Source organism: Sceloporus occidentalis, unplaced genomic scaffold, assembly GCF_023333645.1.
Source record: "Sceloporus occidentalis isolate IW3139 unplaced genomic scaffold, rSceOcc1.0.p SCAF_3, whole genome shotgun sequence".
Lineage (NCBI taxonomy): Eukaryota > Metazoa > Chordata > Lepidosauria > Squamata > Phrynosomatidae > Sceloporus > Sceloporus occidentalis.
Window position 1 is genome coordinate 193,661,599 of NW_028316983.1, and position 121,896 is coordinate 193,783,494.

A 121,896-nucleotide genomic window follows, 5' to 3' on the forward strand; every position below is an offset into this window, starting at 1 on the left:
TTAGGGGTTTCCTAGAGGCAACTGAACAGCTCCTGTGGGAATAGAATGCTGGACTTCATAGGCTTCAGTGCAGTCCAGTGTGACTCCTGTAGTTTCCTCTTTATATATTTTAATTTTTGAGGATAGTAACTATGCTCTTCCATGAGCTATGATTTTGGGTCTAAGTCAGGATTTGAGGGGAAGGCTGGATAAAATAGGCCCTAGCAGGTTTCTGTGGCTGCAGTGCCAATGCTCTAAGATTGTACATTTAATTTTTTACAATACCACATAGCAATACTAAGTAAGGAGCATTGTGGGAAATTAAAAGGTAGCTTGATAGCTTGGCACTGCTTGGGATTCTTGGACAGAAATATTTAGACAGAGCGGGGGCTCAAGTACTACTGGGCCTTGCTGGGATGATGGGGCCTTGGCAGCTGCCCATTGATGTTAGGTGTGGATTCTGGCTCTCTTATCAGCTTGTCAGAGCCTGCAAAAGTTACCTTCTGGAATGATAGTTCCCAGAATTCCAGCCAGCATGTGCAATCCATGTAGATTCTAGGAGCTGTAGGTCCCAAAAGCATATTTCTCCTATTCAACTGCTCATATTTTTTCTGGATAGTGCCTAAGCACAGCTTAGCTTGCTCAGTTATTGCAGAAATGCCTGCCATACATAGTTGGAGTTACATATGTGTGTTGTATTTGGGTCTTTTGGATTTCTTGGTGGGATTGGCATTTGCATTGGATTCACACAAGCACCTCTACCTCCAGTGACTGCTTCATTCATATGTAGCCTAACAGAAGTGCATAAGATTGATTGTAGTCTGAGAAATGAACTGTGTTGAATATAAAGTCAGGCTTAACTCAGCTAGATTCACTAGCTGACCACTGTAATCTTGGTCTTTGTTTATAATGTGTATAATAATATGTTTCTACCTTACAAGGCTGCTGAATTTATTACTGAGATAAAGTATGAGTGAGGTTTGTTGATTGCCATAAAAGACTAGAGAAATCAGTGATAAAGTTTTAGAACAACCTTCCTCAACTTGATACCCTCCAGTCATGTTGGACCTCCAGCCTTCCCAGCCGAGCTGGAGATTATAGAAGCTGTTTGTAAACATATCTAGACCACACATTGGAGAAGATACTTTAAAAACATAGTCAGGCCTCCTTTCCTAGAATTCCCCAGTCCACCAGCCAGAGTTTGGTACAAAAGAGAATTAAAAGAATATATTTGTAGATTCAGATCTACATTCTGCCTTCCCCTGTTTTAGAATATGTATTTTAAAATGTAATAAGTGTTTTCCCAAATACTTCTCTTATCTGCACTGAAGCAGCATAATTTGTAGAACAGTATACAGTCGACTCTCCATATTCGTATCTTTGACACTCATGGTTTTGATTATTTGTGAGGTCATGGCTATGTGCAAGCTCACTCCTCCTCCTCCTCCTCCTCCTCCTCCTCCTCCCTCTCAGGCTACCCCCCTCAGGAACAAAGCCCAGGAGGCAGGGGGAAGCTGGGAAGGGTGTGTGTGCCAAATCCTGTGGCTTTCCCAATGGGGTGGCTGTCTTCCCCAGGCAGCTATCACATCAAAAAAAGAGGGAGAAGGATTGATTCCTCTCACTCCTCTCCCAGTGGGATAGCTGTCTGGGGAAGATAGCTATTCCACCTGAGAAGGGATGGGGAGTAGTCACAGTTTTTCTACATCCACGGGGTCTTGTTCCCCTAACCCCCACGAACATGGAGGGCCGGCTGTACTTAAATATCTGCATATGATTTCATTCAACTTTCTTTTGCTCCTGCTCCACATAATCAGCTTCTGGGCTTTACAGAAGGAGGAGAGGATGAACTCAGCAGAGGGCTGCCATTTTGGCAGCAGACTTTATTTGTATCTTGCAGCCTCGCCCTGAGTTCAAAGACAGAATTCTCAGAACGTATTTGTTCATGGCAAAAAGTTAGTGAAGTATTCTGTTTCATGGATCTTAAATCTAAAACCATACTTTGATTTTTTAAATAAATAAAGTAAATAAAAAAATTCTTTAAGACTAACAATTCTGTTTTGTTTATTTTTATTTTTAGTAAGTGGGAAGAAATATATTTATTGGATTTCCTTGCCATTGCAATTTGCCATTGCAGTGATGTACAATGCCATATTGTTTTAATAATAATAATTTGTTTTATTTATATACCGCTTTTCCAAAGATCATAGCGGTGAACAGCAAGTAAGCTAATTAGCAAGTAAGCTAATTTGCCCCCAACAGTCTGGGTACTCATTTTAGCGACCTCGGAAGGATGCAAGCCTGAGTCGAGCTTGGGCCCTTTTGCTGGTCTTGAACTCGCAACCTTGTGGTTTTGAGTGAATGGCTGCAGTACAGGCATTTAACCACTGCGCCACCAGGGCTCCATGTTGTTGTTCTGAGCTTTTTAAATGTGCATGTATAACTTTAATTTGTCTTTGTTTTTGTTTTTTGCAGAGCTGTGTTATCTTTGGAAATGGACTCCATCTAGAGGTATAAGTTTGTATGGAATTGTAGTGAATAGAAAAGCCATTCTGTAAATATTGCTAGCTGCAGTGGTGGCAGGTGTCTCGCATGTCACAGGCGAAACTGCCTTGGATTTTCCATACTTTGGAGAAGTTATCAAAGTTTCTGAATTCTTTCCCCAAATTAGGTAGAGTCTGAACTAAAACCCAGGGTGGATTCACCACCTCATTAACACAGGCACCATCAGCTACTATTGATTAACTTTTGTGTATCACATAAGTGGCATAAAAGATGCTTGGGTGATTTGCCATTGAACCAGTGGTGGTGAATGGGTATGGAAAATGGTATCACAGAACACACATGAGACACTTCAGGAAAGATTAAGTACTGTTTTGTGTTGATTTGTGCCCAAAACCTGTATGCCATCCATGTGGCAAAATGTTCTAGAATCTGTATATAGAAAATAGACAAGTTAAAGTCAACATTATTATTATTATTATTATTATTATTATTATTATTATTATTATTGCTACTACTACTACTACATATCTGGTGTCAAAGAGGATAGGCAGACTCCACCTTATTCCTGGTGCATGTGTATTTTCAACACACAAACACCTGTATTGGTATTAATTTGAGAGATTCTTTTCCTGTACATTTGCTAACTGCTGCAGTCTGTCTAAACATCTCTGGGACCTGTATTTTTTAGAATACATTATTTAAATATGTCTTTATCTGTAGTGATTTATTGAATGTGCAAGTAAATAAACAATTGATAGGTTTACTTGGAAATATGTTTCACTGGGTTCGGTGGGATGTAACCCTTTCTGAAATGTACATAGAATCACATATGCTATAGCAATTCAGGCATACTTACTAGGGCAGCCTTTCCAAACCTTGTGCCCTCCCGATGTATTGAACTACATGTTCTATCATTGCAAACCAGCATGGCTATTTCCAAGATCTCTGGGAATGATAGGAATTGTCATCATACACATCTGGTTGGTGCCAGATTTATAGAGGCTATATTAGAGTGTAAGACCCATTAGCCATAGTGAGATTTAATTCTGAGAAAACACATAGGATTGTGCTGTTAATCTGTATTTCAGTATGTGTGCACTTGGCAAAATTTTCACTGGATTCCCAAAGGGCTACAAATGAAATTTGGTTTCTTGACAGATTCTTGGTGGCAGAAATGACCAGCAAGTCAGTAAGAACAGCCTACTTCGGCAAAAACGAGAATGGATTGTCCCTCCTGCAGTCATCTGGGAAGAGCGTGACAATTTCAAAAAGAATCCAATTGCTAGAGTAAGTTACAAATACATGAAAGCCTGACTGGTATGGAATAGGCTTATTGTGGAAGAAGATATTTCTTTGTCACTATTCTATTGTGCCAGCTATGTAATGAAACAATATTGGTGCCAGTAGGTGTCCCATCCCCTGCACAAACTCACTGTACTTACTTCTAAGCCCTCTCATGCCTTTCTTCCCTAATACATATCCCTATCTATGACATCTGTTTCTCCCATTCTGCCACCTCACCTACTCTTTCTGAGGATTGCACACTTTCTCACTTACTATACCTTAAGCATGGAGCTTTTCAGGGGTTGGAAAAATCAGTAGTCATGTTGGCTATGGGCTTCTTGGACCTGTGCTCCAAAAAAAACAATGCCCTGGTGCTCTTCCATAATATCTAAATGATCTCTAAATTAAAGAGGGGTAGTCTTATACGGTGAGTACATCCCAAACTATATTTTAACTGGAAAAGTTGGGCATCGTCTTATATGCCCAGTTGTCTTATACGTCGGAAAATATGGTAATTGTTTTATTTATATATATATATATATAGAGAGAGAGAGAGAGAGAGAGAGAGAGAGAGAGAGAGAATTGTGATCTAGTTGAGCACCTCTGGCTGTTCTGTCACACATGTGGGAGCTTTAAAAAGTTTTTTGTTTGTTTGTTTGTTTGTTTTTGGCAATAGTTCTCAGTCTAAGAACTGTAGTCCAAAAAATAAAATTTTCAAATTCTGATCTCTACTTAATTTTCTAGTAAACCTACACTGACCTTTTAATATGTTAGCAACTTTCAAATTATGTAATGTTTTATGCATGATATGTGTTCACGATATATACTGCTTTATAACATATTAAATATCTAAGAAATATAGAGCTACACACAGCTTCATCTTGTGGGTTTTTTTTTTCTTCAAAAAGAGTATTTGCATTGTTTTCCAGAAATATTTAATCTGCACCGACCAATTGCCACTGAACTTTTCTTCTTCATGTTCTTTGCAGATACGATCTGATCGTGAAGGTGAACCAGGGTTAGTTATTACTTACACCATTTCTGGCCAAGGAGTCACAGAACCACCATATCAGTTATTTGTGATTAATGGAAAAACTGGAGACCTGAACATAACTGGAATAGTTGATCGGGAACAAACACCAATGTTGCATGTAAGTGAAGCAAATGGACTTTTTCCCATTAAGCACCTTCGGATTCGTACCAATTGCCATATCTTGACTTTTTCCATTTTCTGAGGGGAAGATGAATAAATGAATGAGCAAACAAGCAAGCAGCATACTTTCCAATGTTATGGCTGCTTTTACCTTACTTTCACTTATTTATGCATTTTTATTCCAGCTGAAAGGATACGCATTGGATCAAAATGGTGCAAACTTGGAAAAACCATTAGACCTACGAATTAAAGTTCTGGATATAAATGACAACAGCCCAGTATTTTCACAGGAAGTTTTTTCAGGTTCTGTTGAAGAACTGTCCACAATAGGTAAGTCCTAGAAATGTATTTATATTTTCATTCTGACTCAGCAGCCACTTTCATATTGCATAGCTAATTTGAATTTGTTGTATTTCTCTTAAGTATCTGTCTCTTCAGTCCCCATTTGAAACTTGTGTAGTCCTAATTGTTTTTCAGATTCTGCCCATGTGTACCTGTTTTCACTGATTTAAAAACATTTGTGAAAATCACAGACATTTGAATTTAGATAGGTTGGTATAATGGATATGAGAAAATGCTAAAAGATCTAGTGCAAAGTAAATCAGCATTAGCCACAAGATGAAACGGGGGGGGGAAACAGATTATCTTTCATTTCATGACACCTATCCAAAAGTCATGGTGGAGAAAGGGAAGTGAATTTGACTAAAATTTTAATGTGTGTTCATGACTAAATACTCATAATGCAGAATGGGGTGAAAGAATCTTTAACTGTACTATTGCAGAGAGAAGGTGAGGATTTTTAACGCTTGCTTGCAAGCCAAATGCTGTCTTGAAGGCTTCCCTACACACTGCTGCAATTACAGCATGAATAAGGCTGGGATAGACAGGATATGCTATGTTTCTGTTTGCAGCTGGTTATGTACTTCTTCAGACCTGGCCCCCAGTCATGATGAAGTGCAAGAGTGCACCCAGCCTTCCCACATGTATAATGTTCTTGTCATGCTTCTGATGGCATCGTGTCTGCAAGTTTGCAATGTCTGAACAGGCTTCAAATAAATGTTTATCTACTAATTCTCTTTTGGTTAGAATTCATGGTGTTAGTGTTGATATTGAAAGTCCTAAATGGTTTGGAACTCGATAGTTGAAGGAACACCTTTCCCTATGTATACCTACCATATATACTCATCTTTAAATGGAAAAAATTAAACCCTAAAATGGGCTTCAAAATCCTAGGTAGACATATATACAGTATAGTAATACTTTTTTGTGAGCCTTGGGAAAGCTGTGGGGAAGAGAGAGATGAGAGAAATCAGAGGTCTGTGTCCCCCTTTTTGCAAGCCATCAGCTTTGGGGAAAGTTGTGGAGAAGGAAAAGAAATTGGAGGTCTGTGGCCTGTTACAGACTGCCAAAATAAAGCTGCTTTGGGTCTCTTTGGAGGTATGCTATTTAAATGATGCATGGGTCCTACGAGTCCGGAGGTCGCGCCAAAGCCACACTTCATTCCTAAGCACTGGAGTGCAGCTTTGGTGCAGCTTCCGGATTCTTAGGATGCATGCATCATTTAAACAGCATACCTCCAAAGAGACCCGAAGCAGCTTTATTTTGGCAGTCTGTAACAGGCCTGTGTCTCCTTTTTTTGCAAGTCAGCAGCCTTGGAGAAGGTTGTAGGGAAGAGAGGGAAATTGGAGGTTTGTGTCCACACTTTGCATGTGACCCTTGGGAGAGGTCCAGAGAGGGAGAAGGAGCGAGCGAAGTGGTGTTCCCCCCTCCATTTAGATCCTTTGTTACATGCCCCTGAGTTGGACCCTCAACTTATCCACAGGTCATATAAAAATCCATGATTTTGCCCCCAATACCTGCCCTCGACTTATACATGAGGTTGACTTATACACAAGTATATATGATACTTGAGAACTGAAGTCTGAAGGAGAACTCCTCTAAGTTCCAATAGTCAAGGCAATGCAGAATGGGAGAACATAGAAGAATACCTTTTTGACTGTGGCACCCTAAATATAGAATGAGCTTAACACTTTGGAACTGGATAATGACTGAAACTAAGTCTAATGTCCCTGTTAAAAGTAAGAAATTTCTGTTTAGGTCATACAATTTCTTTTAACTTTGTGTTTAATATTCTGTTTGTTCCATATAGATTTTACTGTGAGTGACTTTATTTCTGTTTTGTTCTGTTTATTAAGTTGTCATTGTTTTTAAACTGGACCAAAAAAAATTATTTATATTTCATACTTCAGTTTTAAAGTTTATTTCTTCATAGTCGAATCCTATATGTAATGATCCACCAATAGGGTGTGTTATGTTTCTACCTATTTTGCTATGTTTTGATACATTTAAAACTGTTTTAGTTTAGTGGTTTTAATATAGGGGTGGTTTTTTTTTGTTTAATAGGTTTTTATTTTTTAGCTTTTGTACCCATAGATTTTTCTGTATATTTGTTATAATGTTTTCTATGCCATCTAGGGAACCATACTACAAGAAAGATAGGATATAAATAGGATATAAATAAAATCAGTCAATCAGTAAATAGTGAGAGTGACAATTACAGTCGTCCCTCCCCATTCACGGGGGGGGGGTCTGTTCCAGACCATCATCACCCCGTGAATGAGAAAAAATGCAGATAGTCAAGCCCCATTGACTATGGTGGTGGTGCGCACCACGAGAACTCCCACCATTTTTTTCTGCCTGGCTTGCCGTTCGTGGAAACTCAAAACTGCGAACAGGAAGTCCATGGATGGGGAGGGACAACTGTATATACCAGGATAAGTATCTTTAGGATTTAGGTGTCTAGTGCACACTGTTTGACCAAGCACCTGTATTCAAACGAAATGTTTTATTTGTGGTAGATTGTTTGGAAACCTTCAGCATCACTCTATGACAGTGCTTTCTTTGAATTTTTAGGTACTGTTGTGATGAAGATAACTGCAACTGATGCAGATGAGCCTGGTACCCTTAATTCCAAAATTGCTTACAGGATTGTTTCACAGCAACCTGATCAGCCTCCAGCATTTATAATTAACAAAGCAACAGGCGAGGTTCGGACTGCTGTCTTCCAACTTGACAGAGAGGTACCCTTTTCTTGTTATCTTTTAATAACTATCTATCTTACATTATCTGGAATTGCATTTATGGGTGAGCTTTTATGGGTTTTTCAATTGCCTTTGTCAAACACTGGGTTGGATCCAAATTTTTCATTCCTTGGAAAGGTTCCTGGAAGTTCTTAAACCACAATCCAGTGGTGGAGTAAAGGAATAGGAAGACAGTCCCTGCTATCTCCTGTCATGTTGCTTCAAATCTCCAAAATAACTTTTCAGGATACATGGGGGGCACTATAAGAGGAGGGAAGAATTACAAAAATAACCTCCCTGCCTCCTTCTGCCAGTCCAGAAGGAACTCCACTGAATGCTAGACTGGACCAAACATAAATAATCTGATGTCTAAATATAGCTCACTGCCAGCTACAGAAGCAGTGTTTCTCATCTTTTGGTCCTCCAGGTATTTTAAACTTTAACTCTCAGAATCCCAGACCATTAGCCATGGTGGTTGGGACTTCTGGGAGATAAACTGCAAAACATCTAAATGACCAAAGTTTAAGTACCCACTGCTTTAACACCTAAATTCAATTGTTAATCCATCAAAATCTAGTTATTGGTCCCAGGTTACTCCAGAATTTTAAATGGGACCAATGCATTGACTATTGGAGTATGTTACTTCTGCTTTGTTGCATCACCATTAAGCAGCAAATGGCAAAAAAAATGTTCTAACATGATGCTGTGACTGAGATAGAAGAAAAGATTTCAATCAATAGATTAGTTGCAACCTTTTTCCCCCTGGCTGTTTTTGGTTGGAGCAGGAGCTGTGGCACTTGACTGAATTTTCTTACAAAGGTACATGTCTTTCAGGCACAAAGTAGCTACACTTTAATTGTGGAAGCAAAAGACCAAGATGGAAAAGAAAATGGGAATGGTCAGCAGACTACTCTACAGATCAAGATTTTGGATGTCAATGACAATGTTCCTGTTCTTGAAAAAGACACGGTAAAGTAAATTGTTTTGTGGTTATGCACAAATACACTCCCTTTCTGCCCTGATAAATTGGATGAAATACTAAAAGGATTGTTTGTTTGCAGTATGAAGGAAGTGTTAAGGAAAATACAGCTAATGTGGAAATTATGCGATTGAAGGCCTTTGACAGAGATGAGGAATTCTCCGATAACTGGCTGGCACAGTTCACAATTTTGTCTGGCAATGAAGGAGGCTATTTCCATATAGAAACAGATCAGCAAACCAATGAAGGCATTTTGACACTGGTTAAGGTTAGTGTTTCTTATTAAGAGGCTTGGGGATGCCCTCTGCATATAGAACACCTGTCCCATACACTTATGACTTCTTTTACACATGAAGATTGCTTGAATGGGTGCAGTAAAACTTAGATTCTACTACATTACATCTCTTGGCATTGTCTCTGGTGGTGAGTGGGAAGTAGTTCAGGGGAGCAATCCTTCTGTGCTCTAGTTCAGTGATGGCGAACCTATGGCACGCCCTCTCTGTGGGCACATGCGCCGTCACCCCAGCACAGAGTTTTTTACTAGAAAGCCAGAGGAACATGGCACTTTGCAATTAATAAGTGGGTTTTGGGTTGCAGTTTGGGCACTCGGCCTCAAAAAGGTTCACCATCACTGCTCTAGTTTATGCACTTTGGCCTGTTACAGACTGCCAAAATAAAGCTGCTTTGGGTCTCTTTGGAGGTATGCTGTTTAAATGATGTATGCATCCTAAGAATCCGGAAGCTGCACCAAAGCTGCACTCCAGTGCTTAGGAATGGAGTGTGGCTTTGGCGCGACCTCCAGACTCTTAGGACCCATGCATCATTTAAATAGCATACCTCCAAAGAGACCCGAAGCAGCTTTATTCTGGCAGTCTGTAACAGGCCATAAATAACTATACAACAGAATCCTATAGCAAATCAAATTATCTAGGCCAGAGTTGACTATTCTTATTGGCAGCGGTTTTCCAGGACCGTGGGCAGAGCAGAGGTTAGGAAAAATAATTTTTGTACTAGCAATCCCATGGCCAGATTAGCTGGTGGATTCTGGATTTTTCCAAGCTCTGAACAGAGGTCTTTCCCAGGACAGTCACTGGATTCCATCTACTGGCATGCATACACAGGTATTCTGCCCCTATTTTGAAAAATCTGGAAATGGGAACTTATAGAAGTGAATGTGGGTGGTGGTAATTACATACAAGTTCCATGCCAGTGAACAGCCTGCTGTTTGCTTTGCTTTACTTATATTACATAGGATTACTATTTAATGACTGAACAGTTTGAATAGAAAACATGAAGAAAACTTAAATGATATGGATTTGTCTTTATTATGTCAATATGAATAACAATAAACCAAAATATTTTTGTAATGTTCTACTAAATTAAAGACATATTGGGGCTTCTATTTGTGGTCAAAAACAGTCAGAAGTCAAGTGAAATTGCATGAGGCTTTTGAAGGCCAAACCATGAGGCATTTTTGATAAGTGAAAATGAAACTGAAATTACTAGTTTGGTTTGGCTGCAGTTGGTTTGCTAGAACAAGGATGAGGACCATCAGCCCTTCAGTTGCTGATAAACTTTTACTACCTTCAGTTTTTGATAAACTTTTACTCCTATAATCCTTCAGTCATGACCACATTGGCTGGAGCTGATGGGAATAAGAGTCCAACACTATCCAGAGAATGTTCCCCAGCATTTGTCTGAGTGGAGTACTAATTTGTTTGAGTGGAGTACAGCTGTTTGCAGTGTGGGTTTGTTTGGAATAGTTCAAGCCAAATTCACTCTTTTTATCAAGGAAGGTCTTAAGCATGGAACATTTATTCATTCTTCAATTTAGAATTTACAGTATGCATATTCTCATTTGAGTTAATTTTTCCTTGTTGTCATTGTAGGAAATTAATTATGAAGACCTGAAGAGTGCTGACTTGAATATTGTTGTTGCTAACAAAGCAGCATATCACCAATCAATTATTAATCAAGGTTTTCAAGCAAAATCAATTCCAATTAAAATAAATGTGGAAAATGTGAGAGAAGGCCCTGTATTTAAGCCTCAAACATTGGTGATTAAAAGAAATGAAAAAATGACAGTCGACCAGATTATTGGGAGTTTTCAAGCTTATGATGAAGACACTGGGAGGATAGCAGAAAATGTCAGGTGAAATTCCTTTCTTTGTCATATCAGTTTGTAACAATCAGTAAACTAATTGATATTTCCTATGTGAGAGCTATACCAGGTCATACCAGAGGAGGATCAAGTCCAACATTTTGTTCCCATAGTGTCAGCCAGCTATCTGCAGGAAGCCTCCAAGAAGGATGAAATACATTTACACCCCCCTTTTGCACAGCCTTGGAATTCGCGTCTGCACTTATATGTGAGCGGCAAACAAAGGGGGAACATAATGGGGCATGTGTCCCATTATGATGGGGCTTCAACAATAGGTGGGTTTCAATTTTCACAGGGAGGTGTCCACAACTGTAGATGCATATCTTGCCTTGCACTCCTATTTCAGACACATAATTTTTAAATGTGGACAATAAGTTCCAAGATGTTGCAAAAAACAAAGAAAAAGCAGATGAAGATGTTTTACTGTCTACCAGAACTACCAAGCTTGTGTGACTGTGAACCAAAAATGCCTTCTATATTCTGATTTCTGTAAACATTCTAACACATGTGTAAAATTTTCACAGGTATGCCAAAGATAAGGATGTTGCAAACTGGTTCATAATAGATTCCAAAACATCTGAAATTAAACTGATTAAGGTGCCAGACTATGAATCACCATTTGTTTTCAATGGTACTTACACTGCAACAATTTTGGCCATAAGTAACGGTGAGTTGATTACCTTTTCTCTTCTTCTTTAAGAATCCATCAACATTTCATTCATGGCATACTAAAGGCCATCTATCCAGTATGTTAGCTGATCTGGAAAGTGCAAGCTATGCTTACTAACTAGCCATTGTTTGTGGTTGCTCCACATGGCTCCCTCCACCTCCCTCAGAATGCTGTGATATTTACATAGGCCTTGGGAGATACTCAGGGACCTACTCTCATTTGAAGTGTGGCATATTAGGCAGCAATTGAAAGTGAGATTCTCTTCCTCTGCTCTGAATAAACTAATCTTATTCCTCCTCCAGAACAATGCATAAATGAGAACTCGGGGTTGCAAATCTGCTGCTAGCATCATCTTGATTGAATGCCTAATATGGTACCACATCCCCATTTTGTTCTGTTGTGTATTAGTATGGTGCAAGCTGCTGTTCAGCTTCACTGACATGGTTCTGCACTTCCTGATGCCAAAATCTTGTACAGCTGTCTTTTAGTCTACAGAGCCTAAATAAATGAAGTAACACTAAAGCAGCAAATTCTATGAGTTTACGAGTCTTTTACACTCTACAGTTATAGTACTGTGATTCCATTTAAATTGCTGTGGCAACATTCTATGGAATCCTGGGATTTGCAGTTTACAGAGCAATATTTAAAATTCTCAAGTCACTCAGCAAATTTTATAGGATGGAACCATGGCAGTTAAATTGGAATCAGAACTATAAATATATTGTTCAAAAGAGCCCAGATCATTTCCAAGCAAATGTGTTCCCAAGTACAGAATGTCTTATTTCCAACCATGCTTTCCAACATTACAGCTCCAAATACTGAGTTCATATTAAAACTTTCTGTCATGTCAAGGAAATAAATAAATTCCTTTGAAAAGATTTGTAGTCATTCATTGAAAAATACCAACGTTTTGTCTTTCATATTTTGCAGACATCCCTTCACAAACAGCCACAGGTACCATTGTAATTGAAGTACAGGATTTTAATGACCACTGTCCAACTCTAGTGACTCGAGAGACAACTGTCTGTACAGATACAAAGTTCATTAACGTCACTGCTGAGGATCGAGACACTCATCCAAATGGTGGCCCTTTTACTTTCACTATCATTGATGACTCTGAAAGGATGTCATACAGATGGATAATTGGCCAGGTGGATGGTAAGAGGCAGTGTCACACATTTAACAGAGATTGAGTGACTGTTGCTATTAGACTTGGAATGATAAACATTAACTATTAGTCAATGCTCAGAAGGCCTACTGTTTTAACTATGCGTGAACATGTATTTTATAGTGTTCAAAACCTAGAAATGTGTTTCTGGAAATCTGATTAGCTTATCTTAATAAAGTTGTCCCTCTGTATCCATGGATTCAACCAACCATGGTTTAAAAATATTCACACATACCATATATACTCAAATTTATACCCCAAAATTGCCCCTAATATCTTGGGTAGACTTTATAGAAGGGTCAACGCAGCAATGGTGCTTAGTAAGGTCTTACAGCAAGTAAGCCTGATACCCCAGTCTTCATTGAATTCCTCCCCCTCCTGTTTGTTTGCAAGCCTTTGCTTCCTATCCTATCGGAAAAACTCCCCTTTGAAATGCATTTGCCCAGTCCGTTTGCAAGCCTTTCCTTCCCTGGTCCGTTTGCAAACCTTTGTTTCCTATGGGGAAAACTCCCCATTGAAAAGCACTTCCCTGGTCCCTTTGCAAGCCTTTGCATCCTATGGTGAAAACTCCCCGTTGAAAAGCACTTACCTGGTGCATTTTGCAAGCCTTTGCTTCCTGTGGAAACAACTCTCCATTTAAATCCATTTGCTTCCTAGAGGTCCAGAGAAGGAGATGGAGGGACAGAAGTGGTATTTCCCCCTTTCCGTCCTTCCTCATGGCCCCTAAGTTTTACCCTCTACTTATCCACAGGTCATATCAAAATCCAGGATTTTGACCCTGAAACTTTCCCTCGACTTATACATGAGGTCGACTTATAAACAAGTATATATGGTAATTCCAAAAAGGAAACCTTGGTGGGATACAGACGGGCAAAAAGGGGTGTGTTCATGACGTCATGAAGGTATAGCCTTCAGACGGCCCTTACCTGAATGCCGCCATGAACACGCTGCCCGCACACCCCAAGCGGGAAGAAGCGGCATTAAAAAGGTGCTGCTTTTCCCCGCTTCTTTTCTATATACTGCGCACCTGCGCAGCTCCGTCTAGAAGCTTTTACACCGGTACGCCAGAATTGTTACGCCGCTAATTTAAGTTGCCCATTTAAAAGCTCCGTGTCTGCTGCGTCGCATAATGAGTCGGGGTCCTGGAACATGCGCAGTTTGCACCGAGGCTCTAATTAGAGCGTCAGATGCCATGCAGATGTGGAAGCTGCAGTACAGCTGCACTCTATTTTAATGCTCGTAACCCTAACCCTAGAGCAACATGTACACATGCGCTGCTAGAATTGGGGAAAGTTTGGAATTTAAAGTGAACTCCTACACACATTCCTGTGCCATTTTCACCTAACAATAAAAAACCCCTAAAACTTTAAATATTTACATATGTACAAGGGAGGTGATGGGGGATGGCAGGGGAACAGCGGTGGCAGCGGCGACAGCTGTGGCTGTGCATTGCAGATTCAGCAAGAGCGTGGGGACCAAAGGAGAGGAGGCATCCATGATGCTGGTGACACTACCAACGTGCAAGCGGACAAGGATGCCAACACCAGCTGATCACCAGCTGGCAGGAGACCACCATTGTTCTTGGGCAGGGCGAGGGATAAAGTTTAAAGGGGCCTGGGCGCTTTAAATGTGCACATAGGCTTTCTGCCGCCGGTGCTGAGCACCGCAGCTGCGCATCCGCCAGCCGGCAAAAGAAAAAAAAAGCCTCGTTTTTGGCCGCCCGTGCGGAAGCTGCCTCTCTCTTTGCAGCGTCCTCCGAGGCGGCGGTATGGAAACTGCGGGTCAGAAACGGCCCCAGGTGAGGCGTCTTCACTGCCCCCCATGTGGAAGCCCCATACACCTGAGCCACGCCCCCGGGGCGGGCGGTCTGGAGGCTCCGTATTCAGCAGAATACACCTCCAAGACGTCTTCCCCTGCCCGTCTGTACCCCGCCCTTGATTTTTGCTTTTTATATAAGCGACACCATTTTACTACTGTTTTATATAATAGTATTTGAATATCCACAGATTTTGGTATTCAGGGGTGGTCCTGGAACCAAACCACGGTGAATACCAAAGTATATATGTCTAGACCACATTTATTTCCTATATACGTCCCCCATTCTTCCCCCCTTCTTTTGTAGTTATACAAAATCCAGTTCATTTTTGTTTTTAAATAAGAGAAATCAAATATGCATTAATTTTAACGTTAAACTCTAAAACAAAGAATGCAGTTTTCATAGTGTTTTCCATCAATCACAAAAGAGCAGATGTGTCTTCACATAGCATGACTTTGTTCTTTAGAACATTTAACAAGTAACCTGGAAATCAGTGCTTTTCCTCATAATATTCCAATGGGTTGTTGTTTTTGTTAATTGAAAGGATGGATTTTATTTCACCCTCTTGTATTCCTTTGTTATAGCTTAGTTGTTGTCACTGTTGTTTTCTTTCTTGCAAAGGAACTAGAGCACAGTTGGTGCCACAGAATGTGAATCCTGGAACATACGAAGTTCCACTCTTAGTGAAAGATAACCAAGGCTTGAGTTGTCCTGAACCACAGATCCTAAAGGTGCAGGTTTGCGATTGTGTAGATGGTGCTGGTTGCCAAGAAGCAATTGTTGGTTCCTCCGTTGTCCTTGGACCCGCAGCAATTGCACTGATCATTTTGGCATTATTGTTGCTGCTGCGTAAGTAACTTCTTTTTCTGTAAACATTGAAAACTGAGTTGAGAAGTGTTACTTTTTAGACTGCAGCTCCTAGAATTCCTAGCCTGTGTTGCCATAAAAGTATTTTCTACAAACTCAGAATTGTAGCTAATGCTTTGTTTCCCGTGAGCCTCTGGCAGAATTGTTCCTTCATTAAGTGGCTTGCAATGTAGTTTTTTTAATAAAAAAATAGACTCTAAGCACAAACCAACAATAGTTAAGCTTCTTCCTATGAACATTAGATCCACAGTAAATTAGACTGGTGGCATGTCTAGTCTAGTGTTCTGTTAACACAGTGGCCAATTTAGGCTTATGGGAATCCTGTCAGAAGGATGGGAGTGAAACTAAACTGTTTCATGTTCTCCAGCAACTTATATACAGAGGCATATTGTCTCAGCTAGTGGCAGCCATATGCATTAATTCTGATTAGCTGTCATTGATGGCCCTGAACTGGGCAGTTGCATGCTCTCACATACTCATGATTTTAGCAGGATTTAATTTCATGTCGTAATTCTATTCAAGTCAAAAGGATTTAAAAGTGACTCACTTTCTGGGGCTTTTATATGATACTAGGAGGAACATGGGACAAAGTGTAATGAACACTTAGCTTATCCTTGGTTTTGATGTGTTTAGAACTTATGCTCTTTATTTCTTTTTATCTCTTGCCACAAAATGCATTTTTCTGATTCTAAGAAATGTCATCCAGCAGTTTAGCAGAAAAGCTAGGTGGGCAGCCAGAAGCCTTCTAAACTGGGTTTAGCAAGACAGGATTAGGGCACTATGTTCTGTGCACATTAAAATAATGATAATCAAAAATTGCAATTCTGCAAACTGTATAATCTGTGAAAATTACTTGTGTGTGTATTTTTAATCTGGCACAATTCTGCTTCTGTTAACCAGCATTAGGAACAGGGAGCTATACAAAACTTCCAAGGATCAAAAACCCTATTCCCTAATTGCTAGGAATATTGTTCTGCCTTTCGTCTGGAGCAGAGGTTGAAAAAGTAACTTCTTTGGACAAATTTTCCCATGAGTTGCCCAGGGGAGTCCAGAGTTTGCAGAAGTAACATTTGTTGGCTCTGGCCTGGAGTCTGTAATTTTACAAGTTGCACATTTATCTATTTTCAAGCCCTTCTTCACAGTCTTAAAGGCTAGAATCATGTTTTATGTACTGGCTAAACTAATTCTGAGGCTTTCAAGAAACATGGTTTTATACCTAATAACAGGTTAGATATTTGTATGATAATATTGGAGAGCATGTGCAGTCCTGATTATCTGCTTAACAGTGAGGCATTTGAAAAGAATGGAGATTATTTACTGATGTTAGAGCTTCATTTTCAGTTGTTCTCATTTCATTGGAATGTTAAAATGTGTGGAGCTAGCAGGACTGATATGCAGCCTGTTTGTCATACCCCAGTGTTTCTATGAAATGGCTGTGTTTATTAAAAGCAGTATATTGTTTTGAACTGATTATGGAATATTTAATTATCTAACATAGATGGATAATCGTAAACACAATTTCTTTTGACTGTTCCTTTATAGTTGTGCCTCTCTTACTGCTGGCATGTGGCTTTGGATCAGGCACTGGAAAAGGTTTTGTAGCAATACCTGATACCAGCGAAGAAATGTTACGAAACTGGAACAGTGAGGGGGCAGCTCCTGAAGACAAGGTATCTTGTGTTTTGCTTTGTTTCTTCATCTACCTACTTCAGTTTCCCACTAATCTTGCCCAGTAAATTGAATGGAACATATTCTCTACTAAGTGCACAGAAGTGGAGCCTAAACTTTTATTCTAGAGAGAGTTAAGAATAAATTATTAGGCTCCAGTCCTTTAGCCTCTTATCTGGGAGCAATCCCCCACTAAATTCAATGGGGTGTACTTCTGAGGAGACAGATATCTGATTGCATGGTAAAAATCACACAGATGCATTTGTCTTATATCAGTATAAATCTAATAGTGTAATTTATTTGCAGAATTAGAAAAAGAGAGAGATTGAATAAAAGAGAGAGACTAATATGGTTGTGAAGGTATTGGTGTGAGAGTATGAAGTGACTAGGCATACAAATCTAAACATAGTCAATTGATGATAAATCCATTTAAATCAGTGTGACCAAGCTAAAGTCTGATATGCACTCACATTACACTTGGGGAGTAACTCTCACTGGAATGAATGGGACTTACTTCTGAATAGAAATGAATAGAATTGCATTTTTCACTCCACATATCCACAGGCAGGTTCAGGATGTGAAGAAGGTAATCTCACATTAATTTCTGTAGAGCAACTGTAAAAACTAGTATGGCTGTTCCACTTAACCAGCAGAGATTCCCATTGACTTGAGGATCTGCTAGTCTCTGAGTCCTTTTATTTTGAAAGAGGCTTGGGAGGAAAATGAATAGCTGAAACTTTTGGCAATATGTTTCAGTATTGTGGTGCCAAATGAGTTTTGCTTCCTGGCTAGTCAGTCTGGTGTGTCATGTGTGTATGTGTTGATGATTCCAGCTTTTACACTTTTAATTGTTGTCTTTGATGTTAGGCAATTCTCAGTCTCGGGGCTCCCCCAGCATTGGACAATTCAGCCTCTAATATGGGACTAGTAGCAACAGGTGTAGGAGCAGGAGCGACCGGTGCAGGAGCAGCTGCAGGAGGAGGTGGAGGTGGTTCTTCTTCTGTGTTCAGAGACCAGTACATCAGCAGGGAAGAGCAAACGGCTCTCCTTTCTGGGGCAGATTATAGAGGCATGAGATTAGGAGGAACCTCAGCCACAGCAGCCGGAGGTGGCATGGCAGCTACAGGAAGCTTGGCAGCAGGAGGAACCATGACACTAGGTGCTGGAAGAACTATAGCCATGGAAAGTGGAGGCACTGTGAATGAAGATTTCTTGAGGAGTTACTTCAATGAGGTAAGATTTTGCCTTTGAGAAACATGCTTTCTTAGTCCACGTTTTTATTTTCACTTTTCATTCTGAGGCATTTAAACTTCTTCACTCTTCTTTTTATAATGATTTGTTTTTTATTAGGTTTGGGGGGTTCACCATCTTTTTCACAGTAGTGACAGTTCAGACTTGATTTGTTCTTGGTTCAGTTCATTTCTCTTTTTGGCAGCCCATGGTATCCTCAGAACTGTCCTCCAGTGCCACTTTTCAAATGAGTTGATTTTCTTCCTGTGAGCTTTCTTCACTATCCAGCTTTCAGAACCATACATACAAATTGAAATATTCAGCTACCATTTATTGTAGCCATATATAAATAATAGTTTAAATTTCAGCATATACCAGTTCTAAGTTAGACAGTCTATATGTCTGAAAAGAAAATGGTTTTTAAGGAATTATAAAAGGCAATAAAACATATTATCAGAAGTTGCTGATGTGTAAAAATAGTTGTTTGGCAAAATATAGATAGATAGATAGATAGATAGATAGATAGATAGATAGATATTGAAAAGGCATTAAATAAAATGTTTTCAGTTCCCTAGTATCCTGCTGCCAAAGTTTAACTTTGTAGTTCATGGTTTACAGGAAATTAAACTGCTGTAAACAGCAGTCCTTCAAATGTGGTTAGACTTCAACTTCTAGCATTCTTCATAGCTATGCTGCTTGAAGTTGGGAGTTGCAGTACAAAAACAGCTGGAGGGCTGCATGATTCCCTCTTCTGGTATACAGCCTACAAGACAAGGGGATACTCATGTATCATTCTGGATTAAAACCTAAAATGTTAACATGAACTGCATTGTAGTTTGAAAGGATTTGTTAAATTAGTGTTTATATTCAAAGAAATTACAGCTTCTGAACACCCAAAGTTCTTGTTCTTCCACATTTTAGAAAGCTGATGCTTTTGCTGATGAGGATGAAACACAACTTGCAAAAGACTGCCTACTAGTTTATTCTCAGGATGAAGAGAAGGATTCTGCCCGTGGCTCAGTTGGCTGCTGCAGCTTTATTGAGGATGACTTCGATGAGCACTTCCTGGATGACCTGGGAGATAAATTTAAGACTCTTGCTGAGATCTGTATGGGCAAACATGTAGGCATGGGAGTTGGGCAGCTCAGCTCCCAAGTGCCAAAAAATGCAAGTCCTAGTCTTACAGTGAATGAGTCAGATGCACAATACTTGCACCAGCAGAATGTTCTAAGTTCAGAACAAACCTATGCTTCAGGGCCAAGCTACCATTTACCCAAACCTACAGAGCGCTTTGGTTCAGGAACCGTGACTGAGGAAACAGTCACTGAGACAAAATTTACATCTAACCTGAAGCAAGCTAGGCCCATACCTGACCCTATAATTAGTAGCAGCAATGTTGTAGTAACAGAAACATCTTATGGGGCGAGACCCCCAACAGTAATCCTTGACCCTCAGTTTACGGAGAATGTGGTTGTAACAGAGAGAGTGCTTGCTCCAGCTTCTAGTTTACAGAATGTATTGGATATGCCTGCTGGAGCTTTTCCAGACCTCCCAGATTCAAAATATGTTGTGGTGAGAGAAAGGGAGAGGGTCCTTGTGCCCAGTTCTGACCTGAAGGCTCCCTTAAGCAATTTATCAGAAGGACAAAATGTGGTAGTAACTGAGACTCTGATGACACCCAGTAGTGGTAGGCAGAGCACAACAGAACCAACCACCTATTCTGACACTGAGAGGCAGGAACATGTTTTCATCTCAGAACCTTTTCTTAATCAAACCAATGCTCAGGAAGTACTGTCCTCTGGTTCTACCTTGAGTAAGTCATCAACATTTAAAAAATACAGCTCTGTGCAGTATACACGCTCATAGTGTATATTTATCCATTGTTTTTATTTACATTTAACATTGTTGGGGTTAATAGGTGACTTTTGTAAAGCTGAATAAGATACTTAACTTTCCTCAGTGTTTGATGTTACCTAAAACACGGTAGCAATCAAAGAAAATATCAGAATTAAGTATACAACCCTAAACATCTTTGCTAGGGAGCAAGCATAATTAAAAACAGTGGTATTAAAAACCCATAAGATTGTAGTGTAAAAAACATACTGCATGAGGCTACTGATAACTGTGGAGCTGGAAAGAATGCGGCTAATCAAGAATAACAGCTTGGACATCTCTCTGCTATCATAGCTTATACTTTGCAAGACACAGTCATAGTTCCTAGTAGGTGTATTCAGGATTATGGCATTTGATCGGCAAACAAGCTATTCTAATGACTTGCATCTTGTGAGTGACATATGCCAATGTAAACTGATGTATGTCTTTTTTTATGGCTGTAGAGGGAGGAATTCACAGCCTCCCTCATGCAGCAGTCTCCAGTCTGTGAAAACTGACCTGTCTCTTACTGTTCTCCCTTACAACACAGCTATGCAGCAGCCAATAGAAAGCAGCTAAGAGGAATGTGGTTACAGCCCTATTGCCAGATGCTCAATTATGAAGTTTCCTCCAGGATCTCCTTGGGTCTTCCAGAGGTTCTGATGGATAATGTCGTTGTGTTTCTGGTTATGACTCAGACACTTCTCAGCTGCCACCCCCTGCTCTCCACTGGCCACTGTGTGGTTGTGTTGGCGTGGTGTCCATAGGCAGGTGGATTTTCAGAAAGGGGCAATGGGATTTGTTTCTGTCTTGGTGGAAATGTATGTCGTTGTCTCCCCCTGCAGGATTACAGCCACTACTTTTGTAGCTAGGGCTATATAATAGCAACCACATATTCTCTAAAAAGAAAAAAAAAGTGGGTATCTCACTTTGTTCTTAAGAGTTCCTCCTCAGGATTTCGATATACTTAAAAGCAAAGATTAATGTAAAAGAGATGGCTTGAAGAAGAGAATCTTCCCAAATATTGTTTCATATAGCTAACATCTGATTTCAAATATGAGCTTGATTTATTTGCATGCAAGTATTGTTTGAAAATTTATCAAAAGAGGCCATTGCATTCTTTCTGTGGGTTTCTGGGACAGCAAGGTAAGCATTAGGAAGGCTAAAGTGCAATACATGGTTGCAGTACAGAGAGCTTTTGTTCAGATGGATAGTCAACCATGTACTCTTTTCTGGATGCTACATTCTATTTCCTTATATGTTGTTTTTCTGTCTCTTATTCCCACCACCACCACCCCAGCAACAGTCAAGTTATCATTGCATATTCCAGTGAGTATTCCCAGTCTGTTTTAAGTAAATATGCATAGAATTTTGCTATTGGGCTCATCATATAATTTGGAGTTACAAAATAGAAGCCCATAACTACAAAGTGAATTTGATCATATGAGCACAAGAGTCCTGATATTTTCATCATTCCCATTGTCCCATTCTTTTTGGCTTCATTTTGACTTTAACATATGAAATGAATTAAAATAGTGTGTTTCCATCTCAGGAATGCAGGATAGGCTGTATTTTTAACAGACCAAATAATGTAATAGCTTGGTAATATATATGTATGAGTACACAGTAGAGTAAATATGGTGTAGTGGAAAGAAAATTGGACCATAGAGAACTGAAGTCAGGCCTTTATACCACTCAGCTATGAAACTGACTTACATTGATTTTAGATCTTTTTATTGTTTGTATCATATCTATCAGGGAGTCAGGTGGGGCATATTAGTTTAAGTGTTGGACTGCAACTCAACAAGACCAGGGTTCAATTCCCCACTCAGCCATGAAACCCACTTGTGACCTAGGGCAAGTCACATGCTCTTAGCCTCAGGGGAAGGCAATGACAAAGCTCTGCTGAACAAATCCTGCTGAGAAAATCCCCTTATAGGTTCACTTTACGGCCACCATAAGCTGGAAATGACTGGAAGGTAAACAACAAAAACAAAATGATACCTGTTGTATATGAAAGCAATAAGTACAACTGACTGTTGCACTATTCACTTTTCCCCCTATCTGTCACTGTGTATGTACATAATATACCTATTTGATAAGAAGAAGCAAAGCATATCCTGGTAAATATTTTTAAGGGGGAGAGGACATAACATATTCAATGAACTTTTATTTTACAGAAAAGGTTACTGCTCATTTCAAGTTTTCCCCCCAATCAGCAACATCATCTGCAAGAAGTTGTATGCATATGAGTAGTAATGCTATATTGACACTAAAACTATATTGGTAGCCCACTAAGGATGTATATATAATTCCTGTTGTGCCTTCCAACAGATGACAAGGATTTATGGGCCTTTAACTTTGTGATCTCTTTTATTTTATGTAACTCGACTTGGCTGTGCACTGATGTCATAACTGAAAGGTGGGATCATTGTGCTGTAATTTTTTATAGAATTTCAAATAAAATACATACATTTTGTCATTGCATTATTTCAAGTAGCTGAAAAACTTTTAACTAACTAATTTAAACAGAACTGCTTTACATTTTCTGGCACAGTTTGCTAAAGGTTAATTGTTAACAAAGTGAATTTGAAAGCTATGTGTAGAAACTTGCACCAAACTTAATTCACAATTCAGCCATATTGAGTTCACTCACATTTATTCCAAAGCAATGAGTGTATCCTTAGCACAATTTCATCATTTTAAAATAGCTTTGTATTCTGTTCAGAGAAGAGAAAGAAGTGTTCTAGCAGGAAAGAAAGAAATGGAATACTGAGTTGATTATTGATCAGAGTGCTGAGACATAGGTCTAGTTCCCAGGAATATGATAAGCCTTTCAGTGAGAAAATGTCCATGTTGAGGGATGTCCTATATTACAAGTGCAATTACATGAATGACTGGGGAGAAGTCCATGGCATAATGACTTATGACATGTCTCAGATGTTCAGTGGTGCTTAATTTTGAGCAAAGATCCTTGTATTTTTATGTGCTTTCAAGTCACCTGTCAACTTATGGCCACTCCATGAATTTCACAAGGGTTCCTTAGGCAAGGAATACTCAGAGGTGATTTTCCCTGTTCCTTCCTGTGAAATACAGCCTACAGCATCTGGCATTAGTTAGTAGTCTCTCATCCAAATACTAACCAGGGCTTTAGCTTCCAGAATCAGACAGGATTGAATGTCTTTAGGGTATTTAGGTCACCAAAGATCCATATCTAGAAGTAAGCTACATTTTTCTGTTTGTTCATTGATTTTATATTCCACCTTTCACCTATGGAGGACCCAAGAACTGTACTCAGTGGGACTAACTCTCTTTATCATTATGCAAAGGACTGTGCTGTTGGTGTGATATTTCCCCACTGCACACAAACACATACTACATTTTTTCATTCCATGTCACATTACTGAGAATTGGGTGATTAGAAAATTTGGAATGAAACAGACTGCTTCAAAGGAGTGGCTTGCTGCCGCCTTTTTGAGAGCCAGATCAGGACCATGACAATCTCACACAGCGGTCCCAATCTGGCATTTTTCAGGGCCAAAAAGAAGTGGCAAAATGCTGCTTCTTTTTGGCCCACAAAAAGGGTACCCTTGCTACTACTATGGCACTTTTCCGTGCTCCTTTTGGTCAGGTGGGCGGCATGATGGGAGTGGCGTCAGGGGATGTGTTGTCCAAATCCCGCGCCAGCCCCAAACCGGCACTTACTCCCAGTCTGTACAGCCCTATTACTTTGGGAGGCTTTTATATAGGGTGTGTATTTTAGCTGTGTTTTTAACTTTTGTATGATGAATATCAATTTTATGCTGTCTTAGCTAGTTGATTTTGTCTTTTAAATTTTTATTGTAAAGTTTTAAAATAGTTTTCTTTGTGAGCAGCCTTTGGTCCCTTTCTGTGAAAAAGACAACATAAAAATGAAATGAAGGCGCGTTACAGACGGCCCCTTTGGGGCGGCCTGTAGGCGCACCTTTCCCCGCCGGATTGGGGCCTCGGCAGCCAGAGCGGCAGCCGCTGAGGCCCCGATCCGCCGCTTTCCCGGGCTGCAGGGAAGCGGCAAAAGGCCCCTTCCCCACAGCCTGGAAAGGGGTGTCCTTGGGGCTCCTTCCGGGGTCGCGGAAAGGGCACCCCCGGCCCCCTGCCGCGCCCCCAATATGTCACAACCACTCCGCCTCGTTTGGAGGCGGCGCGGTCGTCACACATCAATGGCGGCGGCCGTGTGGAACAGCCGCCACCATTTTGTGCGTGCGGAGCACGCACTAGGGTTAGGGCGGTGCAGAAGCACCGTCCCCTCTTAATCCTAGTTCGCGCTCTGCACGTACTTTTTAGCCCGTCTGTAACGGGCCGAAATAAATACATTTGGCCCTCCACATTTGTGGCTTTGACTTTGGGGATTTGACTATTTGCAGGTTTCATTATGTTCTCTCTAGGAATCTCCCACATCCTCCAGCACAATTCTGCTGGCAGTTGACCATAGAGTAGTGCTAGAGAACCTAGATGTTCCTAGAGAAAATATTTCTCTAGGCATTTGTAGGTCCACCAGCATGATTTCTATGATCAACTTCTGGCAGATGTTGACCATAGAGTTGCACTGGAGGACTTGGAGATTCCTAGAGAGATGATCTCTCATGTAAAAAGAATAGTGTATTTTTATTTGCAGTTTTTCCACATTCATGGGGAGTCCTTCAACCCTAACCTCACTAAACTTGAAGGGACCGCAGTAAACCATTCTGTGTAGAATGCCCTGGAAGACCTGACCGGGTGTGTGTGTGTGTGTGTGGAACAACCAGAGTTTCATGATATGTTAGAGAAATCGGGCAAAATTACAAAGAAGTGCTATGACTGGATCACACGATATTTTTCTGAACTCTGCAACCACAGGAGAAGTCAAACTGGTGCTCAGTATTGAGATACTACTCCAATGCTGAAAGACCTGTAGTGGTTGCTAATTGCCAATTCAAGGTGGAGGCTGGCTATCCTAAAGTGTACCCTCAGGTATCTTAAAGTGGGACAGTTGGCTATTCAGCTTGGGATGTGACTTGTACCCTGTCCTGCTAAGAGCTTGTCATAACATAACCTCTTCAAGAAAGTCCTGAACATACCATTACCTGCAGAAGTCCACTTAACGGGCATATGAAGGAGGGCTTCCCTTTGTGTTGCTCCCAGATTGTGGAATGCACTCTGCTCAGGATTACACGTTTCATCAAAGTGACCTTTTAATCTCTTGAAGTTTATCAATGTTTTTAACAATAAATCAATATAAAGGAGGTGGGAGATACAAGAGTGCAATCACACATGGAAGGCATATTCCTTTTATTTTCTCTGGAACCACATCATCAATCAAATTTCCTCTTTTCCCCACTGGTAAGCAGCACCAGCAGCCCCTTCCAGGGCTTTAGAGTTGCTGGAGGGGAAAGGCTAGAGATTGTTTCCAATACGAGTGCGTGGATGTATGTGTTGTCTTATGGCAATCCCATCAATTTCACAGAGTTTTCTTAGGCAAGGAATCCTCAGAGGTGGCTGAAATACAGCCTATAGGACCTGGTACTTGTTGACAGTGTCCCATTCAGGCACTAACCACTGCTGACCCTGCTTAGGTTCCAAGACTAAACAGGTTCTGGTGCCATTAGGATTCCCATACCTCATCCAAAAAGAGACACGCACGTATGCAAGCCACACTTTACACACGAATTTTACTGAGAATACTGCCCAGAAGGAACAAATGCAAGTGCCTGCACATTTTTCCAACGGCCACTAATTCAGAATGCCTAATAAGCAGATGGGAGGGGGGGTTACCTTGAAGGATCAGTTTAGAAGGAAAAAGTTAAGCCTTCCATCTCCACCCTTGAATGGTGACATGCCCATCTTTTTCAGAGTTGGACTCTTCTCCCATGGCTGCTTTAAGATCCATGGATTTCAGCTAGTCTACACTAAGCAAGATTAATTCTGGATCCAATCTATTAGGGATGAAATATGCAGGTCTTCAGGTGTTGCTGAACTTCAGCTCCTAGCATTCACCACCACTGGTTATATTGACAGAGGCTGCTAAGACTTCCAGTCCAGAAGCATCTAGAGGTTCTACATGATTCCTCCTCCAACTCATAAGTAACCAAATCATTGGTTTCTCCAGCTTTGTGTACTTTGGTCCCAAAAGAGATGACCAAGAGTAGTTAGCAATCAAAGGATTCATGAACCCTGTTGTACCAGCCAGTGTCAGTTAGCTTGTATGTTTCCCAAAATATGCCTTGTGTCATAGAATCATAGAGTTGGAAGAGACCACAAGGGCCATCCAGTCCAACCCCCTGCCATGCAGGAACTCTCAATCAAAGCATACCCAACAGATGGCCATCCAGCCTCTGTTTAGGAGTGTGTTCCACTGTCCAACAGCCCTTACTGTGAGGAGCAGCAAAACAGTTTACAGGAGAACAGTTTTCATAAACTGGGATGAATTAGACAACATCAAGTAGTAAACGGGTGCCATTAATCTCATTTACTCAACTACACACACTGCCCTGCCCTTTTTATGTTGTGCCACTAGATGGCAGAATTATCACTTGGGAAAGTAAATATTGACAATATAAGAGGTCGACTTGGATGTCTATGATGTAGCAAAGGAGTGGGAGTCATGCAACACTCCAGACAGTGTTGGGTTGCAACTCCTAGCAAGCTTGACTGTTGGCAAAGTTAGTTCCAGTGGGCCTCATCAGTCTCAACAGAAGTTAGCAGTTTGCAGGACAGACCTAAATGTAGAAAATACTGTTCTTGAATAGAGATGGAAGAGACACAAAACAGACATAGTAGATTTTGTTACAGCGAACTTTGACAGTGAGACTAAACTGCTGGCCCATTGTAAAACCAGATAATCAAAGTAAACACTTCAAGCAAGTAAGGCATTGCCTTCTAACTGTCAACCAGAGATGGAAACCAGGCTGGAATTGTGGGTGAGGTTAAAGGGCATCAGATTAGCACCTGCCTCCTCCTCTCTCCCCAGATGGGCAGACACCAGCCTTATCTAGATATGGTGTCATAGACTGGTATCCTTACATTTGAAGCAGCACAGTGGGTGCTGCTGTGGACCTGAGTTTGGAGAAAGTTGCTGAGGGCCTTTCTGCTTGCACAGATAATAAATTCACATTTGATCCTCATATATTAAAAGAGATACTCTACATCCCATCTTATAGAATCTAAGAATGGTATACCAAAAAAATGACCAATTTAAAACAATAAAAACAGGCTAGAAGTATATTAAACAATCTGACTAATTAAAGCAAGACCATTTAAACCAAATTAGAAAATAATCCCAATGCTCTTTCCCATTATATAGCACTAGGATTCCACTTACATGAAATATAGCAATTCCACTTTCACTACTATGGCACCATCCTGTAGGATCCTGGGGTTTGCAGGAGGTTTATTTAGAATTATGAGCCAGAGCACTCCAGTGCCTCATGAAACTATAACTGATAAAACTCCATTATGTTGCAGCTATGGCAGTTAAAAGTGGAATCAGAATGTGATAATTGTGTGGTGCGAATGGGGCAATTTAAAGCCATGTGCACTTTAACAGGAAACCATATATATTTCCTGACGTTGGAGATTCCATTTTGAAATATCAGCCTTAAATTGGATTTAATCTACAAGGTAAAATATTTAGGAAATATGGAAATGAATATTAGGAAACGCTTTAGGAAATATGTTGACAAATTGAAAGAGGTTCAAAGAAGTGCTACCAAAATGGTCAGCAACCGTTAGAACAAAAGTTTTGTGAAGAAATGTTCAAAGAAATGGCTGTGACTGGCATCCTGTTGGTGTTTTACAGACATATAATCTCCCTGACTTGTGTAATTGTACTTTTTGGACATGGTGTAACCTCCATATTCAGATTACAATTGTTTAAGCAGAGTTCCACAAGTGTAACTATTCCACATGCAGATGTGCCTTCTTGGATGTTGCATAACTAGTCATCAGTGACTATAATGTGCCCCTTGAGTTACTGAGATTGCAGAAACAACAAACACATTTACAGATACAAAGTGTGTTACACAATGTTGTTATTCAGCTAAAGGGGTGGTGTAATGTAAGCACTGCTTAACTGCATGAGAGTAAATTTACACTATGCAAGTACGATGTAGGATTTCAGTTCATGTTTATCTGGAGAATGACAGAGTGCCTTTAATAACACTCTAAAAATACCCAGAGGACTCACACACAGAAGACAAGAAACCTCTGCTTCACCCAGACTAGGGGCAGGTCTACACTGGCCTGAACTGGGCTGCCCCAAAATATTCCAGCCTCAAACCTTCCCTGACTTATCCCATAACCTATTCATTCCAGAGTGGCACTAGGCAGTTGTCTACACAGTGTCCCATTGTGCCACTCACTGCTGCCACCATGGGCACAAATCAGTACTTTTGAGATGAGAAATAAGTCAGCCAGCATCAGTCAAATGGCTGGGCTCCTCTTTGTGATCTCAGAGGAGTAACTCACAGTGGCAGGTGGCACAACAGGATGCTGTGCAGCCCTGGATCATTCTGGAATGCTTCTGGAGAGATCTGGAGCAAAAGATAAGTTTTTAAAATGTGGTTTAAGGGAGAGATGGTTCACATCCACTGCAGGACTGCTTTTCCCAAGTGTGGACAGTCTCCAATCAAATCAAATTGACCCTGTGTTGTCTGGACAAGATGATGCAAGGGTGGAAAAAAGCTGGATCGTTTGGCCCGTTTAGACATGCCTCAGAGTATTGTTCTCAACTGACCATTACAAGAAACCAAACAAAGCAGTTTGAGAATGGACCCAATTACTTTAAAGGTTGGTGGGTTCTCCTTCAATGAAAGATTTTAAGAAGAGGTTGGATAGTGATCTGTCCAGAATGCTTTATCTCTGGATTTTCTGCATCAAGCAGCCAGTTGATTGAAAAACTGGGGAAATTGGAACAATTCATTAAAACTTAGTGTAAAGAACAGACTAGCCCTTAGGAAATGTTTTTAAAAGTTTTATTCCAATATGTTTCTGCTAGGAAATCTGCATGGTCTTCTTCAGAAGAAACCAACCTGAAAATCAACCTCCATACATTTTTAAAAACTGTCTCCAAATCTGGCCATCAAAAGCTTTAGAGACACACTCTAAAATTCCTGCTGGCTAACTTTCTGGAATACAAGTCTTTTTATACATATCCTGGTATTCAATTTGTCCCTTACACTAAGTTGACTTAACTGGCCTACAAGGCTCCCTTTTATTACTATGGGAATAAATGGGACAGGGCTGAGAAGAATGCTTTTATAAAGTGAGTTCAGAAGGCCAAACAATCGAGGAGATAGGTGTGGTGGTTTTTTGTTTGTTTGTTTACTAATAGGCAAAGATCCAGACAAAGAAGTAAACAAGCAGAGTGGATGTGACCTATTCCAAAGTGTTGATGATTTGGCAGACCAAGATAGACAGCATCCATAAATTCTTCAAGAGTGAAATTGCTTCCTATTGTGAGCTAGCCATACACAGACTCTTGAGTTCAAGTCTGACAGACCTTTCAAACTACACATATAGAGCTAGGATTCCACTTTAACTCTCATGGCAGCATCTATATATTTGCATTTTAGAGATGTTGTACATACTCATGTATAAGTCTAGAAATTTTAGTCAAAAAATTAACCCCCAAAACCCTTAGTTGACTTATCCACAGGTCAATGTAAGTACTGTGTTTTAATTCTTATTTTAAAAAGGAACCATTCCCTGGTAAAAGGCAAGAATCTAATCTGTCCTGGAAGCAATGACCCACTTCTACTCTCTCATTCATCCAGCCTTCACCAATAGGTATGCTTACTGGAATTTTGTAAGTTCTTTGGCATTGTTTTCCTTTGCTTCATCATCTAGACCCTTTGTTATATGCCCCTAGGCTTAACACTCAACTTATCCACAGGTCATATCAAAATCCATAATTTTGGCCCCAGAATCTGCCCTCGCCTGATAGTTGAGTGTTTACAGTATTTAAATTGTCAGCCAGAGCGCTCTAATGTCTCACTAAACCATAACTGACAGGATCCTATAGCATAAAGTCATGGTAATTAAAGTGGAATCACAGTGTTATCATTGTGTCGTGTGAAACAGCCCTCAGTCACATGTGCAAATGGTTTAATTCAATGCTTTCACACATGGAAGTCTCCTTCTAAAGACTTTGGTTTATTCATTGGTTACAGTGACTTTACCTGTATAACATTTCAAACATCTGGCAAAAGTGGACTCTGGGCCATTAAATCTTATACCATAATAAATCAAAAGCAAAGATAGCTGTGTGGCTCCAAAGGGGGGATTCCAAAATCCATATTGTGCAATGTTCAGTAATAGAAATAATGTGGCCAGTCACAAAAAGCACAAAAATGTACTCTGAAAGGCATTAGAATTCTCATCAATTTTAACTTATTCCAACTGTGGCCAGGAAACAAGTGAAGCACAGCAATGGTAGCGGTGTGGAGCGCGTGCTAGGCCTTTCCTTCAAAAAGTAAAGCCATTTTAGGTAATAGTTCTGCAAGCAATGAATAGCGAAATCAGGCTGGTTGCCAAAAAATTAAAGCTATCCCAGTGGAAAAGTATGAGATTTATATTAGAGAGAGGGAACAATAAAACAGCAAATGAAATTTATAATTACACAAAGGCACTGACTGCCAATCTAATTCAATTTGTGATCTGTTAATCTTCTTTGGCTGGCACTTAGCAACAGACTTACACATTGAAGCCAGCAATCCAGATTTATTTATTTCTGCCCAGTCTCTGCAAAGGAGCCAATTATTAGCAGACAAGGTTCACCACATTGAGAACTGGTCCACACATCCCATCACACCTCAGTTCTCATTGCTATGGGTTGAAACAGTGTGGAACATCACACAGAATCATGGGAAATGCTATTATACTGAATCACATCACTGGTCATTTAAGTCAGTATTGGAATCCTTGACTTGGCAATGGCTCTCCAGAGATTTAGATATGATTCTTTTCAAGTCTGATTGGTGGCCCCCCATCCAAGGACTAGCCAGGCCCAACTTTGTTTAACTTCCACAGTCAGGATGTAGGCACTCTGCAGATATAAGGCAGTTTGACACCACCTTAACGGTCATGGTTCCAACCTCTGGAATCCTGTGATTTTTAGTTTGGTGAGGTATGCAGTCTGACTACAAATCTCAGGATTTTGCTCAGAGCAATGGTGTAGTGGTGAAATCTGAAATCTAGCCCCTCACTAAGGCAGCCTCAATAGAAACATCCTCATGGAGCATTCAAAAATACAGCTGGTTATGTGCTGCACTAGAACAATTTCTAGGAGTTTTCATCATTACAAAGAATAAGTCTTTTTTGTAAACACACCCAAATAATTTGGATTACAACAAAAATAGCTCATAGCAATGCATCATTGAAGGGAAAATCAATCTTTCCTCTTGTTACTGTAGATACTGCAGCTAAGATCAGGGAACAGCAGAGTCAAGGTGGTAATGGTGGTGGCAGATAATGTTATATAAATCCTTACAAAACAAAATATCTTAGGTTGTTGATCTTCCAAGCCACTACATGACTGGTTCAGAGTATCCCTCACATGTGATGCATCAACTGTATGCAAAATTAATTATGTAAAACCATCATGAAGACATTGTGTGTTCTCCTGTTAAGGTCATAAATGTATTTTTTTAACTTCAGCATTAACTCAGGAATCTAGAAAATTAGGTAGAAATCATTAAGAAAAGACCCAGTGGTTAGTGAATTAACATATTAATCAACAACTTATTTCCAAGCTCTGTTGCTAAGGATACTAGGCAAAAGAAGGGCAGGGAAGGTTTTTGTTCTGTTTTTTTGAGATATAAACCTCTGTTATAAACTCAGGAGGTCTCCATCCTATGAAAAGCAAAGTGGTGATAGAGGTCAGGACTGCTAAGGGTGTACTAGGAAAGGCAGCACCAGTGCAGTCCTAGAGGCCAGAGTTCCTCCACCACTGATCAGCCTGTACTGTTTCTCCAGCATTGGCTTCTAGAACCCAAGACATCTGGACCAAAACTGCTCTCTTTTCTCCTTGGACCACACATTCAGAAGTTCTTATTCTGAACACTGTTTGATCATGTGACAGACCTGACAAACCAAAGAGCTTTAAAGGTTGCTTTCCTTTGGTGAAGTGACCTGTTAAATAACAAGCATGCATTGTTCATGTTCACTGTAGCTTTTATCAAGAACTGGTGAGAACTCCAGGAGGACAATAATACTCCCTTCATTCAGTTAGACTACTATGGTGCAGAAATATAGGATTGGCTCCTATGGCAACATGATGTGATTAACAATTGAATAACATGAAATGCCAGGGGTGGCAAAAATTTTCTTTGCTGCTGCTAAAACCCTTAAGATTTTGACCCACATACATGTATAATAAATCGATCTATTTATTTAACCATTTAAATAATGGTTAAATTTCAAACCTATTTTAATGCTATTTTTATAACTTTTAATTAATGCTTTTTATTATATGTGAATAATACTTTATATGGTGTGTGAATTATGGCATGTTAGTGGTTTGTGATATTAATAAAGAGAGACACTGAAATTTATTTATTCTTTTAAGAAATTGCCAATTAGACATTTAAACTTGTTTTTATAATCATGTTCCCTATATCAACTAACTTATTCAGCAATAGTATATTATCAGGTTGTACAGACCAGTCATAAAGGCTGACATGGGGGTGGAGTAGGGGTGCATGCCACACCACACACTGGGCTGCATCACAGTGCTCCTCTGGCACTGCATCCAGATGATGCAGTACCAAAGGAGCGCTAAAGAGCCACAGCACCAGCAGCTACAGTGCCCTTTTGTTGGCACAGAAAGGATCCACTTTTTGTGGCTCCTTTTTGCAGCATGGAAAGGCCAGATCAGGGCTGTGGTTTGCGGTTGCCATGGCCCCAATCTGGCAAAGAAAGAGGCAACTGTTTTAATGTGTGTTCAATGTGTTGCTTAATGCTTTATTGACTGTAATAAAGGCTTTTGGTTTTTGTTTGTTTGTTTTGCTTGCTTGTTTGTTTGTTTGTTATGGTTTGTTGTTTGATATGGTGCAGAAATATCGGATTAGCTCCTATGACAACATGATGTGATTAGCAACTGAATAACATGAAATGCCAGGGTGGCTATTTATGTATTGATCTACTTGGTCTTTATTACCCTATCAATTTCTGTTTCCTTGTTCTTTTAGATTTACATCAGTACTCCCTTCTTGGCTCAACAGATTTAAAAGAAAGCAAAACCACCAGACTCTAACGGCAGCATAATCCTTTTTTTTAAAAAATGCATGTTTGCAGCTGAGCTGATTTCTTTGTTTTTCAGAGATTTTGTGTTTTCAAGCCAAGTAAAAGAGTTCCACAAAAAAAAAAGTAGAGCCTGGTACAGGAGATGGGGGAAGTGAGACCTAACAACAAATAACAAATTCAATCTAGTATAGAGAGGGAAATACAAGAGAAAGTTGAAAGAGTATTTATAATCATGTTTAAATCCCACTTAAGGACTGTAGCATTGTTTCGCCCTCAGGAAACAAGGATAAATAAAGAAAATGCAGCCTTGGCAATAAAATGGGAGAAGGCCCAAGAAAGGATAGTTTAGAGCCACATAAAATGGGGCACTGGAGATCTGTGATTCTGCTTCCTGCCTTTTTAAATTTGAAGCTTTAATAGCAGCCAGAAGGATGGGGGCAGGATGATCTAGATCAGAACCATGCTACTAGAAGAAGGGATAACCCTTTCCCTGACACCACATTCTCATTCAAAATTACTCTCCAGGTTGTTATTTGTGCAATGATGGCTTACAGTGGATAGGTCTGGGAGAGGCAGTTAATGGCTGTGGCAATAGAGACTTTGAATAAGAATCAGCTACAGATGCTTATGTCTAGCTTACATATTCATAAGTGCTATGTGGAATGCCAGCCATGATCTGGAACATGCAGAATGGTAATCTGATCTTCTTCCTGCTCCCCAACTGAGCCCCCTGAAAGAAGAGGCAATGTCTCCTTCTGGTGTATCACCAGGACTTTTGGAGACAGGGCTGCCAACTTTTCTGGAAGGGTCATCTACCCCACCCACCCCCACTACAACAATTCAGATCTGGTGTTTTCCTCCAAGAGCTAGCTCCATTCTCATATCTGGCTAGAAAATACTCTAGAAAATACTGCTTTAGCTTATCTTTTGGAGAAGGTTGCTCACTCCAATGCTATGGAGACAAAACCAACAAGAGTGAAGACTTTAGAACTGAACAGGGGTAACCTGTGTTCAGAAGAAACGTTTAAGAAGATTCATAGAATTCCTAAATTCATTTTTAGACAAAGATTTCTAAAATATAATACTTAAATAAAAACAAATATTGGCAGGTTACAGACCGCCATTAAAGTACGCGTGGAGCGCGTACTAGGGTTAGGAAGGGGCAGTGCTTCCGCGCCCCCCTAACCCTAGCACACGCTCCACGTGCACAAAATGGCGGTGGCCATTCCACACGGCCGCTGCCATGATGGCGTCACGAACGCGCCACCTCCAAACGAGGCGGTGCGGACGTGATGCCATTGCGCCACATGAGGGCGCTTAACGCACCCTTTCCAAAGAGCAGGAAGGAGCTCCGAAACGGAGCTCCTTCCTGGTTTGCGTCGCTGGGCGCAGCCTTCAGATGGCTGCGCCCAGCTACGCAAGGGAGAAAGGAGTCAAGCGGCCCCTTTCTCCTCCTCCCCGCCACCGCGGGGAGTCCTTGGGGCTTGAAGCCCCAAGGACACCCCTTTCCAGGCTGCAGGGAAGCGGCCTTTTGCCGCTTCCCCGCAGCCCAGAAAGCGGCGGATTGGGGCCTCAGCGGCTGCCGTTCTGGCCACTGAGGCCCCGATACACCAGGGAAAGGCACGCCTACAGGCCGCCCCAAAGGGGCGGTCTGTAACGCGCCATTGAAACATTCAGATATTACATTGAACTTGTGTATACTTAAAGACTCTTTACATTTTATCAGAGAATGGAAAAGTTACTTTTTAGCCATACTGAATGGGAATTTTGGGAGTTGAAGTCCAAAAAGTAACCCTTCCAAGCTCTGTATATTGTGTTGCAAAAGTAGGAGGTCACACCTGCAGATGCAGTATCTGCCCCCTGCACATATTTGTCATACACATTGAACCATGTGCACAATTTAGTGTGTCTGCAGAAGCAAGAGTGTGCAATATTGGATTTGTAAGATTCCCAGCTGAGGAGGCAAAACCTACACCATGCGTGGGATAAGAACAGGAAATACTTGTGCAAGATATGCATGTTGTGCAAGGAGTACAACAAGGTACTAAGTGTGGTGCAGTGGTTTTAGTGTTGGACTATGTCTCTGGAGACAGAATTTGAATCCCTGCTGAGCCATGGAAACCCACCGGGTGACCTTGTGGAAGTCACATTCTATCAGCCTTAGAGGAAGACATAGGAAAACCACCTCTAAACAAACTTTGCCAAGAAAACCCCATTACAGAGTCACTTTAGGGTCACCATCAGTTGGAAATTATTTGAAGGCACATAACAGCAACTACAACAATTAATGATCAATAATATACTGTATCCTGGATAAACAAACTGCACTACTCCATATTTCTGTCTCTGTGGGCAGTTAGCATGCATTCAAATCAGCTTCACTTATATACCGCTTCATAGTGAACTAACAGTGTCTAAGCGATTTACAAAGTGTAAGCTAATTGCCCCCAACAAGCTGGGTACTCATTTTAGCAACCTCGGAAGCATGCAAGCCTGAGTCAAGCTTGAGCCCTTTCGCTGGTATTGAACTCGCAACCTTATGGTTTTGAGTGAGTGGCTGCAGTACAGGCATTTAACCACTGCACCACCAGGGCTCCTATAACCATTCAGCATGGACAGTAACCATGCTGGTTAGGGGACTGTAAAAATGTGCAGTCTAAAACTGCATGCCAGATGGTTAGACTCAATCATGGAGAACATGAGCCTGAGTCTGCAGGCCCTGAACATAGAAGTTGAGGACAGAGGGTCTTGGAGATGTCTCAGCCACAGGCTGAGGACAGGTGCCATGAGTCAAAATCAATGTGAGGGCAGATAACAACTACAAAGTCTCAACTGATTGAATTTCCATTGCATATTTATACACTTTGGGTATGAATGCATTCCAGAACTTTAAAAAAAAACCTAGTTTATAGCTCCCAGCATCCTTTGGCTTTCATGGACAGTAACCATGCTGGTTAGGGGATTGTAAGAATGTGCAGTCTAAAACAAAGGTGGCTGCTTTGTGAAAATGTACACTAAGATCAAGGCAGGATTGTATACAGCTGTAAGTAGAGTTGCAACTGTTGAGAAACTTTCTAGCACAGATAAAACAAATTACAGTATATCCATACAGTTTAACAACATTATTTATACAAGGTCTAAAGAAACATCCAGTTAAATTAGAGAACTAGACTCAAGTGATATCCAGTAAAACAGCCATCTCCACGTAGTTATTTGTAGTGGCATTAAGCACAAGAGAAGTGGCCAGGACAGATCCATTGACTAAGCAGTTTATGATCTTAAGAATGAAGCAAATAAGCAAAGTGCAAGTCTGTATCCCCTCAGCCCAAATTCACCATACGTTAAGGGAAGGGATGGGAATTATGCAGCCTTCCAAATGGTTTTGAAGTGCAATACTCAGAATTCCTCACCATTGGCTGTGATGGCCAACATTAATGAGATCTATAATTCAAAAAATGTCTGGATAGTAGGTTTGGACAATCTTCAAAGATTACATTAATTCAGTTCAATCTAACTGGAAGAAGAAGGAGGATTTGATAATAGGCAATGAAATAATCAAAGCATATCATTAAAGCTGCAATTCAGTGTATATGTCCTTGAATTGAGGCACCTTTCAATTCAGTTGCCTATCTCTTGAGTTTGAATTCATAGGATCATGCTACAGGTGATCCAGTGTGATTTAAGTATGGAAGTGGGAGGCTCTTTGATAAATGTACAGTCCTGTTCATGCAGAGTTCATGCAAAGTACGTGTTTTTTCCCATTTTGCACATATATACTTATATTTAAAATGGTTTCTTTGAGGCTAGGAAGTCATTCCACTTTTTAATAGATCCATATGACATTTTGTCAAGTCGTGGTGTTAAGGGCAGTATTTTGTTCCTGCCCTCAGTCTTTAACACATATTCACAACACATAGTCCCACTGGGTTCAAGTTGGAGACAGGATTGCTTGCTCCAGTCTTGATTAGAGTCAAAGGGATATGCTTGTTTTTCTTTTTTCTATATTCTGCCCCCCTTCCACAAACCTTTTCTTATGTTCATAAAGTCTTACCAAAAACTAACTGAGCAAAACTCTCACCCCCTGCACAGGCTAAATTCAGTAGGTCCAGTGATTTCCATCAAAAAGAGGGCTGCTCTGGTCTTGTCTGTCAGGCAGCTGTTGAAGACAAGGAGTCTTTAGGACAGAAACAAGAGACCCTAACTTAGCACTAGCATAATTGAATACACAGGGATTCAAATCTAGATGGTTGGATGAGTTCATCAGTTCTACTCTGCTTCCAGATAATTTTTTTAAAAATACCTGGTGTTCTATTGAACTTTAATTAAATTATTCCATTTTTCCCTATTGTATTAGTCCTTTCCTTCCCCCATGTTAGCATACTCTACACCCCTCTCGGTGGATATGGGGTTTCATAACTAATATCTAGCACTGAGCATATTTTGAGAGGTCACAATGACCTGTGAAAGTTACATGTATAAAGAGTCACACTGACTTGAGGGCATGATTGAGACGTAGATAGAAGGAAGTGGGTTTACTGAGCACCTGGCTGCCTCCCCAACTCTTTTTCATTTCCCTTTGCAATGGAGACAAAGGGAATCCCATCACAAAGCATCAAAGACAATCACAAAGCAACCAGAGACCCTTTACCTCATCTTCCAATGAGTCCACATTCCTGTCTGATCATCAAAGAATAGTTCATATCTAATCAGTTTATTGTCACTCCAGAGCTAAAGCCATCAGCCATTCTGGATCCTGTTTGTCAATTTCCTAGGAAAGTCATCAAGACCTTTGCCACACTTAATATTGAACCAAACACCTCTCGAAGGTATGAAATGGGATTTAAATATCCTCCCCAGCCCTACCCACTTCGTTCAGAGACCAGGACTCCATTCCACGCTCACTGTTTAAACTTCAGACACTGTCTGAGCCACCCTCTGTTTTCTGTGAACCTCTCTTCAGGACTGGTAATTATTGTCCACTTTAACTCATGATTCTTCTCTATCCAAACATCCACACATTTCTTTCTGATAGCCTTGTGTGCACCCTTGCACATTTTTAAATAAAACCCTTCAATTTGATGAAACTGGACTTCTCTCTGTAGTTAGTGTTGGTAGACAGAGGTAAAATAGTTACCCTCCTTCTCACAGGCCTCCTTTTGAGCTATTTTAATTTTCATTTCAACAAACACTGCTGGTGGGGACCCCCACACACCCCCACCTTTTAGGGTAACACCCCATCCCTTTCTTATTAAGTTTTGGCAGGAACGTCTGTTTTTATTAGGGGATGGTTATGGTGCCATGTACATTTATGGTGCTTGGTAAGTAAACAAATAATCTGATAGTAATGATACTAAGAAGAAATTGATGTTTTATTTTAAATTTTTATCTTTTTAAAAACTTTATATGCAACATGATAGAATTTTACAATCTCTACCTTGTCAAAACTACCTGTCTAAAGAACATAGTCCCTATATTCTTACTGCTAACAAATCAAGCCAAGATAATTTTAAATAATAGCCACAGGCAACAAATACAGGGATGCTAAGATGAGGACTGAGACAATTCAAGTGACACTAGAAATTGGTTTATGTTCAAGGTCATATGTCTAGAGAGACATGGCTAGTGGGCTGAAAATTTATTAAAGTAATCAAATGGAATGTTTGCTCTAATGGAATCACAGGGACTAGGTAGGCAAACAGAGGAAAAGCAGTATTACCTCTGAGAAACAATCAATGCTCAGTTGCCTACAGTGACCTTCCAAGTTAAACTATACCCCTTGTTTGAATTGGTGATTAGCACGGTGTAAAACTGATACATTTCAGAATCTCAGAGGCAATGCATACTCTAAAGATCCCTTTTCCTGAGCTGGAGCTGTGCCCAAACATTCATTTATTAAAGTGTACAGCATGCTCTGTCCAAAGTCCCAGCAGTACAACTGCTGTGCTTCATATAATAGTATCAATGTATTGTTACAGAGATATCTGTCTCTGATCTTGTTGGAGACAAAGGGCTAAATCCAATTGTTAGTCTCAATTAAATTAGACCCATTGGAAGATGAGGATTTTTTTTAACCAAACATGTATATTGATTTAATAGATTTGTTAGTTGGGATTAGCAATTAGATTTAACCTAATATAATCTATTTGCTTTCCTAGGGTGCATTAGAGCCACATTTTGAATGCAATCCTAAACACTCCAAAGAGTAAGCTCTACTGAATACGATGGAAATGGCTTTTTTGTGTTAATTTTGCCTGCAGATGATTGTGTTGTAAACATTTCAGTAATGAGCTCATTGAATCCTGTTTGTTCAACAGTGCTCTCCTATGGATGTCCATTCAGAAGTAAGTCCCATTAATTTCAATGGGGCTTATTCCCAAATAAGTAGGCAAAAGATCTGTACTTTATTTTGTGTCTTGAGATCAGTTTAAATTCAAATAATCTTTGCATATACTAAAATTAGTTATTTGGGGGACAAAAATAATGATTACTTCAATTCTGGAAAGTTTCTGGCTGTGCACTCCTATAGTGCAATCTCATCCGAAACAGGTCTCATTAAGATCAACAGGGCTACTCCTAGCTAAGTATACAATTCCAGCCTGAATGAATGAAAATGCTTTCTATATATTTCAGAATGAAAACTGTCCATAAATAGTAATCTGCATATAAATTATGGTCTGTATATAAACCACCTTTAGGGTATATATGTGGACAGACTGATAAGCAAAACAACTGTCAGGTTACATTTCAGTACCTATGTCTAATAATTAGATATTATTAGAAATGTATTCCTCCTGTCTCAGTTGAGAACCTCAATCTATGTCTCCTGTTGGAACCTATCATGCATGTGGAAATGATTCAAGCAAAGTATCAATGCAGGAAATAAATCAAAAGAAAATGGCCACTGGGATTACACAGGTGACTTTTGGAGATGTGTGCAAGAAGCGCATAGCAACAGGAAAGCAGCTTTGAGGTAAATAGGAGACTTATTTTTTAAAAAACCTATTCAAGAACAATACTGACTCCCAAGGAGGTCTTGTTATTAGAAAATTGTATTCTAACTAGCAGCAGGTGAACTTCAAATGCTTTGGAATCCAGATAATCCACTAGGTGTATGAATAGTTGTGGAGTAATCCATGTTTCCATAAACACCTCTCTTTTACCCTATGAGAAAGGCTGACTCCTTACACTAATCTCTACCCTCATCTGACTCCCAGCAGGCCACTCTTTTCATCACAGGCTGTTAAAGGGAGCAAGTCAACAAACTTTTTAAAATAATGTGGGGGTTTTTCCTTAATAGAAGGGATGCTACCAAAGTACTATGAATTCATTCTTTGTTGTTGATAGTCATAGTCTGGCAAAGATCATCTGTCAGGGATGCTTTCATTGTGAGTTCCTCCAGGGGGTTGGACTGGATGGCTCTTGTGATCTCTTCCAACTCTATGATTCTATGATCAGCTGGAACCAAAGTTTGGCCCTAGTAATTTTGGGCTCTCTTCTCCTTCTTTACATTGGAACACCATGTAGTTTCATGGTGACTTCAGTAGCAAAGTCAGTGGCTTCAGCCATAGGAAGCTGCTTTATACTGAGGCTGTTAGTCCATTTACTTGTCTACCAGTTTTCCCCAAACTGGTAGCCTTCATGTGTTACAAACTATAATTCCCATCTCTCATAAACACTGGCTATTCTGAGTGACACTGGTGGAGATGGTAGTTCAAGACATTAGGAAGGCACCAGGCTGGGAAAGGCAGATCTAAATTGATTGACAACAGTAGCAGCTCTCCAGATTTCAGTCAGGATTCATGAGTCTTTTCCAGGCCCTATAGCAAGAATACAGAGACTGAAATTGGGAGCTTTTTCTTGCTAAGCCAGTATTGTTTTACAATTAACCTTATCTATCCAAAGGGGACCTGCATATGCGCCTAGCAGTTCACACAAATATATGGTAATGACTAGAACAAAAATAAAATTTGCCCCATCCAGTTTGCTAAATTTGCTCTACTGAGTTCCATGGAATATAAGCACAACTACTTCTAGATTTGGACCACTATCTAACTTGATTTGAGGAATTACCTTTACTGTTTGGCAGCACAAACAGAGCAAACAAATTCTAGACAGAGAGGTCCTAGTCCAAATTGTACTAATTTCAGCTCTCTCGTGTTGAAATCAATGGGCCTTAATATAGCTAAAACACTGGCAACTCTCCAGAGGCCCAGTATTTGTAAGCCAGCCCAAAGTGTTCTTCCACATGTATTTGTTTTACAAAATGAGAGTTCTTCAACCTGATTTTTTAAAGAAAGGCAGTATTTTTTTAAAAAAACAGCTAAAGAAAGTGTGGACAACTACATCCTTCTGGACATTTTTTACCCTGAAAACCATTTAAGCAATGTTATTTTATTTTTTACTTATTTTTTTAATTTATATCCTACTTTCTCCTGGTATAGGGACTCAATGGAGCAATACCCCAAATAGCCAATGGTCAGGAGTTGTGGCACAAGACAAAAGCATCTGAGGGCCACCACTGCTTAAAACTTCCTCTCTACAAAGCTATTAAAGCTGATAGCAAATAAATACACAGTGATAGCATATCTTGAAAAGGAAATTTGTATATATAGGTGCTGCCAACTACTACATGACACAATTTGTTAAGCATCACTTGGAAGGACTGGAAAAAGAAAAGGAAGGAAGATGGAAATGGGAAATAAATGACAGAAGCCTGTCTATCCAAAGGGGACCAGCCCTGCAAGGGGAGCTGAAACAGATTATCACTGATGCATCTGCTTCCAACATGGAGGATTACTGGAAGGTGTAGGAGGAGAGCCTGAGACATAATTATATGGCTGTTTAATCAGCATTTGCTCAATATGTGTCCAATACCACTTCTAACACTCTGCAGGAATTGACCTAACCAATATTTGTCAACTATGTAGACCAAAGGCCCAGTGTTTAATCACTGGGCCTTTGGACTTGCTTTTGTTTTCTGCATGTTATTGTGCTTTTGAAATGGTAGGTGAAGGGTATCATAAAGCAGAAAGTACAGAATACAGGTATTTTAATTAATAAACTCATAAGAATTTTAAAATACCTAAATTCTTCTTGTGCCTTGAATGACTTCTTGAAGCAAACTGGCCTGACAAATTTCAGCACTTCATATGTTGCTAGACTTCATCTCCTAGCATTTCTCACCATTGCTACACTGGCTTGGGCTGCTGGGAGTTGCAATGCAACAACATCTGGAATCAAGCATTTTGCTCATCCTTGACCCACACATAGGTTCACTGTGGAACCTACAGAATCAGCAGCTGGCATTTCTGAAAGCATGGAAATCGCTGCTATCACTCCCTTATATTTGTAGACCAAATTATTTTTTTTAAAGTACAGAAGCAAAGAGGGAGCTATTTTTGTTTTTTAAACTCACTAATAACATAACATGGTGCTAGGGACTCAGTTGTAGAAGGAGGGGAGATGAAAACTGTTCTGAGCTAGCACAATCAATAATACCACACGGAAATACTGGAAAATTAATAATAGCTTGGTAGCAATATCATCTTTTGTAAAGAGGACCTCTCTTCAATGTGAATGCTAAGATGCAAAACAGCCAAGCAGTTCTTGACCTGAACAACTTGTATGGACAAGAGGTGAGGAGATTCACACTATTTTATTGTGTGAACATACGTCTATTAAGATTCATGATGGTATTTGATTCACTGCAATAATGCAGGATCAACATGCCCAAGTATCCAAGCAGATGACACAAATATAAGAAGAAAAGCAAGACTGACTACAAACTGCAATATAAACAGAAATCCATCAGTGATACCTTTATTGGCCAGCTGAAATGCACAATATACATGTTGCAAGCTTTCGAAGCTCCATGTGTTTCTTCTTCAGGTAAGATGTTACAAACCAAACAGAAGGAAAAAAAAACAATTGGAGATGTTAGTCAGATGCCTACATGTTGTTTAAGTTCCTTAGTAAAGATGTTATGATGGGGAGGATATCTTTTGCAGTCAGGCTCCTCCTCCTTCTGGCCATACGGCAATAGCGAGATTTTTAAAGTCCAGGAAATTTAAAGTCCATTTGCATCTCAACAGGAACCCCTCTTTTGCAATCCAATATGTCTCTGTTACAGTGAGGACAAAGACCTCTTTGTAGGCAGAGAACAATTGATCCCTCAAGAAGGTGATGTAGAGGTAAAACATGCAAATTCAGTCAAAATTTAAGAAAAAAATGAAACCACAAATGAAATTATTAATTATGATACTTAAATGCATGGATCGGAAGGATCGTTTTAGTTATGTGTAGTCTAGTTATAGAATGCTTTTAGATGTAATGTGGAAGTATGTGATGTGACAGGATGTTTTTTGTATTTGTGAAGATATTATCATTATTTCATTTTGTTTTTGCCTGTTTGTTGTTCTTTTTTGTCTTTTTTATTTTATTTTATTTTATTTGAGCTTTTGTGTTCAACTTTATGTGTTATGTGTTTTGTTAAATGTTATAATTCTCAATAAAATTTCTATTTTAAAAAAAAATTAAGAAGAAAAACTGTTTTACCTTGGTGAAGAAGAATGCCTATTCCTTGTGGTTAATACATTTTCTCTCACACAACTGTATTTCCTTAGAAAAACCTGACTCAGCAATTAGAAGACAAAACATAGCACATTGAATCTAAACTGCATAGGTGAAGAAGTAAGTGCTATGTCTTTTTAAGAGTTGGAAGAGCACATTTTCTCAAAATGTGCTACACGTGTCACCTATTTTGATCCTTAAAAAAATCCCACAGAGCAGAGACAGGATGCCCATAATGGACCACAGTATATATATATAAAGCCATCACATTTTGGGTAATCTGTGGTTAGTAATTTCTAAACAAACAAGAATTGCTTATCATTTTGTTCCATTTATGATGTCCTAACAGTCTAATCCCAACAGGCAAGGTTCATGTTTGTGTGAGTTACTGATTCTCTTGGTCTCACCGCCTGTGCAGTCTTTCATTCCACATACTGTAATCCCATGGATTTCTACAAGAGGCCAATGGATGGAAGAGCTGCACAGCTGGACTGCTTACTAAGTAAATAATCAGAATCAGCAGGTTTAGAGTCATATGGGCACCTGATAAGTAGCCTGTTTTGTAGGAGGGATGGAGTATAAAAACCCAATCCCCACTAGTGTCTGGCTGCTGGTAGAGGCTTACTGACTACACACGCAATGGCTGTCTCTACTTCCTCCCTGCTTCTCATTTGCTTTGCTGCAACAGTGTATCTCACCAAAGCTGCACCACTGGTAAGCACTGTTATTACTAGTACAGTGACAAATGGAAGGGAAGGGGTGGGAACTGCTTCCCCACAAGTGCATTATTGAATCTGTACCACAGGCAAATAGGCTGATCCATGATGAAGTTCCCAACTCTTTGGTTGTTCACCAAGGTATGGGTGTCTTGTATTGTGTTGGTGTGGGGTTTAATTTGGAGACATATTTTGTTTGTGAAACAATAGTTTCAATCCTACTGTAACTTTTAAGTAGAATAAACCCACTGAATCATTGGAATTTCCCTTTGTGTTGTTGATTCACCATTCACCAGTTGATTCAATGGGTCTACTGTAGCTGGGATTGATTAACAGGATTCAGCACATATGTATCTGGCCAGCGACATTTGGTAATAGTTTGTGCTGAAAGAATAATCATTTGAATACATAGTATAATCAGTGCTATCTAGTATAAGTACATTTCTTTTAGAAATTATTGGTAATTTCACTTCATAAAACAGTGTCAGTTGTTATTTGATTCTCTATGATGCAGAATTCAAAATTCATAGCATCATCTCAAAAAATATTCTATGCATAACTATGAAATTGGTTTTGCTAAATTAAAACCCATACATAGTTCAAGCCCTTTTGCTGGACTGGTTTCAAATTAGTGTACAGTGGTAAAGTCCCCTCATAGTTATATGCTACTTAAGAAATTAAGTCAACAAAAATTTGTTAAAAGCAATGTCCAAATATATCATGCTTGTTTTTTATTACCTTCAATTAATACATCATTTGTACGGACTACATATTTTGCCCATGCTTCGGTGACAGTCACTCCCATTACTAGGTCAAGCAATTTTTTTTACAGTGAAAGAAATGTGTGGACTGTTAACAAATAGGCCATGGACCACAGATACTCTGACAGAGATTTTCTTCTGCCTTATTAAGGTGACCCATGGCTCCATTGATTCCAAGTGCCCTCTTATGGTGAAAGTGCTTGATGCAGTTCGGGGAAGCCCAGCTACCAGCCTTGTAGTAAAAGTGTCCAAAAGGGCTGAAGATGGGACCTGGAAAGAGTTTGCTACTGGGTATGTTGTATGACAAGCAATGTATCTTGAAAACCAATGTGATTTTACTTAGCAAAATTCACAAATTCTCTATGCAAAACTATCATCCACACAGCTTTACCTCAAAACCCATGATTACTTTTAAAGGCTTGCATGAAAGACCACTATTTACCCATAGCAAAACAAATAACTTTCCAGTTTAGCACTGTAGAGAACCCTCATGCCTGCCTCCCATGCTGCACTAGGCAACTATAAAGAAAACATGATCCAAGTTTTTCTACAGCAATAGCATTAGCATGTACCTTTCTATACCACTTATCAGTGAACTCAGCACTCTCTAAATGGTTTACAATCTGTAAGCCAATTGCCCCCAACAAGCTGGGTACTCATTTTACCAACCTAAGAAAGGATGGAAGGCTGAATGAATCTTGGAGCCCTGTCTAGGATCAAACTCACAACCTTATGGGTGTAGTACTGGCATTTATTTAATCACTGCACCACCAGGGCTCCCTTTTTATTGGGCTAGCATGAATATGATGTAAGACCAATCATGTCTGTCAGGAAGGGTCACCAATTGAATTATGTTTAATCATGTATCTCTACAATTTGATATTGTTATAAGAGCCTTGGGAGCTCCCCAGGGTTCAAAGGCTGAAAATTGCAAATACATTCAAGTGCAGCCACAGGTTAATCACATTTAGGGCAAGGAAGGGAGGGAAATGAAGCCAAATCCCACCTTTGTGACCCCTGAAGCTGCCAAGCAATCCCACAAAGCTCTCCCCATTTTAAAAAATGGCATGATTTTGAAGCAATTTTCTACTTGAAAACCACACTAAAACCCATTTATCTTTTCCCTACCCTTTAGAATGCTCCCTCACAAAATGGCAGCCAGAAGTGGCACTCCATCCCATGTAGTGTAGCCAGATATGCCAGTGAGGCTCCTTCCCCACATGCAAATGGGTATCTCTGTTCTAGCAGGTAGATAGGTGGCATTGTTAGTGATGCATTGCATCACTGGTGGTACAATTTGTAAAATTATATGTGGAAGAGAATTAGTTAATAATGTTTAGATGCAAACATAATTGTTAGGAAAGACTGCAAAGGATATACCATTGCTAAGTGCTCAAAAGATTCAGTTCCATAAGACATATATATGCATAAATATCCACACTGTACACATACCTGAGGCATTGGGAAATAAAGAGTTCACAATCCCATGCAACAGACCTAACAATGCCCTTGGAAGAATTGTGAACCTGGTTCCTCTCCAGAAATGTTACTGACATTTAAGGGCAAGCATTACGTGTATATCTGTAGTTATGCACATTCTGTTTCTACCATACACATTTCATCTAAACAAATAAAATTAAGTTACTAATCCTCTGGAACCAAAACTGCAAAATATTCTAAATACTAATTTCAGAGTGGTTTCTAGAACTGCTTAACACTGGAATGTTTCAAAGCAGCTTTAAATATGGAATGTCTCTATTATTTCTGCAATAAGCTTAATTGAAAATGGGGTAGAACACCGAATTCATATTTGAGGAATAACAATTAGTACCTTTTCATAGAAATTAAAATACTTCAGATTAAAAGTATTCATCCAAGATCTAAAAGACAATGATAGAATTAAAAGATATAGCCATGCTAGTCTATAGAACTGGTATATAGAGAGATCTTGTAGCACCTTGAGACTAACTGAAAGAAAGAAGTTGGCAAGATGAGCTTTCGTAGACTTCACTCTACCTTCTCAGATACTTTTGTTCAGATGCATATGAGGAAGTAGACTGGAGTCTATGAAAGCTCATGCTGCCAACTTCTTTCTTTCAGTTAGTCTCAAAGGGGCTACAAGATCTCTCTACATACTAAAAGATAATGGCATTGGTAAAAAGCAAGTCTCTCCTGGAGATCTCAAAAGGTCTTCTTGTGATCAATATTTATCTGATCTCTGATTATAGGTACACCTTTTAAAAACTTCTCTGAAGATCTTAGTATATTGATAGATTGATGTAGGAGATTTTTCTGAAAGTATCCAGGTCCAAAACCATTCAGAACCTCCATGGAAAGTCATTTCTATATGTTTGGATGCAAAATGAAAAGCTAGCAGAGCTCCTTAATCATTGATGAAATACATTCCCAACATTTGGTCCAGTTAATGGTGTAGTGACTGTTTTCTGAATCAACATTAGTTTCTAATAAGTCTTCAAAGGCCCCACAAAAAAGCACATTGCAGTAATTTAACTGAAGCTATCTAAAGCAGGAATAACCATGGCTAGGCTATCTTCATCCATGAGAGTAGCAAGTAGGGAACAAGCCTTGACAGACCAAAGGTGTTCTTTACCACTGAAGTAGCTTGCAACTCCTTCCCTCCCCCTCCCTATTCCCAAACTGGTATGGCTTGTTTTTACTCTGTGATTGCATAATTGAAGCAAAAATAAAAAAACCCAAAGGAACATTTTAAAAACAATCTCAACCAAGGCACAGATGCATTGAAAGGCATGGAAAGTGAAGTTACAGAGCCAGTGTGGAAGGGACCATGGATTGCCAAAGCTGCACATTCATACAATTGAATAGAAGTATGATACTGAACATTTTCAAACCAGTATGTTCCCTTTGCTTCATTAACATAAATGCTGTGAGAAAAAAGGCTGGTGGTATAAAGTCCTAGGATACTAGGAGACCAGCTTCCACCATGGAAACCCACTGAGTGACCTTGGGAAAATCACGCTCTCTGTTTCAGAAGAAGGCAAGGACAAAGCCTCTTTGAACAAATTCTGCAAAAAAAAAAAAAAAACCTTCTGATAGGGTTGTCTTAGAGTCACTGTAAGTCAGAAATGATTTGAAGGCACATAAGAATGCACAAACCTCTCATGATTTCATTTCCTGATGCATTTCAAGTGTAAACAACATTACGCATGCTTTTACAATAAAATGCACATGTGCATATAGTAAAAAAAAATTGAACTCTATGTGCAAAAAAAGTATGTGTGGGACTGGGTTTGGATTTAGGAAACATTTACATTAGGGAAGTATGATTTCCATTCAGGTCTAAATCCAATCATTAGTGACAACTAGAATCAACTGTTTAATAGCAAGTCAGTGTGCAAAATTCATGATCTCAGTAGGTCAACTCTAGTTATAACTGGCAAATGAATTTAGATGTCAGCTTGTTCTTTACCATCTGCCTTGAATTGCGTGTCTCAGTAGCAGGCAGCAGCTAGTCTGAAAAGCTATACAGTAATTTGCCAGAGAGGTGCTTAGACCCAACCCACTGAAATCAATTCAACTTAATCATGACTAATTCCTGCAAATTTAATGGGTCTACACTAAACACAATAAAGTCTGGATCTTAATCATAGTGTTGAACCAGAGTTAATGTTTTCCACTGTATGCCACTTGTGATCCATTAAGATATTACTCCTTTTATATCTTTGTATCATAGGAAAACCAATGAACTGGGGGAAATCCATGAGCTTACAACAGATGAGCTATTTGTAGAAGGCTTGTACAAGGTGGAATTTGATACCAGCTCATACTGGAAGGCACTTGGTGTTTCTCCATTTCATGAATATGCTGATGTAAGTATTTGGAAGTAGATTTTTATATATAATGTAATCTATTTATTACATAAACATTTTTATATCTCTTACAATTTTCTAAAGAACCAATATGATAATGCAGCAGTAATAACTGCCATCAGCTATGCAAAAAGGGTAGGAGAGAAAAGTTCATAATGAGGCCCTCATTGTGTGTAGCCTACAGAGTCAGGCCACACTTTTCAACGTGTCTGATCCCCTCATTCATATTTTGCTTTTATGGATTATGAGACATTCACAATATTTTAGATCACTGAATCTGTGCAATTTCATATCTCACTGGATTACAAATACTGTGATCAAATTTCATTATCAGGACAGTAAAATGTTTATATTTCCATTATTTACTAAACCAGCATCAATTGGCTAGAAATTGTAAGATTTCAATTTTAGCTTCATTTACAGACAAATGTATATGGGGCCTTATTGCTTGGAAAGAAAATAGGCCTTGCTGACCATAAAATGAGGAAAAAATGAGAAAAAGATTATTTACTAAAGTGAATGAATGAAGCATTTCCACTTTATATTGCTTTATTATCAGCAAGTACTGGCAGAGGTGGCCCTCCACATTTGTGGCTTTGACTTTTGCCGATTTAATTAGTATGTTCTGTCTAGGGTGACCCTACGGTCAACATCTGTCAGAAGTTGTGATGGAGGACATAGTTTCCTAGAGGTAACACTTCTTTTGGCATTTGTAGGTCCTCCAGTACAATTCTATGGTAAACCTATGACAGATGTTGACCATAGAGTTGTGCTGGAGAACCTAGAGATTCCTAGAGAGGTGTTTTTCCACTTTCATGAGGGTCATGTACCCCTAACCCCAGTAAAATTGGGGTACCCACTGTATTACACTGTTGATGTGTACTTCAGCCAAGAATCTTGGTTTGAATCACTAACAATAAAAATAAGGAATGTCTTGTACTGATTTGTGACAATGGGGAGCAGGTGAGAAAACAATAGTTCATTTCATAGCCAGGAACTTTGAACATGGATATCCCCGTTTGTTTCAGAGTCCAATCTGTGACATATTTTTTCTGTGCATATAGATCTATTTCTTCTGTTTAAATGAACTGGGACAAAGAATACTATATTCCCATACACACAGAACAACACTTGCCCATTTAGCAGAAAAAGACAGCTGCTTATGAAACTAACAACTTTCAAATGCAAAGAACACTTGGTATTCTGCACTCTTTATAGTATAAATATAGTATAAAACTGTGCTCCCAACTTATATTTGTTTATGTTTGCCTTTCACAGGTGGTTTTTATGGCTAATGATTCTGGTCATCGTCATTACACCATTGCTGCTCTTCTTAGCCCCTTTTCTTACTCAACCACAGCTGTTGTCAGTGACCCAAAGGAATGAGACCACAGATTATTCTTGCAAAGTTATCGCAGCTGTTCCACTTTTGTAGGATTATTTTACAAGGAGGCAGTTAATTTGAATAACCAATGGTTTGTTTGCTACAGTAGCATCTAGCACTAACTTCCTGCTAAAATCCTTTTGAAGTATGTTAATAAATATTTCTTCTGTAAACACTTTCAAAATCATGTGTGTGTATTCCCCCAAGGCAAGTCTGCTTTAAGAAACATGAGAAACCCAATAGCCTTTTTGCATCTTTATATTGTTTTTCTAAGACTGATTTCATATTCAACATTAAACTGCTAACACATCCATGAATGACCAGTGTATTAAACATCATTTTATCTTTGTATAGGATTTTCCATTTTTCCTATGCAGAGCATAGGGATGGGGAAAGTAAGCTCCCCCACCCCGTCATTCTGAGGTCTTAACAGTGTCACCCCAGGACCCTTCAAATTTATAATTTTTTAAAAAAATACATTTTACCATGTTTTTACCTTGACAATCTTGCCATGCTCTGACTCTGCATTTTAAGCCCAGGAAGTAAAACAAAAATTGACTCCCAGTGTACTAAATAGTTAGGGGTGAAGCCTCTCCTGGGCTTTAAACAACCCCATGGCCAATAAGGGGTGTAGTTGACATTTATAATTTTAAAAAAACTCAGAGCTGCATGGTATGGAGGTACAGTCCTTCATGATCCCTTGGGAGGCCATTGCAGCCCTCAACCCTTGTCTCCCCTGGCAGTTGCCCATTCCTGCAACAAATAAATGTGCGTCTTGCTGAAGATAGAGGGAGGAAAGAGTATACAGTATACGTATTGTATATAGCTAAGGTGGGGATCATGTAGCCCGCCAGAAGTTGCTGAACTGCAACTCCAGTCATTCCTCATCACTGATTATGCTGAGATTTGGAGTCCAATATTCAGAGGGCAACATAATTCTCATACTCCAACCCATTGGAATCTCTTTAACTTGCTACTTGCACTTGACCAAATACTTTGTGTCCAAAAAATCTTCCCTCAGAAAACCTTTGTTGTATTTTTTTTTACCTGAATCCTGTTAGGTGCAGAACAATAACTTAGAAAAGTTACTGCAGTAACAACACTATTCACAACAGTTTAGATCTAAAAATTTCACTGCATTAACAAAGAGTTGTGCTTAATGAAAGGAGCCCTACTAAGAGTGCAATGCCCTTTTTGTGAGCTGAGTAATAACTTTAAAAACCTACCATTATTTTCATTTAATGTCAGTAATCAGTGTAACAGCAGTGGTTGCAGAAAAGCTAGATTAAAAATACCAAAAAGGCATTTTAAAAAAAAATATCTAGTCATGCACATACAAAAGACTGCCATGAGTTATTATTTGGAATACATACTGTATAATTAAGAATAGGGCAGGTTTCTAATAGTAGGCAGAAGAGCTACAAAACAATATAAATGAAGTATCTGAAAGTTAAACCTTCTCTTTAAATTTTGTAGAATGAAACAATAAGCTCTGCCCAAACCTACCTTTTCAAAAATTGGAGAAATATACAGTATCAATTCATGAACAGTTAGTAGTGCTATTCAACATACTTCATATCACTTTTCAGTGACACAGCCACCCAAGTCCATTGCAGCAGAAACAGTGTTTCTCAGGTTTGATGAAACCAGCTGTAGTCCATAAAAGCTCACACCATGACCAGCTTGTGAAACTTGCAAAATGATACAGAATTTTGTTTTCAGGATCACACAGTATATATACCCCACTCACTTCCATGCCACCAGCCTCTGAAGAGGCCAGCCACAGATGCAGGGAAAACACCAGGGATAAATTGTTCCAGAACATGGCCTGAAAAAGTATGGATGACAGCTGTGAAAACCTTCAATTTAGCAGACTTCACACTGATACAGCATTCTTGTTTTTGCATTTTACCAAAACCAGTTGAAAACAAAGTAAGCATTCTATTTTGGAGAGAAAAAAAATACTACACCATAGGCTTTAGGACACTGTATTTCAAAAGACAATGGATTTTAAAAGTACAAACATTTTAATGAGCAAAATAAGGTCATAGCATGATTTTACACAATTCTCAGAATTTGTTTCAGTGCATATAATAATGAACATTTCATCGTATACCTGGAAAGTAAAACAATGTTAAGTACACTTCCTCTGATGTGCTGCGAGTATTTTTTAGAAAACAATTCACATAGCTTGCATCTAAATCACAAGCTAAATACTTCACTAAATTAGAGAACTGGGGATCCCAGACAGAGAGAACAAGTGATTAGATTTGTCAGTGGTGTCTCATTTTAACCTAAAATATAAAGGACAGGAAAGTAGGGGGAAATCTGAAATAATTATACGATTGCTATTCCCTCAATTTAATTACAAATTGTCTTTTTAATTTTGGAAGTTCTCCTCTAAATTAGAGTTTTGAAACTACCAGGAACTAGACACGAACTTACCTTGCCAATGGTTTTAGAATAAGAGTTCATGGTTAAAGAATGTGACTAGCTCCCAGTTCCACTCATAAGCTACTTTAAAGGCACATGGCATATTAAGAACTGGTGTGTTCAAGGAAAAAAAGACTGCACATCACATTTGGGGATTTTATTTTCTAGCAGGGCAAAAAGGTAATTTTATGCCCACAGAAATGTTACACAAATATACACACACTTACACGGATATAAAAATTAGTTAATAAATTGGCATTATTTAAGTTAAGCCTTTTCATTTAAACAATATGGTCACATCAAATTAGTGCAGTATATAATAAGTAATTTGTTTAGCTCGACAAAAGTCATTTAAAAATTGCAAGTGGAGGAGGAGGACAAATCTTGTGAAAATCTAGATTTCAGTTTAAAGAATTTTTGTATGTTTGATTTGTCACACCCTCTTAAAATTACAGGCTGATGGATGAAGAATTTACCATCTTTATTTCAGTAAGGTGCCTAGCCATTTAAAATAAAATACCTATATAATTTTTACAAACTATCTGGTATTTCATGTGTACCTTTTGAGGTCTAACAATAAGATGCCTGTAATAATGTATTATGATGGGACTCTTTAAACAAACGTAGACAAGTTAGATCCCAAAAGTTTTAATGCATATACTGGGGTGCTAATCTAATATATAAATTAGTGGTTTTATTTGTATTCTGTTTGCTCTTGCTATAAATGTTTAAGGGGAAAGAAGAAGTTCTTTGGTACTCAAATTGCTGAATCTAGGCAACAGTTAGTAAAAAAAAAATCATCACATTCAATACTGAAATGCCTGTTTTAAATTAAAACCAGGACATGACATTTCACACAGAATTACCTACACAAGTATATGAAGATATTAAATAATAGTGCTCAATAAAAAGGATGCTTTCCCACAATCTTCACTCATTCCATAGAATCTGGTGGATATACACACCTTAAGTATTGAGCAAAAGGAAATAAGAGATTAGAACAACCTGTAAAATAGTAAAAATGATCACAATATCTTTAAGTCATGAAGAGAACAGACTTGGTTTGTTGCACAAAGTACAGTGACATTCCCTTTAAAAGTGGAGGGGGGCTTTTAGCACTTATGTGACTTAGTGTACTCTATGGCGGGATACAGACCGCCCAAAAAGGTTTGCTCCATGAGGGAGCCGCAGCGGCCAAATCGTGCAGCTCTGGTGTGGAACAAAAAGAAGCTGCAAAAAGTGGGTTCTTCTTGCAGTGCCTTGGTGACGCCACAATGCGCCAATGCCGCACTTGTGGCTTCACAAAGGCACCAGGACATGCGGACGCTACGCGTCTGTCACATGTGTACAGGGCGCCACCATTTTGACACCCCTGTCACGTGCTAGGGGTGAGGCCAATATGGATGGTGCGTCCTTGGCCTACCCCTAGCACGTGACGGGGGCGCCGCAAACGCCCGTCTAAATCGGGCCTGAATTTTCAAGACATTTGTCAGTGGGCAAATTCCAGTTAATGAAAATAAAGCTATACCAACTGCAATTATTCTGAATATTCTACGGATATAAAGTCTTTTCACCATCACTCTACTCCCTTTATTACTCATTAATCTTCTCAACAAGATACTTTAGTTTGTTCTTTTTATTTTGGAAGGATTTAAATTGCCTTTTAAATGACTACAAAATGTAATCTGGACCCATTAACAGTATGCTTATATATAAATCTAACACTAACACTACTGGCACTTTGTAAATAACATAATGAAATGCAATATCCTTTATGGATTGATTCCTGTAACATACATGCAATATGCATAAACAATATCATTTCAAGAATAATTAAGGAATCATGGCATAAAAATTCCCAGAAAAATTGGTGGTCAAATCATATGTACAGAAGGTGTATACCTAAGGCCTGATGCGCAAAAGTAGTGTAAAAATTTACAGTCATGGTCAACCTACATTTATAAATTGGTCCATTATATACCAGTCAAAAAGCTTTGTATAGAATCCACTGCTTCGGCATCATGCCAAAATCCAGGAGAAAATGAAAAGAAATACTTTTAGGCACATGCAGAAGCCATGAACATTGTGTTATTCAAAAGCACATTGATTTATAACCAATATTTACATAATATGGAAAATATAAAACCTTTCATTTTTAATTACAGTTTCTTAGGAGATTACATTTTATTGGCTTCTGAACAAACTATCGATTTGTTATCTATAAGTTAAAGTGGCTTCAGTTGAGAAAAATGTGACAAAATCAGGCTTGAACATTTCTTAAGTTTCATGATGTAAACATTTTAAGTAGCAGCCACCACGATTTCTTTGCACCAAATAGCATATGGTAATAAAGTCATTTTTTTCTTACATATTGAGAGATATGAGATGTGAGGCTTTAAACTTAGTACAGTAATGTTGACTTCATATGTTCCAGTGATAGGTTTTTTTCCATCCAATTGTTTATTCTCAAATCCCATCAATAGTCTTGAACAGGAGCTAGTTCTGGTACAAGATTTACTGTTATATTTGTATACAATCTGTTGACAAGAATAGTTGGTATATATAACAGATTATTCAATCCATCAATATACTGGCGTTCTCTGGAATATCTTAACAGTTTATATCTGTGAGGGGAAAAGTAAGGAAAGTTAGCAAAAGATATATAGCATTATGTTTAATTAGATACAATAAAACAGATAATTTTCAATTTGAAAATAAGCCTGTGAGTATTCTGACTGTTTATATACTTTTTAAAAAGATACAGAAAACTACCTCTACAGATTAATTCTAATTACCTAACACAAGGATTTTCATGAATGCAATCCTATATGTGTCTACGTGGATGTACAAAACTCTGGGTTCAGTGGAGCTTACATCTGCATAAGTGGATCTAGAAATGCAGGCTAAAAATGGGAATATGGAATACAAAATGAGCCAATGACAGTTTAGTTTTTATTTTTATCTCTTAAAAAAGTCAGAGGTAACATGAAATATAACTCAAAGGGTTTAGGGAAATTTCAGCATCACTGTCCAACATAGTTATGCCTTAGCATACTGCTATGATCTATTAAATTCAATGTTAATTTTTTTTTCTTCCATTTAAATTACAAGCACACTTGAAATGTTATTATAAACATAAAAACCACTTCCATATGAGAACAACTTGGTAATCTCAGGCACCTGTACCAATTGATGCCATCCCTAGTGATGCCACTGCTTACAGGATTCTTGTTGTGAGTATAAAAGTAGGGGGTACATCATGTTGAGCTCACTAGAAAAAAGCTAGAATACAAGTGTAAACAATAACAACTTACATCAAACATTTGAAGCATTGTAACATTTGAACCACAAACCTACTGGAGGCTGTGGCCTGAAACAGACAGGCCGAAAGCACTGGGTTTGGGCCATGTTGGGGTATGGTGTTTATATGAGGCACAGGCTGAATGTGACTGGAAGCTGTGCAAAGAGCATGCCAGCCTAGAAGAGCCAGCATGAAAAGGAGCAGTGAAACTGCTCCTGCTGGTGGCTAGGTTTAGGACTGCAGTGGCAGCCCACCAGGGCCGGCTAATCTATATAGGCGAACTAGGCAGCTGCCTAGGGTGTCAAAATTTAGGGGAGGTGAAGTGGCTTTTGGGGGGGGATATAATTTTTTGTGTAATTAAACAATATTAAAGTGAAAACTCATTACAGCAAACGACATAAAAGCAAACTATCGTATGACAGTTTCTTTGTACAGTGCCCCATGTGTGCCCCCCCCCCCCCCCGTGTCTGTGGTACAGTTTTTAATTGGCTTTTTGACTAATTCTCAATACTATGATGAGAGATTGGAACCTAAGTTTTATGTTATGTTTAGCTTTAACAAACAAAACAGCAGAAATCAAGGGGTGAAAATAATTATGAGGGGTTGCCAAAATATTTCTCGCCTAGGGTAGCCAAATACCTATAGCCGGTCCTGCAGCCCACTTCAAAAGCAGGCCTGTTCAATCACTGCAGTCCTAGCCCAATCTGGCCCCTCCTTTTGCCCCATTTGCATGACCCCTGAGTCTCTACTTTAATTGGGGGGGGGAACAATTTTGCAAAAGGGAAGCAGTGAAGAGTGAAATGTTACACTGCTCATGCAAACAGGTCAGCTGTTTTGTTTGGTTGCTGTTAAGTCAAAATTGTCTGATTCAAATGTCAAAAAACCCCATGATTAATCATGAGTTTTAGTGGAACTGTTCCAACATAAACAAAAACAACTAGTGTTTATGCATTGCACCGTTCACTCATGTTCAATTTGCGGTCTACTAGGACTCCTAGATACTTTTCACACATAGTCTCATTCAGCCATCCTATATCTGTGCATTTCATTTTTCTGCCCTAAGTGCTGTACCTTACATTTCTCTGTGTTGAAATTCATTTTGTTAGCTTTGTACCAGGTTTCTAATCTATTAGGGTCATTTTGAATTTTCATCCTATGCTCTGAGGTATTAGCTACTTCTCCTAATTTGGTGTCATCTGCAAATTTGATAAGTATACCCCCAATTCTGTCATTCAAGTCATTGATAAAGATGTTGAATAGCACGGACCCCGGACAGAACCCTGTGGGACCCCACTGATCACTTCTCTCCAGGATGAAAAGGAGCCATTGTTGAGCACCCTTTGGGTTCGGCTGGTCAACCAATTACAAATCCATGTATCATTTTACTAGCTTGTTTGCAAGAATGTCATGGGGAACCTTGTCAAAGGCCTTACTTGAAATCAAGATATGCTATATCCACAGCATTCCCTTCATTTACCAAGCTGGTAATTCTATCAAAAAAAAAAGATCAGATTTGTCTGACTTGACTTGTTTCTCTGAAACTCATGTTGACTTTTTATGATTATGGCATTCCCTTCTAAATGTTCACAGACTCTCTGTTGAATGATCTGCTCTAGAATCTTTCCTGGTATTGATTTCAGACTAACTGGACTTTAATTGTTAGGATTATCTCCCCCCTCCTTTTTTTTTTTTTAAGATGGGAACAAGGTTTGTCCTCCTCCAGTCTGCTGGGACTTCTCCCGTTCTCCAAGAGTTTTCCAAGATTATTGTTATTGGCTCCGATATTACATTTGCCAATTCTTTTAATATCCTTGGATGTAGTTCATCTGGTCCTGGAGACTTATACAGTGGACCCTGTTTGGTTGCGGTTTAGTTCCAGGGCCCCCCATGGATACCAAAATCCATGGATGCTCAAGTCCCGTTAAATACAATGGCATAATAAAATTATGTCCCTTATATAAAATGGCAAAATCATTTGCTTATTGGAATTTGTATATTTTTAAAATATTTTAAAACTGTGGATGCTTGAATCCGTGGATAAAAAATCTGTGGATATGGAGGGCTCACTGTATTTATACTAAAAATGAAAATTTCTGTTAGTCATTTCATACATGTTTCTTACCGTCCTAGGAACTGAACTTCTCCTCTGTGGTGATGAGGAATAGATTTGTACTTCCCTAGTTCTCCTTCTGGTCTTGTTACATTGTATCCTACGTAGTGAACCCTACAACACAAATAATTGTCTTATATAAGAAAATTTAAGTTTGCACGAATTTTGACATAAGAACTCTATGGTTGCAATCTTATACGGTTTTATGACAAATGGGTCAAAATCTTGTGTAGGCAAACAATGGCCCGTTACAGACGGGCCTTAAACTACAGACTCAGTTGGTACTAGGGTTAAAAAGGGGCATCGCTTCCGGACGCCCCTAACCCTAGTACGGACTGAGTCCGTACAAAATGGCGGCGCCCCTGCCACACGGGGGCCGCCATGACAACGTCACAAACTTGCCGCCTCCAAATGGTGCAGCGCAGACATGATGTCGTCGTGCCGCGCGAGGGCGCTTAGTGCGCCCTTTCGGCAGAGCAGGAAGGAGCTCTGAAACAGAGCTCCTTCCTGGTTTGTGTCGCTGGCGCAGCCGTGAAGACTGCACCAGCGATGCAAATCAGAAAGGGGCCGAGCGGCCCCTTTCTGAGAGTCCCCGCCACCATTGGGGTGTCCTTGGGGTTTGAAGCCCCAAGGACACCTCTTTCCAGGCCGTGGGGAAGTGGCCTTTTGCTGCTTCCTCGCGGCCTGGAAAGTGGCGGATCGGGGCCTCAGAGGGTGCCGTTCTGGCAGCTGAGGCCCCGATCTGGCGGGGAAAGGGCCGGTTACAGGCCGCCCCAAATGGGTGGTCTGTAACGTGCCTATATTTGACATTTCTAGTTACAACCATTTGCAGGACTTGACAGTATAGATTATTTTCAATGGGACACAGCTCAACCCTACAGCTATGCAGAAAAAAATCAGCCATCAATGCATCCCCCTTCTTGAACACACAACTGTGCAGAATCTCTATATGTTGCAGACCACTGCAAGAGATATGTCTTGATTTTGTTTTTAAACTATTGTGCAAGGAGTAGAAGAAACTTTGGATCACTTGTTTATTTGATGCAACAGCACTTGCTCTCGAACTACACTTAAATTCATATAATTATTTATGATACACTGAAGGAGAACCCAGAGCCAAAACCTCTAGCAAAAATTCTTAACATTTTCAAATTAACACAGCAGCACAAAATGGGAAAAATAGCTAGCCAGTGGATACACTCAGAAGACTAAAGGAGTTTCCCAACATGATGACACTGGTTACATTATGTGGACCCAAGGGCACTTTTCAAAACATGAGTAGACAAGGATGTTCTTTACATATTATAGATATGCTGCTGCTTAACTAATGGAAATTGCATCGATCGTATTACAAGATTATTACACAGTTCCCAGAAGGAACTCGGGCACTGTTGAAACCAATGAGCATGTTTTCCTTTATTGTCAATTCTATAGAGACATTCGTCACCAACTGATTAGCCCACTACTGAGTAAATTCCCAGGCAAACCTGACTCCTTTTATTTACGCCTCCTATTGGACAACAATGATTCTACAGTATCCCTTAAGGTGGCTAAATTCTGTTATATTGTTTGTAAACTGCGCCCTCAACTGTCAAATGGTCATTTTATTACCATGTAGAAAGAACTGTTTGATACTGTACATGTACAGTCTACCATCAGTTTGTATTTTAATTTGTTATTGTTATATTGATATGTTGCTTGTGTGATTTTGTTTTTATACTGGTCAATGACCGAATAAATTTATTAATTAATTATTACACAGTTCAAAACTGTCTTTCTTTAAACCTGCAGAAAAGAAAAAGTGTGAGTATCATTAACCAGACTGCCTATTTAAAAAATGTTGAAGAGAAAATGTTCAGACATAGAAACATTGTCTGAATGATAGTAGTTAACATAATGCAAAATGCCTTTTCAAAAATTTCTGGTTTCTAGTTTCAAATACATTCATCTTCCATAGATACCTTCAAAACTAGATAAACCTTCACCAGAGTGCTAAAATAGATACAGAGCTTTGCAAAGTTAGGGGCTGTACAGACAGCCGCTAAAGGGCAACAGGACACTGCCAAGCTAGATTGGGGCCATGACAACTGCACAGCAAGGCCCCCAATCTGGCCTTTCCATGGCACAAAAAGGAGCCACAAAAAACAGCTTCTTTTTGTGCCACAGAAAGGACGCCATAGCTGCCGGTGCTGTGGCTTTTCGTTGCTCCTTTGGTGCAGTGTGTGTACATGCTGCACCAAGGGAGTGCCATGATGCCTTCCGCCATACAGTGGGTGCACAACATCACACCGACACAGGGGCAGAGTCGGGGCGTGCAGTTGCCACGCCCCCCACTCCACTCTGATGCCGGCATTTATCACTGATCTGTACAGCCTTTTATAATCCTCTTTGTCTTTTCTCCAATTTGGTGTATCACAGTCTGGAATGAAAATTGATTCAACCAGGATTATCATCACTTGAGGTACACAAGATGCTTAACACTGTAAACATCCGTAACTGTAGCTTTAATGTCATTTCCATTTAGGAGTTCATTATATTTATTTCATGAACACTTACCTATTCCAAAGGTCATCATCTTCTCCACCCCATCCCCAGAAAGCATTTGGAAATCCATTGATTTTTTTGAATTGTTCTACTGTTAGTCCACTTACACCACCAAAGAATTCATTGTATGGAAGACTGAAAATTAGAGGAGGCAGTATATTTAGTACATTTCAAGAAGTATAACTGTCTTCCCCCAAGAACTTCCACATCTTTGTTATAGTAGTAACATTGTTAACAACTTTGTATTTACATTTTAGTACTTAATTTCTATGAGAAAATACAATTTATACCCACCATTTTTCACATAGTTGTGGATGAGAAATTTAATTGATTTAGCTGTTTCCCATCCTATGTTATGTATTCCTAACTGCAAAGCACAGGGGGGGGGGGGGGCGAACAGACGGACATTCAGAAATAACGTCCCACACATTGTAACATGGATTTCTTACTTACATGTACATATATTTGTCCAGTTTTGCAGCAAAGTGACGTGGCATCTCTCCACAACCATAATAATTTCGATCATTTTCAGGTAAGTGATCCACATCATGAAAGATTACACAGTCCCAATCACCATCCTTCATGGCTTCTTTGAAGCCAATGTTAAAAAGCATTGCTCGGTTAAAAGGCTGAGCTCCAGTCTTAACAGAACAGGAAAACAGTGGAAGATAATATTTGAAACGGAGAACTAGCACTAATTGATTATCTAGCTTGGTCTGTCTTCTGACATAATGTCAAAAAGTTGACAGTGATGGAAAGATATGATTGGAACCAAACTGAGTCATACTAGTAGACCCACTGAAAGTAAAGAGGCTTTAATTGTCACCAAATTGTCCTATTAATTTCAGTGGCTCTAGTCAAGTATGACTAAGGGGCAAAACAGGCGGGTAAGAAGGAATGGCCGGAAGCTGCCCCAGTCTGCCCATTTCAGGCCTTTATCTATGCATCCAATCCACAGTTTACTACACTCCTGATAACAAGAGAGACTGAAGTGAAACAATATTCTAAGGACCTTATCACACAGAGGCTTACCGTCAGCAAAACGTGCCTGAAGTGTTCCTGAAGTGTGAAGGAGGGATAGCCAGTCGCATTTCTTAATCATCATTGAGGAGTCCCACTTCTCTCCTGTTGTCAAAGTGTTCATGGAGCAGCCATTTATCCCAAAATGGTTGCTCCATGAATACTTTGACAACGGGAGAGAAGCAGGACAGCTATCCTACATTAACGCTTCAGGAACATTTTGCTGGCATTCTAGCAACGGTAAATGCCTCCTTTTGAAAGAGTCCTAAGACAGCACTTATCAAATGCACTTTGAGTATTATTAATATTATCTTTATGTGTAAAAGGGAAAGTAATATTGCTAAATACATTTGACACAACCCACACAGCCAGCCTCCTATTAGAATTATAAAGGAGTCGGTGATCTTCTGAAGCAAAAATTAATAATACATTCCTGCATAACAGGGGGTTGGACTGGATGGCCCTTGTGGTCTCTTCCAACTCCATGATTCTATGATTTTATGTTTAATTATATTTTTTTAAAGATTCAGTTTAAAGAAGAATCATAAGGGAGTTTTCCCTGTGCATTGCAAGCATACGATTTCCTGAAACCTCTAGTTATCAGAAATACACAGCACTTTGTTGAACTTTAACCCACCAACATCTATACAATGATAAATCTGCATTAGTTCTAAAATATATATATATATAAAGTACCTTACCTGCTCAACAACATAAAAAGCAAATTCCAGCCTCTGTTTTTGTAACACTGGAATCAAGTGTCGAAAAAATATTGGAAGATGTTCATGGCGATTACGGAAAGGGATTAGTATTGCAACCTTTAAAAACAGAAAGCCTGGTAAAACCTAACATGACAGTAGTGCTGAGTTATAGGAATTAATTTCAAAGGCTAAACAAAGAAACTGAACAGTACTTGATTTGTTTTTTATCTGTGTTAGATATGCAAGAATTTATGTCTATTTTTAGTGAAGCTGTTTGCATGCTTACTAAAACAGAAGAAAAATTACATCTCTATTGCCTTATCTAGATATAAAAATTTGGTACAAACTTTCAAAACAATAAGATGAGGAAGTAGATTTACTACATGGACATTATAGTGTTTTTTGGGAAGGGAGGTTTGGGGCTGGAGGAGTTTATTCCTGATGTTTCAGCAGCATCTATGACTGGTGAAATGTCAAGAATAAACTCTTCCAGAACATGGACACATAGCCTGAAAACTCCACAAAAAACTATGGATTCCAGTTACGAAAGCCTTCAACTTTACACGGAAATTATTTTTGATGTCAAGATACCTGCAACTGGCTTTTAGATTCTAGAGGCCTTTACAAATCACAGAGGAATCATAATATCTTAATTGTAATGTTGGGGAAACTTTATCAACTACTGCTGCTGTTTGCCACATTTTGTTTGGTTCCTCAGCAAATGTCTGTCTACTATGGAAAAATCTACCAGCAGTACTGCTATAGCAGCATAGCTCTAGCCTCACAGGAGCACACAATCCAACTACCACAGAAAGGCAGTGAACTTCTGATAGATGGTTAAAACCATACTGGGCTTTACTGGCCTCTTTATCTCTTGTCTGATGCAGATAAGGACCGAAGAATATGTCAGACAGAAAAAGAACCCCTGAAAGCCACCTCCCTGCCTCAGGACATATGCCTAATACTAAACTTACAGTACACCAATACTTTGGTAAATGTCAAGATCATGGATGAGGCATGCTTAACTGTTGCCATGTTTAATTGCTATGTTTTGGTATATGTGTGTTAATATGGGATGCTGGTTATGGTCGAATGACCTTTTACAGGCCAAGGCTAATGGCCTTTACTCTGTTCTCATCCTTCTCGATTTGTCTGCAGCCTTTGACACTGTTGATCACTGTCTCCTAATTGACATACTCTCTGACCTTGGGTTCTCAGACTCTGTTCTTGACTGGTTTAGATCTTACTTGTCTGGCAGATCTTTTGCAGTAGTTGCAGGAGATCAGACTTCTTCTCCTGTTCCCTTATCTGTTGGGGTTCCCCAGGGCTCTGTTCTGGGTCCCCTTCTGTTTTCTCTCTACACACTGTCCTTAGGAAAACTCATTAGCTCTTTTGGTTTTTCCTACCATCTGTATGCCGATGACACCCAGTTGTATCTTTCCACCCCTGACCTTTCTCCAAGGCTTGAACAGCAAGTTTCGTCTTGCCTCACAGCTGTCTCGCAGTGGATGCGCCATCGGCGTTTGAAGCTCAACATGTCCAAGACGGAGCTTCTTGTCTTTCCTCCTAAGCCCACCCTTCAACACTCCTTTTCTGTCTCTGTGGACAACATTTCTATTCAACCAGTCCAGCAAGCCCACAGTCTTGGTTTTATCTTTGACTCTTCTCTGTCGTGTATCCCTCAGATCCAGACCACAGCCAAGGCTTGTAGATTCTTTTTGTACAATATTGCCAAAAGCCGACCATATCTCTCCGTCTCTACTGCCAAGATCCTAGTCCATGCCCTAGTGGTCTCACGACTTGATTACTGTAACGTCCTCCTGGCTGGGCTTCCTCTTTCTCACCTCCATCCTTTAATTTCTGTCCAGCATTCAGCTACACGCATTATCACTTCCACCCACCACTCTGACCACATCTCTCCTGTGTTGGCATCCCTTCACTGGCTCCCCCTCCCTTTCCACATTCAGTATAAGCTCCTGCTGTCGACATTCAAAGCCCTCCATGGACTGGCCCCTCCTTACTTATCAGACCTTCTTTCTCCTCACCTTTCCACTCGGACCCTCCGTTCTGGTAGTCAAGGTCTGCTGTCTCAGCCCAGGATTTCCTCTGCCCCATCCCGGATTTGCCCCTTTTCACTTGCTGCCCCTCACTCCTGGAACCTTCTTCCCCCACATGCAAGAGCCATCACTTCTTTAACCAGCTTCAAAACGGAGTTGAAAACCATCCTGTTCAGAGAAGCCTTCCCAGGCATTGCATAATTGTCGCTTACTATTTGATGTTCTTTTGGTGCCTGTTTACTGAACTATTTCCTGTATTGCTATGTACTGTATATGTATTATCCTACTTGAGAGCATGTATTTTCCCTGGAAGAAGATTAACCATCCATTATGAAGCCAAGCCCTCCCTCCAGTCCATCTGCCTTGGTCCAGGCCTTGGAGGTAGAGAGGAACTGCTGGACCTCTTACCCTTTCCCTCCACTACTCCCTTCTCCTTCTGTGGCATGTCTTTTTAGATTGTAAGCCCGAGGGCAGGGAACCGTCTAACTAAAAAGATTGTATGTGCAGCGCTTCATAAATAAAGGTGAATAATAATAATAATAATAATAATGGTGATGATGGGAAAAGAGAAGACTGTGTATCACTTAGGATCATGACCAAATTTGTGGGGAGGAACTATGTGTTGTAAACTACCAAGGTTGTTTGAGTGGGAAAACTGACACTTGGTATCAAGAAAAGAAGCAGGGGGTGAAACCTGGGAAAACAACATATTTTCACTTGCTGACAAATAATGTGAGGGCTTTCCTAATAAGTGAACTGTCTGAATCTTAAGTAAACCGTGTAACTCATCTGTCTATTCTTCCCTGCCTATCTTTCTGCCTAATGTCTTTAATGTTTTTAATGTTTTTAATGTTTTTATACTATTACTGTTTAATTCTGTTTTAGTACTGGGAATGGGAGGGGGGTTAGTTTAAGATTTGATTTTTTTAACTCTATTATAACTTGATGTATTTTACTGTTGTAACCCACCCAGCTTCTTCATGATTGGGCGGGCTAGAAATAAATCATCATCATCATCATCATCATCATCATCATCTGAAAAAAAAATTATTCAGTTCTGACAACACCAATGTACTGTGATCTATTCTGTTTGCTGAATAAAGGTTTTCTGAACCTACTGAAGGCTTGGGAGTGGAGTTAGCCTCTACATTACATTTGTCACTGAAAGATGCCCTATTCCATCAAACCATGGGATTATTATTATTATTAATAATAATAATAATACATTTTATTTATATACCACTTTTCCACAGATCAAAGCGGTGTACAGACAATTAAAACCATACAGATATTTCATAAAAGGATAAACTCCCATAATAAAACCATACAATTACAGAACTCTAAGCACAATCATTCGCCTTCAAGGGTAAGCAGGGAATCGATGGCAACAGGGTAGATAACTTCATTCTTCAGGGGGGAAGGCTTGACAAAAAAGAAGAGTTTTAAGCCTCTTTTTGAATGTTTCTAGGGGGGTTGTCAGACGGAGCTCCTCGGGTAGATCATTCCACATCTGTGGGGCCACCACTGAAAAGGCCATCTGGGATGTGGCAACATATTTGGAAGGTGGAATTACCAGTAAGTTCTTCCCAGATGTTCTGAGTGTGCGGGGCAGATCATATGGGGAGCTGCGGTCCCTGAAGTAACTCAAGCCCAAGCCATGTAGGGCTTTATAGGTAGTGGCCAACACCTTGTATTGCGCTCGGATGCGAATGGGCAGCCAGTGAAGATCTTTCAAGATAGGTGTTATATGGTCAAACTTAGATGCACCAGTGAACAATCTGGCTGCCATATTTTGTACTAACTGAAGCTTCCGGACTTGGTACAAGGGTAGCCCCATGTAGAGCGCATTACAGAAATCTAATCGAGAGGTTACCAGAGCATGTACCACAGTTTCAAGGTCCCTTTGGCCCAGAAAGGGCTGCAGTTGGTGTATCAACTGAAGTTAATAGCAAGCACTTCTGACCGTCGCATCTACTTGAGATGTCAACTGCAAAGACGAGTCCAGAAGTACTCCTAAACTGCGAACTTCATCCTTCAGGACAAAAAACCAATAAGGACAACTTTTCCAGAAGTGGCATGCTAGCTGTAGAATTATCTTCATAAAATAGTCTACATGCCTTTTTTTCCTTCCAAAAGCAGTTTGAAAATGGCTCTATTTAGTACTACTTTTCTATGAGCCAAACTATATACCACAGTGACAGCTACAGTTGCTGCATACTCATCTAGCCCAACAAGCCATGAAGAAAGACAGGAATAGTCAATCACATACAGAGACATACAAATAAAATAAAATAAAATAAAAATGTAACTGTCCTGTAGTATCTAGTTTTATTTAAAGTCAGTTATAATATTATTGGTGGCTGATGAACTAAATAATAAATTGAACATTTCTGGGATTGTTACTGATACTTTAGAAATGTTGTATATATTAGATGTGTGAAAATAATTCATAATGAGTTTGGATGGAAAAATAGAATATAATTAATGCATACATACATGCTAGAAATGTTCCGTAATATTTTGAAGATATATTTCAATATATATGCACATAGTCTAAAATATCTCAGGATTCTTACAATTTTTTGCAACAGGTCAGTAGAAAAATTAAAATAACACTTCACCTTCCAGCGTGGTTTACAGTCTTTTGGCTTCCAGTGACCACCTGGTTCAATGTCTAAATCTTTTGAAAACATCTGCTGAATTTCCTCCAAACTAATTTCGGTCATATTGGCATCAATAAAGCCTCCTAAGTAGGAAGACGTAAAGTATTAATTCTGATTTCAATTTCTGACCATAATTAAAACTACGACTGTACAAGTTCCCTCCTATTTTGTTTCAATCCTAATTTGGATTTGTTCCTGACCCAATCTGATTCAGTTTCAAATCTGCAAAACAGCCCAGCAGAGAGAATGAGAGGACCACAGAGACTATCTGGGGCAGGGAGCAGACAAAGCTGCTGGTTCTACTGCTGCTTCTACCTCTGCCTTCCAAGTAGCTTCTAAAAAGAAGAGCCCTCCTTCCAGTCCATCTGATGCCATTTTGCCATGGAAAGAGAGATGCAGGCCCAGCTCCATCAGGTCTGGCCTAGATTAAGAAACTGAGCCCTCCCCTCCAATCCATCTGCCTTGGTCCAGGCCTCAGAAGGAGATAAAAACTGCTGGACCTGATCCCCTTCCCCACCACCATTCCCTTCTCCTTTTCTGTCGTGTCTTTTTAAATTGTAAGCCTGAGGGCAGGGACCCGTCTTATTAAAAATAATAATAATTGTAAGCTGCTCTGAGAGCCTTTAGGGCTGAAGGGCGGGGTATAAATACCATTAATTAATTAATTAATTAATATCTGTCTTTTAAAAAACATAAGGATTATTTGTTTTTTAAAAGTATATGTGAGTTTGCTTTGCTTTCTGTGTGAGTGCTCAGTCAGTTGAGTGTTCAATCCAACCAGTTCAAGGTGCTTTCTGCACTCTGTCAACAGCATCATCCTTCCTTCTTCTCTGCCCTGAGACTCAAGTAGCTTACAGAAAATGTCCTTTCCTGTATTCCCATCCAATGTACCTGTGAGATAGCGGGACGCAAAAGGGACCTCCCCAGAAGATCTCAAAATATGTGCTTTTGATTTTATTGTTTTCTCTTTTTTATATGCTGTTACCCGCCTTGGTACAACACAGAGAGAGGCAGGTTATAAATAAATACTATTATTATTATTATTATTATTATTATTATTATTATTATTATTATTATTATTATGTCTTTCAGATCACCTAGACCTACATCATATAGGGCTTTATAAGAACACACATCATAGCAAATACTTTGAATTCTGCCCCAAAACAGACTAGTGAAGTGCTGCAATAAGGGAGATGTGTGCTGCATTTCTTTGGACCAGTTGAAGTTTCTGAGCATTCTTTAAAAGCAGTCCCATGCAGAGTGCATTATAGTAATGCATACTGTAAGTGTCTGTGAGATATATGTGTGCTGCCTGTACAATAAGAGACTAATGCTGTGTGTGTATGTGCAGCTAGAAGCCAGAAAGAATTTCAAGCCACTATACTGCTTATACACCATGTCCCCACGGCACCCCAAAGCCAGTGTTTTTAGAAAATTATACTATGTTTTAATGGTCAGTAAAGAAGACTCAGGCCACTTCCCAACTACCATGCCCATGAAGAGGAGATTGGAAACTTTTTCTTCTGTTTCCAAGTTAAGCACAGTTTCAAGCCTCCTGGATGTATTTAAAGATATTAAGAAATGCATTCAGATATCCAGCTGAGAAAACTGGTGTGAACTTAAAGACCTTCTTAAAAAGAAAAAAAAAGTTACCTTTTCTTTCTTCTCTGCTTTTCCCCCCTTAGGAGAATTTTAGGTATACAAATTATATCACTACAGATGGAATTAATTTTAATTACCTTAATCTTGTTTTAGTTATTATATTGAAGAACTTCATTTCAAAACAATTTGAAATAGACAAACAATTTAAACTTACTCATGTAGGGCAACTTTTCTGGACAAGGTAGGCAAGGAGAATAAGTGAAATTTTCAGGAAGATACATCACAGTTTGAGCAAGATTAGCACTTGTATTGTTGCCTTCAGGAAAATCTTAATAGAAAAAAATTCAAGAAATTGTGTTCAGCTATTTATATAACAAAGGATGCAGTGGCTCAGTGATTAAGGTAACTAAGGGGTTATACAGATCACCTCTTTAATGGCTGAATTGGGGCCGCGGCCACTTCATGCCATGGCCCTGATCTGGCCTCTGGAGAGTGCAAAAAGTGGCTCTTTTTTGCACCCTCCAAGGGGCTCCATAGCCACAGTGGTGCACTTTTATGATGCCCCTTCGGTGCTGCATCATGTGGATGCAGCACTGGAGGGGCATCATTTTGCTGTGCACTGTGTGGACTGGTGCACACCAAAATGGCACCCTGGGGGCGGGGTTAGGGCATGAAGCATGTGCACACTGCACCCTAACTCCTCCCACAGGCCGGCACAAAGTGCCAGCCTGTATTGGGTCTCAGACTCTGACAATCACAAGGTCAGCAAGTAAAGGTCTAAGCAACACATGATGGAGTTAGCTCCCATTACTAGTCTCAGCTTCTACCAACCTAGCAGTTCGAAGGCATGTAAAACTGCAAATAGATAAACAGGTACCACTTTGGTTGGAAGGCAACAGCATTCCATGCAGTCATGCTTGCCATGCAATTATGGAGTCATCTTTGACAACGCTAGCTCCCTCGACTTACTAACAGAGATGAGCACCACCCCCTACAGTCAGACCTGACTTGACAAAGGGGAAACCTTTACCTTTATTTGTATAATAATTGAAATGAAGTTTGCCCAACTAAGCCTTGACATAACCACATAATATTTCATGTACATTAATTATCTGGTTCTGGCCCAAAATAATCTTTAGAGATTTCATCTAGTGTTCTGTTAGTCTAAGTCAGGAAGGGTCAAAGTACAACGGCAAGTCCCATCAGCCATCAGGCATCATGATCAATAGTGAGGGATTTTGAGATTTTCACTTTGTGTACTCCTAATCTAGATTCATTAATAAAACTGTATGACATTGCTTTTTAAAAACATAAAAGTATTACAGTCTTACCTGTGCCATTGAGGGTTGTATTTTTATTAGTGTACAATCTGATCATATGTCCTATTGTCTTCACATTTTCTTTCAACATTATACCTCGTGCCTGTACCATAAATAAATAGGTGTTTGCTGTTGAAAGAGGGGGAATTCAAAATTAGCTTCAATCTGAATTTAAAACTGAATGTGCAAAGTTTCAATGATAATCAGATGAACCATCTCATCATTCTATTTTTACGAAATAACAGCACAATTAAATACAATTAAAGCACAAAATGGAGGTACTTGTGAGGTTCTAAGGGGCCATTCACACTACCATTCATATAGCCTGGTTTCCACCCCAGTTTAAAAGTGGCAAGTTCCCACTGGCATCGGGTTTTCCACACTGAGATCTGGGGCTTGCACACCTGATCCAGGGCAAATGTCCCTCAGTGCAGGATATTTGAAACTGGGGTTTCCCCCATGTCTTTTTGGAAAAACCAGAGCCAAGCCAATGTGAACTTGTCCCCAGTCATCATCGGGTCATTTGGGAGGAGGTATTAAGGTCAGAAGGTGGCCAGTGGGCGGAACATGCCTTCCCTCTGCCACTACTGTTTGTTTGGTTGATTGGGGTTTTTTGGCAGCTTATGCGAATGCTGGTGCTTTTACGTGAATGATTGTGCTACATGTGTGTGTATAGGAAGGGAACCTTGCTTTGGGGGGGGGGGGGGTAAAATCCCAGGGAAGGAGATCTGGCTTTGGGGGCATTGGGCTAGGACTGGGAGCGAAGGGGAGGCGAGAGGCTGGATGCAGAGGATGGGCAAGGGCATTGGGCTTGGAGTGAAGGGGAGGCTTCATTGTGAGGGAAGGCAATCCCAAAGTAGGAGAGCGAGCTTTGGGGGCTAAGGGAGAGGGAATCCCCAGGGAAGGAGAAGGAGGTTTGAGGGCTAAGGAAGAGGGAATCCCTAGGGAAGGAGAGCGAGGTTTGGGGGCTAAGGAAGAGGGAATCCCCAGGGAAGGAGAAGGAGGTTTGGGGGCTAAGGAAGAAGGACTCCCCAGGGAAGGAGAGCAAGGTTTGGGGGCTAAGGAAGAGGGAATCCCCAGGGAAGGAGATCTTGCTTTGGGGGCAAACGGAGGGAAAGCCCATAGAAGAAGATCATGCTTTGGGGAGCAAACAGAGGGGAAATGGAGACAATTGACAATTTGACAGAATATGCGAAACTTGCCACTAGATTTTTTTTTAAAGGGTGGGGGAAGCACTCATGCCATTGACGAATGGCTGCATGACATGTCACCATTGACATCATTTGATTGACAACAAAGAGGCTCCATCTTAAACTGCTACTTTGGTGAGTGTGAACATCTGCAAGGTAAAATTACACCGACTGTGGTAAAGATAGTGGGAACTTCTTTCTGGGGAGATTTGGTATGGAGATTACCTGATCTGCCCAGATCTACCCGGGGCAAATGCCCAAGTGAGAATGGGGCCTAAGAAAATTTCAGATGTGAAATGTAGAAAATGTAAAACAGAATAAATCAGTCTTTTTCCTCATTCATTTTCATAACCCAATTAGAGGCAAGCACAAACATTATTTTATTCCCTCACCCAAAGGAAATGAAATTACTTATAGCTCCTGCATCTGCTCCTCCCTCAGATCTAATAGATGATCAATGCTGACAGCATTGGTCCTCTGTCCAGTAATAAATATGCAAGCACAGAATAGTCTCACAGTACCAGATGTACTTCTGCAAAGTATAATCCCATGAAACAACATTAACATCTGAAAGAAGAATGCCACACAGGCTGGACAACTCACTGGCATGATGCTTCCACACACAAAAATATCTTCCCATGAGAAAAATAATCACATGGTTTACTGATCTATGTGAAATCCTGCTTATAGATATTAATGACACAGCACAGGACAGTCATGCAAAAGTGATGTTTCTTCTGTGCGGTAGTAACAGAAATGAGCTTCAGCTGTGCAAGAAAAGTACAAGTACATGAATTAAGTACCAGTTGTGAATGCTGTTAATGAACCTATGACAGCAATTTCCATGGGCAAAAATGGCAAGGGCACAATCTTGGAACTTCTGCAAATCCTCATACATCATAAAAGCCTTTAAAATCTATTCCAGATGGTTGGTAAACTGCAGAAGCAGTTTGTTCGTGCCAGAAAAGCTATGAGGAATTCTAACACTATGCTAGCTTCATGTTGGATTTAGACCCACCAGGGTTGAAAGGTTTACTTTCCTAGGAAACGAAAAGCACCATCATGATTTCCTGTTTGAGTGACAATCTCCTACATCCTTCCCATGCTTATTTTTTTAAAGAAAATTCCTCTTGGTTAGGTATATCCAAATACAAATCAAAATCTACCATTTAGCTGTAAAAGAAAATAAAACAATAAAGTAAACCGGGGTGGGCAACTGTATGGGACTAATGGACAATATCCCTGAAACCCCACCTGTAGGGCAGAGCTCTAAAATGCCTTCATTATTATCTGAGTCCCTCTCAAAATGGTGTCATTACTGGTCACCATTCTGAGAAGGACTGTGATTAAAACAGAGTATTTTTGGACAGGAGGGGACTCTGAAGGAATTGTGGATGTGAGAGTGTTTTTATATATTTTCATGTCTTTGTGGGGCTTTCTGCATGGTTTGCAGGAAATGTTGTCCCAAAAATCACTTCATTTTTATTTGTAAAATGGAGGGGGTTAGGAGATAATGAAGGACATTCAGAAGGTTTGGGGAAACATAAAAGTGGGCCTGGGGTCTACATGGACCACATATTCCCCATCCCAAAGAAAATATTCAAAGCGTGACAGAATTTTCAAATACCAGACAAAATAGCTTCTGTGAAGATAATGCAATAAGTCCATGATCTTCCAACATCACCTTACTAGCACTATGATGTCATAACATAGGTAATAATGGGCATGCTTGTCAGTTTTCACTCACAGCACATAGACAGTTGATAACTATCCAAGCAACTTTATGCACAACATAGCAACTCCAACTAATACCAGAAATCCTATTCAGGTAAGCATTAAGCTGTTTTTGCTCCTCTCCTATCTTGTCGATGCTAACCTTCTTCTCTCCTTTCAGGTCATCTAGTCCAAGAGACCTTAGCTCCTTCTGCCCAGTTTCATTATTTAAATCAAGTTGTATTTACTTTTGACTAGTTCTGTGATATATTCCAACTGCTTTGGCTGCCCATCTGTTATCTGCCTGAAGCACCTTTCCTATTCCCGCGCCAACCTTTACTTTAAGCTGTCTCACTACTGTGTTCTTCATGTTCCCTTTCTGTGAAAGGGCTTCATGGACTACTATGACAGTGAGATAAAAGGGTGTAAGTGGTGTATATTTATTTCTGAATAAGTTTCTTTCTGAATAAGTTTCTTTCTGGACCAGTTCAGCTGTAACATGATTAAAATATAGTTTTAACACAGGCTATATGTTGAAGACAGAAAGTGACACACTCAAAATCATCTACTTCCATGTTAAAATAACTATGGTTCCGCACAGCAAAGATTGGCAAACTGATATAAGTTTAAAAGGAGAATAGCTACTGGTAGTTAAAAATTATTGATTTGTGAGAAATGGGTGAAATATGGTGAGTGGCCTGTTATTGTTAGTTTTCATTTCCCAATCTAATGAAGCACATTAATTTGTTTACAATTCACCCAGCTTCATTTGAATACCATGTTAGATTTGTTGTTTAGTTTTTTGAATAACAAGTTCCCAGTACCTTTATATTTCTTATCCTCTTCATGTACACCTGACCTTCATTGTTGTTATTTGGATGATATAAAACACATTCAGTCTATTAAGTAACATGATGATCAGTGCAGTCATGAGTTAGTCATGGGGGAGAAACCTACAGTTTATATTCATCATCATAATGTTTTGAAACAGTCCTCAGGCTATTCTCAAGTATAAAAGAAGAAGAGAATGACTGTTAGCATCTGTAGAGAGCTATGGAGCTTTGTGCAACATGAACTGGAGGGGAAGGGTCAAGATAGTGTTCCCTGCTGTCCTGGTTTTTATAGCACATCCCACTTCTGGGAGTTCAAAGTCCAATCCTGTATTGGGACTGTACAGGACACCACAAAACCTGTGTTCTTTCACTTTTTTGAGAGTGTGAGTCAGCACTACTGTCAACAGCTCTCAACCTCTAAGCATCTGGCATGCAGCAGTCTAGACCTAGGCACCGAATGTTGAGGGATCATGAGCAGCACAGCATCACTCTTCTTCTTTCTCTAGAGCCAGCCAGGCCTAAATCATGCTCAAGCTCCAAACCATGCCTCACATGCCACTCATCTCAAGACGCCTAGGCTTTGCGTCTGCTGTGAGCACAACTGGCATCCACTTTTCCCACTTGCAATGAACTCACAACAGACCCTGAAGCATCTGCAGCAACATGGCCTTAGGACAGAGTCCATCACTTTCTGCTTCTCAGGCAACTGAGAGTGAGGAGAGCTAGAACCATAGAATCTTAAAGATGGAAGGTACCACAAGAGCCATCTATTCCAACCCCCTTGCCATGCAGGAATACACAACACATCTGACTTCTGTTTAAAGACCTCCAAAGATGGAATGTCCACCACATTTCTTTATATAGTAAGAGAGGGAAGAACAGAAGCAGGCCCTCTTGCCAAATGAATAATGTTCTGTTTCTCCATATTATGTCTTCACAGAAGCCTCTTGTACAGGTTATCCAAACAATATCACACATTGTGGCATGCACAGATTTAACTTTTTTTAAAAAAAAAACCTGGCAATAATGCCAATTGAGATTACTTAAGCTAATTAGAATTGAATGTTAACAACCAAAAATGTAACTACCAGTAGTTGATATTAAATGTTGCCACCATCACCTACATACTTTTTGACTAGATTGACAAGAATAGTGTATTTCCAACCTAGCCCCGCAAATAGATGTAAATACACACAATCCATTGCCTACAAAACCATAAAGATAGAATTAAAAAATTTAATGGATTTCCACTTACATTATACAATAACACCAAAGTCCAAAACACACTGCAGAAATAATTTCGTTTGAGACTGCTTTAACTGCCCTGGCCCAGTGCTAGGGAATCCTGGGAATTGTAGTTTATTGTGGCACCAGAGCTCTCTGGCAGAGAAGGCCAAATGTCTCACAAAACTACAGTTCCCAGAATTCCCTAACATTGAGTTGGGGCACTTACAGCTGTCTCAAACTGGATTATTTTTGCAGTGTGTTTTGGACCTATGTTTGCAGAATGTTTGTCTCAAAAATATTACTCACAATGACCCTAATACTATGTACACTTACTCAGAAGCAAAAATGCTTGCTGAAATCAATGTGACAATCAAATTTGGCTGGGTTGTTCTTCTTATTAGTCTTTTGTATTGAGACCATGTATTAATTGAATAGGTGCTGTGTAAAATTTAAAATTCTGGAAGCTCATGAAAGAACTATTCTGGGAGGTGGTGATCAAGGAGGTTATTAAAAATGTATGATGTGACCAGGGAGCTATGCTGCAAACACCTACTAAAAATGAACTCTCTTGGCTACAAAGATGGTAAACACCACCATTATTCCTAGCTACACCAGCTGCCTAGTCATTCCTATCCCCAATTTATTGTGATCATTTTGACCTTAATAATCCTAAATGGAATGGGATCAGATTATTTTAAGGGTCACTTGTAGTCCTATGAGACTGCCTGAGAAATGAAATGAATGACTCTGCCCTCTGCCTCTTATCCTCTTCTCTGATCTACTATTGAACATTACTGCACAGTTGGTAGCAGAGACAGTGCCTTCTCAGTGGTGGTCTCACCCCCTTTTCAATAGCCTCTCCCAAAAAAATGCATGAACTTTGTCACTGTTGGTAAATTAAGGATATCAATGGACTTAACACTATACAGTATATTAAAAATCTCCTATATATTAAAATATATTTTTAAAAATCCCCCTTGACTGTCTGGGACTATGGGAGCAATTTTATGGTTTTACTTTCTAGGAAAAGAAGAAGATCTTCCTCTCTATTAGAAAATTGATTATGATTTTGGTTACTTGTGGTTAAGAAAGTTTAGCAGCAGCAGCAACACAGCAACAAGCATGTACTCCAACGGGTATTTGGTAAAACAATTATATCTGGGCTTCTGGTAAATAAACAGGCTACATTGCTAGCAAACTTACAAAGAAACTTGCTTTATTGCTACATCTAGATTCTACAAAGTAACCAATAGAGATATACATCAATTTTAGAAGACACCCCCTTCTCAACATCCTCATCCTAAAAAAAACACTTCCTCTGCCTTTGTAACCATTACAGGCAAGTGCACATTCCTGACATCAGCAGCAGAAGAACAGCAACCCATGCCTTTGAAAAACAGGCCAAATAAGCCTTCAATATTTAGATCAATTTGTGTGTGTTTATGGGAGGTTATCACATGCTTTAGCATTATCATAAAGCACTGAGTTCTTTATGAGGTCCCCCAGTCAACTTAAAACCTGAGGATGACTTGCAAATGTGGAAATAGACATCCCAAGATGGTACCTTGACACAGACATCCCCATCACCTCAGTCACTGTATTTTGCAATGGGGAGTCACTGGTTTGAGCAGTGGCCCCCAAACTGTGCTCTTTATGAGATTTTGGACTTCAGTTCCCAGAATCCTAGATTATTGGCCAACATGGCTGAGGCTTCTGGGAGCTGGAGTCCAAAATCTCTTAAAGGGCACGGTTTGAGGACCACTGGGTTTGAGCGTTGGCTTAGGACACTGGAAGGCCAGGATTAGAGTCCCACCTTGGCCATCAAACCCATTAGGTCACACTCTCTTAGCCTCAGGGGAAGGACCACGACAAACCTCCTCTGAACAAATTTGGCCAAGAAAGCCCAAATTGATAGCTTCACCTCAGTTGGCACACACCCACAACTAACCCAAAATCCCTGGTTCAGAGATTCACCCAAAAATCATTGCATGAGGGGAAAGGTCCATGGAGAGGGTGGTCAGAGGTCCTCCTTTTCCAGGACCTGTCCTCCCATTTCACCTTTCTGTCCAGGAGGAATTCCAAAAATGTCCTCCCTTTAGAGCGGTGGTTCTCAACCTTTTGATCCTCTAGATTTTTGCAAAAAAGAAAAATGTAAAACTAAGTGGCCTAACTCAATGTTGTTATTTTATTTGGATTATAGAACATGAGATGATTAATTGATATTTATAAAATTATAGATAGATAGATATAGATATATAGATATATAACATAGAATTTTGGGTATGACAAACAGAAACATTTAGGAAATAAGGATAAATAGTTATTGCAAATAGTAATTATAAATCATATAAAGGTGGCAACCCTGTTGAATCAAACAAGACTATGAGTATAGGATCGTGATCGATTATTTAAAGAAGCACAGATGTGTAAATATGCAAATACTATGTGTAAAAAATGGATTTATGAAGGGAAAAGCCAAACGAAGAAAGAATAGAAGTTATAAATCATGCTCAAGTCGAGGCCAAACCAATGATATTCTATGACCTATTGAGAGGGGGAAATATTAATGTGTCAAGATAAAAAGACAACAACATTGCTTATGAATATATGGATAATGGTATACAAAGTATAATAGCAAAAAAGATCTTAGATATATTTATATTTTACACCATGTGTATAATCATTGTGGTCAATAATAATCATTTTAATTAATTTATTTTAAACTGAGAGAATATTATTATTAGTTAATGCTTGTGGGAGTATAAGGGACTAGTCCCCCATGGCTATTGTATTATTGTTGTCTTGTATTTTATACTGTACAGTATTTTCTACTTTTGGCTCCCAGGGGAGAGTTGGAAATTGTTAGCTAGATTAATATCTACAGTGCTTCATACATAAAGTTTAATTAAAAAATAATAAATAAAGTTTAATAATAATAATACATTACCTTATACCTTACTTATTATTAAGTTCTGTATTTTGGGTTTTGCATTGCTATGTTTCTTTCCTTGGAGGTCTTTAAGATGGCCATCTGTCAATGGGGATGCTTTGACTGAGAGTTCCTGCATGGCAGAATGGGGTTGGACTGGATGGCCCTTGGGGTCCCTTCCAACTCTACGATTCTATGATGATGATTATTATAATAATAAAAAGGTCCTCTAGATTGTTGAGACTTAAAGGCCCAGAATTCCTGAACGAGGAGCGTACCGACTGGGGGCATCTGGGAATTGATGTCCAAAACACCTGGAGGCCCAAAAGGTTGAGACCCACTGCAAGGTTTAGAGCATTGCCAAGGAGCAGGGATTGACACTGACAGCAGGGCTGGGTTTGGAGCTTTCCTTGGGTATCAGGCCCTCCATGAAGGTCTGCTTGGCCTTCCTTGGTGCTTGAGGAGGACCCCTGGCTACCATCATGGACCAGTCAGCATTGAAAGGACCCTCAGGGAGGTGAGGCAGGTTTCCTCTTCGAATGCCCCCCACCCCTCAGAGCTGTGTCAAGGCAACCCCTGCTTACCTATCCCAGGAGCCACGTAGATGAAATAGAGGCAAGAGGAGGAGAAGGAGAAGAAGAAGACGAAGGCGAAAATGGAACGAGGGGAGACCCCCCACCGCCCCTGCTTCAACCGAGGAGGCATCCTCTACCACCCCTTCCTCCTCCTCCAAAGCAGGGACCACCTTTCCCGGTTTATAGGGAGGCAAACGCCACCCAAAGCCCAGGCACTGCACCTGAGACACCCAGAGGAAAGGAGGGGGCTGAGAAGGAGGGCTGCTATAATAGGAGCCCCCTCCCTTTGAGGTCAAAAAAGGGGGGGGTCTTAGTGCAGGAGCAGAGGCAGCCTGGGGGGGCTTGGAGGGCTGGCATTCCTCCTCAGCCCACCTGCAGCAGCCAGCAGCAGTGGCATCCTCTTGGAGGCTGAGGGGGAGCCCTGAGGAGGAGGAGGAGGAGGTGGCAGGAGCAACATCTTCCCAGTCTTGCAAGGACCCAGCTGTTGTTAGGCTGCTTCTTGCTTTGCTGGGGGCGCGCTCCCGCTGAGTCCTGCAGTCCTCTCTAGCGCTGGCAAGATCGGGCTTGCGCGCGCGCCCCCGACCCTCCCAGTGCGAGGGAGGACTGCAGGACTCAGCGGGAGCGCGCGCGCATCCTCCTCACCTGGGCGCCCAAGGAAGCAGCAGGTGCGCCCTGGACCAGAAAGCAGAGGCAGCATCCCTGCAACCTCCTTCATAATAGAGCCCATCCTCCACCTGGCATGGGGCCTTCCTCTCTTCCTGCTCCTCCCTCCACCTATCCCCAACATTACTATTGGTCTTTTTTCCCAAGGGGGCCTATTATTATTATTATTATTATTATTATTACAATTACTACTAGGTGTACCTGGCCACGGCCCAGACTGGTTCAATGGGAAAGAAAGAAAAGAGAAAGCACACGTTTCTAAAATATTTAGTTTTGCAATGCTCATGGGCATACAGTGTTTGTTGTTGTTGTTGCATTGTCTGGGTAGATCTCAGCGTTGCCAATCACCCTTGGAGAAAATCCCCTGATTGGCTCCCCGGAATGCCTCCAAATTCCCCAGAAGCGGGCGGGGCTTCCAGGTCAGGGGTGGCTGCAAGGCACTACAGGAAGGCAAAAGGGGGGGCAGCCATGACGGGATGTATTTTCGGTGGGCCGTTTTGGGGGGTTGGGCGGGAAGGGCTGATTTCTCGGAATTTACTCTGAAATTTCCCATGCACGGAAATCAAACAGAAACTTGCCTGGTTATTCCTGGGTTAATGGTACTTTAATCACATTTCACTTCAACGTTGTGTGAAAACAATTAGCGCAATTATGCGATAATAACAGGTTATTCACAGGATAATACCAGTTTGAACATGATGTGTGAAAACCATTAGCACAATTGTGTGATTATCACAGGTTAATCACCGTCTATACTTCCAATTGTCCCCTGTGTGATAAACTCCCCAGAGAGAACACTCCACAAGGCATTTGTAGCTCCTCCATCGCCATTCTATGGTCAATGTCTGGCAGATGTTGACTAGGGAGTTGCACTGGAGGACCTAGAGATTCCTAGAGAAGTGTTCTGTTAGGTAAAACCATAGTGTTTTTCTTATTTGCAGTTCTCCACATCCATGGGGGTCCTGTGCCCCTAACCCCAGCTAATGTGGAGGGACGAGTGTACATTCTTTATCAGTTCAGCTCATTTTTATTAGGGTGCTAGACCAGCACAGGTAAAAAGGGGATACAGAATAATAGAAGGTAATGGTAAGAACAAGGTAAAAATGCAGGTTAAAAACAGTATTTAAAACATCTTTTTAAAATCCAGTATAGCAGGGCAAGATTAATGCTAGGGTAGTGCGGAGGTCATTGCCTGACAGATTTTAACTGCAGCTGCACGAAATCTGGCTACATTACATGTTGTATCTAGGTTGGTGTCCACCAGCAGCAAAGAAATGTAAAATTGACTGGAGGGTCCTTGATGTTTATACAATAGAGGTGAAATAAGGATGAAGCGGATGTCCCTATATATTATTTATATTTATAAATTATTTATATACATATATTATATCTATTTATAGGTCACTGGTTTGTTCTCCTTTGGGGGTTTTTCAACAGAGGCTGTGTGGCCATCTGTTGGGGGTGTTATGATTATGAGTTCCTGCATGGCAATGGGTTGGACTTAATAGCCCTAGAGGTTTCCTCCAACTCTTCTATGATTGTATATACATTTCAGACTGTCCTCCATTCAGAATGCCTTCCATTTGAAATCTGACTTAAAAGCACAGATTTACATAAATATATAATTAATTTATAAACATCAATATCAATAATGTGTCTATGGAGTTTATCATACAGGGTTAATCCCGTGCAGAAATGGGATTTAAAATTCCATTTCTCCTGAAAGTAAAAAGCAGCCAATTTTGCCCACTTTCTGCGTGATTTATTTTTGCGTTAATGCTCAATGCCACCGATGAGTCTGAAAAGATCCTGCTTTTGTGGGAGTTTTCCAGGATTTAAATCCCATTTCTGCATGGGATTTAGGCACCTACCTTAGCGATAAACTCCAATGTGTGTGTGTGTGTGTGTGTGTGTGTGTGTATTATTTATAATTTTTATGTTTATACAAATTTCAGAATGTCCTCCATTTTGAGCATGACTAAGAATTTATATTCTATTAATTATTTATATATTTATATAAATCCATGCTTCTTAGTCACACTCAAAATGGAGGACATTTTAGAATTTCTGCTGGACAAAAGGCTAGAATGACCAGTCCTGGAAAAAGAGGATGTCTGGTCAGCCCCACCTTATAGATTGTTGTTGCTTTGTGCCTTCAAGCTGTTTCTAACTTATGGTGACCCTAAGGGATTTCTGGGCAAGTTTTGTTGGGGGGGGTGTCTCATGGTCACCCTCTGAGTATGAGAGAGTGGGACCTGCCCACAGTGGTTACCATTGGCAGGGTGGCCAGATATCCTAACTGTAAAAGAGGACAAAGCACTACAAAATGTAGGACATTCAAGACAAATGTAGGGCATTCCAGACTAAAAGCTAAAAACACTTATGGAAATAAGACATGCATATTTCTTAGGCATGCTCAAAATGGAGGCCATTTTTGAATTCCTCCTGGTTGAAATGGAGAATATGTCCTGGATAAGGTTGTCCTGGACAAGGAGGATGTCTGGTCACCCTGTGCAGAGGATTGGCTGAGTTGGGATTTTAACCTTGTTTCCCGAGTCATAGTCCAATGCTCAAACCACTAAAGCATGCCTATCATGGGATGTTTGTGGCAAGTTTCTTCAGAGAGGGTTTGCCATGGCCATCCTCTGAGGCTGACAGAGTGTGACTTGCCCACAAGGTCACCTAGTGGGTTTCAATTGTCAATCCAATCCAGAGTCATAATCCAGCGCTGAAGTCAGTTGCAAATTAGTCTGGAGCAAAACCAGATTATTTTAGGTAATAACGGAAACATGCAGTGGCTTTGCAGCTGAGCAGAAAAGTCAATGGTTTGGGTGGATTTGTGTGGAAGTTAGTGTGGTTAGATTGACAGTTCCTTTCATCTTTTACAAAAAAAATCTTCATGGAGTGTCCAGAGTTTGCTTCTGTAGAATGGAGGTCTGTTATTTAAATACATTCTATAATTAAAGTATGATTTATTCTGTTTTCACTGCTATGGATCCATGCTTTAGAATCCTGGGATGTGTAATTTAGGAGGGATATCTAGAATTCAGGGGGAAAGGATAGCAAAGAGGATGATGGGTGAGCAAAGAGGCAGATCAGAGGCAATAGCTTTCTCAGCACCCCCTGCCCTGCCCCCCGCCACCACAGCAGATAGCCACAAGGCTGCTGCTGCAACCACTGGGAAAACAGGCAAATGAAAAGGAGGTAGAAGGAGTATGCAGACAACACTATATTACTAGCAGAAAACACCACAAATTTGGAACAATTACTAATGAAAGTCAAAGTTGAAAATGCAAAGGCAGGCTTGATGCTAACCAGAAAGAAAAATAATGCCCACAAAGGGGGGGATGATGCATAAATTCAACCTAGGCAATGAGGAAATTGAAATACAGGTAGTGAAGAGTTTCTGTAACAGGGATCAAACATTGATCAGAATAGTGACGGATCAAGAAATTAGAAGAAGACTAGGAATGCATGGACAGCAATGAAAAAACTAGATAAGATGCTAAAGAGTAAAGTTATACAGCTGAACACCAAAGTCAGAATTGTCCAGCCCTTATGGGATTATCACACAGAGGCACTTACCATAAGTAAAACATTGGCAAAGGTTCCTGAAGCGTGAAGGTGTGATAGCGCATCACATTTCTAAAATGTCATTGAGGCACCCTGCTTTTCTCCTGTCGGTGAAGCGTTCATGGAGCAGCCATTTTTTGAATAAAGGGATCTTCCGTTATTAAAAAATGGCTGCTCCACAAACGCTTCATTGACAGGAGAGAAGAGGGATGCCTCAATGACGTTTTAGAAGTATGATGCGCTAACACACCTTCGTGCTTCAGGAATGCTCCAGGAACCTTTTAACCACTAGTGATAAGCTCCATTGTTTTCCCCATCACTGTATGGATGTGAGAGCTGAACAGTTTAAAACGCAGGTAAGAAAAAAAATCAATTCATTTGAGATGTGCTGGAGAAGAGTGTTATGGATACCACAGACATCCCAAAAGACAGACAAATTAACAAATCAAACCAGAACGCTCCCTGGAAGCCAAGATGATAAAACTGAGGCTGTCATAATTTGGACACATCATGAGAAGGTATGACTCACTCAAAAAGACAATAATGCTAGGAAAGAGGGAGCCATCAGGCAGAGAGGGAGCCATCAGGCAGACCCAGCAACATCAGGGACTGTCTGAAGGAAGAGGCCCCTCCCTCCTCAACTGTCATCTCGGCCTCAGAGGGAGCCATCAGGCAGACCCAGCAACATCAGGGACTGTCTGAAGGAAGAGGCCCCTCCCTCCTCAACTGTCATCTCGGCCTCAGAGGGAGCCATCAGGCAGACCCAGCAACATCAGGGACTGTCTGAAGGAAGAGGCCCCTCCCTCCTCAACTGTCACCTCGGCCTCAGAGGGAGCCATCAGGCAGACCCAGCAACATCAGGGACTGTCTGAAGGAAGAGGCCCCTCCCTCCTCAACTGTCATCTTGGCCTCAGAGGGAGCCATCAGGCAGACCCAGCAACATCAGGGACTGTCTGAAGGAAGAGGCCCCTCCCTCCTCAACTGTCATCTTGGCCTCAGAGGGAGCCATCAGGCAGACCCAGCAACATCTTGGACTGCCTGAAGGAAGAGGCCCCTCCCTCCTCAACTGTCATCTCGGCCTCAGAGGGAGCCAGCAGGCAGACCAGCAACATCTTGGACTGCCTGAAGGATGAGACTTCTCCCTCCTTTAACTGTATTTTTATTGTATTAACGATTTTACTGTACACCGCTATGATCATCGCGGAATAGCGGTCTATAAATAAAACATATTATTATTATTATTAAAGGTTGAGTGCAGTGAAAAGAGAGGAAGACCACATACCAGATAGCTAGACTCAATTAAGGAGATCACAAACATGACTCTACAGCACTTAAGTAGAGCAGTGGAAAATAGGGAGAAATGGAAATGTCTCACCCACAAGGTCACCATGAGTTAGGGCTAACTGGAGGTCAGTTAACAACAGCAGTTTAGAATTCTCTGCCAGAGAGCTCAACAGCTTCCCCAAAAGAAAAACCCCAGGATCCCACAGGATGCAGCACTGGCAGTTTCACTATAAAATGTGTAATGTGACCCTTACTGCACTACCAGTGTTCAGCTATTATATTACCCATAAAATCATGGAGAAGGAATTAAAAATAGGAGATGGTGCAGTGGAGCAGTTGACTACAGGTTCATAACTACTTGTTGCCTTTCTCCCTATTTCCCCTCCTAGGGATGGTTTGTGTACACCAGTACTTCGAGTTAGTTGGTTTGCCATGGGTTACAGCTGCTGGATCATTTCTGGGTGGTTAGCTAGATGCTTGGCTTTGAGGGAGCACAGAAATTGATGTGGCCCAAACCTCTGAGTTCCCATCTCCTTGTCACACTGGAGAGGGCTTTTAGAAAGGAAGAGGGAAGGGGGAAAGTGGTGGTGGTGGTGGTTGTGTACCTTCAAGTACAACTTATGGTAGCCCTAAGGCTAACCTATCATGGTGTTTTCTTGGCAAGTTTCTTCAGAGGGGGTTTGGATGTGCCATTCTCTGATGCTGAGAGACTGTGACTTGCCCAAGGTCACTGGGTTTCAATGGCCACATGGGGATTCAAACCCTGGTCTCCCGAGTCATAGTCCAAAGCTGAAACCGCTATACCACATTGGCTCTCGGAGTGGAAAATGCAAAGTGGCCATACATCCACAATCAAGTAAGTTAACTCCTTCCCAGACAGCAATAGTGTATTAGTTAGTTATCAATGTCAGCTCTTTGTGGACCTGAGGACTTAACTTTTCCTTCAGTGATCTTGTCACAAACACTTTAGCCTTAGAAGCCACGGTCAGATCTATTCAACAAACTTGTGCATTCGTGGGGATATACAACTACTCTTGCAACACTAAAACAATTCTTAAGAATTTTGGGACCCCTGAGGATGAGTTTAAAAAAAAAAAAAGCACTTGTAACCATTGGCCAGGCTGGCTATTAAGAACAGAAAGAATATTCTAAAAATGGTTTAAGTCTCAAATTGCTCATTGTCTTGGGAAACTGCAGTTTTCAAAGACTTTCTCATGGTAAGAAGATAATTGCTAAAATTACTCATAGCTTCTTTCAAGAGCAAAATTAATGAAAATTACAGTACATTCCTACTTACTATAGCTGATCAGAACTGAAATCCAGCAACATCTGGAAGGCCAAAGGTGACCTGCCCTTGTCCTAGAATATTCCAATAATACAATGTGTTACCACATCAACATTTCTGATGTATTTTTTGCTGCTAGTTTTCTCACTTACAAGTTAGGTCTTCTCAGGATAAGACTAGTTATATGTTTATGTCTGTGTGGGAGCATCCAGCTGACACCAGCTGATGAGCAAAGTGGAGGAAATTTATTTTGGAAGAAACATCTTCTTTGTACACAATTACTAAAGTAGGCTATGGATATGAGAAAAGGGATTGTTCAGTAGGGTGTGATGCAAAAGGCCAAGATGCACAAAATGCAGAAGAGGAGGCAGGAAAATTAAAAATGGTGAAGTGCTAATAGCTGACCCCACTAGTCCTTTATAGCACAGTCCAATAAGTGCTTGAGTCCATTTACACTACAAAATAATAGTGCTATTAGTCCACTTTAATTGTCACATGTTTCCTATGCATACTGGGGTTTGTAGTTTGGTGAGACACTAGAGAAGCTCTCTGGCTGGGAATTCAAATTATCCTTCCCCTAAAATGCAGCTCCCAAGATTCTGTAGGATGAAAATATGGCAGATAATGTGGAATAATAGCAGTATAATTGTGTGGTGTGAATGTTCGACATAACGGTTTATAATGAGCTTAAGCACAGCAACTTCTCTGACAAATTGTGGACAAGGTATATGATAGAGCTGAACTAATGCAGCAACTATCCACCACATCCATGTTTCTTCCATGTTAGATCTTAAGATAAATAACACTGAGAGAGTGAGAGGAAGATTTTAAAAAAATGTTAATGTTAAAGCAGAGCTACTCAGAGTGGTGGTTCCTGAACCAGAGCTGAATTGGTTACTCTCCCTGGTGAATTGTCAGGAAATACAGAAACCATTGTAGCCAATTGGCAATAAATATGGTATCAGTCCCTGGGCCATGCAAGGGTGGGGTGGGAGGGAGGAAATTACTGATCATCCACATCAGATAGCTTTCAAAGATATAGCTGTGTTAGTCTAGAATCAGTATGTAAAGAGATCTTGTAGCACCTTTAAGACTAAAAGAAAAAGGTTGGCAGCATGAGCGTTTGTAGACTTAACTCTACTTCCTCAGATGTCTCAAAGGTGCTACAAGATCTGTCTACATCAGATAGTTTGTGAGACACTGATAAAGAGCAGGAAATACTGCCCATGCAAAATATTCTAAATGTGTAATGTCATGAAAGGGAAAAATAAGCAGATGTGATAACCAGATATGTTATTTCACATGTATGGCATGTGACAGCAACACCTATTGTTAATTCTGGGGCTTTAGGGACAAAAAAGACTTGACAGAACAATTGTTCTTATCAACCCCATGCAAAAGGATGTGTAAAGGGGGTGGCATAGAGATGTGGGTGAAGACACACAGTTACAAGGAGGCAGCTGAATGTTGCTAGGTTTGCACAAATCTGAGGTTAGGAGAGATGGAGCAGGACATTAGGGCCACAGTGCTAAATTGCAGCCAGCCCACAGTACCAAAATGATGAGACAAGTCTCCAATTCTATCTGTAAGCCTGTGCCAAGCTGCACTCCAAATGAATGTAAAGATTAACTCAACATGTAAAACCAGCATCACAGTGTCAACACCATAAAACAAACAGCCCATTTTTACATCTTCCTGAAATACAAACTGTGGTGCACAGAACACCCGACTGACCAATCAGAAGGCAGCTGAGGTCCAGCCAATAGAATGTGGGCTGAGACTTTTGAAAATTCCGAGCTGTTAGAGAAGAGAGACAGTTGGGATTTGACAGCTGAGGGAACAGTTGAGTCCAAAAGAGGACTGGGTTCCATGAGTTCCTGAGGGAATAGTCAGTTAGGGCTTGGAATCCTGAGAGTGAGGGTTCCAGGGATAGAGAAGGATGGTTAGGGGTAGAGTCTGAGTGGGAAAGGGCTCCCTACTGTTTCACTTCCAGGAGTCTAGGAAAGGGAGTGGCTGGAGTGTGATATCTTGTGGGATAGTGTTAACTTTGGTGGCTGTTAGGTCTAAGTTTAAGAGAGGAACTTAAAAGAAGAACTGAGTGAATCTTAGTTATAAGAAACTGGTGATTTAGCTAAAGATTTATAAAACCAATGGTAATTATAACAAAGCAGAAAGTAACAATTACATAAGATATATTAAAACCAACATTGTTAAACCTTCTTGAAATTAAAGTTTTATTTGTTTAATTCAAAGGACACGCCTGGACTTGAGTTAATACCACGCTACTCACATTACAAAACCCAAGGGGCAGCCGTGGGATACAAACTCCCAGGTGCCTGCCATCATAGAAAAGGATTGTGGTTTGGGTGTGCATCACATAATTTGGTGGCAGCATTAGGGTGAAGGTGGACTAGACGGGGCCTTCACATAATTGGGTGGCACAATAGGAAAGCTTTGTTACATAATTTGGTGGCAGCGGTAGGATAACAAAAGTCCCAAGCGCCTGCCACACTAGAAACATTATTCGTCACACAAATAATACTAAATGCACACTGTATCCTTCCTAGTGCCCATGTATGCACTTTGTATTCTTTAATACACCTTGGAGACAGCTAATCAACAAAAGTCCTTTACATAGGATAAAGAGGCTATGCAAAGAATGAAAAGTTAGCAAACAACTGGGTAGATCAGAGAATAGAATACAGATTATCTTGCATACTTAGGACCCATTCCCACTCACCCATTTTCCCTGGGTAGAACTGGGCAGATCGGGGTCCCCCCATGTCAGATCTGCCCGAAAATAAGTTTGTACTACCGTTCATTAGAAACCATACCCTCTAACATTTCACAGATGAAAACTCAGACACATGGGGCCAAGCAAGATTAGAGAGTGGTCAGGATGACAAAAGGGATTAATGGGGAAGTACACACAAGTTGAGGAGGCTGCAGGAGTTTGCCTAAGGACCCGAAGAGACAGGCCAAAATAAAGCTGTTTTGGGTCACTTTGGAGGTATGCTGTTTAAATGACACATGCATCTTAAGAAGCCAAAAGCTGTGCCAATGCTGCGCTCCAGTCCTTAGGACTGGAGCATGGCTTTGGCATGGCTTACAACCACTTAGGATGCATACAACATTTAAACAGCATACCTCCAAAGTGACCCAAAGCAGCTTTATTTTGGCCTGTCTCTTCGGGCCCTGTATCTACCAGAAAGGGCAAGTCTCTGCCCCCTCCTTTCTGCCCTCTGAATTAATTGAGTGCAAACTAATTACACACTTTGAACTAAGTTTACAGCAACTGAAGTAAGCTGAGGGCAAAGGGGGAAAGTGGCAGGGAGAAATTGAGACTGGGCCATTTTACAAGCAGCTGAAAAGGTGGGAGTGCAGATAATTAATTAGGACTCCCTCTGTCAGGTTGGGACAGTCGGAGGGTATACTCAGAAATGTCAGGAAGGGGATTCAAATAACATTTGGTTATTACACATTAAAACATATGAACCAGTTAAAACATACTGTATAAGACCAATATGTATTAATCAGTCTGTACTTTAAAATTCATAATATAACATTCATAATTTGAAAATAATCTGAATAGACTTGCCAGAAAAGACTGGTAATGCTGCAGTAAATGCAGATGATGTATTTAGAAAAGAGGTTTTTAACTCTTCCGACAAGTTATTCCACAGTCTAGGGGTGGCTACAGAAAAAGCCCTCTGGGTGACAGATGGCAAGCAGTCCTGGTTGACTGGAGTAAATGTCCCCCAGAGGACCTGAGTGTACGGAATGGATTATACTGGTAGTAGTGATCCCCTAGGTAACCTGGACCCAAATAGAAGTGAGTGTAGTTATTACGTCTCCTTCCCCCATTTAGCAACCATCCTCTAATACACAGAGTATATGCCTGCTTCTAAGAGCTACCATGGGAGTAGAGATGTGAAGGCCAATGAAAAAAATAGGGAAAAAACATTTTTGTTCATGCTTTTTCCTGAATCATGCTAAAATAAAATATTCAATGATTGGGTATCTTTCTTTTCCCAATTTTTTCTTGGTTTTTTTCTATTTTTCCTCATTTATTCCCAGAAAAAAAACTGGGGGGGAGGGGGGAAAATAAGAAAAATTTGAAAAAAGGAAAAAAAATCAATTATTGAATATTTTATTTTAGCATGATTGAAGAAAAACATGGACAAAAATGTTTTCCCCCCTAAATTTTCCACAGGCCTTCACATCTCTACTTGTGAGAAGAGGAGTAAGAAGCATAGATCAGGTTTCAAACAGTGGAAGACAAAGGGAAAACTAGATCAGAGCAAAACACAAAGCACTCCATCTTCTGCTTGTAGGACAGAATGATAGCATGAAAACACATATCGTTGAAATACCAGTGACTGATTTGCAGGTGAGCAAAGGGGCTGGGATTCAACATCAGGTGAAGCAACAAAGAACAAACTGTTTGGGATATAATCAATCATGTGTTATGCAATGAAGATACATATACAGCAAATGCAATTGGAAGCGCAGCATTTACTGGCGGGGGGGGCAGATTTACTATGGAAGCAAGAGCAATTTTCAGTTTGTGTACATTTGCCCACAGACACCACTAAAGCCATGCGGCGATTGAGTTTGGGAGTGTTGTATTACTTGAAATAGCCACTAGATGCCGCCATTTCAATATATTCCAAAGTTTCTCTTTCATAATAAGTTTTGTTTCACATTTGAAAACTTGTAAATTTCTTCCATTGATTCTTTTTGTGAGTATCAAAGTAGTATGATTCTGAGAACATTCCTGTGAAGACAAGACAGTGGCTAAAGAGCTTAGAACATGCAATAGTCTTCATTCTCTCTAGCATTGATATTCAAAGTTGTGGACCTTAGAATGATGACATTCCACAAACAATTAGTTGACACTGGGCAATCTTGAGCAAGTCACAGTCTCTGAACCTCACGGGAAGGCAATGGCAAACCACCTCTGAACAAATCTTGCCAAGAAAATAGGGTCGCCATAACTTGAAAATATCCTGAAGGTACACAACAACAGCAACCGACCCATTGAGTTTCCAGAAAAATAAGAAACATTTGTAGCCAGTGGTTCAAATATTATGCCAGTCCTTGCCACACAAGAGCGGGGGATTACTAGTCCTTCACATCAGATAGCCCAAGAAGCACTGCCCTACTACAAGGATGGGCACCTGTGACAAGATACAGAGGCTTTTTCATGCCACACAATTGCAGCACTATTTTAATTGCCATAGATGCACCCTAAACATCCTAAGCATATGGAATTTTGTAGTCAGATGGGGGACTAGAATTATCTGGCTGAAAATACTAAATACCCCCCCAAAAAAAAAAAAAACTGCCAGTCCTAGAATTCCATAGGATGCTGCCATAGCAGTGAGAATGAAATCATAGTGCTATAATTGTGTAGTGTGAAAAGGCTCCTGGAAGCAAATTTTGGTGAAGTACTCCCTCTAAAATCCAACCTGGAAATAACTGAAAACCAATTCTTAGGTTTTAGAGGACTGGAGATGAAATCTAGCATCTGCTGCACCAGAAGCCTTTGTTAAGCCTTTGTTTTGTCATGTATGATGACTCATTACAAATAAACAATTATGGAATCTAGAAATAATATTTTCCCTTCAGTTTTAGCTAAATTAAAGAGTTCTGACCTGTAACAATAACAGCCGGCAACTGGATTGATACATATAGTGACATACCAGAATATACTTCTTGGGAACAAGTACTAAATATGAAGAGCAATGTGTGAGGTAAGAAAATGCATTTTCAATAATGTTAATCTATATAATAGTGTATCCAAAAATCATAATTTTAATTTTTTTAAAAACAGAAGCCTTCATCCAGTCATCTTGTCAAAAACAGTGTTTGATGAGTAACTCTATGCTATCTTCTGATGTTAATAATTGCCACCTTCTCGATACCAATAATTCATGTGGTTTCTCTGCAATCTCCCTAGTCTCTTCTCCATCAGGCTCTATCATATAATCACCCTGCTTTCTTATGGAAATTTGACCAGGCTGTCATGATGTCTTTGGTTGTTAACCCTTGTTATTTCCCTACATTACTTCCTTTTCTTTCCCTTTCAACAACATCAAAAATGTTATAAAGCAGGAAAAGAAAAAGCTATTTTGAATGGTAAGCAGTAGGAGCCATTTGTCTAGAAGCACTTTTCCCCATCCCTACTCTTTTTACATCTGTACCTTCTGACAGTTCTCCGACCTATGATTTTCTGCCAATAATATATTTAAATGGTATTTATGTAGTTATGTCTATAGGACTCAGTCCCTCAAATCCACGCCTGTTTTGATTGCTGTTCTCTGTCTCTGGACTGTGTAGGATAAGACAGCAAATGTGGCAGCTGAAGCTCAGCTGTCTTCCTGTCCTTCCAGGTTTTCCCACAGCACACGCATCCCCTCACATTTTTTGTTCTGTGCTTTTTGCTTATGTTCATATCCAGAATGGCTCCTTGCCTCATTTCTGACAAGCTCCAAATCTACCCTTGAGCATTAGACAGGATGTGGCTGCCCACCTCAAAGTTTGAGGTACTTTTAAAGGACAGTACATTCATAATTATTTGGCTTTATCCTACAAGCAATGAATGACGCATTTTGAACACCAAGTTGTCTTGGCCCATCTGTGCGTTGAAAGAAAAATACATTCACGTGTCTGCTGAGCCTGTGAAGAAGCCCTCTTTCCTCAGTGTCTGGTAGCTCCTTGGCTATGGCAAGCAGGGCTGATTCTCAGCTACGAAATAATTCAGCTCCATGGTGCAGCATCCCAGCTCATTTTGACCCTGTTAATGCCACATTCCCCAGTTTTAATCCAAACACAAATTGACCTTGAAAGCCACACATTTCCTCCATCAAAAGTTGCATTTGGTACAAAGGGTTTTTACTACCACGTCCTCATGTTAAATTAATCAGATTATTTTCAGCCACACAACTGCAGCCGCTGTGTTGTTGTTTTTTCTGTCAGGCATGCGTATCCATATCAACAAGGAGGCTTTCTTGTTTTCCTCTCAATCTTATTGTCCACCTGCATTTCCATTTGATGCCTCCCTTGCTGGCTGTCCTCACCTGGCTGTCTCACCCACTATACAAAAATGTACAGCTTTTAAGAAAGAAGGAAGGACAGTGATGGGAAACAATATGGGAAAAGCTAAAAAGAGTTTGTTTCAGTTACATCTACCATCTCCCCACAACAAATCATACAAATCTGCCCTCTACCCAAAGCTGCTGTCTCAAGCCACCCTATTCCACTTTATGAAGGGATCTGGTTTGCCTTCACATTCAAACAATCCCCCACCCCCACCCCACTTTGACCTTCCACCAGCTTACTCCTATTCTCAGCAATACTTACCTGAGGAATAAGCAGCATTTCCGTTTTGTGAATTTCACAGCACTTCCCCCCCCCCACTTGCCCCCAATAGTAGCCAGTGCACATCCATTTTTCATTCCTAAAGGATGGGCCCGTGTGTGTGTGTGTGTGTGTGTGTGTGTGTGTACACAAGGGCTGCCCCACACCCACCTGCCTCAGGGCTTCCTTTTCTTTTTGCATCCCCACTACCACCCCCAATCCTCCCATCAGGGCAAACTGTGCTGCATTTGAAAGAGGGGGTGCATGGGATTGGGAAATGCATGTCAACAGCAAAAAAAATAAATGGCAACACCATATTTGCTAGACAAGTATATCAAGATAACCTTCCACCAACCTGTCCCACCCTCCAACCACCACCACCCTGATTGAACCCTGATCCTGTGATTTGGAGCACAGAGCACATGTTTACAAAAAAAGCAAGCAGTTTTCCCTAAAAATTTCAGAGTAAAAAGGTTTCTTTTAAAAAAAAATCACTTTAAAGACCTCAGGCATCAAAAAGAAGTGCTTCGCTTAGAATCTGGAGAAACATCATGTGTTTTACCAATTGGGATGACGGTAAGGACAAATTATTTTACATGTGTGGATTCAGCCCACATTAATTGACTAAACTGTCAGAAATAGAGGCTGCCACTTTTGTGGGCTACTGGAACTCAGTCTGAGGATTGACACTAAGAGGTTGTAGCTGATCTTTTGGTAGTAATGGAATGCATGGTTATTATTAGGTTTAGCTTCAATGGAAGGAACAAGCAAAACCACCTCTGAGTATTCCTTGCCTAAGAAAACCTTATGAAATTCATGGGGTCACCATATGTTGACAAGCAACCTGAAGGCACACACACGCACACATGCACACACACACACACACACACACACAAAACAGCTACCAAATGCATCTTCCTTGGATTATACAGTGCTTTGTAAAAGTATCCATACGCATCCTTTTCCATGTTTTATTGTGCTATATCCTGGGAATGAAATAAATTTAATTGGCATTGTTAATACTTGAGTCAATGCTTGATAGAAACATCTTGACCAGTTATGAGAGCTGTGAGTCTTGCACATCTGAATTTTGAAGTTTGTTCCCATTCTTTCTGGCAACATTGCTCCAGCTCTCTCAGATTGATGGGGATTGCAGGTGAATAGCCTTTTTCAAGTCTTGCTACAAAATTCTCAGTTGGTTTCTGTGATGATTCCCCCGGTTGTCTAAGCAGCCAAACAGCAGGTGTGCCTTGGCTCTTAGTCCCAGCAGATCCTTAGCTTCTCCCTGAGTCTCCTGGTCTATGTTCCTATTCCTTGTGAAGTTGAAGATGACCCCTGGAGATCCTTGAATCACGCTGCCACCACCCAGTAAATTCGTATTGGATTTCCCTTAACATACACTGGGACTTGTTAAGGACTTATAGTTCTACTTCTTGCTAATCTTCTCAAGCATCAACCAAGCTAGGACACATGTAAAGGAGTGTCGAAGTAGCAGATACTTTTAAGGAAGTATTTATTATAAGCCCGTTCCACACAGGCGGAAAGTACGCGCTACGTGCATACTAGGGTTAGAAAGGGGTGTCCTTTCCGGGCGCCCCTAACCCTAGTACACGCAGAGCGCATAAGAAATGGTGGCGCCTGTTCTACATGGGCACCGCCATCTTGACGCCGCGGATGCCTAGCGTACACATGTCGTGCAGCAGAAGTGACACCACGAGTGCATCATTGGCCATGTGCGGTGCCACTTCCAGGCCGTGTGGTTTGGCCGCTGGGGCTCCTCGGCGCAGCAAATGATGGCGCCGGCAGACCGCCCATTTTGGGCGGTCTGTAACACACCATAATTAAACAAAACAGAACAAAAAGATACAAATTATGCAAGATCTTAAGGGCCTTGCAGGTACAATATGTGTAATTTCAAAAAGTATTCAGTTCATGCAAGCAACCAGAAAAATAATAAATAATGCCTAAACGTTCTAATATGACACATTACATTTGCCAGTTATTGGCCTATATTACATTTGCCAGTTCTTCCAAGAGTATTAAAAGAACCGGCACATGTAATATTGTAGCCACTGGCAATAATCTTTGAGAACTCCTGGAGAACAAGAGAAATCCCAGCAGACTAGAAGAGGGCAAATGTTGTCCCCATCTTCAAAAAGGGAAAAACAGAGGATCCCAACAATTATCGTCCAGTTAGAATGACATCTATACCAGGAAAGATTCTAGAGCAGATCATTAAACAGAGAGTCTGTGAACATCTAGAAGGAAATTCCATAATCACAAAAAGTCAACATGGGTTTCAGAGAAATAAGTCATGCCAAACAAATCTGATCTCTTTCTTTGATAAAATTACCAGCTTCGTAGATGAAGGGAATGCTGTGGATATAGTATATCTTGATTTCAGTAAGGCCTTTGACAAGGTTCCCCATGCCATTCTTGTAAACAGCGTTGTAAAATGTGGGCTACACAACTTAACTGTTACATGGATTTGTAATTGGTTGACCAGCTGAACCCAACAATGGCTCTTTTTCATCCGGGGGAGAAGTGACCAGTGGGGTCCCACGTGGCTCGGTCCTGGACCCAGTGCTGTTCAACATCTTTATCAGTGACTTGGATGACAGAATTGGGGAATACTCATCAAATTTGCAGATGACACCAAAATTGGAGGAATAGTTAATACTCTAGAGGACAGGATCAAAATTCAAAATGACCTGAATAGACTAGAAAGCTGGGCCAAAGCTAACAAAATGAAATTCAACACAGAGAAATGTAAGTTAATGCACTTAGGGAAGAAAAATGAAATGCACAGATGTAGGATGGGTGAGACCTAGCTTAAAGAGACTACATGTGAAAAGGATCTTGGAGTCCAAGTAGAACACAAGTTGAACATGAGTCAACAGTGCGATGAGGCAGCTAAAAAGGCCAATGCGATTTTAGGCTACATCAATAGAAGTATAGTGTCTAGATCAAGAGAAGTAATAGTGCCACTCTATTCTGCTTTGATCAACCCCAACCTGGAATACTGTATCCAGTTCTGGGCACCACAATTCAAAAAGGACATTGAGAAACTGGAACGTGTCCAAAGGAGGGTGACTAAAATGGTGAAGGGTCTGGAAACAATGCCCTATGAGGAAAGACTCAGTGAGCTGGGGATGCTTAGTCTAGAGAAGAGAAGGTTAAGAGGTGATATGATAGCCCTGTTTAAATATTTGAAGGGATGTCATATTGAGGAGGGAGCAAGCTTTCTTTCTCCTGCTCCAGACAACAGGACCCAGAACAATGGATGCAAACTCCAGGAAAAGGATTCCACCTCAGCATTAGGAGGAACTTCCTGACAGTGAGGGCTGTTCGACAGTGGAACTTGTTAAAATGCTTTTTGATGTTGTTACGCAGCGTGTGAGGCAACACGTCAACGTATGGCACCAGATTCTCCACCTTCGTGACTGTAGTCAGTAGTTTGTGAGCTGGAGAAACACCTGTCGCTTTCTCAATGATCAAAGAGACACTAATCTTCTCTCAGATGAGGCTTTTATTCATAGAAGAAGTTCCACCATGTACAACACTATATACAACAACACCATCCACCATCCACACAAGTAACAACCCACTCTGAGGCACCAGCTGTCTCACTCTCCCTCAGTGACAGTTGAGAACGACAGTTAACAGTTTCATCAACATTCCAATGATGTACTGTTTAAATGCTGACACATATAACTGCCACTAGAACTGTAAATAACTTCCACAGCAGCTCCACCTAGTGGCCACATCCATGTCATTTTATCAGACCTGTCTACCATGGTCCTGACAGAACACACTCCCTCAGAGTGTGGTGGAGTTTCCTTCCTTGGAAGTCTTTAAACAGAGGCTGGATGGCCATCTGTCAGGGATGATTTGACTGAGTGTTCCTGCATGGCAGGGGGTTGAATTGGATGGCCCATGTGGTCTCTTCCAACTCTATGATTTTATGATTCTATGATTTTATTCTCACCTAATTGATATATTGATGTAATGTGCCAGCCTTGATGGATTTGATATATAGTTACAAGTTTTATCTTAGTATAGACTATGGCCTGGTACAGATGGGCAAAATGTGGCGTGGCAGTGGTGTTACTAGGGTTAGGGAGCGCGTACCATGCAGATGCTCCCTAACCCTAGTATGTACTGGAAGCGTCAAAATAATAATAATAATAATAATAATAATAATAATAATAATAATAATTTTTATTTATAGACCAGTATTCCGCAATTATCATAGCGGTGTACAGTAAAAATTGCAATGCAAAATTAGCCCCTACCCACCCCCTCGCTCCCTCCAGGCTGAATGATGACAGTTGGCCGTGGAGGGAGGGCTCTGCCCTGTCTACACAGGTGCCATTTCAAACTGGATTATTTCTGTGGTCTGTTTCAGCCCATAGTTACCTGTCCAGCAGTTTCCCTCTTTAGCTCTCCTCCGGCAAGGCCAGATCTCTCATTAGGACATTGTACCTTTGGTCGAGAGTGATATGACGGTCATCCAGGCCAAGTGGAGCTGGTCCTCCCAGGAAACTTCCCTGAGTGGCCACTAAGTCTGTCTCATTGTTGGGCTGGGGAAGGCCTGCAATTTAGCCTCTAGTCTAAAACATCTGCTGGACTGGTTGCTGTCTCTTCATGGTTGCCAAACCTGTCTCCCAGAACCTCAGACAAGTGTGAGTGAGGAGTCATGCCCCAGGTGCTAGGGTCTCAATTTACACTCTGGGAGAAAAATTCTTCATGGCACTTTACTGAATCTTGCAAGACTGAATAAACATGGCTTGGTAGCAAATCATGTATCTTCCCATTGCCCATGAGAACAGTGTTCTTATACAGTTTACAATTATGTCTGTGACATTATAGAGCAAGCTGTAACTGGAAGACTGAATTCTATATACAAACATAACCTAAGCTCATGGACACTCCTGACTGGCTGCTCAAGCTTTGTTTACTACATCACATATGTTTTTTGTACTTATGCATAGCAAAACTGGATTCATCTGTTGTCTATGTTATCGTTTTGTAGCGCAGTCTGTGATGAGGTATTACGGCTATGTTTGGCACCAGGATCACCTCCTTCGAATCTGTAGGCAGCAGCTTGTGTGTGGAGAAACACCTCTCCCCTTCCAGAATAACTGATGAGAACACTGTAGACAAAGGTCTCTCAGATGAGGCTTTTATTCTTAGAAGAATTTCCAATATTTACAGAACTATCTACAAACATCTACACAGTCTACCATTTATCAAACAGAGAAAGCCACAGAGTCAGCTGACTCTAACGGAATCCACAGCCAACTGCCAAGGCCAACAGTCAAGGGAATGTTCAAATTCTCCCAGCCAGCGCTTGATTGGCTGATTGGCCAGCCTGTTGCTATTAAATCCCACATTGTACATTTTATGATGGACTCTATATCCCAACAGTCTATTTGCCCATCAGAAATGTGTTATCTATTGTAGCTGTACTCCCTTAAGTTCCCAGGGAGAGGAATGAAAAACTCGACTTACTGTGAAGTTTCCTTCTTGGATGATCTGGAGAAGCAATCCATGTGCATATGGGTTATTCCCCACGTGTCACCATACCTCACAGGAATTCTAAGTCCAAAGTTCTTTTCAGTTATAACTGCCTACTCCTGCGTGGTTTCTTCCAACTCTGTTTCTATGATTCTATGATTCACCTTCCATTAGTTTTATTATAAAGGCTTAGGTTCTTTGGCCGTCAGTACCTAGCTGGAATTTTACTAACTGTAAGGAACTAAGCACTGGAACTTGTTTAAAGCATCAACTCTTTTGCCTAACATAATGATGGGCTTGTTCCCACTAGGATAAGCACCGAATCCTGATTCGATACATATGCTCCTTGTTCCCATTGGAAATCAATTCTGATCTTCATTGAATCAATTCCAGTGGGAATAAAGCAGAGCAAATGCAAAAAGCCCAGGTTATTTTGGGGTCATTCTCACTGGCAGGATGAATCGCTTCATGATTTGCTGCTCCCCGGTTTGGAAAGCGATTTCAAAAGACACCTAGTTGTCATTATGAAAGGGGTTTTTTCCTTACCCTGTGTGATTGGGAGGGGGGGTGGTAGGTGATTATGGTTCCCACTGGCAGCACCAGTTTAAACTCCCCTGTCAATCATCTGACGTAAGCCCGGCTTGGAAATTGGAGGGGGGTTGGAGGTTGAGAGAGTGTGTTATGATGCTGAGAGAGTGTGACAAGGAGGATGGCAATAGAGCAAGGCAAGGCAGGAGGAGTGGAGAAGAAAATGAGGATCTTACGAAGGCAAGGCTGGGAAGGGAGCTTGGGGGCCAGGGAAGGGACATCCTCCAGGCTGGGAAGGGAGAAGAGGAGGAGGAGGATGACGGAAATGCAGGGCACCAGGACCCAGGAAGGCTTGTGAGGAGGAGGACAGGGCATGTTTTCTTTCTTTCTTTCTTTCTTTTCTTTTCTTTTCTTTTCTTTTCTTTTTGTAAATACAATTAAGCGCTTAAGTGACAGAGTGGTTTAGCACCTTTGCAAGTAGTTGCTAAACCATTCTATCGCTTCATCACTTAATTTTATTTTATTTTTTATTTTTTTTCTAAAAAAGGAACCAAACATCACACCAATAATAACAAGACAGCACTTGGAGGCAGGGGGAATGACATCTCCAAAAAATAGAGAGGGATGGTAAACACCCGTCTGCCATTAGTCCCTCCCCTCCAGAATGCTGCGATTCCAATCTTTTGTTCCCACTTGCTCAACAAGCATTGGAATCACGGTTGTTGTTTTTTTAAGAACCTCTTTTTAGCTGGTGTCTGGAAAAACCGGTTCTTTTGCCTTTGCCTCGCTTCATCATGACAGATTTGATCACATCACGACAGGAACCGGTTTCAAATGGGAACTAGGGTCATTTAATTCGCTCAGCAATCCGATTCTTTTTACAATGGGAATGGGGCCTTTGATAGCCATTTTTTAAAGATTATTTTGGAAAAATAAATTTTGATGTGATCCCTAACAGTGGGAATGACAGATCAGAATCTATTATTTCTGAGGGGAGGGACAAATGGCAGAGGGGTGTGTGTGTCCCATCTCTCCCCAGAGATGTCACACACACACCCCAGTGCTGCCTTTTTGGGTCATTTTTTTAAATTAAAATATATAGAACTAATTGCAAAATCAATCGACTGCTTGCAAGTAATTGACTTACCAATCTATTGATTTTGCGATTAGTTTTATATATATTTTTTAAAAATGTGTCACCCACTTTTCTCTGTTCCCCAGCCTTGCCTTGCCTTGTTGCCATCCTCCTGCTGCTGCCTCCTTCTTCTTCTTCCCCCCCCCTCGCACCAGGCCCCCAGCCCCTCCAGCCCCCCCCCCGCCCCAACCAGCCTGCTTCAGGGGGAGAGGGAGGGAGGAGAGGAGCCAAGGAAAGACCCTCCCCCCACCCCTGATTCCTCTAAAACAGGCCACTGCTTGCCCTCCTGCTGCCTGGCTCCCCGCATCACTGCTGCTTGCAGAAATAATCCAGTTTGAGACCTCTTTAACTGCCCTGGTTCAGTCTTGGGAATTGTAGTTTGCTGTAGCACCAGAGCATTGAGCCAGGGCGGGTAAAGCAGTCTCAAACTGAATTGTTTCTTCAATGTGTTTTGGACTTCATCTAGGCAGTCTGTTCACAGATAAGAAGAGGAACTACATGCTTAATTTACAAATATTTCCTAATTTAAGTGACAGACTTCTTGTAAACGTCTAAAGTTCCTGCTGACTGAGTTTCACATACTAATTTGATAAATAGATTAGAACAAACATAACCTTCTCTGGGACAGCCCAAAGATTTTCATAAATGGTGATTTGATCTATGATGTTAATGTTTCCATTTTGTAATGGCTGGATTCTGAGAACCATTCAGCAGTGTTTTCACTTTGGATTTCTCTAGGCAGACCTCTCTTTGATGCAGAAATAAACTTTTCCCTACACTTGCTTCTTTTAATTTGGACCCTGTCTGCTGGGCAATGACTCTCATCCTTGTGACAAAACAAAGGTCTTGACCCAAAATAGGGAGTTTGCAACATTTTCAAGATCCTTAAAGGACCCACCACCTCCACAGCACTGCCTTTCTCAGAAAGCACACATGGCGATCAGAGGCAATGTAAGGAAATTCTTCTTTTGCATCCCCTGCTTCTTCCAAGGAAAAGGAATCCTTTCCCACAAATTCCTACATATTACTGAAACTGAGAGCTTTACAAAATGACAATTTAACCACAGTATACATGTAAACACTTGGTCACCAAGTAAGGATTAAATCAAATGAAATTAAGACCTTGTTCACCCTTGGCTCAATTTCTTCATGTTTGCTTAGCTGTAGTCTTTTCCCTTAAAAAAAAGCTTAAAAGACAACAGTTTAGACTAGATTCCTTCATTTATGCCAAGCATGACTTCAAAATTTCTCATCGGCAGCATCCTCTTCCCCCCCCCCCCCCCCGTTCCACGTGAGTTCTGCAGTAGAATTTCACCAGCTAGCCCTTCGCTGATGACTAAAAAAAGAAAGCCATTTCCCAAAGGCTTTGCTTTCTCAGTGAGAGCAGGCACATTTCTGGGTGCTCACAACAGCAGCCTGTAATTGCCCGCACATGAGTTCTCACTGACATGCAAGTGAGAGGCTGGGTAAAAATAACTTTTTTTCTTAACCAGGAACACTTATTAATTATCCATAAGGAGAAAAGTAGGTCAACTGTGTGCCTCAGTATCACAGGCTGTGACGTTCATTCAGCAACCAAATTCAGCCACTAGTGACAGGTGGCTCCACGTGCGGGCCTGAAATGTTCCTTCAGCAGTGGAGGCATGTTGTGGATAAAAGTAAAGCCAAGCTGAGATGACAGCCTGTTGGAAGGGGGAAACCACAGCCTGTCCTAGTCTGAAAGAGTTGCAAATTCATTCAGCTTTTCTTCTCCTGGAAGCAAACATCTGACTAGTAACATTTCAGCTATTCAAAACATTAAAAGGCTAGTGTCTCATTAACACTAGATTAAATATCAGACACAGAAATGTCACCAGGCATACATGGATCGTGTACATAATGAGATGCATATCCATTTGTTACAGTTGATAAACCAATCCATATGATACAAACCATTTCCTATGTAGAAAAATCTTTTCCATTAAAAATTAATCCCCCCTGGCAATGTGGCATAGTATACTTTTAGAAGAGAGTCAATTTGGAGCTGTGGTTTGTGGGTTGGACTAGGAGTCTGGGGGGACCAGGGTTCAAAACTCCTCTCTACCATAGAAGCCTACTGGGTGATCTTGAGTAAGTCAGGCTCCCTCATCCTCAATGGAAGACAATGGCAAATCTCCTCTGAACAAATCTTGCCAAGACAACTCCACAATAAATTTGGCTTAGGGGATGAGTCTACATGAGGGCTGGATTCTAGCTCCACTGCATAGTATTGTGCCTTGGTTTGACCCTTTACTGCTAAACACACCCATTTTAATCTAAACTGAAATCAATTTGGAAAGCCACAAAAGACCCCCATCAAGTAGTCACATCAATACAAGGGTGTGTTTCTAGTCTGTGTATATGTTTCCTGTATCAGTTTATGTCTGCTCACAAGTTCACAGTGCCTGTGGGAGGGAAGGTTGTTCCCACCATGTATGCACATATTTGCATGTTTTCCATTTTTCTGACCACTCACCTGCACTTCCATTGGATTGGGTGCATACCTAGGCAGTTACTTCAGCCCTTACATGTGTTGCTCCACCTCTCCCAATTTGCTGCCTCATTTTTAAATTTAATTCCCTGGAAAGTGGGTGTAGGATTGATAGCATATAATGCAATCTTATACAGGTCTACACAGATGTAGATTCAACTGAATTCAGTAGTGCTCACTCCCAGAAAAGTGTTTTAGATGGTTTGCCCTTTGAACCCCCCTGCATTGTGTCATTTGACATCTAAAGACAAGCAAAGATTCAAAGACTCACATATATCCAGAATTCAAAGAAAAGGAAAAAATGGTGCTGACCTTTGCAGCCCTTTGTAGGCATGCAAGAGCCTAGGTGGAGCATTATTGGTGACTCCATGCTTTCCACCAACCCCCCAGCCATCACCCCCCACTAATCCACCAAGCAGCCCGGGTAAATGGTTTTCCATTGCTTGGCAGGGGAGCTGATCAGTGAACCCATTCATCAGCCAGCAGGTTGGCCAACTGAAGCCCATAGCCAGACCATGCTGTGGGAAAAGCCTATTCGGCTGTAACCAATAAAGGTATGGTCTTTTCCATTCCAAAAAGATATGGTCTGAGCTTCTCGCTAAACACAAAGCCCCATATTAACCACTAGATCTCCAACTCTGAGCACCACTCCTTTAAGTCCTTAGTTAACCCAAGTGACTAGGACCACCTTCTTGGTTTGACATCATACCTTCTACACCTGAACAAAATATAAATGGATTGTCTTTGTCCCCACATTGACATCTGATCCCAAAAGGATTATGAAAACAGTCTTGACTTAGAGGGGAAATATATGGGAGTAATTTCACTGATGTCCCAGAGTTACTGGGTTTTGCAAATAACTTGAAAAGTGATGTTACCATGTGGTTTCACAGGACCACAGTGAAAAATGTACAATAATCTGGCCGTATCCCAGATTAAGGCATTTTGCAAGTGCAAAATAATATTTTTATTGCTGGATTGAGACCAGACAAGAATCACTGCATACGCATACATATGCACACTTTTTAAACCACTTCTACCAGGCACATGCACATGCATTTAGGTGACCAAATATGATTTGACATTGCTGCCAATTGTAAGCCATGTGGCATGAGCATAACCTGAATTAATGCAAATCAGACTATCATATGGGTTCAATGGTCACCGCTCATAAGATTTGCTACAGACCGAGAAGCCATATGTCTGTTACTTCTAGAATAAAACCAGCTTGAGTGCTAGAAGGACCAAACCCTATTTAAAAATATCCAGCAAAAATGGCCCTCTGGTGTAGACAGCCCCAGGCTGGTCAAAGCAGGCATCTCTGCTCCTCTTCTACATTAGCTATTCTGGCCCTACGAAAATGCTACACAGAGGGTCAGGTGTATGGGATGAGTTGTGGTATAGTGTTGGGTGGAGGTTTCCCAAAAAGCAGAGAGCCCTTCAGAAGGCAGAACCCTTCCACTAGTGAAAGGCAGATCCTAGACCCAATTCAACCAATTTGTATCTCCAGTACTATCACATGAATCAGCTCAGACAATCACACATAAAGAGAAATATTTTCAGAATCTGTCCTGAATTTTAGAGGGTTTGTAAGAAAACAATACCTATTAAAAACCTACTGCTCACCTGTCCTGTAGATCCATCTTGACAATACTCAGTCTTACTGTTAACTGCCCCTCTCCTCCCCCCTGTCAGTATCTTGAGTCTATCTCATTTGTGACATCATGAATGACATCAGAATACCATGTTGCAATTCAGTCACAGCTACCTCTGTGCCAATATCAATGGCCAATAAACCTCTTCAACTGGATAACCATAAGCCTTACGGTTCAATAACCTTGATGGTGATGGTTTTCAAATCTCATAACCATTATCAAGAAGTGTTATCAGTTACACAAAATGCTGCCTTTTTGTTTAAAAAATCTCCACAGTTGTACAATTGCAATGACAAATGTTTAGAGAAACAGTGGAGGGGGCCAATTCTGTGTCTCACTGGAGGGAGCAATACATTGTAAAATGTAATGGGACAGGGCCTTCTATGCTGTGGCACTCTGATTATGGAATACCGTTCTCTTAGAGACCCATTTAGCACAAACACTGGTATCATCCTGGGGCCACGTCAGTGTGTGCCTTTTTATTAAAACCTTGCAGTCTAACTGGTTTTTTCTAATTTGTGTTCAGCACTGTTTTAAAATGTTTTAACCAGTGTTTTTTTTATTGTCTGGTTTTAAGTGCCAAAAAGGTTAAGATAATTTTGTCCTTTAAAATTATTTATATTGTTATTTATTATCCTAACTTGATTTTATTGTATGCCACCCTGAGATCTTTGGATTAAGGGCAAGATATAAATATTTTAATTAATAAATATATCTCTTTAAATGCATTAAAGCTGAAATGTTACTGCACTTTTATGAAGAGAATCTGTATCATTTTGCTTGTTTTCAGGATAACCTCTTGCTCCTACATCTTGATGTGAATATTACTCTTGATTTCAATCTACTTTTCTACATAAAATATATACTTTTCTACAAAAATACATGCAGTCTACTTTTCTACATAAAGTATATACAACATAATATACAGTAATATGTGGAAACTTTGATAAATGGGTAGCTGTGTTAGTTAGTTAGTTAGTTAGTTAGTTAGTTAGTCAGTTGAAGCAAAACCAGTGTCCTGAAGTATACTACAGGCTGGCAGTCCTGTGGTGTGAGTGGGAATGGTGCTAATTTTCTCCCCTTCCCTATGCCTATACAGGGTGAATTCACTCCACCTCCGATGTCCAGACGAAGAGAACTTCATGGTGTACAGGAACAACCTTGCTTTACTCTATTTCACCATATTATTATTTCCTGTTAAATTTGTTTTGCTATGATTGCGCTGCGATGGCAGATCTCCAGCATGCTCCAAGTATGCAATTATGATAAAACAAAGCCTTTAAAAATACTGGGGAATAGAGTAAAAGCAGCCAGTGTGAACCAACAAATGGTCAGGTGCAATACACAAATATATGGATGAGGTGGGCAGATTATGAACTGCACTTAGTACGTGTGTGATTTCAGTTGGAAAAATGAAACGGCAACAGCCACAAGCATAGAAATCTTGAACTTGCACAATTGCAACAAAAAGAAGAAGAAATAAACAGCATGCATGCACTATGTAGGACAGATGGGACCAGCAAGGCAGTGCAGAAGATTGACTGTGGGAATGTACATTAGCAAAGTGGCAGAGAAGGTGTGATAGTAACTATTCCCATGCCGGTATGTTTCTTTTTGCTTAAACGCGACAATTGCTACAAGACAACAGATTGCTATGAAACAACAGACCAGTGTGTTAAGGCCTTATGTAAGCAATATACAAAATTAGTCCCCCAAAAAAGCCTGTAGTACAATTAAACAGCCACAACAATGACTAAGGCTACAACATAGAATGAGCAGAAAAGTACAGATTAAATATGTGTCTCAATAAAAATGTTATGAAAAGCAAGACATCTATGAGGGGCAGGATGTGAAGAAGCCAACAGAGTTCCCTGGAGAAGGTAATGTCCCAGATTTTGAAAAAGCAGTTGATACAGCTTTTGTTGAAGTGCTAAGAAGGCCAGTGAAAAATTGCTAACTCATCTCCATATATATAATGTTTTGTTTTGTTTTGAAATGCCAAGAGAAGAACAATCAAAACTGGTTCACAAGACATAAGAGTTTTGAGAACTGAATAAGAAGTATGGATTATGTAAAAGTCAACAACTGGGCTTCCAAAGAGAGAGTATTCCACAACTAGGATGGCACACCAAAGAAAGGGTTTTGTTTACAACACTGAAATCTGGAATCACCTCCAAACCTATGCCAAAGTTTTGTAATTGTTTTGCAACAAAACCCACACATTCAGCAACAATTAAGATACAGACACATCAATTTCAGGGTTCCAGGTAAATGTATGTTTTAAGTGACAGATAAATTTGCATATAGTACTAGGTTCCCAAGGTTGGCGTCATTGGGTACAAGGTGTGTGCGTGTGCGAAATGCTTTGCCCTCCCTCCCCAGGGTCCCCAGTAGCCACTACTATTGAAGGGATAGTGCTGTGGCCTCCAGAGGGCCCATTTAGGGTTGAGCGTGGCTACGGGGCAAATGGGAAAGCACCCTTTCTCGCTTACCTAGTATCTGCTCCAGTCCCCCTGGGTGTACCACCCCACTGGACAACACCCTCATCTGGGGTGTCACCTGGTGTGGTCTGAATTTCCCGCGTTACTCTAATAATGTCACTGCATGAAGCTATTGATACTGGACCTATTTTATACTGTATTCTTTGGAGATGCATTCTTTTTTTTTTCTTTCTTTTTTTGAACCACAAAGATGTACAAAATAGAACCTAACCATAGGAGACAAATCAGCACATCTCCACTGAAGATGTGCTATAAATCTAGCAAGATGATAAATGAACAGACAACACATCAGATTAGGTCCATCAGAGGTAACATGACCACTGGAACTTGAGAAGGGCTGTTTTCCTTGCCCTTAGAAGTACCATCTCCAGCAATTACAGCTCTTTTAACTGCCACTTTTAATAATGCCCATGTTTTTGAAAAGAGAAACTCATGCCATGACTTATCTGGCTTTTATGATTATCTTCTCTTGCTTCTTAATACATGGAAAACTTCTCTGAGTGGACCATCTGGGTAGCATTAGTTACAAATCCAAAACCAAGCCACATGAGGCCACCCTTTCACATACTGTGCAGCTCTCCAAGAAAAGGAAGACAAGCAAAGTAAACATCTTCTTGGTGGAAATTAATGTAGTCATGCTCCAAATGAATTCAATTTGCGTGGTCTATCCTGTCCTTTTCTAAAAGAAAACAAAGCACAGAGCAGCCTTGAGAACACAAGGCAATTTTAAGCATGATGATCATAAGACCTATCCTGGTTAAAAGGCTCTCAGAGGTGCATGACCTGATCAAAAGTATACAAAAATCAGTGAAGCTTTTCTCATTGCTCTTCATCAAATTCAGACAGTGCCCTATTTACTGCAGCATCTCTTTCTGCAAAAAGAATAGTGCTGTTGTTTCATGTCAGTTAGGGAAAAATGCCAAAGAATATTCCAATATGGAATTCTTAAAAAAGTTTTATCTAGGACAAGTCTTGAAAATAATAATTGCTCACTATGTGCCTGTATCAAAATATATCTATCCAAACTGCCCTATATAGATATTAGTCTAGATTGGGCGGGGGTAGGGTTGCCATATCCCGCCGGGGGGCGGGACAATCCCGGGATGGGTGGTGCTGTCCTGGTCCCGGCCCGGTTTGGCGCCCAAACCGGGACGGCCCCGCCCACCGCGGCCACCTCAGGCCCCGCGGCGGCTCCAAGGCCTTGCTGAGGCCTGGGAAGGCTCTCCGCGGTTGGAGCTCCAGCCGCGGAGACGCTCCCTCCCGGGCCCCAGCGAGGCCTTGGAGGCGGCTCCGCGGTCGGAGCTCCGGCCACGGGGTCCTCAAGGCCTCCACGAGACCAGGGAGGAGGAGGAGGCCGCTTCCCACCGCGGCGATTGCCGCGATGAGGAGCGGCCCCTACCTCTTTCCCGGCCTGGGAGCCTGCTGAGGCTTCCTCCCAGACCGGGAGGAGGAGCAGGCCGCTTCCCCTTGCGGCAATCGCCGCGATGAGGGGCGGCCCCCGCCTCCTTCCCGGCCTGGGAGCCGGCCGAGGCTTCTTCCCAGGCCGGGAGGAGGAGCAGGCCGCTTCCCACCGCGGCGATCGCCGCGATGAGGAGCAACCTCCGCCTCTTTCCCGGCCTGGGAGCCGGCCTAGGCTCCCTCTCAGGCCGAGAGGAGGAGGAGGAAGCCTGGCACCGCGGCGATCTCCGCGGTGCCAGGCTTCCCCCCGCCCTTCTCGGCCTGGGAGCCGGCCTAGGCTCCCTCTCAGGCCGGGAGGAGGAGGAGGAAGCCTGGCACCGCGGCGATCTCTGCGGTGCCAGGCTTCCCCCCGCCCTTCTCGGCCTGGGAGCCGGCCTAGGCTCCCTCTCAGGCCGAGAGGAGAAGGAGGAAGCCTGGCACCGCGGCGATCTCCGCGGTGCCAGGCTTCCCCCCCGCCCTTCTCGGCCTGGGAGCCGGCCTAGGCTCCCTCTCAGGCCGAGAGGAGGAGGAGGAAGCCTGGCACCGCGGCGATCTCTGCGGTGCCAGGCTTCCCCCCGCCCTTCTCGGCCTGGGAGCCGGCCTAGGCTCCCTCTCAGGCCGAGAGGAGAAGGAGGAAGCCTGGCACCGCGGCGATCTCCGCGGTGCCAGGCTTCCCCCCCGCCCTTCTCGGCCTGGGAGCCGGCCTAGGCTCCCTCTCAGGCCGAGAGGAGGAGGAGGAAGCCTGGCACCGCGGCGATCTCCGCGGTGCCAGGCTTCCCCCCGCCCTTCTCGGCCTGGGAGCCGGCCTAGGCTCCCTCTCAGGCCGAGAGGAGGAGGAGGAAGCCTGGCACCGCGGCGATCTCCGCGGTGCCAGGCTTCCCCCCCCCCCGCCCTTCTCGGCCTGGGAGCCGGCCTAGGCTCCCTCTCAGGCCGAGAGGAGAAGGAGGAAGCCTGGCAGCGCGGCGATCTCCGCGGTGCCAGGCTTCCCCCCCGCCCTTCTCGGCCTGGGAGCCGGCCTAGGCTCCCTCTCAGGCCGAGAGGAGAAGGAGGAAGCCTGGCACCGCGGCGATCTCCGCGGTGCCAGGCTTCCCCCCGGCCTTCTCGGCCTGGGAGCCGGCCTAGGCTCCCTCTCAGGCCGAGAGGAGAAGGAGGAAGCCTGGCACCGCGGCGATCTCCGCGGTGCCAGGCTTCCCCCCGCCCTTCTCGGCCTGGGAGCCGGCCTAGGCTCCCTCTCAGGCCGAGAGGAGAAGGAGGAAGCCTGGCACCGCGGCGATCTCCGCGATGCCAGGCTTCCCCCCGCCCTTCTCGGCCTGGGAGCCGGCCTAGGCTCCCTCCCAGGCCGAGAGGAGGAGGAGGACAAGGTTTAAAAATCTAGGACTTTTTTTTTTAATTTCCTAGCCAGGAAATTTAAAAAAAAAAACCTTGTCCTACATTTGTCCCGGTTCAAAATGTCACTCACTGATAGGAACAATGGAATAGGCCTCTCCCTTAAAAAAGAGAATTTCATTAAACAAGTATTTCGTCACAGTGATTGTGAATTCCAACAATGCATTATAAGGCAGTGCACAAGGTGTTCCATTACACAACATGGATTCCATTGCACAACATGGGACATGTGAAATAGGACATGTTGTGCAATGGCACAATTGCACAATTGCCATACTTCTGGCTCCACCTTCTACAGTGATCTCAATGGTGTCTGTGCTCTTCTTTGAGAATGCAAAAATCGTGAAACAGCACAACTCAACATGATGTGATCAGTAAGCGAGTTCAGGAAGATACAACCTCTCAACAGGATGCAAGCAGGAGAGTTCAAAGGCAAAGTGTGATCACATTACAAGGTACAACAACATTAAAGGTATAAATAGAGTCTAGTAAGATATATCAGAAATGACATGAAGGGACTTTACATTACAAACAAAACAAATCCAAACACTGTCAAATGAGATTGTTTCCAGAGGCAAGGCATTTACATACCTTACAAGACCTTCCATCACCATCAGAATTTTACATGAGGACCTGATGGGCACTGCCTTCTAACACCTTTTTTTTTTTTTTTTTGCACACACAACTACGCCAACAAAAAGTACTGCCAAAATAATACAGTACAAAGACAGGTCCCAATATAAATATTTGCATGCACAGCAAATTGGAGTTGCTCACGTACATCCCTCTTTTGCAATCTATGTACACTGAGCCCATGAAGAAAGCTGATAGGAAGAAGACCGATTTATTTGAAATGTATTTCTGGGAGAGAGTTCTGCTGATACCATGGATTGCTTAAACCCCCCCCCCCCCCGAAAAAAGGGGGGGAATTAGAGCAAATCAGATCTGATCTCTCCCTAGAAGTCAAGATAGCGAAAGAGAGAGTGTTGTACTTTGTCATATCATGAGAAGGCCTAACTCACTAGAAAAGACAATAAAGTTTGATATGCTGTAAGACAGTAGGAAAAGAGGAAGACTACATTGAAAGTGTCTAGACTCAATCAAGGAAGCCCTGACTTTGCAAGATCTGAATGGGGCTGCTGATAGCAACATGACTTGGAGATCTCTCATTCACAGGCTGAAGTTCAAAGCAATTCATAAGTCGAAGTTGACAGCAATTAACAAGTGTGCATTGATCAATTGTGTGGTAAGGAGCCATGGGGTGGAGACATCCTCCACTATGAAAAATACATATAGACCATCACCATTTCCACCTGATCTTTAAAGATCAAAGGAATTAACCTGGACCATGGTTTATTCAGGATTCCAGTTAATTTCACTAGCCTTCCATGTATACAAAAACTGGTCACTGTCTTAGTAGAATTCAAAGATATTTCCATGTTAGTCTGTGGAACCCGTATGTAGAGAGAGCTTGTAGTGCCTTTGAGACTAACTAAAGAAAGATGTTGGCAGCATGAGCTTTCCTAGACTTAAGTCTACTTGACAAAATGTATCTGAGGGAGTAGATTTAAATTATGAAAGCTCATGCTGCGAACTTCTTCTATTAGTTAGTTTCAAAGTGCTACAAGATCTTTTCAGGACCATGGTAGACAGGTCTGATAAAATGACATGGATGTGGCCACTAGGTGGAGCTGCTGTGGAAGTTATTTACAGTTCTAGTGGCAGTTATATGTGTCAGCATTTAAACAGTGCATCATTGGAATCTTGATGCAACTGTCAACTGTCATTCTCAACTGTCACTGAGGGAGAGTGAGACAGTTGATGCCTCAGAGTGGGTTGTTACTTGTGTGGATGGTGGATGGTGTTGTTGTATATAGTGTTGTACATGGTGGAACTTCTTCTATGAATAAAAGCCTCATCTGAGAGAAGATTAGTGTCTCTTTGATCATTGAGAAAGCGACAGGTGTTTCTCCAGCTCACAAACTACTGACTACAGTCACGAAGGTGGAGAATCTGGTGCCATACGTTGACGTGTTGCCTCACACACTGCGTAACAACATCAAAAGCGTTTTAACATATCTCTCTACATATTAATCACTGTCTTGTATGGTAGTTACTGAGCTGCAATTTGGGGATACTTTATTGGGTCTAGTATGGGGTTGTACAAAGCAGGGAAGTATATTCACTATCTCAAACCTCCTGAACACCTGACTTTTCAGGGCTTACAACCCTCTTCGGCTTTTCCTCCTTGGTTCATGCTCCTTCTTAGTTTATTCATGATTACTTAATACATATCACTGGACCTCAGGAACCCTATCACTTCTTCTTTCTTTCTGAAATCTCTAAAAGTTTTAGAGAGTTCATACTACTAAAATGATGAAAAGACATAGGAGTCAAGAGAATGAAAAAGCATTTGGTGGATAATAGAGTAAATTGGCATTCCTGGGATCCAATGACATGTATTCAATAACTGTGAAGAAACTAAGAAGGATGTCACATGATAGATGGATCTTAGTGTTGTTCCTATCATTGAAATGAATTCCACAGAACTAGCACAGCCAAATGGAAAACTGGACTGAAGTGTAAATTTAATCAAAATGCTGGCCTTCACAATAACTAATATTCCAGTTTTCTAAACTTATAAGTTAAGCATATGCAAAACATTGCAGCCTAGTCTGACTTTCTGAAGTGACAAATATAAACTTGCTTGATTAAATATTTCTTTAACTAAGCACTCTCTTTCCTATAATCACAGTTTCGAGGCAGCAGCTCCTATATGTAATTCCATCAGGAATCATAGGCAATCATGCCAAGCCATGCCACTCATCCACAATAAAACACCAATTTTTGTGAAAACAGTTTTTAACCCCCTTCCTGTTAATATAAGAGCATAAGAAGAGCAAATCAATATGAGGTGAAAGGCCTACTTGGCTAGCATTTTGTTACTTGCAGTGCCAGTCACTGTACTTTATAAAGTGGTCAACCAGTAAATAGGGTTGGGAAACTTGTGGCAACTCCCAGCATTGTTTTTCATTAGCTATGCTGCCTAAGACAGGTGGGAAGTTTCAGTCAAACAACATCAAGAGGGCAAGTTGCCCATTCATGAACTGTGTGTCTGCACCCATTTTTCTGTTATGATATACAAATATTATCAATGATACTCCTACCCCATGCTGCATTAACAAATACCATATTTCAGTTGGTATAAATGTCTTGCAATATGTTAAATGAGTGATTTTAATCATTTCTAAAATGATAAAGTGCTTCTCATACTTCTATATTTTTGTTCAGGAATTTTGCAAAGATGATTGGAACCATATTGTTTCTACATTTGCCTTTAAAAGGAAAGATATTTCTGCACTGTAACTCAAGTTACATTTTATTAGGCATGACTAATAATATACATCATCATTACTTGGGCTTGCTGTTATCTCATAATAAAACAACCATAGCAAATATTGTCACATTTTTGTTGTTGTTCTACTAAACATAGATTTACGGGAGAATAATGTACTTGCACAAAAAGTAAACGAACACCCCAGATCTTATTAAAGGCTTGCTAAAATGGACTAGGTGATTAAAGTTTAGAAACTAATATAGACTGAGAAAGATGTAAGAAAGCCAGTAGAATAGCCTCTGGACATGACCGTCTCCTGGAACGCTGGTTATTTGGTGCATTACAATTCAGTTAAATGCCCATTAGTTGGAGAAAGGAGGCATGCAGTCTTATCTAACCCAATGTAAATATGTATCAGATCCAGGACTGGGACAAATGGATGTGATTGCATGAGGTGGTGAAGAGCTCTGATGAACTGCCGACAAAATCTAACTAGGCTGGAATCCTGTAAGGAGAGGTTGAGGACAACCAATATTTACTAATATGCTGCCTTTGAACATCACAGTTGATAGATTTTTTTATTGCTGTCTCCCTAATTATTTTTTCTATCAATCTCAGAGGTCAGCAAGGATAATAGTCAGTTCCCTATACAGGTATACCTTCAGAAAAGGAAGAACATGGAAAATTACTTTCTCAACTACAAAATTCTGGAACATTCTGGGAGATGTAGGCTAAAAAGTATCTCTTTGAAGCTCTTAAGAAAAACTATGTGTTTTCAGAGGAAGGCAAGTGCAAATGTGCTCTGAACAAATTCTGCCATGTGTTTACATCATTAGAATCATAGCATGAGTGGCTTTTCTGTCAGTAAAACTGCTACACATTACTTGCCACAGAAGCTAATCATTGTGATGTGAAAAATTGTGAAACCTCTCTGATTTGCCAGACAAACAAGAACTGCATTGATGACAGATTGCAAGGTCTGCCACAACCATCCTTATTATTCTCTCTTCTTAATTATTCTCTCTTTCACCAATTGCAACTGAGGTCAAAATCTAGACTAGTGTGGCTCCAAGAAACAACCGTCAGATATATTTAGCGTTGCAGAATGCAAACTTTATGTTCCAGGAGCAAACATGAGAGATTACATAATACAGAAAGAATCAACATCAAATTGTTTTTAAAACAAGGGTTGACTGATTCTGTGTGATCTGATTGATGTGATGCTGTCATCAAAAAGTGAACCAGACAATTTCAGTTAAATCAGCTGAACAACATAAAACCCTTTTGAGTTTTCATATCCATGGATAATTTTAAATAAACTGAATTAAATATTTACAGACAAAATAAAAAAAATGTAGTACATATATGCAAATAACATGAATGAACACACAAAGATCAAATAACATTTCAAGAAAAGAGCAACTCAGAAATCAAATCCATGAGAACATCTAAATAGCTTCTGATATGCATAATACTACTATATGTCAACGTGGATCATCATATCATTCACAGGGGAATGTTTTAATTCACAAGGGTCTCTAAAATGTACAGCTTACTTTCTGGATGTCTTCTATAGTCTCTCTTGTCTTGTCTTTTCCTTCCCAGGTTCTTCATGGTTCAGCCTAGCTGCAAGTCTTAATCATATTTGCAAAGTCCCATACTCATAAAATCATAGAAATCATTGGGTTTAAAGGTCACCAAGGTACGTAGAGTCTAGTCTACTGCCATCCACAATTAAATCATCCTTGAGCAGTGGTCATGTCACCTCTGTGTAAAATCTGCTAATGAAAGCAGGTCCACCACCATCTGAGGCAGCTATTCTATTATCAAAAAGCTCTTATCTTCAAGAAGTTCTTAATGTTTAGTTGGAATCTCCTTTCTTGCAGTTTGAATCCATTGGTTCCAAATCTAACTCTCACTCCCAACAGCAAAAAACGAAGTTGCTCTTTCTCCTACATGATAGCTCTTTGGATATTTCAAGGAAGGTGCATGGCATTCCGAATATTGGACTACTTTACTAGGATAATGGGATGCCAAGGTTTGAATCTCTGTTCAGCCATGGAGACCCAGTGGGTGACTTTAGTTAAGTGGAATTCTCCCAGCCTCAGGAGAAGGCAAGTGCAAATGTGTTCTGAACAATTTCTGCCAAGAAAACCCATGATACTGTTGGTCCCCTATATCCATGGATGCAACCATCCACAACTTGAAAATATTCAGGAAAAATGTCCAAAAAGCAACCATTGATTTTGCCATTTTATATAAGTGACACATTTTTTCTATGCCATTATACATAAATGGGACATGAGCATCCACTCATTTTGTTATCCACAGGAGGTCCTGGCATCAAACCACAGTGGATACCAAGGTTCCTCTATATGCTGTACATGTCATACATAAGAAATGACTTGAAGGCAGGTAACAACAACAATCATATTTATCATCCCACTTTGAAATAATGTTTACCAGAATGATCACAAGCCTTATATGATTTGGGCCCACCTGGAATAGGTTTCCTAGGTCATGTTCACCCCAGGGCCTGACATATCCAGGCCAGACATAGGGCAGCACCCATTGTTTATATACACATTATATTCTCCCCTTCCCACCATCTCCCTCACATCAGCTAGCCCAGCAGCCCTATTCCAATCCCATTCCCACCAAAACGTCCATTTTTCCTACTTTGCTAATAGCAGCAGTTTCTCACACAGACACAGACACAGACACAATTAGAAATAAATTCAAAATACTCAATGTCTGATTTCCTTCTCTTCCTCACCCACACCAAATCCACCCATTTGGCAAAATCTAATTAAATAATATTACCTCAAATGATCTCTTCTCCAACTTCAGCACAACCTGACTTCTCCCCCCGCCATCATCCTATTCCTCACCAAATCTATCAATAAGCCTAGAGCCCAACAACAGCCCCCACCTCATAAAATTCCCAGTCCCAGAATGTCCTGTCAATTTAGCTTTCCCTCTCAGCCCAAACTGATAAATCTATCCCTATCCCCATACACTTCTCTCTCTCTCTCTCTCTCTCTCAATCTCTCTCATCTCCACAACTCTCCTCTTCTATAATTCCAATCCAAACCTAAGTGGAGTTTCTCTCTCTCTCTTTCGTTTTATGTGATTCGGAGCACAGCGACAACTAATATGGGAAATACAGTAGCTTGGAAATAGTAATGCTGCTCATGAATTCATGCACATAGTCTCTCCCTGCTTGTCACTGGAATGTTACTCCCATTCATCTACTCCAAAGCATGTGCTCATAGAAAAATTCGGATGACATAGCTCACCTGGGCAGAACCTCTGGAATTTGTCTGCAGCTTGAATCCTGGAGACTTTGGCTGGTACCCAAAGGTCTTAGAGCCTGTACTTCTAAGCTTTCTTGCACAAGGATAGGACATCTTAGGCTAGGTCCTCACAGGCAAGAATACACTGGGAATAGCCCAGAGTCTTCTAGCCCTAAACCAGTCCTCAACATCCTCCATTATCTTGGTCATTCTTTTGCAATGCCAGGTAGCTGTTTAAATGCATGTTCTGCTGTGCTGCTTGGTGGTGCTGCCACTACCACAAATTGGTCACTCTGAGGTCACATGGCTGGGCAACTTGTTCTGAACTCAGAGCAAGCAATTTACTCTAGTGATGGCATTGCCAGGTGGCAAAACAAGACACATTGGAAATAGCTGTCTGGCTTCACAATGATGGGCTCCAGATCTTCCAGGAAGATCTGGAGCAAAAGGTTTTAAGTTCAGGACTGTTGCTGAACTAGCTGAATATCATTTGGAGAGTTTGCTGTAGAACTGGGGATTGAGCCCTGCATTGTCTGGACTGATCACCATGAGAACAGAAGAGGATGTTTTATTAGACACATGGGCACATGGGCCTCAGTCTCCCAGAATCCTGTTTTGTTTTGTTGCAGAAGGAGACCTACAAAGTAGGCATTCTGCAGCATTTGTTGCATATTTGTTTCCCATATTTCACCCACTTCTCATGTACTTTAGTTTAAAAACAAACACAAACAGATAGGACAAAAATTCCCCCACTAGATGACGTGCTTTCTACTAGTAGAGTCAGTGAGTGAATGAGTGAGTGCACACACACAGAGACAGATATGTCCCTCCAAAAGTAAAGTGTTCATACCAAAAGAATCATTTCCCTCTTTTTCAGTGGACCAGGATGATACAGTTCAGTAGAAGTGGCTTGATCTGATTGTCAGTAGATTGTCCCAGTTGGAAGGCACATCAGGACATTAAGTGAGGAAATACAAAAAACACACACATTAAACTCAAACTCTGATCTTAACCTTCATGATATTGAAATTATTATTGGGTCAGAAAATACCTCACAGTTGACACAAACCCCTTTTGTATGAATGTTAAGAGAAACATTGGTAACTACAGCAATATATTGTTCAGTCTGGTTTTCACCAACCAAAAATGAACAAGGGATCCATTCACAGTTCACCTTGTTTTCACATCTTTCAAATATCATTTCTGTATCAGTTGCTGATGATGTGGTAACCTCCAAACATTCCTTCAGTAAAAGGATTGAGTATTTGGCTTATTCTAGCCATTAATTTAACATTTGGTGTTCATATCACCCTGCTTCGTTGCAGCTGACCCTGGTATTGGAACCACTGCAGTATCTTGCAGTTCAGTCCTCTACATTGTTTACTCAAAAGCAAGTCCTACCAAATTCAGTAAGACTTATTTTCAGAGATGTGAGACTCTTGGAACTTAAAGGCCATAATTCAATAGTTGGTTGGCATGGTTACTTTGATATGACAAAGTTAAGGAATAAGCTGCATTTAAGAATCAATGTATTAGAAAGGCTCTCATAGGTGTTCAGTATAAATAGAGACTTTTTCCTAAGACAATGGAGATTATCGCACTGGGTTCTGAGAACGTTCTCATCCCGTGATGAGAACGGAACGCATTTGAGTATACCGCACGTATGTGTTCCAATCGGGTTCTCAGAACGCTTAAATGTGTTCCAAATGTGTTCCAGGAGGGTACAGATATGAATGTGTTCCCAGAGAGCTGAAACGTGATGAGAACGTTCCAACAGAAGTGTGTGCGATATTCTTATCTGTTCTCAAATCCGTTCTCTCATTCCTCCGTCTCCTGATTGGCTGAAAGAATGACAGGCAGGGAGGGAGGGAGGCAGGCGAGCGACTGCAGTGAGGGAAGGTGTGTGTGTGTGAGGGGGGAAAGAAGGAGGGAGGGAAGGGAGGAAAGTTGGGACAAGTGAGAGAAGAGGAAAGAAGGGAAAGAGAGGGAAAGAGAGAGGGAAACAGGGGGGCCAGAGCAGAGACCAAGAGGGAGAGGGTCTGGCTGCTTCTGCGGGGGCCTCTAGTGTCATGTCCAGTGGGGCTCCTGTGCTGTCACAATGCAGGAGGCAGGGATGCCCAGGACCTTCTCCTCCTTCCCTCCAGGAGGGAACCCACAAAAGCTCCTCTGTTTGGAGCACCACACAAAAGCAAGCAAACAACTCCCAGAATTCCATAGCAAAGAGCCAGACAAGAGTTAAAGCGGGGAGGGAAGCTCACAACCTGAAGGCACACATTACATGCACACACACAGGAGGAAATGGGATGACAGCAGAGGACTCTTCTTTTCTAACCGGTTTAAAGAGCTGCAATGGCTGCAGGGGCTCTCCCCTTGGTCCAGTCCCCTCCCTTTCCCTCCGCTTGAAGGGACCTCCGTGGAGCTCCCTTAAAGCCCAGGCTGCCAAGGAGGGGACTCTGCCCTTGGCCCATCAAGTTACATAAGTTTTATCCTATTTTCTTCAAACATATGCCAGCATATGAAGCCCCAGCGTTTTATAGGGGCTTGCCTTCCTTCCCTGCCAAGAGAATCCTCGGACTCCCTTCGGAGGGAAGACAAGATGGGAGGGGGGGATGCTTGCCTTCCTTTCCTCCCAAGAGAATCTTCGGAGGGAAGACTTCTCAGTGAGGCTGAGAAGCACTCTCCCAGCCAGAGTCCCTAGGCTTACTGAAATCCCCCACCTCCCTTCCCCATAGAAATCAATCCAAAAACTGAGTTTAAAAGGAGCAGAGGCAAGCCCTTTGGGTCTGCATCTGGGAGAGATTTTAAACTCCGTTTTTGGATTGATTTCTATGCGGAAAGAGGGGAGAGGGAAAGATGGCAGGACATCCCCATAGCCAAGCAACCTCTGCCTCCCCAGATGAAGACCCATAGGGCTCTCTGCTCTTTAAGCTCCGTTTTTGGATTGATTTCTATGGGGAAAGAGGGGAGAGGGAGAGATGGCAGGACATCCCCATAGCCAAGCAACCTCTGCCTCCTCAGATGAAGACCCATAGGGCTCTCTGCTCTTTAAGCTCCGTTTTTGGATTGATTTCTATGGGGAAAGAGGGGGGAGGGAGAGATGGCAGGACATCCCCATAGCCAAGCAACCTCTGCCTCCTCAGATGAAGACCCATAGGGCTCACTGCTCTTTAAGCTCCGTTTTTGGATTGATTTCTATAGGGAAAGAGGGGAGAGAGAGAGATGGCAGGACATCCCCATAGCCAAGCAACCTCTGCCTCCTCAGATGAAGACCCATAAGGGCTCTCTGCTCTTTTTTAACCTCCGTTTTTGGATTGATTCCTATGGGGAAGGGAGGTGAGGGATTTCAGTAAGCCAAGCCTCCCTTTTTCCTCTTTCCTGGGAGCAACACCTCTCCCGAGCCGTCCAACCTCTGAGTGGCGACGTCATCAGAACACAGCCCACAAAACGTAATACAGCAAACCGTTCTGAGAACGGTTTCGCTGTGCGGTAAAATGCAGTTCTGATCACGTTCTGATCACGTTCTAGTTTACTAATGCAGTAATATCTGTTCCAGGAACATTCTCATCACGTGATGATAGGAACGTTCTCAGAACGCAGTGCGATAATCTCCAATATTAAAGCACCACAGAAGCCTCTTTTTTTAAGGGAAAGACTGGATTAAAAATTAGAGATGGCTGTTCTATGATGATCTTTTATATTTTGAACAAAATAGCTGGAGGTTTAAATCAAGAGACATTGTTCTTAAGGAAAGATCTTAAGCAAAGAACTGGTTTGCTTATTTTTATTTTTAATTTAATGAATTTTTAATTAAGACAAGAGAAATGAAGTTAGAGAAAATGGGTTTTATTTAGAGTTGTACAAAGACAAGGACCATGTAATTTAAAAAAATGTATAAATGGTTTCTAAAACTAGATAGAAGACAGGCCTGTCAAAGAATACTGATAAGGTGGGCCCAAGATGTTGGGCATAATGTCCACAAGGATGTATAGAGAAGATATGATCCAAATATATAAAATTTACTTTATGCAATAATTTAAAGGAAAATCTGTTTAAGATGATGCATAGATCAATGTTGAGAATAGCCCAGAATATTTCAAATCAACATTGGGGATATCAAGCTAAGGAAGGCTCCTTTTTTCATATTCCATAGATGTAGGAAGAGCCAGCATGGTGTAGCGATTTGAGTGTTGGACTTCGACTCTGGAGACTAGGGTTCAATTCCCAGCTAGGCCATGTAAACCCACTGGGCAAGTCATACTCTCTCAGCCTCAGGAGACGGCAATGGCAAACCTCCTCTGAACAAATCTTGCCAAGAAAAACCCATGCTAGGGTCACCTTAGGGTCACCATAAGTCAGAAACAACTTGAAGGCACACAACAAACAAACCAAAAAAAGACAAAAGTTTAACTAGTAATAATAACAATAATAAAATTTTATTTGTAGCCCGCCTTTCCAGTGATCAAGGCGGGTAACAACATGTTAAAATGCAACAACAACATTATACACAATAAAACATCAAAATAAAATCACAAATACACAATACAAATAACACCAGCTAGCATTACAGTGCTGCTGAGAGGGGAGAGGGGAGTACTTCGGGAGCATTAGGGGTATGCCTGCTGGAACAGGTGTGTTTTTAACCCCTTTTTAAATTGGTCCAGTGAGGTGGCCGAGCGAAGCTCGCCGGGAAGAGAGTTCCAGAGGGCCGAGATGGAGAAGGCCCTCTGATTAGTGATGGAATATCTCGCTTCTGGGACTCTTAGTAATTGCTTCCTGGCAGACCTAAGTGTGTGGGGTGGATTGTATGGAGAGAGGCGGTCCTCCAAGTACCCTGGGCCCAAGCCATTTAGGGCTTTATAGGTAATAACCAACACCTTGTATTGCGCCCGGAAGCTAATAGGCAGCCAATGAAGGTCTTTAAGGACCGGTGTTATATGACTGGTCCTGGAAGTACCAGTGACCAATCTTGCTGCCATATTCTGCACCAATTGCAGCTTCTGGGTTTGGTACAAGGGTTGCCCCATGTAGAGCGCATTGCAGAAGTCCAATCGAGAGGTTACCAGAGGATGTACTACTGTTTCAAGGTCCCCCCGGCCCAGGTAGGGACGCGGCTGGCGTATCAACCGAAGTTGATAACAGGTGCTCTTGACCGTCACATCCACCTGAGATGTAAGGTGGAGCGATGAATCAAGGAGCACCCCCAGACTGTGGACTGAGTCCTTCACGGGAAGCGTGATCTCG

General features: G+C 40.9%; 3 protein-coding genes across 7 annotated transcripts in view; 2 read left to right on the top strand and 1 right to left on the bottom strand.

Moving 5' to 3' along the window:
* LOC149317272 (desmoglein-2-like) overlaps positions 1-22,916 on the top strand; it is a 24,113-nt gene extending 1,197 nt beyond the window's left edge. The window contains exons 2-15 of the mRNA XM_089518365.1: positions 2,452-2,487; positions 3,640-3,768; positions 4,755-4,916; positions 5,104-5,248; positions 7,832-7,998; positions 8,833-8,967; positions 9,060-9,245; positions 10,867-11,129; positions 11,663-11,805; positions 12,739-12,966; positions 15,414-15,641; positions 17,202-17,329; positions 18,195-18,560; positions 19,479-22,916. Coding sequence (XP_089374491.1) covers positions 2,452-2,487; positions 3,640-3,768; positions 4,755-4,916; positions 5,104-5,248; positions 7,832-7,998; positions 8,833-8,967; positions 9,060-9,245; positions 10,867-11,129; positions 11,663-11,805; positions 12,739-12,966; positions 15,414-15,641; positions 17,202-17,329; positions 18,195-18,560; positions 19,479-20,423 — 3,261 coding nt within the window. The 3' untranslated portion in view covers positions 20,424-22,916. The remainder of the gene's footprint in view (positions 1-2,451; positions 2,488-3,639; positions 3,769-4,754; positions 4,917-5,103; positions 5,249-7,831; positions 7,999-8,832; positions 8,968-9,059; positions 9,246-10,866; positions 11,130-11,662; positions 11,806-12,738; positions 12,967-15,413; positions 15,642-17,201; positions 17,330-18,194; positions 18,561-19,478) is intronic.
* A 21,963-nt stretch (positions 22,917-44,879) lies between these two features.
* On the top strand, positions 44,880-51,267 carry TTR (transthyretin). The gene is made up of 4 exons (XM_089518848.1): positions 44,880-44,969; positions 45,884-46,023; positions 49,445-49,580; positions 50,859-51,267. The coding sequence occupies exons 1-4, from the start codon at positions 44,895-44,897 to the stop codon at positions 50,964-50,966; spliced, it is 459 nt and encodes a 152-aa protein (XP_089374974.1). The 5' UTR covers positions 44,880-44,894; the 3' UTR covers positions 50,967-51,267.
* Positions 51,268-53,007: 1,740 nt separating this feature from the next.
* Positions 53,008-99,778, bottom strand: LOC149317274 (beta-1,4-galactosyltransferase 6). Of its 5 annotated transcripts, none has more exons than XM_089517227.1 (9): positions 98,866-99,778; positions 70,730-70,846; positions 69,613-69,726; positions 67,752-67,876; positions 63,074-63,190; positions 61,806-61,993; positions 61,365-61,487; positions 58,821-58,922; positions 53,008-56,021 (listed from the first exon to the last, which is right to left on the bottom strand). In XM_089517227.1, exons 2-9 carry the CDS (start codon positions 70,827-70,829, stop codon positions 55,874-55,876), a joined length of 1,017 nt encoding a protein of 338 aa, XP_089373353.1. In that variant the 5' UTR covers positions 70,830-70,846; positions 98,866-99,778; the 3' UTR covers positions 53,008-55,873. The 5 variants fall into 5 exon arrangements, with proteins under 5 accessions (XP_089373353.1, XP_089373354.1, XP_089373351.1 ...); XM_089517228.1 differs by lacking the exon at positions 98,866-99,778 and adding an exon at positions 84,703-84,796; XM_089517225.1 differs by lacking the exon at positions 98,866-99,778 and adding an exon at positions 79,557-79,729.
* Between the last annotated feature and the right edge of the window lie 22,118 nt (positions 99,779-121,896).

Coding starts and splice junctions, on each gene's coding strand:
- TTR (XM_089518848.1), top strand. CDS start 44,895: ATGGCTGTCTCTACTTCCTCCCTGCTTCTCATTTGCTTTGCTGCAACA. Junction 44,970..45,883: donor TCACCAAAGCTGCACCACTG/GTAAGCACTGTT, acceptor TGCCTTATTAAG/GTGACCCATGGCTCCATTGA. Junction 46,024..49,444: donor TGGAAAGAGTTTGCTACTGG/GTATGTTGTATG, acceptor TTTGTATCATAG/GAAAACCAATGAACTGGGGG.
- LOC149317274 (XM_089517224.1), bottom strand. CDS start 79,314: ATGCCTCCTCGGTTGAAGCAGGGGCGGTGGGGGGTCTCCCCTCGTTCC. Junction 69,727..70,729: donor TACAACCCTCAATGGCACAG/GTAAGACTGTAA, acceptor TTTTCTATTAAG/ATTTTCCTGAAGGCAACAAT. Junction 61,488..61,805: donor CTGGACAAATATATGTACAT/GTAAGTAAGAAA, acceptor TCTAATTTTCAG/TCTTCCATACAATGAATTCT.